The sequence below is a fragment of the Ovis canadensis genome, chromosome 2 (genome assembly GCF_042477335.2).
Source record: "Ovis canadensis isolate MfBH-ARS-UI-01 breed Bighorn chromosome 2, ARS-UI_OviCan_v2, whole genome shotgun sequence".
In the NCBI taxonomy this organism is placed as follows: Eukaryota; Metazoa; Chordata; class Mammalia; order Artiodactyla; family Bovidae; genus Ovis; species Ovis canadensis.
The window spans coordinates 111,655,634-111,799,812 of record NC_091246.1 but is presented as its reverse complement, the minus strand read 5'-3'; the positions used below and the strand labels follow the sequence as shown (position 1 = coordinate 111,799,812).

General features: G+C 48.0%; 1 protein-coding gene and 2 long non-coding RNA genes across 5 annotated transcripts; 1 reads left to right on the top strand and 2 right to left on the bottom strand.

The window, feature by feature from the left end:
* Positions 1–18,076: 18,076 nt before the first annotated feature.
* LOC138434641 (uncharacterized) lies at positions 18,077–19,380 on the bottom strand. Its single transcript, XR_011254827.1, has 2 exons — positions 19,161–19,380; positions 18,077–18,674 (listed from the first exon to the last, which is right to left on the bottom strand). It is a non-coding gene; the product is annotated as an uncharacterized lncRNA (long non-coding RNA).
* Positions 19,381–76,380: 57,000 nt separating this feature from the next.
* Positions 76,381–123,088, bottom strand: MFAP3L (microfibril associated protein 3 like). Of its 3 annotated transcripts, none has more exons than XM_069576775.1 (3): positions 122,794–123,088; positions 97,033–97,455; positions 76,381–82,222 (listed from the first exon to the last, which is right to left on the bottom strand). In XM_069576775.1, exons 2-3 carry the CDS (start codon positions 97,322–97,324, stop codon positions 81,309–81,311), a joined length of 1,206 nt encoding a protein of 401 aa, XP_069432876.1. In that variant the 5' UTR covers positions 97,325–97,455; positions 122,794–123,088; the 3' UTR covers positions 76,381–81,308. The 3 variants fall into 3 exon arrangements, with proteins under 3 accessions (XP_069432876.1, XP_069432878.1, XP_069432875.1); XM_069576777.1 differs by having other exon boundaries at positions 122,896–123,079; XM_069576774.1 differs by having other exon boundaries at positions 122,309–123,077.
* LOC138433706 (uncharacterized) lies at positions 122,628–126,023 on the top strand. Its single transcript, XR_011254435.1, has 3 exons — positions 122,628–123,423; positions 123,702–123,903; positions 125,136–126,023. It is a non-coding gene; the product is annotated as an uncharacterized lncRNA (long non-coding RNA).
* The last annotated feature ends 18,156 nt before the right edge of the window (positions 126,024–144,179 follow it).

Here is a 144,179-nt window from a genome sequence, read left to right as displayed (position 1 = left end):
ATGGTAATTTAAGGTGCCACTTTACCTGGGGTTCTAAGGAAGGCTCTAGAGGTTCCTCAATAGAGAACAGACTTGTGTTGCCAAGGGCGGGGGGTGGGACAGACTCAGAGTTTGATATTAGCAGATACAAACTATCACACAGGATGTGTAAATAACAAGGTTCCACTCTAGAGCAAGGGAGCCACCCTCAGCATCCTGAGACAGGGGCTTCCCTGGTGGCCTAGTAGTAAGATTCCCACTCCCAATGCAAGTGGCCCAGGTTTGAGCCCTGATCAAGAAACTAGATTCCACGTGCGGTAACTAGGAGTCTGCATGCCGCAGCTAAAAGACCCCACAGGCTGCAACTTAGCCCCAGCACAGACGAATAAACAAAATACTTTAAAAATCCTATGATCAACCATAATGGAAAAGAATATTATAAATAGAATGTATATATGCATATAACTGAATCACTTTGCTATACAGCAGAAATAGACACAACACTGTAAATCAACTATCAGTTTAGTTCAGTTCAGTCGCTCAATTGTGTCCGACTCTTTGCGACCCCGTGAATCGCAGCACGCCAGGCCTCCCTGTCCATCACCAACTCCCGGAGTTCACTCAGACTCACGTCCATCGAGTCCGTGATGCCATCCAGCCATCTCATCCTCTGTCGTCCCCTTCTCCTCCTGCCCCCAATCCCTCCCAGCATCAGAGTCTTTTCCAGTGAGTCAACTCTTCGCATGAGGTGGCCAAAGTACTGGACTTTCAGCTTTAGCATCATTCTTTCCAAAGAAATCCCAGGGTTGATCTCCTTCAGAATGGACTGGTTGGATCTCCTTGAAGTCCAAAGGACTCTCAAGAGTCTTCTCCAACACCACAGTTCAAAAGCATCAATTCTTCGGCGCTCAGCCTTCTTCACAGTCCAAATCTCACATCCATACATGACTACTGGAAAAACCATAGCCTTGACTAGACGGACCTTAGTCAGCAAAGTAATGTCTCTGCTTTTGAATATACTATCTAGGTTGGTCATAACTTTTCTTCCCAGGAGTAAGTGTCTTTTAATTTCATGGCTGCAGTCACCATCGGCAGTGATTTTGGAGCCCCAAAAAATGAAGTCTGACACTGTTTCTACTGTTTCCCCATCTATTTCCCATGAAGTGATGGGACCGGATGCCATGATCTTCGTTTTCTGAATGTTGAGCTTTAAGCCAACTTTTTCGCTCTCCTCTTTCACTTTCATCAAGAGGCTTTTGAGTTCCTCTTCACTTTCTGCCATAAGGGTGGTGTCATCTGCATATCTAAGGTTATTGATATTTCTCCTGGCAATCTTGATTCCAGCTTGTCTTTCTTCCAGCCCAGGCTTTCTCATGATGTACTCTGCATAGAAGTTAAATAAGCAGGGTGACAATATATAGCCTTGACGTACTCCTTTTCCTATTTGGAACCAGTCTGTTGTTCCATGTGCAGTTCTAACTGTTGATTCCTGACCTGCATACAGATTTCTCAAGAGGCAGGTTAGGTGGTCTGGTTTTCCCATCTCTTTCAGAATTTTCCACAGTTGATTGTGATCCACACAGTCAAAGGCTTTGGCATAGTCAATAAAGCAGAAATAGATGTTTTTCTGGAACTCTCTTGCTTTTTCCATGATCCAGCCGATGTTGGCAATTTGATCTCTGGTTCCTCTGCCTTTTCTAAAACCAGCTTGATCATTAGGAAGTTCACGGTTCACATACTGTTGAAGCCTGTATTGGAGAATTTTGAGCATTACTTTACTAGCATGTGAGATGAGTGCAATTGTGCGGTAGTTTGAGCATTCTTTGGCATTGCCTTTCTTTGGGATTGGAATGAAAACTGACCTTTTCTCAGTCCTGTGGCCACTGCTGAGCTTTCCAAATTTGCTGGCATATTGAGTGCAGCACTTTGACAGCATCATCTTTCAGGATTTGAAATAGCTCAACTGGAGTTCCATCACTTCCACTAGCTTTGTTCATAGTGATGCTTTCTAAGGCCCACTTGACTTCACTTTCCAGGATGTCTGGCTCTAGATGAGTGATCACACCATCGTGATTATCTGGGTCATGAAGATCTTTTTTGTACAGTTCTTCTGTGTATTCTTGCCATCTCTTCTGAATATCTTTTGCTTCTGTTAGGTCCATACCATTTCTGTCCTTTATCGAGACCATCTTTGCATGAAATGTTCCCTTGGTATCTCTAATTTTCTTGAAGAGATCTCTAGTCTTTCCCATTCTGTTCTCTTCCTCTATTTCTTTGCATTGATCACTGAAGAAGGCTTTCTTATCTCTTCTTGCTATTCTTTGGAACTCTGCATTCAGATGCTTCTATCTTTCCTTTTCTCCTTTGCTTTTCACTTCTCTTCTTTTCACAGCTATTTGTAAGGCCTCCCCAGACAGCCATTTTGCTCTTTTGCATTTCTTTTCCATGGGGATGGTCTTGATCCCTGTCTCCTGTACAATGTCATGAACCTCATTCCATAGTTCATCAGGCAATCTATCTAGCAGATCTAGGCCCTGAAATCTATTTCTCACTTCTACTATATAATCATAAGGGATTTGATTGAGGTCATACCTGAATGGTCTAGCGGTTTTCCCTACTTTCTTCAACTTAAGTCTGAATTTGAAAATAAGGAGTTCATGATATGAGCCACAGTCAGCTCCTGGTCTCATTTTTCTTGACTGTATAGAGCTTCTCCATCTTTGGCTGCAAAGAATATAATCAGTCTGATTTCGGTGTTGACCATCTGGTGATGTCCATGTGTAGAGTCTTCTCTTGTGTTGTTGGAAGAGGGTGTTTGCTATGACCAGTGCATTTTCTCAGCAAAACTCTATTAGTCTTTGCCCTGCTTCATTCCGCATTCCAAGGCCAAATTTGCATGTATTCCAGGTGTTTCTTGACTTCCTACTTTTGCATTCCAGTCCCAAATCAACTATACTTTAATAATAATAATAATAAAAGCAAGGAGCAGCTCCTGCACTCAGGGAGATAGGCTGGATGGTGCCACCACAGGAGGTCTGCCGTCACGTTCTGGGGTAAGGAGACCCCACACGCCCCGGAGATAAGGAGCATCTGGGCACGGCTGTCAGAGGTATAGGGGACCTGGGGCAGACCTCGAGGTGGGGGATTTCGGGGAGACAGAGAGGAACTGTCTGGCCTCTGCAGAGCTCCTCGCTTTTCTGTGAGGACTTAGGGACTCAGGGGGTTGGTCTGGGAGGTGCCCCGATTCCTGTCTCTTCTTTGGGGGGGGTGCACAGGACAGGTGATGATGGGTGTCCCAGCATCAGTGTTGGAACAGGGAGCCACAGCCCCACATGCTGCTCAGAGCCAGGCACCTGTAACAACTTGGGAGGCCGCTCCTCAAACCCTGCTGACAGCTGGCTCTCCCACAAGGCCATCGCAGAGAAGAGACATCTGGTCTCATTACACATGCCCTTTGTAACCTGCCACCTCCCTGTTATGACAGGCAAGTTCTCCCAGGTAGGTGCACAATGTGGATTCACTGTGCTCAGCGTCACTTTCCTGGAGTGGGCAGAGAAGGGTGAGGTCTCTGCCCTCCATGTGCCAGGAGACCACTGGAGGGGAAGAGCAGACGCAGGAGGGCAGAGCAGAGCCATGGGTGGCCTCGGAGCCCAGGCACCGTGCCCAGGTCTCTTGGGTACTGCGTGGGGCATGACACCATTACCATGGATGGAAGGGGTCTCTGGACTGTGCCTGGGAGAGGGGGCCCTGCTTACCTGTGAGAGCGCCCAGCCCTCCCCCCAGAGCCTGGATCCAGAGTACTGGAGATCTGAAATCAGTGCCTTTCCTGACGGCCCAAGCCCTGTGGTCCAGGAACTCACACGAACATCACACTGCAGAAGGCCATCTTCACACAGAAGAATGAGGTACTCACTTCCACCCGACTGCCCTGCACGCAAGGCACAGCCTTCCCTCCTCGCCCCGCACCCCCACACTGGCCCGGGGCACTGGTCAGCGTGGCCTTGCTCCAAGCTGGAGCTCCGAGCCCATCAGCGCCTCCCTGGTATCGTTCAGCAGTGCCTGGGGAACTGCTGCATTTCAGGACCCAGCCCTGCAAAGTTTCCGCGCCTTCCTCCCACGCCCCAGGTAAACTGTAAAGGGTGGAGAGCGGTAAAGATTTATTTCGCGGAAGTCCAGCACCAAGGCGAGGCGGCTCAGTGCTCTGCTGTGTGGGGCTTTGGGAAACGAAGTTTAGATGATCTTTTACAAACTGCAGTTCACCTTCAAAGAGGCCGATTGCGATTTCCTGTCAGCTTTGTTAATTACCTGCCAGGCAGAATTCCTCCTCTCTCTGCTGAGGACTGACGCCCCCAGAGTGACCCCGGCCAGGGTGGTGCAGCAGCATTTACCAGCAAGCAAAGTGCCTCAAGTTGGGGCAGGCAGCCGCCAGCCGGGTCTGAGAGTAAAGTATCTGGGGGGCACCTGGGCCGCGTTAGGGGTTCTTTGTGGTCTGGAGTTTATAGATCCACCCCTCAGTCTCTCTAATGAACAGACTCCATCTACCCGGGTGCGGGATGAGGCACGGAGCCCAGCAGAGGACGGCAGTCTGCGGCAGCAAGGGAAGGCGCAGGGGCGGATTGGGGTCACAGGGGACCCGGGCCGCCCTGGGCTCAGCCCACCGTCCCGACCACGGGTGCCCGTGGCAGTCAGGGTCCCCCCGTGGGTGCGCGTTCCTGGGGCTCAGAGTTTACCTGGCTCACGGAGATGCCACAGGACCAGGGGGAACAGAGCGGGAGAAAGGGGAGCAGACTGAGAGCAGCCTTGTGCTCAGGGGAGGTGGGGACAGCGGGTGAGGAGAGGGGCCGGCGTCCAGAGAAGTGCCTCCTGGGACGGGCGAGCCGGGGAGAAGCCTGCCGGCGCGTCCCGTGCTCCCTCATCTCTCACTCGGAGGAGTTTCCAGGGTCTTCCTCCGGGAGAAGGACAGAACTGTGTCCCGTCACCCCGCCTGCTCCTTCAGGGGCCGCGTGCCATTCTGCATCATGCCACGCCCCTCGCCTCTCTCCATAGAGGGCGTGGAGGGCACTAGGCAGATGTTAGCAACCGGACGGACACGAGAGGCCTCCGATGGGCGCATGTTAACAACTAGATGGACACGAGGCCTCCGATGGCCCCAGATGCCCGCTCCCTGACCTGCCTGCCGCTGGCCTCCGAGCCACACCTGCGCAAGACGCACCTCTGCTCCCCCAGGCAGCCTGGGCGTCCTGCCTCCACAAAGCCGACCCACCCATCTCTGGACGCCTTTGCATCGCTACTGCATGGATGCTGTTTCTCTCTTCATTTTCTACTGAGACAGTCGGCAGCTCGAGTCTGGGACCACATCTCTGGTAAACGTCCTTGGTGGGCACACTGCAGGAAGCATGGAGACGTGGGGTGAGGACTGTCCCTCAGTGAGTGTGCAGTGAGTGTGCACAACAATCCCTGCTGGGAAGGCGGAAGGCCAGGGGGCCGAGGAGGAATGCAGACAGGCGGGGAGACTCAGCTGGGGTTGCCCCTTCTACCCCCCAACCCCCCGCCTGCGATGCTGCCACGCCTTTCACCTGCCCTGGGAGAGGGTGGAGTGCGTGTGTTTCACAGCTGCTGCTAAATACGCCCTCATTTAAACCTGTCTCAGCCTTGTCTTTGCACATCTGAGCCACCCTCCTCTTGGACTTGGTCTGGCAGGAGTGGCTGGGGGACACTTGTGCTGCTAGGGGAGACACCGAGTGGGCATCGGCATGGGGGGGCTGTTCTCCACCTCGTCACCTCCCCATGGCCCAGGTCAGAGGCTCCCCAGTCACCCCCTCCCCTCCGTCCGCCCAGGGATGTAGAGATCCAGAAGGCTTTCTCTGTAATGTTTTATTTCTGAAAAGAGGTAAGAAACAAACAGCAGGGGGTCTTTATGGGGTGAGGGGGGCGGCGAGGGGGAGGTGTTGTCTTCCCCTTACAGGCAATGCTGTGAAAACAACTGACTCCAACAGGTCTCTCTGAAGTGCCAGGCAGGACGCCAGCCTCCGGTGAATCACGCAGGTCACACCAATCACAGGAATCTAAGCAAACTCCTGGAGATGGTGAAGGACAGGGAAGCCTGGCCTGCTGTAGTCCCTGGGGTTGCAGAGAGTCGGACATGACCAAGTGTCTGAACACCACCACCACATGCATCACAGGAGGCTGTGGGGAGGGTACAGCACACAGGAGCCCTGAGCGTGGTGCCTGTCACGTAACACGAGTCCCCAAAATGAGGGCTGGGAGTTCATCTTGGTGTAGGATCTCAAAGAATCAGCTCTTTGCTGTCTAGAGCTCTGAAGGGTCTTCTAGCTTAAATCCTGTTCTGTGACTTGGCTTGAGCATGTAGTACAGGACGGGGTGAAGCTCCTGTTTACAAGCAGGATGGAAAGGTTGGTTTTGAGAAGCTCAAAGGACAGGGAAAAAAACAAAACCCACAAGCTTCAGTTTTTCTTAAAAAATAAGTCCCTCTTCCCCAGGGGAGACATCTGACCCTCCTCCCCATCATTCCACGTTGTGAGGAGAACACATAAGTCTGTGTCTCCAGACTCCTCTCTAATCGACCTGGGGATGCTGCTCTGTGGTCCACTCTGCCCTTCTGAAAACAAGCCCCTCCCAGGTAGATGCCTCGGGAACAGGTGCTTACGTCTGCTTTATTTGCTTCTTGGTTGTGCTGGAGGATGGTGGCAGTTGGGAACCATAAAAGAAAGAAATCTAAGAACAGAAAGAACTAGATCAACCTTACTGCACTTTTTCTAAATAGATGGACAATCCTCGAAACTGAGGTTGTGGAGAACTGGTTTATTTATTTCAACCACCATGTGTCTATTTAAAAAAGAGACTCATAAAGCAAACCTAATGGATGAATAAAGCAAGATTTATGGCCCCCAAATATGTGAGGATATCCCAGATAAGATTAATATTTTGTTTCTGAAAAGCATCTTCTATCATGCAATGTTGCATTGTTTGTGTTTATTTATTTGAGAGTTCATATCTTGGGACATTAGTCACTTCTTTTAGCATAAAAGATAAGAAAATCTTGGAGATATAGTCATGGCAAAAACAAGGGAAAGAGGGACAGGCTTGCTGTAGAAAACACTGCCTTATAAATAACCGAGCTACAAAATTTCTTGAAACTAGAGAAATACTGGAGATGGAGTTTCATGTTTTTATGAAACACCAGTGAGAACATTATTTAATGAAAGTACTCGGATATATAAGAGTATAATGTTTTTCAGGCCTGCATTAAAAAATTTTACTTCTCACTTCTTGGGTTATCTAATTTTACCTTTCCTTTTCTGTGATGCTTTCTGTCTCCTGAAAGGTAGGACTGGCTTGTCTCTCGTTTATGAAGATGACCCTTGGGTTGAAGCTCAAGGACACACTGAGCATCTGCCCACTGGGCGGCTTGCTGGTGTACAGACGGTCAGGCTGGAGGCTGACTGGCCTGTGACTCTGGGCGAGAAGCCCCTGCTCCTCTTCCATAATTTCTTCCACAGGAATGAGATTAGAGCTAACGAACTTATTCATTAAGAAGCACTTGAGTAGCCCCCAGTGAAAAGATGCTAATACAGCAAATCACCGAAAAAGAGAATTCCTTGACCCTGTACTTGTTTTAGTCAAAGAATGATAAAAGAAGGATTCGGCAGCTGGATTCTGTTCTGCACTACAGCGCAGCTCTAGGCTGACTGCTGGGGCCCCCAGAAGATACAGGTGGGTGCCCACGGACCCAGCAATGATGGTTCATTCTGGCGGAGGTTTCTGCTCAGGCCCGCACTCTGCTGGCAGAACCCCAGTCCCAGGTGTTTTCAGACAAAGGAAGGGGCTGTGATCTAACAGTTTTCAATTTTCAGTGGTAACTTGTACTCCAGGGCAGCTGTCACTGTGGAAAGTCAAGGCAATTCATGAGCACGAAACAGAAGAGAAATAAACAGACAGGGTGTGCTCATCTTTTCCTGTGTAGCCTCTGGAAGCCAAGAGTTTCCACCCACGCAGTGAACATCCCATCTTGCCCTGATGCAAGTCAAACGCCACGATAGCAAACTAAAAGCAGATAATTACTGAACGTGCCGACTGTACTTCGCAGGTGTGATGGCTGCTGAAGAAGGTCTTTTTGCCCAATTCCATCAGCCCTTGCCTTGGAACAAAACAGATAAGGTTTTGTTCTCGTTATTTCCTGTCTGGCCCCTGCAAAGGCCGTTTGCTTGGAACTCTGTCTCCACAGCTCTCCCCTCTGTCCTCTGCACTCTGCTGGAGTGATCTTCACAAACACAAGCTGAACCAAGACCCACTGTTCTGAAAATTCTGCACTGGCCCCTCATCACTGGACTAATACCCTTTCTTAAGGAGGCGTCCAGTGAGGATTGGTCTTTATTTTGCTTGAACTTGGAGCATGTAATTGGGAGGCTTGCCAGCAGCTTTTGGTGACGGTGTGTTTTGTTTGCTTGCTCTTTCTTTCTAGGGCGAGAGACTGCAGTTTATCTGTGGGGAATCCCTTTGTTCTGAGCGACCATTACGGCAGTGACCTTCGGTTATGCAGAGGTAACAAAAGAAGTAATAACGACTCAAATGTTATTCTTGCGGATGGAACTGATGAGACACCCCAAGAGAAAATGCTGCCGAGTGAGACGTTAAATGGCCTATTTAATAAGGTAATACGTACGACTGAAATTTATTGAGCAAAATCCTGAGCGCCAGGCACTCTCCTAAGCTTTTAGTATTAATTCATTTGATACCCATAATAACCCTTTTATCATCCCTTGCTACTGATGAAACAGAGACCCAGAAAGGCTGAAGAACATAACTGGGATTTCAGTCCAAGTGGAATAATGGCAGAGCCCACACTGATGAGCATGGTCTGTGCTCTTATCCTGTTACATTAGGTGGGGGCGGGGTCCCTGAAGAGTCCATGACACCCTCCTCTCCTCCCTTCTGGGTATCCCTTCTGGGTACTGTCTCTGAGCGTTTGCATGTGAAAGTAAGGCCTGCAGCTTGATCACGGCTGGAGAAAAATGCTGTTTGAGCCACTCTGGGGGAAGGACTCAGAGAAGTGCAGTGCAGCCCAGATGGGATCCTGGTATCCTCTGCTGCTGCTGCTGCTAAGTCGTTTCAGTCTTGTCCAACTCTGTGCGACCCCATAGACGGCAGCCCACTAGGCTCCTCTGTCCATGGGATTCCCCAGGCAAGAGTATGGGGAGTGGGTTGCCATTGCCTTCTCCCGGTGGTCCTTAAAACCAATCACTCAGGTATTCAGAAGTGTCCTATGGACACCATTTTGGGTCTCATTTGATCCATGTTATTCCAAATAAAAGGTGGGGTTTTATGTGGAAGGGTTGACTGTTTCTATTGTCAATTGTTCTGGGGAAGATAATCCAAAAATAGGCATTTGAATTGTTAGAGAAACATTTTATATTAATATTTTGGGTGCTCACGGAGTTGGGCTTTGACTGCTATGTGGGGCTTCAGAGGTATCCGTGTGATGGAGGGTAAACTAGTCTGAGAACTCAGTAGGGACTTAAGTGTTGGCATCAGCAGTGCTAAGTAAATCTGCTCACCAGACCTGCAGTAATGCCTTCTGAAGGGTCATGGTTTGGTATGAAGACACTCCTCAAGGCCTGAGAGGGGTTGGCGAGGGCCTCACCTACGCATGCTTCTCCTTCCCTGCTGGTCTCCACGTGACACCTGGGATGTCCACCCAGCTCAGCATGGTCTTCCAGGCTCCATGCTATTCCTCTAGCTGGACATGGAGGCTGCTCGGTAAATTTACTGTCAGCGTGGACAGGTCACAGTACCCAGACACTTGGTCAGATGGCAGCTTCATGTCACTGTGGAAGTTTTTTTTTTTTTTTACTGAATTTACATCTAAGTCAGCAGCCTCTGAGTAAAGCAGATTATCCTCCATAACATGGAGACCTTGGTCTAATCAGCTGAAGGCCTGGGGGCAGAGATTAGGTCTTCTGAGGAAGAGGGATCCTACCTTCAGAGGAGAGCCGCAAGGCCAGCTCTGCCCCAGGCCCCTGTCTGCTGACCTGCTCCTCAACTCCCCCAGTCAGTTTCTGAAACAAATCTCTCTCCACGCACACATCCTTTGGTTCTGTGCCTGTGGCGAACTCTGAGTAATGCAGAGGCCCTGACTGTGTGCACACGGGGCGCTGGACGACACTACAGAACCGCTTGTCCCCGCGGACAGCCCCAGGGAGGGGTATGTGGCGGCTCCTGTCCCAGTGGGAGCGTCCCAGTCCTGTCCTCTCACACCACAGCATGGAGCCGGCTCTGGGGGACAGGCCCTGGGGTGCCCTCGCACAGAGGAGACCCAGGTCTCAAGACAGCTGGCACGACCCCCTCGATTCCTGTGGTCACAATGCTGCAGCCCCCAGTGCCAGCCCAGCTACAGACCTGGGGTGAAGACAATGGAGAATGGGGTATGACCCTGGGCAGCTTCTGGGCAGAACCAGGGACACCTACACATGCGGTACATACATCTGCTGTGACCACAGGGGCCTATACACGCAGTGCATACACCAGCTGTGACCACCGGGGACTACACGCGCCATGCATACGTCTTCTGTGACCACAGGGGCCTATACACGCAGTGTGTACACCGGCTGTGACCACAGGGACCTATACATGCAGTGTGTACACCGGCTGTGACCACAGGGGCCTATACACGCAGTGTGTACACCGGCTGTGACCACCGGGGACTACACACGCGGTGCAGAAGTTTGCTGTGACCACAGGGGCCTACACGTGACATGCATACATCTGCTGTGACCACAGGGACCTATACACGCAGTGTGTACACTGGCTGTGACCACAGGGGCCTATACACACAGTGTGTACACCAGCTGTGACCACCGGGGCCTACACACATGGTGCAGAAGTTTGCTGTGACTACAGGGGCCTACACGTGACATGCATACATCTTCTGTGACCACAGGGGCCTACACACGCGGTGCAGAAGTTTGCTGTGACCACAGGGGCCTACACGTGACATGCGTACGTCTTCTGTGATTACAGGGGCCTACCCGTGACATGCATATGTCTTCTGTGGCCACAGGGGCCTACACACGCAGTGCAGAAGTTTGCTGTGACCACAGGGGCCTACCCGTGACATGCATACGTCTTCTGTGACTACAGGGGCCTACCCGTGACATGCATACGTCTTCTGTGACCACAGGGGCCTACACACGCAGTGCAGAAGTTTGCTGTGACCACAGGGGCCTACCCGTGACATGCGTACGTCTTCTGTGACCACAGGGGCCTACACACGCAGTGCAGAAGTTTGCTGTGACCACAGGGGCCTACACGCACCATGCATACGTCTTCTGTGACCACAGGGGCCTACACACGCGGTGCGTACATCGGCTGTGACCACAGGGGCCTTGCCTGCTTCAGCACTCGTCTCCTTGGGGACAGAGCACGCACTCAAGGGCAATGGAGCCTCATTAAACCTGACCCTCAGGGCTTCTCCTCCAATAAGGGCTCAGACCCCCTTCCCCAACAGGGCTGTGACAGCCACAGAGCAAAGAAGAGGCCCCCAAACACCCAGTGAGGCTTGGCCACCACTGCACCAGTCACACCCTTATCAAGGGGGTAAGGACTACCGCATGCTGAGAAAAGACAAGCACAGCCCTCACCTCAAAAATACCAGGCTCGCTTAGTCTACACAGGGATTCAGGATTTGCCCACATAAACACTGCCTGTCAAGACCACAGCAGACAACAGCCTCTCTTAAATTCACAGATACAGAGATTTAAGGAAAATGTAGGTGCAGAGGAACTATTCCCAATTAAAAGCACAGAAATCCCTTGAAAGTCCAAATGATGAAACAGACCTCTCCAGTCCACCAGATGCTGACTTCAGAATGGAGGCAATAAAAATGCTGAAGGAATTAAGAAAGATTATTGGTAGAAATACAGATTACTGTAACAAGGAACTAGAAGCTACTAAGAGGAACCAATCAAAATTGGACAACTTCACTGCCAAGATGAAAACAAGCTACAAGCAGTGAACAGAAGACTAAATAATGCAGGAGAACAAATAAGTGATCAGGAAGACAGAATAATGGAAATCAATCAATCAGACAGTAGACAGTAGATGAAAAAAAAATGGAAGCAACATACAAGATCTATAGGATCATATAAAGTGTGCCAAACTATACATAACGGGGGTTCTTGAAGGAGAAGAAAGAAAAATAAGACCAAAAACATATTTGAAGAAATTATGGCTGAAACCCTCCCAAACCTAAAGCAAGAAACAGATAACCAGGTACAGGAGCACAGAGGGTCCCAAACAAGGTGAACCCACACAGATCCACACTGAGACATGAAAGTGAGAGTCACTCAGTCGTGTCCAACTCTCTGTGACCCCACTGACTATACAGTCCATGGAATTCTCCAGGCCTTTCCCTTCTTCAGGGGATCTTCCCAACCCAGGGATCAAACCAGGGTCTCCTGCATTGCAGGCAGATTCTTTACCAGCTGAGCTACAAGGGAAGCCCAAGAACACTGGAGTGGGTAGCCTATCCCTTCTCCAGTGGATCTTCCCGACCCAGGAATTGAATCAGGGTCTCCTGCATTGCAGGCAGATTCTTTAGCAACTGAGCTATCAGGATACACTGAGTTAAAATGGAAAGAGTTAAAGAGAGGATTTAAAGGCAGCAAGAGAAAAACAGAGAGTCAGTTACAAGGGAACCCCCCATAAGGCCATCAGCTGATTTCTCTACACAAACACTGTAGGCCAGAGAGAGTGGCAATGTATGTTCAGAGTCCTGAAGGGAAAACCCTGCAACCTAGGATACTCTACCCAGCAAGATTATCACTGAGAACAGAAGGAGAGACTAAGAATTTCTCAAACAAGAAAAAACTGAAAGAATACAGCAATACCAAACCCATCCTAAAAGAAATACTGAAAGGTCTTCTCTAAACAGAAAAGAAACAAGATTCTATAAAAGAGGGAAAATCACAATAGGAAAGGTAAATTTATAAAACGACTGAAAATCACTTAAATATGTCAGTATATAGATTTAAAAACAACCAAAAATTGATGAGAGGTTATAACTATAATTAACAGCAAACGGATGAACATGAAGATGTAAAATAGGACATTAAAATCACAAAATGTGGGGGGAGGGGAGTTAAAAATGTAGACCTTTCAGAACATGTTTGAACTTATATGCTTCCAGTCTAGAGTAAGCAAATAAACTTATGGGTCAACAGTCTTGAAAACCAGGGTGCCCACAAATCAAAAACATACAACAGACTCACAAAACCCCAAAATAAAGGAACACAGGCATAATACCAAAGAAAACCATCAAACCACAAAAGGAAAAACAAGTAATCCTAAAATCCACACGGCACACCAAAAGATACAGAATTGCAAAGCAATTCTAAGGAAAAAGAGCAAAGCCTTTTCTGGGAAACCCTCCAGTTTCCCAGACTTCAAACAATACTACAAAGCTGTGGTAATCAAAACAGCATGGCACTGGCACAAAACCAAACATATGGATCGATGGAACAGAATAGACAGCCCCGAAATAAATCCACACACTAGTGATGAATTAACCTTTGACAGAGGAGGCAAGAACGTAAAACGGAGAAGAGACAGTCTCTGCAGCAAGTGGTGCTGAGAAAGCTGCAGAGCCGCATATAAATCAATGAGTTTAGCACAAACCCTCACAGGACACACAAAAATAAACCCAGAATGACTTAAAGACTTACATATAAGAAAAGACACCATAAAACTCCTAGGCAAGAACACAGGCAAAACATTCTGACATAACTGTAACAATATTTTCTTAGTCTCCCACAAAAAAGAAGGCAAAAATAAACAAGTTGGAACCCAATCAAACTTTAAAGTTTTTACACAACAAAATGAAGATGACCTATGAATTGGCAGAAAATATCTGCAAATTATGTGATGGATGAGGGACTAATTTCCAAAATATACAAAAGCTCATACAACTTAATGTAAAAAAAACTTCAACCCAATTTAAAAAAATGAACATAAGACCTAAATAGACATTTCTCCAAACAAGACAAACAGATAGCTAACAGGGACATGAAAAGATGCCCAGTCAGTCAGTCAGTCAGTCAGCTCAGTCGCTCAGTCACGTCTGACTCTTTGCAACTCCGTGGACTGCAGCACACCAGGCCTCCCTGTACATCATCAACTCTCAGAGTTTATTCAAACTCATGTCCAGTGAGTCGGTGATGCCATCCAACCATCTCATCCTCTGTCGTCCCCTTCTCCTCCTGCCCTTAATCTTTCCCAGCATCAGGGTCTTTTCCAGTGAGTCAGCTCTTCGCATGAGGTGGCCAAAGTACTGGAGTTCCAGCTTCAACATCAGTCCTTCCAATGAATCAGGACTGATTTCCTTTAGGAAGGACTGGTTAGATCTCCTTGCAATCCAAGGGACTCTCAAGAGTCTTCTCCAACACCGCAGTTCAAAAGCATCAATTCTTTGGCGCTCAGCTTTCTTTATAGTCCAAATCTCACATCCATACATGACCACTGGAAAAACCATAGCCTTAACTAGATGGACCTTTGTTGGCAAAGTAATGTCTCTGCTTTTGAATATGCTGTCTAGGTTGGTCATAACTTTTCTTCCAAGGAGTAAGCGTCTTTTAATTTCATGGCTGCAGTCACCATCTGCAGTGATTTTGGAGCCCAAGAAAATAAAGTCTGCCACTGTTTCCACTGTTTCCCCATCTATTTCCCATGAAGTGATGGGACCAGATGCCATGATCTTCATTTTCTGAATGTTGAGCTTTAAGCCAACTTTTTCACTCTCCTCTTTCACTTTCAAGAGGCTTTTTAGCTCCTCTTCACTTTCTGCCATAGGGTGGTGTCATCCACATATCTGAGGTTATTGATATTTCTCCCAGCAATCTTGATTCCAGCTTGTGTTTCTTCTAGTCCAGCATTTCTCATGATGTACTCTGCATATAAGTTAAATAAGCAGGGTGACAATATACAGCCTTGACATACTCCTTTTCCTATTTGGAACCAGTCAGAAAAGATGCTCAACATCACTAATCATTAGAGAAAAGCAAATCAAATCCACAAGGAAGTATTACCTCAAACCAGTCAGAATGGCTATCATCAAAAAGTCTACAAATAGTAAATGCTACCGAGGATGTGGCGAAAAAGAGAACTCTCCTAAACTGTTTGTGGGAATGTCAACTTATGCTCTGGAGAAGAGTATGGAGGTTCCTTAAAAAACGAAAAGTAGAATTGCCATATGATCCAGAAATCCCACTAATGGGTGCATACTGGGAAAAGACAAAAGCTCTAGTTTGATAGAGACATGCACTGCATGTTCACAGCAGCACTATGTCACAGTAGGCAAGACACGGAAGCAACCTAGGCGTCCATAAGCGGATGGATGGGTAAAGCAGATGTGGCACGCAGACCCGAAGGAATGGCTGCTGCTCTTGCTCAGCTGCTCACTCACGCCCGACTCCTCACAACCCCATGGGCTGAAGCATCCCAGACGCCTCTGTCCTCCTCTTAGCCATAAAAAAGAATGAAATAATGCTATTAGCAGCAACATGGATAGACCTAGAGATTATCATAGTAAGTGAAGTAAATCAGATAAGGAAAAATACCATATGCTATCACTTAAATGTGGACTCTGAAAAATAATACAAATGAACTTATGTACAAAGCAGAAGCAAACTCACAGACCCAGAAAACAAACTTATGGTTACCAAAGCGGAGAGGGGTGGGGAGGGGTAAATTAGGAGTTTGCAATTAACAGATACACACTGCTATATATAAAAGAGATAAACACTAAGGATTTACTGCATAGCACAGGGAATAATATTCAATAGTTTGTTATTATCTACAGTAGAAAGGAACCTGAAAAATATATAACTCAATCACTTCGCTGCATACCTGAAATTAACACAACACTTTATTTTTTTTTTTTTTAGTTTTTTATTTTTTAAATTTTAATATCTTTAATTCTTACATGCGTTCCCAAACATGAACCCCCCTCCCACCTCCCTCTCCATAACATCACTCTGGGTCATCCCCATGCACCAGCCCCAAGCATGCTGCATCCTGCGTCAGACATAGACTGGCGATTCAATTCTTACATGATAGTATACATGTTAGAATGTCATTCTCCCAAATCATCCCACCCTCTCCCTCTCCCTCTGAGTCCAAAAGTCCGTTATACACATCTGTGTCTCTTTCCCTGTCTTGCATACAGGGTCGTCATTGCCATCTTCCTAAATTCCATATATATGTGTTAGTATACTGTATTGGTAACACAACACTTTAAATCAACTATACTTCAGATTTTTTTTAAAGCATTTACTAAGCATTCCTCCTTTTCCCAAAATAACTTTTGTGCAGCTCCCAGCCTCAGGACCTTTCCATTGCACTTTGCTTCTTACAGTTGGGGCCCACAAATTACTAAAAGCATACAGAATTTATTTATGGCAATGTTGGTTATAAAGAACAAACAACTCAAAAGAAATCCTATTTTCCAGGAGTCTCTCCATGGAAATAGTGCTTGATGATGTGCATCTGATCAAATGATTTCAGGACATTTCAGTTGCCCCGCTGGCAGCTCACTCCCAGGGCTTTGGGGCAGTGATCCTTCTGTTCTTTGGATGCTTTTGCCAAAGGTTCACGGATTACCTCTCACATGTCAGGCACTGTTTAGGTGCTAGGATACCATAGGGAACAAGGCACAAAAATCCCTGCTGTCACAAAGACTGAATTTATAGGGGGGAACAGACAATAAATAAGATTAAATAAGAATATCAGAATATTAATAACAATATTATTAATTGTAAGGCTATCATTAATAAGAATATCAAAATAAGAATGAAGCAAGGAATCTTGTACAGTTGTGCAGGCTGCGCTCTGCACAAGGGTCCCGTGTCTGAGGGAGTGAGGTGACATGGCGCACATCATGGCTTTATATGCTCATTCTCACATCAATTTGGCAGATGGAGCAAGACGTCTTTCTCTAACTTGCACAAAGACACGGTCTGGGCCAGTGGGGACCCTACCGGTGAAGAGCGAGCCTGTTAGAGGCTTCTGCAGACATCCGGGTAAGATCTGCTGGTGGCTAGGATTAGGAGAGTGGCTGTAGAAATGGGGGACAATCTGAGGTTGAATTCTGTATGTATTTTCAAACCAGAGCTGAAAGATTTGCTACAGACCAGATGTGGGGTGTGAGGTGAGACGGCCCCCAAGGCTTTTGTCATAGGCTTCTGGATGCACTGAGCTGTCCTCACCTGGGAGGGGAGACCTCAGAAGGAGCTGGGCTGGAGGCAAGGTTAGGAGCAGTGAGCTGGACACGGGCACTGGTGACGGGGGTGTGAGTGCAACAAAGACACCCGGACTCAAGATACACAGTGCACTTTTCATGGGAGACACTGTGAGCCATCATTGGCCTCGTAAAGGCTGTGACTTCCACCCAATGTCTGTGACGAGTTCCTCCCCATCTGACACTTCTCTGCCTTTTCATGTGAACTGAATTGCATTGGTTTTCACTTGCAATTCTGCCCCTAAAAAGCTTGCAAAGTACTTTGAACAAATTATGATTGAAAACACTGCTCTTAAATAATTATGACTGAGTCCAACTTTTAAAAATTTATCTTCAGAGAGAAGAGTAGAGAGAAGAGATTTCTCCCTGATACCTGCTGAGTTTTCTCAGATGCAATTTGTATTTTTTATTTTAAAATATTTTATTTTTTATTAATTTTTATTGGAGTAGAGTTGCCTTACAATGTTGTGTTCGTTTCTCCTGTACAGCACAGTGAATCATCTCATCTGTATGTACACATATATCTCCTCTTTTTTTAGATTTTCTTCCCATTAGACCACCACAGAGCACTGACTAGAGTTACTTGTGCTACACAGCAGATTCCCATCAGCTACCTATTTTAAACATAATAGAGCGTATAGGCCAACCCCGGCCCCCAATCTGCCCCACTCTGCCCTTCCGCCGTTGCTAACCATAAATCTGTTCTCTGCGTCTGTTGGCTGTTTCTGCTTTGCATACGTTCATTTAAACCATTTTTCTAGATCCACATATAAACAATATTATTCAGTATTTTTCTTTTTTTTGACTTAATTCACTCTCTCAGGGGGAATTTAAATTTGACCATATGTGATCACTCCTTTTGAGTTATTTTTCATGGCAAGAATAAAGGTCACTGCGATCAGTATATGCTGCTTATCAGTTACCACATGGATCTCTCTAATATCAATTTTGGAGTATGTAAAACCAGGAAAACAAGACTAGACAGAGTAAGACATCAGAACTCTAACAACCAAAGGAATCTATCGTTCGCATCTGTCAGCAGAAGACCTGTGAGGAACGGCGGGCAATTGACAGGGATCAGCTGAACGCACACAGGCCTTGTGCTCCCCAAGACTGACAGTCCGCAGGCTTCCCGCCATCTCCTGACGTGTGGCTTCCTCTGCGGGCAGGAGGGAACAGCAGCCCCTGCTCACAGGTTGAGTCTGCGTGTCAAATGCTTTCTGAAGGCCGCGCTCACTGATTCCAGGACTATTTACAGTTGTGCAGTGTCTTCCCCCTTCAGCCCACCGCCTGGCGCCGTCACGGGCAGTCAGGGAAGAGCAGGGCCGTGGGCGACTCGCCGTGGTCCAGGACTGCCAGCTCCACGGGGCTCAGGCCTTCCGCATGGCTGGCAAGATACCAGAGTCAACCACTGTAACAAACGGTGTCCTGTTGGCCTCGGGTTTTATAAGTCCAAGTGTTCCTGTGTTGACACTGTTAGTTCTAACTGGCAGTTAGCTGCCCCTTTAGTTATGTATGTATCTGAGTAGCTTTTTATAAGTTGACTTTCTGGAAAAACAGCTTTATTTAGATAGAAATTCACATAGCATACAATTTAGCTACTTAAAGTGTAAAATTCTATGCTTTTAGCATGTTCACAGGGTTATTTAATCATCACCAAAATTGAATTTTAGAGCCTTGTTGTCTCCCTTAAAAGAAACTCAATGCCCACTGCATTCACTCCCCAGCCTCCTTTCCGCCCATCCGCCACCACTCATCTGCTGTCTGTTTCTATGAATTCACCTCTTTTGGACATTTCATACAATGGCACCAAACAACACACAATCTGTGGTCACTAGCTTTTTTCAGTTCACAACATATTTTCCAGGTTTACCCTTGTGGCGTTTCTCGGTACTTCATCCTATCGCCTGATACTCCACTGCGGGAGCACTGCCCCGGCGACCCACCCGTGTGTGGGCACCTGACTGAGGGACAGCGGCTGCTTCCCCTCTGCGGCACGAGCAATGCTGCTGCCGACGTTCACGGACACGCTTCTAGGTGGACGCATGTTTCATTTCTCTCGAGTTGATGCCCAGGAGTACAGCTGCTGAGTCACAGGGAAATGCTAACTTTCTGAAGAACTGCCAAATTATTTTCCAAAGTACAAGCTGGCTTTAACACAACATGCATCTACTTCCCTTCTCTTTCAGACTAATTTTTTTTACATGAATGTGTACATTTCCAGGCATCATACTCCTGTTACACATATACAAACACTTTGCAGAGTTATCACCTCAGTCCTGTTTTGAATATACTATGGTAAAGTTGGCCATTTCTCTCAGTCAAATCAATTTCTAGAGGACTACTTCATTTTTCCCAGACTGCACAACATTAATGAAGCTTAAAATTTTAAAATCTGAATTTATTTTTATTTATTTGCCTTTTGAATAGGTACTAGAACCCCTGAATAGGTACTAGAACCCCATGGTTCAAAATTCCAGGGTCCAGTAAGACAACTGGAGTGCGTCTCCCCCGCTTTCCATCTCTGGGGGAAGCAAGATTGCTGTCTGCTTCTCCGGTAGTCTTCCAAGGCATTTTAACGCACCTTTAATTTCAAAAAGCTAAACAAGAACAACAAAAGTATGTGGAACGTTAGGATTTTGCTCCAAACTCAGTTATTCTGGGTAATAAGAGTCGGAACAGCATAACCTCAGAGGTGGCTTATTTCAGAGTTGAGTAGCAATAAAGAGCTCGAGTTTAATGATTGCCTTATACAGCTCAAGGAAAATGTTGCCCCAGGAGCCAGCCCTTGATCTGGTTATTATTTCACTTTGTCTGCATTCCAGAGACTACGCCGCTCACTTTCTCGTCTCGCGCTCCACCTCTGCCTCACGTGCTTCGCGCTGTGGAGATCATCCCCGGGGGCCTCCCGGCTGCCTCCTGCCTGACCCCGAGTCACACTGCACACCTGCCCTCTCCCACTGCCTCTCGGTCCTGGAACACGAGCCCTTTCCAGCCCAGCACCTTGGGCCCCACGTCCCTCCCTTCGTCAGGAAGATTCCCTTCTGTCCTCCTACCCTCTAGGTCCTAGCTGAAGTGGCATCTTCCCTGACCATCTGAGCTGCAGCCGGCCTCTTCTTTCTCCCATGCATTCTACAGGTCCCTTCATTCAGGGCACTTACTACAGTATTTGTTCACTGACTGGTTCATCGTCTGGAATCATCCATTCCCGAAAATCTACGTCTGAAACAGGATAGGTAAACTAGAGTCCAACTCTTCTTGTATGGCTCTGGAGCTAAAAGTTGCTTTACATTTTTAAAGGGTTGTTTACATTTTTTAAAAGCAAAAACTAAAAATAAAAAAATAAAAGCAAAAACAAAACAAAAAAAACCCCCATGCAACAGAGTTTGCAAAACTAGAAATATTTAATGTCTAGCCATTTTTAGTAAAGTTTGACTGTAGGGCTGAACAATGTCTCCAAGGTAGACTGTCTACACTCCAAGGGGTGTGTGAGATAGTCCAGGGGGATCTTAATTATTCATTCTTCACAAATATTTATCATGGATGCTTTATTAAGGCATGACTTTTAATACAGTAGCATGCACCATAATTTATAAATCAACATTCATGATAATAGATCATGTGTATTGGGGATAGTGCTCAGAAATTTTAAAATAATGACATTCTGATAAAAACTGCAGGGGCAATGGTGCTAAAACGTATCACTTGTACGGTGGGAACCACATTCTCTCCTTCCTTAATCCCATCATCTGACCGATCCACACTCAGCACAGTATTTTTTGACTAATGATGGCAGCAGCCTTCCCATCTATTGAGCACACATTACGTTCTCCAGGTATTAACTATGCCCTTACTGCACAGCATGTTCTTTAGCCATCGCAACCGCACTATGGCCCCGGTCCTGTGTGCGTAGTTGCTCAGTCATGTGCGACTCAGACTCTGTGTGACCCCATGGACTGTAGCCCGCCAGGCTCCTCTGTCCATGGAATTGTCCAGGCAAGAACACTGGAGTGGGTATCACCATTCCCTTCTCCAGGGGATCTCTCGGACCCAGGGATCAAACCAAGGTCTCACGCATTGCAGGCAGGCTCTTTACCATCTGAGCCACCAGGGAAGCCCCCAGTTCCACAAATGAGGACACTGAGGCCCAGAGAGTTTAAACAACTTCCTGAAGGTCACATGCCAGTGAGAGGTGGAGGTCAAGGTCAGCTGCCTTCTGCTTCTAAAACCTGTGCTTTTATCCACTATTGGCTTGTCCCTAATTTCGCTCCTTTTGACTCTTGCTGTGCATTGCTATCTAATCCCACTTGGAATCCTTTACGTCTGAAATGATAAAGCCACACTGGCTTAGAAGGGTTAATTACTTCCCCCAGACATCAACAAAAACGAAGGGGCATGCATCTTCCTGGCATGGGGAGTCAGTCACCTTCAATGCTCAGTTACCAGCTTTTAATGTCGGAATTAGGACACAGGAGTTTGCATGGGTCTGCAGTTTACTAGATAAATCGTTTAACTTCTATGAACTGATTTCTCACCTAGGTGCTAGTTGCTCAGTCTTTTCTGATTCTTTGTGACCTCAAGGTCTATCCATGGAGTTTTCCAGGCAAAAATACTGGAGTGGGCTGCCATTCCCTTCTCTAGGGATCTTCCCAACCCAGGGATAAAACCCAGTCGCCTGCATTACAGGCAGATTCTTTACTGTCTGAGCCACCAGGAAAGTGGGGTTAATAGTAATATTTGGGGGCTCCCCTGGTGGCTCATTTGTAAAGAATCTGTCTCCCAATGTAGGAGATACAGGAAATGTGGGTTTGATCACTGGGTCAAAAAGATACCCTACAGGAGGAAATGGCAACCCACTCCAGTATTTTTGCTTGGGAAATCCCATGGGAGAGGAGCCTGGTGGGCTACAGCCCAAGGGGTCCCAAGAGTCAGACCCGACTGAGTGACTAAACAATAGTAATACTTATCCCAGAGGCGGTTTTGAGAATTCAATGCATGTAAAATGCTTGCATACCGAGCTCTATAAAACATTAGTCCCTCTTTGCTCATGTAACTGTGTAGGGACATACTTTTCCACTCTTGTAGTTTTGCTACTATTAATTGTAACATGCTTTGCTTCATCGCCCACTTGGGGAGCTATTCAAAACAAGCAGCCCCATCCTGGCTTGGGAAAGAATCTGTGCCCAGGCCTAAACTGGCATTCTGTTTCTAGGCTTCTTTTAAACCCAAGTTTGCTTGATCTTAGTCCAAAATGCACATGGCTACTACCAGCAGTGCAATTTACAGAGAAAACTGCAGTATCAGTCAGATCTCCTTTATCTACCCGCTGGAAAGTGGAACAACAGAGGGCTTTAATTGTCACGCCCAGCAACTTTAGAATTAAACTGAAAGCTACTATTTAGATTTTGCTGGTGCAAGTTTTTCTTGCCAGTCTTAAAGTTCTTCAAGTCCTTTAAAAAAAACCATAGTTCGAGCTATTTTTACATGAAATTAACAAATAAAGCCCAAAGCATATGCTACATTAAACAATAGCTTTCACACATTTTAAACACCGGGCACCCCAGGCCTTAAGCTAAGTCTAAAATAAAAACTTTTAAAATAAACCAATTCTCTATCGGTGTCGGAAAGGGACAGACTGAGAGTTTGGGGTTAGCAGATGCAAACCATGACACACAGAATGGATGGACAGCTAGGCCCTGGGGACTAGCTGTATACATAGCACTGCTGCTAAGTCGCTTCAGTCATGTCCGACTCTGTGCGACCCCACAGACGGGGGCCCACCAGGCTCCCCCGTCCCTGGGATTCTCCAGGCAAGAACACTGGAGTGGGGTGCCATTTCCTTCTCCAATGCATGAAAGTGAAAAGTGAAAGTGAAGTCGCTCAGTTGTGTCCGACCCTTTGCGACCCCACAGACTGCAGCCTACCAGGCTCCTCCGTCCATGGGATTTTCCAGGCAAGAGTACTGGAGTGGGGTGCCATTGCCTTCTCTGATATATAGCACAGGGATCTATATTAAATTCAATGTTTGGTCCTGGGATAAACCAAAGTGGAAAAGAATATAAAAATACACATGTATATATGTATACAACTGAGTCACTTTGCTGTACTCAGAAAAGATTAACACAACATTGCAAATCAACTAGACTTCAATAAAAAACAAACAAAAAAAGGAAACCGAATGACATCGAATCCTTCTCACAGAGTCTTGACATTTTTGCCAGGAATCCTTTATCTTTTTCCTTCCCTAAAGTACGTCTTCCATTTTTTCTCTTGCCAGGCCATCGTGCAGAAGAAAGCAGGCCCCAGTTTTCTCTTATTTCCTGCCTCTGTCCTGCCTCCAGTTAGTGGCTTATTTAGAAAGTCCCAATACATGGAGTGGGCTTCCCAGGTGGCTCAGTGGTAAAGAATCTGCCTGGCAAAGCAGAAGATGTGGGTTCTATCCCTGGGTCAGGAAAATTCCCTGGAGGAGGGCATGGCAACCCACTCCAATTATGGCCTGATGGTTCAGTTAGCAGCTCATCATGCTCTGCCTCGTGACACGTTTTCGCTTTCGACTTGAACCACCATCTGACTGCTGTGTAATTTACACGCACTGGCCTTGCCTCTCACTGCGCTTCGGAATCCTGAGAGGCCAGGCCTCCTGGACCCCACGCCGTGGAGCAGGGCCCTGAGGGTGGCATGGCCTCTTGTCCCAGACCCCAGTCTCAGCCTCGCTCTGCCCCAGATGGTTAGCATGAGCCTGTTTCCTATCTGAAGGAGATGAGAATTCTCCTGGGGGCTATCAGGTCTGCCCCGTGTGTGGGTGTGGGGCCAGGCAGCGCTGCAGGCTCCGGGGCTGCCATCCCGGGACGATGACCAGTCAGCGGGCCAGGTCCGGAGGCACCCACACATGCTGTCCCTGAAACCCACGCTCTCGGTTTTTCAAGAGGAAGGAGGACAAGCCCAGCAGAGCCCCCGGGGAACAGTGTGTGACTTGCTGGCAGGGAGTCTTGAGTGTTTGGCTCAAGCTTTGAAGAGCCACACAGATTTTAACTCTCCTCGAGGACAAGTCAGCTGCTTTGGAAAGTTGTAACACTTCTTCTCTCAGTAAATTTCCTTTAAACAATCAGTTCTAATCTCTCCTTTGTGTCATATGAGATGGGGAGGCAGAGAAGGACAGAGATACTCGGCCCCCAACCCCTGTCCTCTGAATGTGACAGATTCTCTTTTTGAGTCTGTCCTTGGGGGTTGGTGATGCCAGCCAGAGGAAAGAGGGGCCCAGATTTACAGCCCCGGGTATCCTCAGACATTCACAATGTGATCCCACTCAAAATTCTAATTCCAGTCCTTCTGGTTACCAGCTGATTTAGATCACCACAGCAAAAAGAGCAGAATGGAGCTCCCTTATAAAAGCAAAAACAGCAGCTCAGTGTGATTCGGTGATTGTACTCTGGGCATATACCTGGAGAAAACCATACTTTGAAAACGTATACGCACCGCAGTGTCCAATGCAGCACTATTAACAACAACCAAGCCATGGAAGTAATCTAAGTGACCAGTGACAGATGACGACATGAAGAAGATGGATGTTCAGTTCAGTTATTCAGTCATGTTCGACTCCATGCGACCCCATGGACTGTGGCACACCAGGCTTCCCCGGGCCATCACCAACTCTCGGAGCTTGTTCAAACTCTTGTCCATCGAGTCAGTGATGCCATCCAACCACCTCATCTTCTGTCGTCCCCTCCTCCTCCTGCCTTCAGTCTTTCCTAGCACCAGGGTCTTTTTCAATGAGTCAGTTCGTCTCATCAGGTGGCCAAAGTATTGGAGTTCAGCTTCCATATCAGTGCTTCCAATGAACATTCAGGACTGATTTTCTTTAGGATGGAGTGGTTTGATCTCCTTGTAGTCCAAGGGACAGTCTTTTCCAACACCACAGTTCAAAAGCATCCATTCTTCAGTGCTCAGACTTCTTTATAGTTCAACTTTCACATCCATACATGACTAAAGGAAAAATCATAGCTTTGACTATACAGACCTTTGTTGGCAAAGTAATGTCTCTGCTTTTTAATATGCTATCTAGGTTGATCATAGCTTTTCTTCCAAGGAACAGGTGTCTTTTAATTTCATGGCTGCAGTCACCATCTGCAGTGATTTTGAAGCTCGAGAAAATAAAGTCTGTCACAGTTTCCACTGTTTCCCCATCTATTTGCCATGAAGTAATGGGATCAGATGACATGATCTTAGTTTTTTGAACTTAGTTTTTTGCTGAGTTTTAAGCCAGCTTTTTCCGCCCTCTTCTTTCAATTTTATCAGTTCCTCTTCACTTTCTGCCATAAGGGTGGTGTCATCTGCATATCTGAGGTTATTGCTATTTCTCCCAGCAATCTTGATTCCAGCTTGAGTTGCATCCAGCCTGGCATTTCGCATGATATACTCTGCATATCAGTCCTGAATAGTCACTGGAAGGACTGATGCTGAAGCTGAAACTCCAATACTTTGGCCACCTGATGCAAAAAACTGACTTACTTGAAAAGCCCCTGATGCTGGGCAAGACTGAAGGCGGGAGGAGAAGGGGATGACAGAGGATGAGATGGTTGGATGGCATCACTGACTCAATGGATATGAGTTTGAGTAAGCTCTGGGAGTTGGTGATGGACAGGGAAGCCTGGTGTGCCACAGTCCATGGGGTCGCAAAGAGTCAGACACTATTGAGCGACTGGACTGAACTCTGCATAGAAGTTAAATAAGCTGGGTGACAATAAACAGCCTTGATGCACTCCTTTCCCAATTAGGAAACAGTCTGTTGTTCCACACCTGTTTCTAATTGTTGCTTCTTGACCTGCATACAGGTTTCTCAGGAGGCAGGTAAGGTGGTCTGGTATTCCCATCTCTTGAAGAATTTTCCACAGTTTGTTGTGATCCACACAGTCAAAGGCTTTGGCGTAGTCAATAAAGCAGAAGTAGATGGTTTTCTGGAACTTTCTTGCTTTTTATATTCTCTTCAGCTGGAGATGGAGAAGCTCTATATGGTCAGCAAAAACAAGACCAGGAGCTAACTGTGGCTCAGATCATGAACTCCTTATTGCCAAATTCAGACTTACATTGAAGAAAGTGGGGAAAACCACTAGACCATTCAGGTATGGCCTAAATCAAATCCCTTGATTATTACAGTGGAAGCGAGAAATAGATTCAAGGCATTAGATCTGACAGAGTGCCTAAGAACTATGGATGGAGGTTCGTGACACTGTACAGGAGGCAGAGATCAAGACCATCCCCAAGAAAAATAAATGCAAAAAGGCAAAATGGTTGTCTGAAGAGGGCTTACAAATAGCTAAGAAAAGAGAAGCTGAAGGAAAAGGAAAGAAAGACCTATCTGAATGCAGAGTTCCAAACAATAGCAAGGAGAGATAAGAGAGCCTTCCTAAGTGATCACTGCAAAGAAATAGAGGAAAACAATAGAATGGAAAGGACTAGAGATCTCTTCAAGAAAATTAGAGATACCAAGGGAACATTTCATGCAAAGATGGGCTCAATAAAGGACAGAAATGGTATGGACCTAACAGAAGCACAAGATATTAAGCAGAGATGGCAAGAATACACAGAAGAGCTATACAAAAAAAGATGTTAATGACCCAGATAACCACGATGGTGTGATCCTTCACCTAGAGCCAGACATCCTGGAATGCAAAATCAAGTGGGCCTTGGGAAGAATCACTGAGAACAAAGCTAGTAGAGATGATGGAATTCCAGTTGAGCTATTTCAAATCCTAAAAGATCATGATCTTAAATACTAAAAGATCATCACTGTTAAAGTGCTACACTCAGTATGCCAGCAAATCTGGAAAACTCAGCAGTGGCCACAGGACTAGAAAAGGTCAGTTTTCATTCCAATCCCAAAGAAAGGCAATGCCAAAGAATGTTCAAACCACCACACAACTGCATTTATTTCACACACTAGCAAATTAATGCTGAGAATTCTCCAAGCGAGGCTTCAACAGTACATGAACCAAGAACTTCCAGATGTTTGAAGCTGGATTTTGAAAAGGCAGAGGAACAAGAGATTAAACTGCCAACATCTGTTGGATCGCAGGAAAAATGGAATGTTACTAAGTCATAAAAAAAAATGAACTAATGACATTTGCAGCAACATGGATGGACCTAGAGATTATTATACTATGTGAAATACACCAGACAAAGACAAATACACAATACTGCTCTGGGGAGTCTAAGAAATGATACAAGTGAACTTCATAAAACAGGAACAACCGACAGTCCTAGAAACAAACTTACAGTTAGCAAAGGGCATAGCCGGCCTGTAGGGGAGGGGATAAACTAGGGATTTGGGATTAGCATACATACACTGCTGCTGCTGCTAAGTCGCTTCAGTCGTGTCCGACTCTGTGCAACCCCATAGACCGCAGCCCTCCAGGCTCCCCCGTCCCTGGGATTCTCCAGGCAAGAACACTGGAGTGGGGTGCCATTTCCTTCTCCAATGCATGAAAGTGAAAAGTGAAAGGGAAGTCGCCCAGTTGTGTCTGACTCTTCGCGACCCCATGGACTGCAGCCCACCAGGCTCCTCCGCCCATGGGATTTTCCAGGCAAGAGTACTGGAGTGGGGTGCCATTACCTTCTCCACTACTATCTATAAAATAGATAAACAACAAGGTCCTACTGTATAGCACAGAGAACTCTACTCAATATTCTACAATAACCTACATGGAAAAAAGAATCTGAAAAAGAATGGATATATGTGTAACTAAGTCACTTTGCTGTACACTTGAAACTAACGTGACATTACAAAGCAACCATGTGTGCTATGTATACACGAAGCTGCTTCAGTTGTGTCCGTCTCTTTGCGACCCTATGGACAAGCCTGCCAGGCTCCTGGGTCCATTGAATTCTCCAGGCAAGAATACCGGAGTGGATTACCGTGACCTCCTCTAGGGGATCTTTCCAACCCAGGGATCAAACCCTTGTTTCTGCATCTCCTGCATTGGCAGGCATGTTCTTTAGCACCACCGGGAAAGCCGTCTAAATCAACTATACTCCAATATAAAATAAAATATTTTAAAAAATAAAATAATAACAATTTTAAAAGAACATAATTTAGATAGGATGTAAGAAAGAAACAGTAACATAAGCATGGGTAAATGAGAGATTTGAAAGTCCAGGTAGCTTTTTAGTTAAGCACTGAGGATGCGACAGGTACTAGTGGAAGCCCTGAGTATGGTCTTTGTTTGCTGGAGAAAAGGAAAGAAGGAGGTGTCCTTGTCACAGAGCAAGTGACACTGGTAAGGAGGAAGGGCAGGGAGAGTGGTGACTGCTATTAGGTGAATGTCACATCACTGCATTGTATGGAAGAAACAATAATGTTATCAGGCAGGTGCTAAGAGCAAATCACAGGAAAATATTAACTGGTCAATAGAGCACAGGATAGCAGAGCTGAAGCCACCTGTAGAGATGACCTGGCCCTGCCCCGTCTTCAGACAGAGGCAGATCCAAACCATTAACTAAGATCAGGCATCCGGTCCCATCACTGCATATCAAACAGATGGGGAAACAATGGAAACACTGACAGACTTCATTTTCTTGGGCTCCAAAATCACTGCAGATGGTGACTGCAGCCATGAAATTAAAAGTCACTCACTCTTTGGAAGAAAAGCTATGACTAACCTAGACAGCATATTAAAAAGCAGAGACGTTACTTTGCTGACAAAGGTCTGTATAGTCAAAGCTATGCTTTTTCCAGTAGTCATGTATGGATGTGAGAGTTGGATTATAAAGAAAGCTGTGTGCTGAAGAACTGATGCTTTTGAACTGTGGTGCTGGAGAAGACTCTTGAGAGTCCCTTGGACTGCAAGGAGATCCAACCAGTCCATCCTAAAGGAAATCAGTCCTGGGTATTCATTGGAAGGATTGATGCTGAAGCTGAAACTCCAATACTTTGGCCACCTGATGGGAAGAACTGACTCATTTGAAAAGACCCTGGTGCTGGGAAGGACTGAAGGCAGGAGGAGGAGGGGACGACAGAGGGCGAGATGGTTGGATGGCATCACCGACTCGATGGACCTGAGTCTGGGTAATCTCTGGGAGCTGGTGATGGACAGGGAAGCCTGTCATGCTGCAGTCCATGGGGTCGCAAAGAGTCGGACACGACTGAGCGACTGAACTGAAAGCCATCCGCTGCACGTGCTTTCTGCATCTCAAAGAGGTCACTAGAGATAGAGGCCGCCACATTTTTTGGTGGCCCCATGATTACTTTATCAGTTTCAGAATTAAAAAAAACTCACATCCTTATCTTATCTAAGGCTCAGATGATTACTTTAGATTCGTGGGGTTTTTCCCCCGCCAATGACCGCAAATGGATGGCTGCAGTGATGGTGTCATGTAGACCAAGGACCAGTTCTGGGTACCTCCCCCTTCTTACCTCTGCTCTTCATTAGAAACTATTCTCTCAGCAAGTGCTGAGCTCTGTGACAGGGGCTGAGGACACCAAGACAAATAAAACACCATCCCGGGCTCAATGCACGTGTAGCCTGGGGGAGGGCAGCAGACGAGGAGAGGGGTCACCATGGTGCGTAATGTCGTGGGTGTTAACTGTCTGTAACCAGCACATGAGTGTTGCCGCATCCACTGGAGTGTGTTCAGCGCCAGGCATGCTGTCTCAATCATTGTCACGCTCTCTCCTCCCTCACACACACACAACCTTACAACAGCATGTCAGTGCAAACTCCTCCTTTTGCCTGGAACTTTCTCCAGCACATCCTACGCACTCCCTGCCAAGGGCCTAGAGTGAGCCGACCATCAGTCATCAAGTTTCACTTGCGAGAAGTAAAGGAAGCACCCTGGGCTGACGTTCCCGCTCTCTCTCCCACTTAGGTTTTCAAGACCACTGTGTTTCTGTGGGTTTCAAAATCCTCTTCTGCAAGTCAAAAGCTTTCTCTCTGTTTTTCTACAGTAACTATTCTACTTCTCCCAAAGGCAGATGGAGATGGTTGAAGAGGGAAATGTCATATGCAAGAAAATGAGGAGGAAAAAGGAAGAAAGGCATCTTTCAACACGTCACCTCTGCTTTATGACAGAAATGCACACAGAGCGGCCCCACAGTAACGGACTCCAGGATTTCATGCACATCCTCATCCAGATATATTAATGATCTAACTGGAGATGTGTCTTAAGTCCCCATCATGTACATTATTTCTAATGGTGGAATCTGAAACATCAAGGTACTGTGTAAGGTTTTTCTGCTTTTCTATCAGTTTTTATTCTTTGCAGAACCCACTAAGTTACAGATATTCCATGAGAAGTTGTCCCTTTACGGAAATTAACTGTCAGCGCTTATTACTTTTGTGAAGTCCTCACAGGCACTTCCTGCTCTGCTGTGTCTGACTCCCTGCACATCTACACCCCACACACATGTGATCATGGCCTCTGAATTGACTGCTGGGCTCATGGTAGTGATCAGAGTGGTCACAGTAGTCTCTGATGACATGTAAGAGCAAATACAGAGAGGCTTTCTGCCCACTCGGGTGTGTTTAATGCAAATGGCATAGCGACGCAGAAGACAGCTGGTGTGACTGGTCTGGGCTGTCTGTTTCCCCAGTAGAACAAAATGGGGGAAAGACATGCCTCCAGTCACCTTCCTCCCATCTCTGACCATCACATGTTGCTCAGGCTCCTAGTTTGAGGGTTTACCACAGTTTTAACTAAAAGTCTGCGTCTGGATCCTAAAGCTCACACTTGGTATGAATGCAATCGCAGGCTGTATTGGTTAGCAAGGTGCTGTCTGCGGGACCCCGGTGTCATGCGTGTACCCCATGGGCCCAGCCAGGCTTCCACCATGGCTCTGGTTCGGTCCTCAACACCAGCCCTGCCTGAGCCCAGAGTGAAGGCCAGGATGGAGGTGTGTTCTCTTTGGTTCCTTGGAAGGACCCTCACTGCCCTCTCTCAGCCTCACTTTGCTTCCTTCCAGGAACGAGGACAAAACTGGGAACCAGCGTAGTGAAGGATGAAGACCACTTTTAGACCATTGTTAGCTGTATGTCCACCCGCGCACCTCCCCTGGTGTCGGGGAGCCCGGCTAGGCCGTCTCCCTCTGCCTCCCAAAGTCCAGGTCATGTTTGCACACACGCATTTCTCAGCTTCTCAGCCCCTTCCTGAAGATCACGCGTGCTTTGCCTCCGCATACCAGCTTGTCACAGGATGGAGCGCATCTGTTCGCTCAGCAGGCAGCAGGAGAAACAGCAGGTATGCTGGAGGCTCAGAGAGGACCCTGTGCAATGCGCACCACATGCACTAAGGGCACACGAGGAAGCTTGTTATCGTCATCATTCGTCACGATGTGTCCCAGCCATGCTGTCCTGCCTACACTTCATATTTCAAACGGACGGGCAAGACACCTAAGAAGGTCATGGCTTAAAGACACTACTCGCAACCCTAGAGGAAGAAACCAAAAGCAAAAATCCTTCCACTTTCCCTCTGAATGTTCTTGAATTTGCTCTGTCTTTTCTTTGGTGGGAAAGAGTGGTGCTGCACACAAACCTGCCTGCATGGGGGGTGCTTCAAAACCGCCCGAGCTATTCACTCAGATTCCTGAGGTCCAAGGAGCCTGCAGTCCTGCTGCTGTGGGAACGGGGCGGGGGTGTGGGGCAGGGAAGGGGTTGGAGATGCAGATGATTGAGACACTGCAGATGGAGACAGTGGAGCTGATGCGGGGGGAAGGGGAGAGAGAGGCTGCAGAGAGTACAGGGTGACAGGATGGGAAGAAGAAAAGGGATGAAGTCACTGTCTGGAATCAGAACCAACAGCTCTCCCAGTCCAACTCTGGCCTGCTGACCGCCACGCCAAATCCAGGCTCTAGCGTCTCTCGGGAGCATGCAAGTAAAGGACGGTGCCAACAGTGAGGCTGTGAGACAGGAAGCAGGAAGCCAGGTGCTCCTGCTGCTGCTGGAGCCTGAAGCTGTTCCCGAAACACCATCGTGACCTCCCTGCCCAAGCACACGCCATGTTGCAGACAGCACGGCCCGGGTACTCGCGTCTGGGCCAGCAAAGCCCCCACCTCTGCCTCGGACTCTGCCTCCTGCCCCCTGGGCTCCAGACAGGGACAGCTAAATACTGCTCTGCGGGGTTATTTATCTGGAAAAAAATTTTTTTTGCTTTAGAACTGTACCAGCTTCATGGTTCAGCAGCTAGAACACTTAGGTAAAATCTGAACCTCATCATCAGGAGATGTGCTAGAAAAAAACACGAAGTAGCAAAATCCAGTTTCAAGCCAGCATCACTCACTGGAAGGGAAAGCACACGGTCAGCAGAAGGGAAGACAAAACTGAAACTGACCTGCAGGGCTGAACGTTATGCCTCAGACCAGCTTAACCTCTGATTCACTGGAGATTTAATCATCTTTATGTATGTCTGAATAAACATAAAGTTAAGTCACTAGCAGACGGTCTCACCTTGTTAGGTTTTTCTTTCCTTACAAATTAAATCTGTATGAGCAGAGATAAGTTACTGGTTTAGATGTTTCCCGCAGCTCACGAGTTTAACTTCATTAAATTTATTACTAATTAATTTTAATCAATAAAGTTTAACTGAGTTTAATAAAATGTAATTTTATTAAATTCATTAGGTTTAACAAACCTAATTTTTAATTTTAATAAATTCCTTAGTACATTAATTAATTTTAAGCAATAAAATTAACTAGTATGCTAGACCCCATGCAATGTAGCCCACCAGGCTCCTCTGTCCGTGGGATTCTCCAGGCAAGAATACTGGAGTGGATTGCCATGCCCTCCTCCAGGGGATCTTTCTGATCCAGGAATCAATGCCGCATCTCCTGCATTGCAGGCAGATTCTTTACCACTGAGCCACCTGGGAAGCCCAAAATATATGCACATATATTTAATAAACCATAAGTTTGAACAAAGCTCTTATGTGATATAATGTCATACATCACAAAGTGAAATGAGCATGAAGAATAATCCTGGAGACAGCTTCAAAGGACACCTCACTGACGCCAGAGCCAGGAGGCTGCTAAGGAACCACATCCACCACAACCCAGTGTGGGTCTCTGTCCTCTTCGTCCAGCTGATGCTGTGATCTTGGCTGACCCTTCTCCTTTCCCCTATTATTTCACATCAATGTCAAACATTTGGGGGGCCCCTGTGGCTGCAAGAGAAAGCCTCACCCCCACTTTGTATCTGAGGCCCAAAGATGAGCTCAGGCTCCTGGTCCTACGAAGAAGGTTCTCTCAGTTCAGCCTCTTTCTGTGACACCGGCTGCCTTGCACCAGCGTCCCTGAGAAGAGCTGAGACCTGGGAAGCGGTCTCAGTATTTAGGGCAACTTACCGGGGCCGCACAGAGCAGGAGTGTCTCACCAAACCTGCCCTGGGGCCCGTGCAGACCCAGAATCTAGAAGAGGCAGGGTGGGGATCGGCACAGGCATAACTTGGGCAGGCTCCTCAGCCTCCTTACACACACTGCCTTCCTGAGTGAAGTGAGCACACACTGGCACACGGCAGTGTGGGGGGCGGATTCCGTGCAGGGATCCATGCACCGCGCTGCGTGGCGATGCAGTGACTGCTCAGAGCATCAGCTGAGAAGGACACACACCGTGGTTTGATTGCTTCACTGCCCCGCTTCCAGATTCAGAACCGCAAGGTGTGACCTTGGTTCTGGGCTGCTCCAGAACACAGATGAACCTTCCGGCATCTCCCACCAGCATCCCATCCTGAACAACTCTCTCATCCCCTGTCCACAGAGCCATTAGGAAGGCGGAAGTGCTGCCCACCCCTGGAGTCTCGGCTAGCTTGCTCTGTGCACTCCAGGGCAAACAGTGAAGGCAGACAACCTCGCCTGCGTCTCGTGGGGCTGTGGGAACGGGTACTGGCCTCCTGATGTCCACTGGCATCAAGGGACCTGCAGTGTGCAGTCTATGCCAGGTTCAAAGTATAATTCTGACCAAGTTTTCTAAAATAAAACATTCCCCTCGTAGAAATACCTATGCCCACCCCAGTCCTACCATCCTCATGACTATAAAAATTAAGTCATTGTCAAAACAGACGGGAGCAGTCAGCCTGGACACAAACTGTTTGTCCTGGATTCAGGGGCTATGTAATCTTCCCCTCTCCTTCTCCAGACATCTTGTGACCTAGAACCTCCTTCATGGGCTCTGGAAATGTTGGGTGTGGACCCAAGAACACCTAGGGATCAAGGATACCATTTGGATCCATAAATTTTCCCCTAATGGACAGGCCCAGTGTCAGAAAAAAAAACCCCGCGCAGATTCCATACAGAAGACAGGGAAGGTTGAAGACCGACATTGCGGGTGAGACTGAGTGCAGACGGTAAGCATCCTATCTGGTGAGAGGATCCGTAAAAGCACTGTTCAAGGGAGAGACCTGCTCATCCCAACTCCATCCGTGAATTAGCCTCTTATTAGTAGCGCCTCCAATCAGTGCGTCCTCCCCCGTGGGTTATCCAAGCAGGTGGAATGGCTGTAAAATACTTCTCTGGCTAATGAGGGTGATGATAAGAGAGTGCAGTGTCACAGGCCCAGTCGCAACAGAACATCACACATATGGAACAATTACTGCACTCTGCGAAGTGCCATGGGTCTCCACTCCGGGCTCAGCTCTTAGCATTCTTGTTTCTGTTGAAATCTGCATCACAGCGGGAGTGTGGAGGAAGAGTGAAAGTATTAGCCACTCAGTTGTGTCCAACTCTTGGTGCTCCCATGGACTTTAAACTGCCAGGCTCCTTGACCATGGGATCCTTCAGGCAACAGTACTGAAATGGGTTGCTATTTCGTTCTCCAGGAAATCTTCCCGACCCAGGGATCAAACCCAGGTTTCCTGCATTGCAGGCAAATGCCTTACTGCCTGAGCCATATACCGATAAAGCTCTTTAAGCAATTGGAAAAAATCTTCTGACACTAGTGTGATCACAATTTTGACCTTCACAAAAGCTGACTAAATACAACAGTCTAATTTACATTCATAGCCTGAACCCCCAGCTGAGAACTGCCTCTTAAGCAATGTGCATGCCTAGATTTAAGATGACAGGGCTACAGAAGGTTTATGGCATGTCTGCCCATCACGATTACTGCAAAAAGCAACACAGAGACCTTGGCCTCACGTGAAGAATAGCACATTATTGACAACATAGTGAGAAGGGGCTAGACCCAACTTTGAGCTCAGGCCACTCACCAGCCCCATGACCTTGGGCCTCTGAACTCTGGTTGTGCCATTTGCAAAATGGAAAAAAAATTAATAGTTTTTTTTCCTTTGTCACCTAGGTGTTGTGGGGAATAAATGAGAAACCTCTTTATAACCATAAAGTGCTTCTACAGGTCAAGGACACTATTAACATTTACAGCTTAAATCCTCAGAGATTTGTTATAGCGGCTGCTGTGTGTTTGTTTCGGTTCCCCTTAGGGTACCTTTAAAAAATGTGGCCTGCGTTTCTGTTATGATGGCATTTAGACCTTTGCTTCATCAAAGTCAGGGGCGAACTTTCATAAATTCTTTCTCTTGATGGAAACAGCAAGCCCTCGCCTGCAGTGGCAAACCAGGACCAGCAAGCCCTCAGTCATGATGAACGGCCATGAACCAGGGTTGATGGCCAGAGCATCATTACCCTTCTACACAAACTCCATGAGGACAACCCTGTGCAACACCCCAGAGCAAAGCTGACGTGCAAGAGGCTATTTTTAATCAATATAGTGTGAGAAAGAAAAGAGATGGACACGGCACCCAAAAATGCCGCCCACCTAATAAATAGCGGCTGCCTGGCTGGCTTTCTATGTTACAGCCACCCTCCCATTCTGCCCAGCTGAATTTGAATATTAAAACCAAAAACATGAGAAAGCCCTTCACTCTTTTCCTTTCACTGAATCAGGCTTTAGCTTGAAAATCACACGCGATCTCAGAAATTCTCTTTAAATAATTAATTTAGGTGCAGAGAGCAGCATTCCAGTTGAGTGAATTCCTCCACAATTTAAACATTAAGGGGAAAATGCTCTGTCCAGTGAGAAATAACATGCGATAAATAATAGAACACTTGGATCAGTGACTGATAGCAGAAAAAGGAGAAAAGTCAGCACGAGGGTGGAGTCGGTTCAAGACCAGACCGGTGTGATGCTAAGCCGCTGACACCAGCCGTGTGAAGGCCCCAGGACTCAGGATACCAGGCTGGAGCACCCATAACAAGGGCCACCTCCTCGTGTTCTGAGGGGGCTCAAGAGGGGACCCAGATAAGACAGCCCGGGGAAAAACAGCTTCTCGCCCTGGAGGGGTTCACACCAACTCCGTGCCCCTCCAGACTCTAAGCAGAAAAGTCTCCGGTTTCCTGAGCTACCGTGCAGAGTGGCTGCACTGCCCGATGGGAGGACAAGGTCAGGACTCCTCCTGCTGAGGGAGGCGCCAGGCCTCCTTTGGGGAAGACTGCCATATCACTCCGTTTCCCATGAGAGGGAGGTGAGGACACTTATTTCATTCTTTTTCTGGATAACATTAAGTCATCTGGTAGCTTTGACTCAAACATGGCTTTAGGCCTTAGAGTCTACTGTAAGACAAAGGAAGGGAATTTCAATGTGCTTTAAGCAGGCTCTTTTGCTTGGAGCAGGTATTCAAAACGGAGATCAAGGTGTGTAGCTAGGAATACACACGTATAGGACCTGCGAGAACGTCATGCTCAGTTGTTCGGGTGTGTCTGACTCTTTGCGACCCCAGGAGGATGTCAGTCTACACCTAATGTTCTTCAATGACCAGGAAACTACCACATAGACATCCTCTGATTTTTCCAGTTTCCGTCCACAGCCTCAGAGACTCAGTGGTTGATGTTTTTACAAAGGGCTGTTAGGAGCTCTTACAATGACGATTACACTTGTGTTTATTTTCCACAACATAGATTAACTGCTTGTCGTTCAGTTGCTAAGTTGTGTCCGACTCTTTGCAACCCAACGGACTGCAGTGAGCCATGCTCCCTGTCACCATCTCCCAGTTTGCTCAAATTCATGTCCATTGAGTCAGTGATGCCATCTAACCATCTCGTCCTCTGCTGTCCCCTTCTCCTCCTGCCCTGAATCTTTCCCAGCATCAGGGTCTTTCCCAATGAGTCAGCTCTTCGCATCAGGTGGCCAAAGTATTAGAGCTTTACAACAGTCCTTCCAAAGAATATTCAGGGTTGATTTTCCTTAGGATTGACTGGTTTGATCTCCTTAACTGCTAGTTGCTTTAAAAAAATTTTTTTTTTGTAAATTAACTGGAGGCTAATTACTTTACAATATTGTAGTGGTTTTTCCAGTCCTGTGGCCATTGCTGAGTTTTCCAAATTTGCTGGCATATTGAGCGCAATGCTTTGACATCATCTTTCAGGATTTGGAACAGCTCAACTGGAATTCCATCACCTCCACTAGCTTTGTTCGTAGTGATGCTTTCTAAGGCCCACTTGACTTCACATTCCAAGATGTCTGGCTCTAGATGAGTGATCACACCATCATGATTATCCGAGTCGTGAAGATCTTTTTTGTACAGTTCTTCTGTGTATTCTTGCCACCTCTTCTTAATATCTTTTGCTTCTGTTAGGTCCATACCATTTCTGTCCTTTATCGAGACCATCTTTGCGTGAAATGTTCCCTTGGTATCTCTATTTTCTTGAAGAGATCTCTAGTCTTTCCCATTCTGTTCTTTTCCTCTATTTCTTTGCACTGATCGCTGAAGAAGACTTTCTTATCTCTTCTTGCTATTCTTTGGATTCTGCATTCAGATGCTTATATCTTTCCTTTTCTCCTTTGCTTTTCACTTCTCTTCTTTTCACAGCTATTTGTAAGGCCTCCCCAAATAGCCATTTTGCTCTTTTGCATCTCTTTTCCATGGGGATGGTCTTGATCCCTGTCTCCTGTACAATGTCACGAACCTCATTCCATAGTTGGTAATACCTTCTTTCCTACTGGCACTTAGTTGTGATGTATGTTAATGAAAATAGTGTGATTTTTATGTGAGAGTAGCATCAGCTCTTTTCCAGGATGACATTAGGAACTGGGTATTATCTGATGGCAATTAGACAGAGGACGTCTCCTCTTACGAGGTTCTCATAGGAGCTGTTCACATACAGAGAAATAATAAGCAAGAATAGTGATTTGCTTTTGTAAAAAACTTTTAGAGTTAGGTTAAAGCATGATACCATCCACTCTCTCCAACATGAATAGTTTCACTGAATGGAAATGTTTGCTAACAATGAGTACAAAGGATTCAGGTAACTTTAGAAATTTTAATCGCAGGAACAGTTTACTACCTGCACCTCCCAGGGTCATCAACTAGAAGAGTGAGACAATATTAAGTGTCAGAAGCAAATTATACAACCAATGGGAATTTCCCAGCTTCTCTGAATAGTATGTTACATCCAGACGGGGGTGTGAAACAGAAAGAATATAAACAGCATATTAAAAAGCAAAGATAACACTTTGCCAACAAAGGTCTGTACAGTCAAAGCTATGGTTTTACCAGTAGTCAGGTATGGATGTGAGAGTTGGACCATTAAGAAGGCTGAGCACTGAAGAGTTGACACTTTAGAACTGCAATGCTAGAGAAGACTCGAGAGTCCCGTGGACTGCAAGGAGATCCAACCAGTCAATCCTAAAGGAAATCAACCCTGAATAATCACTGGAAGGACTGATGCTGAAGCTCCAATACTTTGGCCACCTGATGCAAAGAGCTGACTCATTAGAAAAGATCCTGATGCTGGGAAAGATTGAGGGCAGGAAGAGAAGTGGATGACAGAGGATGGATGGCATCACTGACTCAATGGACATGAATTTGGACAAACTGCAGGAGATTTGAAGGACAGGGAAGCCTGATGTGCTGCAGTCCATGGGTCGCAAAGATTCAGACACGACTTAGGACTTCAGTTCAGTTTAGTTGCTCAGTCGTGTCCGACTCTTTGCGACCCCATGAATCACAGCACGCCAGGCCTCCCTGTCCATCACCAACTCCCGGAGTTTACCCAAACCCATGTCCATCGCGTCAGTGATGGCATCCAGCCATTTCATGCCCAACGTCCATACCCAGGACCCCTTCTAAGCCTGCATCTGTCCCATCTCAGTTACCAGTACTTGTTGCTGGGCTAACAATCCACGGTTCCCTCTAAATTCTTCCCATCCTCCACCCACAACATCTGACCCAGCAGCAAGGCCTGTTGGTTTGTTGCCAAAATGTCATCAGAAGCCATTCACTTCCTACTGTTTTCACAGGAGAGCACCTATGAGAGTCCAGGCCTGTCCAGGTCTCCCCTGCCTCCTGCCAGCACCTAGCATCTAGGCCCAAATGCCCATCTGTCCATCTCCTCCCAAGCACAACCCCCTGGTGGCCCCTACTGAATCTAGACTAAAAACTCTGCCTCCAGCCCAAGCCAGCCCCCAGGGTCCCTACCACTGGCAGCTGTCCACTTGCCCCACTTATGGCACCTACTCTTGACCACCCCCTGCTACCCTGACTCATCTGCATTTTGCTTAACAGGTTCCTTGTCTTGATTTGGGCGAAACTGTCACCTCCTTAGAGAGGTCTTTCCTAAAGCCTTACACTAAATAAATCGCCTTCCCACCGCAGCCCCCCTGCTCTGTCTGCCCTACCCTCAGCGTTCCTGCATCTAAGATGCTCTCACTGATGAGGGACTCATCACCCCCTCTGTGATGGGTCCCCTTGTCACTTCATGGATACATCTCCAGGGACCCAAGCAGTGTCTGCAAAGCTTGTTCAGCACGTTCTCAATAAGCAACTGCTGAATAAATGACTCTGAAGACTTCCTCCCCAAAGTAAATGTGGCCACAAGTGTTCTGCAAGGAGACCAACCAATGGGGCGTCTCGGCGTCCTGGGAAGATGTGAGAAGGTGGGCGACAGACAGTGAGCATGAGCAGAGCAGTCAGCAAGGGCACAGGTTGGAAGTGACTGTAGAGACACGACCGCTGAGCCGCTGAGCTCCGAGAGTTCACCGCATGGTCTGGAAGTGCGTGCGACATGAATCCACAGAAGGAGGATTAGATGCCAATAATGCATCTAACGGGTTTAAAGAGGGGAAGACTGGCATGACACCCAGTGGTTGGGCTAAGCTTCACCAAAGGAGTCAGAGAATCTGAAAAGACAGACAGGAGTAGCAGGCTTGCAGACAGGGGAAGGGGTATAAATGAGAGAAAAGGTCTGGGGTGGGGACGCACTGGCTGGGCCCAGATTTTGCCCTGAGGAAGCCCAAAAGAGACTGATTAGATTCTGCTCAAACTGTGTGTTTTAGAATGCTCAAATATTTATTGTCTAAAGGAATTCAGAGAGAGACAGATGGGGGTGGAAGGTGATTTGTTCAGGCATATCTTTCCTCTCTAAGGCACTGGTGGTATTTTTCTTGAGAACTTCGGTTCATTTGTTAAACAAATAGTCATTACTCGTCTCCCAGGTACCAGGCACTTTGTGCGTGGACGGGCTTCCACAGGGAATGAAAGGTCACAGTTCTTGTGCCAGAAGTCCAAGGAGGTCAACAGGACACAGGTACATTCAAAATAATGATGGAAGTAAACTTTTTAAATTCCGTGTTTCAGGCGATCTCTTTGATGCTAGTCATGTGGGAAGACAGAGAGAAAGAAGATGTTATTCACAGTTATCAGGGAGGCTGTTTGTACCACAGTGTTGTAGAAGGGATGGTGAGGTGAGATACATAGAACAAGCTAGTGGTCATCAGTGGGGAGGGGAAACGTACGAGTGGGGAATAAGAAGTACAAATTCTTAGGTGTAAAATAAACGAACAAAAGGATATAATGTACGGCACAGGGAATACCGCCAATTTTTAAAATAGTAACTATAAATGGAATATAACATTTTAGAAAGGTGAATCACTATACTGCACACCTGTAACTTACATAATATTGTCCAGCAACTATACTTCAATTAAAAAAAACAATATAAACATACAAGGCCCATGTGATCAGGACACACATAACGAAAAAAATGAAAGGACAGTGAGGCTGAAACGGAGCAGGACCCACCCCCCACAAAGTCCTCCTCCTGCCTCTTGTCTGTAGAAAAACTTTAGCTGAAGAACAAACTTAATCAGAGAGTTGAGAAAATGCAGAAGAGAAGGGAAATAGTCAAACAACATCAAATAATAACAGTTTAGCCATTAGACAAAGTCAAAGACCTTTAGTTCCTCCTCAAGGGCTATAGATAATAATTTGAGCCATGTCCTGTGAGCTTCTTATAGATACTGAAAACCCAACCAGATAGGAGAAGTTAACTACATGATGCCCAGATTGCAGCGGTGACATAAGCTGCCACAGCTGCAAGAACTGTCCTCAAACAAATGGGAACAAGCCAGTCTTGGAACTGAAGATTAACTGCACTTAGAACAGTTAGGGATGCCTGGGGTGCTGCTGTCCACGGGGTTGCAAAGAGTCAGACATGACTTAGCGCCTGAACAACAAAACAATCAAGATGACACTAGTCAGACCACTGATGACCAATTCCAAGATGACAGTCAAGAGCTGATTGCTCTTCTACACAGAGCCCTCCACCCCCACTGTGCACCTTGATCCTCCCCTATAAGAGTCCGTGTCCCCAATCAGCAAGGGGGAGCTGGCCCTTTGGGACATGAGTCCACCTTCTCCCCAGGATTGCTGGCTTCCTCAAGGAAGCAATCTCCTCTCGCCCAACAGTTGTCTCTCCATACTGGATTCTTGAGCCACAAGCAGCTGAACTTGAGTTTGGCAACAAGGTAACTCATTTTGAAACATCCACAGAGTAGCTGTGAGGGGCCCACTTGGAGCCTCTGCTCCTTCTTCTTCTCCCGCCTGCCTTCAGACATCTCTGCCAGTTTAATCACAGCCATGTAAAAACACGCAAGGTATGGACAAGGTCTGGTCAACCTATATCTGGCAGCAGTGTCTAAAATTGGGATGGAACCGTGAGCATGACTGTTAACAGCGCGGAGGCCAGTGCCAGGTGCAAGCTGTTGACTCACTGACTTCAGACATAGAGAGTGGCTACTTAGCAACTTTCAGGATGAGAACAGAGCAATTCACAGAGGAGTGGTCACTGCCTCCTCTCAGACACTGCCAGCCACGGGCAATCACTAACTGGTCAGTGACCTGGTTCTGACAAGAGATTTCTTATAGAGATGGAATGTTCTGGCTTCAAGGTGGTCCTCTCCCTTGCACCTCGGTCCAGAATTCAACAGTTGTTAACTCTATCAAGAGATGTAGATTTCAGCACTCCCTGGTTATTTTGATTCTTGGTTTTTCCCGGAGCATTGCCCTTTTACTATGTTATGGTGACCTATAAACACCTATTTTTATAATATACTGGTACATTCAAAAAAGTAAATTCTTAAATGCAAAGTTAGCTCTAAACACAGCCTGGTACACCATGTGGATTACTGAACAATCAACTATGATCAGGTTTTCCTCCACAATTCTGTTCTGCCTGTATTTATTGACTAGGGCTGCCAGCTTGAACAACAAATTATTTCTCACCGTTCTGGAGGCCAGAAGTCCAAGAGTCAGGTGTCAGCAGGTCTGGTGTCTCCTAAGCCCATGGCTGTCCTCTGTGGCTCTTCTTCAGTGCTCCCACCCCTAGTGTCTCTCTCTCTGTCTCCAAATTTCCCTTTCTTATAAGGATACAGGTTGGATCAGGACCCACCTAACAGCCTCATTTTATTTAATCACCACTTCAAAGGCCCTAGCTTCAAATACAGACACATTCTGAAGCCCTGGAGGTCAGGGCTCCAACATCTGGAGTTTGGGGGAACACAGTTTGGTCAGTCACACTTCCCAGTCCTAATATACAGTTGGCCCTGAGAGGCAGTGGGTGGGACTCAGAGACCCCTTAAAGGGCTGGCTCTTGGGCCTGGGGAGGCACCTCACCCCTGCTCCCAGAGTCCCACAACGAAACACAGGAGAGCTGGTGGGAGTTTTTAAAGTCCTCCATCTCCGTTCAGCTATTTCCTGAGATTCCACAGAAAGAAGCGGCCTGGGCTCCAATCTCGTTCTAGTGTAGACGTAAAGATGGCAAACTGTAAGAATTTGGAGGAGAAGGGCTTTACTTGTAGGGGGTGGATCCCAGCTTTGTGTAGGAGGCGACAGCACAGTTGGGCCTTGGAGAATGGGCAGCAGGTTGGTGTGAAGAGATTACAGCATCAGAGGCGAGAGGAAGGTGTGGCCGTGGGGAGGATGGAGCGTGCGAGGAGGTGACCGAGTGTGAATGACCACACGCGGGGCCCTGGGTGTACGCTATCACACCGAGTTCCCCCGGAGCCCCCGTGCAGTAAGCCAATCCGGATTTACACTCCTTTCCAATGGCAAACAGAACAGAGGCTGGACAGCTGGAGAGCCGTACCTGAGAGAGATGATGCGAACACACCTGACCGCAGCACCCTCCCGCCCCCCCAGCTCAGAAGCGCATGCATTCAGTCCCTACTGCCAGCCTCACAAATTCTCACATACTTAGATAAACAACCCAAGTTTCTTACCTCCGTTCTTCAAGTCAACCGTCTATGCAGGCTCACCTGGTGTTCAGATCCGGGTTGCCCAAGGCCAAAATCCAGGCGCGGCCAGTGGGGCACTGCCGGGAGCTCTGGGGAGATGGGCTTCTAGCCTCGTTCATGGGCAGAATTCGGGTCCAGGCTCTCCTGTGACCGAGGACCCTGCTTCCGGGCTGCTGCGGTCAGCTGAGGGTCACTCCCGGATTCTGGAGCTGCCCGCTGCCCTCGGCTCCTGGCCCTCACCAGATCAAAGCTGGCCCCTCTCAACCCGCGGCCGCCGGCCTAGAGCGTGGTGACTTGCCCTGTTCATCAATGTGCATGCGTGCAGCAAGGGCCCACCTGATCACCCGGGAACCTCTCTCCACGCCGAGGCTCGGCCCTCCAATCACAGGGAGACTCTCCCCACGCTGGGATTCTTCCCTCCAATCACAGGGAGACTCTCCCCACGTTGGGGCACGTTCCTCCAATCACAGGGAGACTCTCCCCACGTTGGGGCACGTTCCTCCAATCACAGGAAAACTCCCCCACACCGAGGCGCATTCTTCCAATCACAGCTGCTAAGTCGTGCTCGCCTGGGAACGCAGAGCCGCACTGCCTGAACTCCAGGACCAGGCTGGGGTCCTCGACCTTTCTTCACAGGTGATGAGACCTATTCGAGCTGTGTGGCTGCTAAATAGCCAAGAGGGAGGACAGGGTGGCAGAGAGGGTTTTGTCCTGGTCAGGAATCTGCTCCGAGGAGATGGCTCTGGCAGCCGTAGGGAGGGTTGGTCTGGTGAGAGATTGGAGCTGGGGGATGAGTTTGGAGGCTTTCAAACACCCAGAGTGGGCGCCGCGAGGAAGTGAAGAAGGGCTGGAAGGCCGTTCGCCCAAACTCCGGTTCTCCTGAAGTCAATTAAGCTGTCAGTTTGGCTTGACGTGAATTTCCTGTTTCCCTTCCTGGCCTCAGAAGATGCTGAGTGATGCCCTCGTGAAAAGAGCCGATAAAGAAGAAAGAAAAATCATAAACACTTGAACTGGCAAGAAGGTCGACTAATGAGTGGCCAGGTTCCCAAGAGGGGGAGTGGGCCCCGAAGCTTGAGGCGTCAGAGACCAGACACGGACCAGGTCTTTGAAGAGCATGGCTTCTTAAAAGATGCTGACCACCTGCACAGGCTAGGACCCCCAAAGGGCATAGAGGGAGCCAGGAGTAAGCCTGCCCCATCTCCCCCACTCCTCCCAAGGGGAACGTTCTCATTTTTCACCGCTGAGTGGAGAGAACCCAGAAACACAGCTGAGAATATATAGACACTTAATATGCAAAAGAGATGGCTTTTGGGGTCACTGGGGAAAGAACAGACTTTAAGTGGTCATAGGACAGCTGGAGATTCATGTTCAAAAATTGATATTGCAGCCCTATCTAAATATGCAACACAAACCAAACTCCAGGTACATGAAGGACTTAAATGTGGAAAGCAAAACCCTAAAATTTGAGGAGACCATGCCGGTTATCTTTGTGATCTTGGAGTAAGGAATAATTTCTTACACAGAACACAAAGCGCAAACAAAAGAGTGACTTATAAGTCTGACCACATTAAGATTAAAAATTTATGTTTATCTAAGGACACCAGAGTTTGGGAGATATTTATAACATATGTTATTGACAAAAGATTAGCATTCAGAATCTGTAAAAAATCCCCGAGAATCAAAATGAGAAAGATAAATAACCAGAAAGAGCAATGGTCAAAACAAATTTCAGAGACAGGAAAACTTAAATAGCCTGTAAAGAAAGGAGAAGATATTTAACTGGAGTTTTCTGGGAAATTAATCTTAAAAGTACAGTAAGAATTGACACCAAAGCTTGTATGTCAATACAACAGCAGGAGAATCCATAGTACCCCAGACTGGAGACAACCCATATCTCCTAAAACCCGTGAGTGGTCACAGAAACTGGAGTGCATCCAGATGGTGAAGAGCTGCTGCTTTCAGCCCTGCAACGGATGACCTGTGACCCAGGCAAGAACCAGGGTGGATCTCAGGGGTATCGTGCTGAATGATAAAAGCGAATTCCAAAAGTTTGCAGGCTGGATGATTCCATCTAGGGTATTCTTGAAACGAAAGGAATTGTAGAAATGAATAATGGTTGCTCAGCTGTCAGGGTGAGGGCTGGGGTGGGAGGTCAGTGGGTGTGGTTGTATCTGGCAACACCGAGGATCCCTGTGGTGGTGAGAACGTTCTGGATCCTTGTTTCCCTGTGGTGGTGGGTATACAAACCTACGCGTGATAAAACTGCACAGAACTAAATGTGCGCACGCGTGCGCGCGCGCACACACACACACACACACACAGACACACGAGAACACGTGACCTGAGTAGGACCAGTGGGTGTGTCTGTGCTGGCGTGCTGGCTGTGACATTGCACTGAAGTCTTCTGGGTGTTCCTGCTGAGCGGGGGGACTGGATAGAGATCTTAAGATACACAGTTCTTTTCTCCTTTTTTCCACCCTCACCCTCTGGGTGGTGATGGGCAGTCAGGGCCGCTCTGCCTCTGCAGATTTAAATGGCCTTTTCCAGACGACAACTTCTCTTTGGGAAATGTTGGACTCTCAGCTGCCCCCCTTCTCCCCTCGCCCTCCCCAGGGCTTGTGGGATCTGTGTGTGATGTGGGGGTGGGGGTGCCCTGTCTGATCTGGGATGGTTGCTATCCAGGCCCTCACCCCCTAGGTTGGGGGCTGCGCAGGGGCTGGAGAGGCCAGAGCCCTCTGGCCAATTCTTACTGATCACAGCCACCTCCATTTACCCCACACACATACAGACATTCAATATTACCATTCTTTTCTTACGTAAGCAGTGGTATGGGAAAACTGCGATTAATTAAGTCTTCATTCTGGGGCAGCTAAACCAATGTCCATGTGAGCTAGATGCTATTATTATCCAGATTTAAGAGAGGAGAAAGTGGAGGTTTAGAGGGGTTGAACTACTTTAATGGTTCACATCAGTGTCACACGGTTGGTTGGGAACTGGCAGATGCAGGATTAAAGCCCTGTCTGGCCCATTTCCAGACTTTGAGCCTCTAATCATTGTGCCTCTGCCAGGAATTGGACATTATCTGGGTGGGGGCAATATTTAAAGCAATGAGATAGGATAAAAAACACTGAGACCAGAGTTTATAGAGAATGTCGGAGCACATCATTTGTGGAGCCCCTACATTTAACGGAGGAGGGAAAAGTACTGAGCCCCACAGGAGGCCAGACCTGAAAGGAGACAGAGCCACCGACAGAAGGAGTTTCAGAATCGCCACGTGCCTTGGAGCTGTCCAGAAAGGAAAAGACTTCGAGAAGGCCCCTGAAGTCTCAACTGAGATCATTGTTGATCCTTAAAGGAATAGCTTCACCAGAGAAAAAGATTGGTATTGCCAGTGTTTTAGTTATCTGTTGCTAATTAACAAACAACCTTAAGAGTGTTTCTTTAAAAAATAAACATGTATATATCATTTTTGTGCCCAGATCCCTGATCCTTTCCTCCTCAGGGTTGCTCCCGGGGCCTACTCTGCTCCCCTTCTCTCAGGACCATTTCATCCACTGCTGTGGATTTAATTCCTCTCTAAGGGCTGCCGACTTCCCGAACTTAGATTTCTGGTCCAGATTTTCTCATCAGTTCCAGCCCATGCCCAGCTGCCGACATGTCCCACAGGCACTGAAGCTGGACATTTCACACACAGAGGGCATCCTTTTTCCCCGTCTCTGCGGTTTCCTGTGTTGGGGAAAGGCACCGACACAGCTTCTTTGCTTGACGAGGGTTCCCTCTCGTTCTCCACCCTCCCCTCCCCTCTGCAACACTTCACCACTTTCCTCCTTTCCCTGTGGCCACCTCCCACCCCAGCTATGGTCATGTTTTGTCAGGTCACCCCTTCAGGCTCCTCCACTGCCTCACTCCTTCCAGCGGTGGTCCCCTACCTTCTATTCTCTTCCCTATCGCCAAAGGGAACCTGCAAAATGCAAATCTTATTATGTCAATACCCCCCATCTTGACTGACGCACACCAGTTAAAATCCTCTGACTTCCTGTGGCCCATAGAATAAATAATAAACGATAAGATAGACCAGGGACTTCTTTGTGCTGAGCACGAGGACGCACATGATACATGTTAAACCACAAATCCCTCAGCAGGAAGACTGCAGATCTTCCTTACCTGGTCCCAGTGTAGCCTTCCAGCCTCTTCTTTGTCTGCACCTCCCTCTTCACCTGGCTCATGCCAACTCACCCTTTATGAATCAGGGCCCAGGTTGAAACCACCTCCAGGAGCCCCGCGATGTCCTGGATTCAGTCTCTGTTATGAGACATGTTCCCAGCACATTCTGCAGGGTTCACCTTCTGGTTCGTCTCCGCCACTCAGCTGTCCTCCTTGTTTCATGCCTTCAATGTCTTTCACAGGGCCTGGCTCATTGTCATTGCTCCATAAATATTTGTTGGATGGATGGATGGATGGATCTTGGAGTTAAAACAGTCCCAAGCATTGGGAGTCATCAGGCAGATGCTTTAACATTGAGCTACCTGGGAAGCCCTAGAAATCCAATACCTTGCCACATAGAATTCTGTTTCCTTGCAGTGGAATGAGACTCAACCTCACCCCTTCTGGGAGCAGATGGAGGTTGTCATGCTTCTCAGCTGATGCTCAGTCTCCTGCCTTCCTTTATCTACTTGTCTTCCACGCTTTCTCCAGCCCTGATGTATGCAGAGCTCTCCAGCTCTGATTAAAACAGGGCTATTTTCAGAGTCCTATTTCAGTCTCAAAAATTAGTCCAAGTTCCTACACAGCCCTGGCACTACTGCAATTTAATAAATGACATTGATTACCACCTATGTAGGGGGCTTCCCAGGTGGCACTAGTGGTAAAGAACCCACCTGCCAATGCAGGAGACAGAGGAGACACGGGTTCAATCCCTCGGTCGGGAAGATCCCCTGGCAGAGGGCATGGCAACCCACTCCAATATTCTTGCCTGGAGAACCCCAAGGACAGAGAAGCCTGGTGTGCTGAAGTCCATAGGGTCACACAGAATCAGACATGACTGAAGTGACTTGGCACACACATACCACCTATGTTATGTGTCTCAGTACGACCCTGGATTTCATACAGCAATGCTGAATTCATCTCTATGTCTGATCAAATCTTAAGGCCACCTCTGGAGGAGAAAACAGTTAATGGAGACGGTCTGAGATTTAGGAACATTTATGGACTGAAGGAAGGGCTTCCCTGGTGGCTCAGTGGTAAAGAAGCCACCTGCCAATGCAAGAGATGTAGGTTTGATCCCTGGGTCGGGAAGATCCCCTGGAGAAGGAAATGGCAACCCATTCCAGTATTCTTGCCAGGAGAATCCCATGGACAGAGGAGCCTAGAGGGCTACAGTCCATGAGGGTCACAAAAGAGCTGGACACAACTTAACAACTAAACAACAACAGCAGCAATGGGCTGAAGGAAATAGGCCAACTAGAGAGAATATTGGAAGATACAAGAGAGGAAAACAGGGATCATAGATGGGGCATTGGAAAGTTTTTCTGAAGTCAGTGGAGAAAAACAGCAAACCGATAGTGAGCACTTTGGAGGTCGAGTGAGTTCACCAGACAGCCCTGATGGCGGTGAAGGGGGGAGGTTGTGGAATGTGAGGGGTGGGAGTGGGTGGGATAGCCTGGCTGGGGTGGGGGGGAGTGTGGCCACAGAGGAGAGAACAGCTTCAGAGGCATCACAAGACCTGCCACCAGGATGGCGCAAAGTACGTGGACCGGCAAGGACAGTACCCAGACGCCTTCCTGGCACACAGTTCACTGGTGCTCAGGAAATGTCTGAGCCCTCTTTTGTCTTCCTTTATGTAATTTACCAGGTCCTTGAACATGGACACTCTTCAGGCCACGGTATCTACTCCCTGAGGCCACTGCTTTCCATCTGTGGTCTTGCAGGTGCCATTCACGGCAGAAATCCCTGCCATGCATTCTTCACAGCCCACAGGCTGGCCTCCCTCCGTCAGCCCCCGTCTCAGAGTCTGCTGTCAATTTCAAGCACCCTCTAATCCCAGCCCCTTGCAGGCTTGTTGGCACATGTTGCTTCTCACCACTCCAGTCGTAGAAATAGACACTGGAGAAGTGGCAGAATTGGTTTGCATGCAGATGCCGCGTCAAAGATTTACCTCAGACCCAACAAAATAACTGCAGCCAGCACGAGTCTCCTGCTTGGCACGGAGCAGGCTGGCAGGGAGCCCCCCTGGGGAAGTACACAGGGGAGCAAGTGAACAGCGGCTCCGGAAGCGTCACCGGGAGCTCTGAGCCAACTCAGCTGCTAACCTGACAAAAACTCGGTGTGGCTATACATGTGCATGTCACAGAGCGCGTGGAACACGTGTCTATAAATAGTCCGCTGAGGCTGGCAGTGACAACACAAGCTCGGTACTTTGCTGGCGTACTTAACTGCACAGAAAGAACAGTGTGTGAGCCCTGCTTGAGGGGCTGTGCTTTCAGCCTACAGGCAAGGAGGCTGCTGAGAACCTGATGGTCACACGCCTGGCCCAGCCCTCTGTCGTGTTCCATGCGACGGCTGCAGGGAGGGCTTTGAGCTCAGGGAAGGGCCTCCCAGGGGGGCGCAGTGGTAAAGAATCCGTCTGTCAATACAGGAGACGGGAGTTTGATCCCTGGGTCAGGAAGAGCCCCTGGAGGAGGAAATGGCAACCCACTCCAGGATTCTTGCCTGGAAAATCCCATGGAAAAAGGAGCCTGGCGGGCTGCAGTCCAAGAGGTTGCAAAAGAAGCAGACCCAGCTGAGTGACAGGACAAGAGTGACCCTCTGAGTAGTGGTTTATTCAGCTCGCATATTGAGAATCTCCCATGTTCCAGGCACCGTGGCGGCTGCCAGGCACACAGAGATGAGGAGAACAGAGTTCAAACCTCGCAGAGCCTGCAGTCCAGTGAGCATGTCAAACATGAGGATCCTGGAAGGTAGCTGAGTGCTGGAGCCCTGGAACATCCTCAGTCACTGGGGCTCGTGGAAAGTTGCTCCAGGTCCTTCTGCTGGATGATAATTAACTAGCTCAGGACGTAAGCACATGAAGGGATTGTTGTATTTGTATCCTCACAGATTTGGGGGGGCACAGAGGAGGCGGCTGTGTGTGTGCCACCTGGAAACAGGGCAACCAGCTCTGCCCACCAGGTGTGTCAAGTGGCATCTGCATGTAGCCAGGCTTCCTCATGGCTCCAAGGGAATGTATTCCAGCCAACAGCATGGACGCCATGTCATCTTTTTAGGGCCCAGCTTCCCAGGTGGTGCAGTGGTAAAGAATCCACCTGCCGAAGCAGGAGATGTGAGAGGCTCGGGTTCAGTCCCTGGGTTGGGAAGATCCCCTGGAGGAGAGAGCAGCTTACTCCAGTATTCTTGCCTGGAGAATTCTATGGGCAGAGGAGCTGGTTGGCTACAGTCCACAGAGTCACTAAGAGTAGGACACGACTGAACACAGACACACACACACACGGCATGGCTCCTGAGACACCAGTGTTACTCCTGCCACAGACTCTTTGGGGTGAAGCAGTTACCCAGAAGCAAGGGGAGGAATGTGGACCTGAACTCTCAGTGCAGGGAAAGGAGAAGAATTATGCAGCTGTTTATAAAAACTGCTCCGGAGAGAGTGCCTTCCCAGCTGGAAATCAGGGAGGAGTTCACAGAAGAGGTGACGTTTGGGCTGCACCTTGAGAGGAGTGGAGGTTCGCCAGGAGAAGTGGAGAGGTGTGAAGAACAGCAGCCCAGGCTCACATGCCTGCAGACACGTAGAAATACGAGAAAGATGAAGCCAAGGGACAACCATGAAAGGGACAAGCATTGGCGGAAACTCAGTCTCACTGCTCTCTCGTTCTCCGAGTACCTCAATGTGTCTGAACTGCTAACTCAACGCTGCTCACTGGTCCCTAAACATGTACAGTGCCTGGGAAAGTGCTGTGGAGAAGGTGGGTTTAAAGTCAGACTCGAAAGTGAAGGCACAGTTTTTCATTAGCAAACACCTTGGAGTAGGAAGTAGCAGCCCACTCTAGTATTCTTGCCTGGGAAATCCCATGGACAGAGGAACCTGGTGAGCTACAGTCCACGGGGTCACAAAGAGTCAGACACGGCTTGGCAACTAAACCACCAGCATATGTACGCCCTGTGGGCACCATGCCAAGGACAGGGCCATCTTTACTCACTTAATCTTCCCCACTGCCCTACAAGACAGCCCTTGCTACTATATTGCTTACAGAATGGGCATTGAGGTCAAGAAAGGTGAGGTTACGTGTCCAACTGGACAGAGGCAGACCTGGGATTCACAGCAGGTAGCCTGACCACAGGGTCTGGACCCCTGACCCCATATGGTGCCACCCCTCAGACAGCTGGGGCCGCATACGGGCTGAAATTGAAGGTCAGCCTGGGAGCTTGGACTTGATCTGTGTGCGACCAGGAGCTGCTTAGGGCCACCTGAAAGGACAATGAATGTGACCTACGCTGTGTGCACGCAGCTCACAGGGCTGGTTCTCGGCTGATGCAGGTAAGACAAGTCTCTGGATTCTGCGTCCAATGTTCCTCATCTTTGCTAAAGCTTGCAGGCCCAAGAGAGTACCTTCTGGTCCAGCACCTCTTCTGATCTCTCCAGTAATGCTGTGAGAATCTCGACTCCAGAAGAAACCGGCAACGGGGTTCTCTTGAGCGAGGACTTAGCCCACAGCTTCACAGGGGTGCATTCCAGCCAACAGCATACGAGTGGGAGCCTGGGCTGTTTTGATTCTAATCTAGAACAAGACCAAGCATTTATCTGCGGTTTGACTTGCACAGATGGAATGCAATATATTAAAGCAGTTTCATTTCCCCATCAACTCAGCACTGGTTTTACCGCCGTGAGCTGTGGTCGACCTAATGCTTTGCTGAGCTGTGTGTGGTGCCATTCAGGCGCATGTGATGATACAGGACAGACAGCCTCATGTGGGAAGGAGGCCTGAATGAAAGCACTGTGGTGTTAGCATCCCTTCTGTGCTTATTATAGAACCTAAGATGCACAATGGGTAAGAGCGTGGTAGGGGGGCATGGCGCGACCGCAGAAAAACAGTGGAAGCAGCTGGCAGCTCCATTTTGGGTTTTGTGGAAGTTTTAAATGGACATTGTGCTAATCTCATCATCAATACAATTTTTAAACCGGTTACTTTGTGGTGACTTGACACTTTCACCGAGATATATTAGAATGTGGCAAGAATTCTAATATATCAATATTATAAATCAAATTTCAACATCAAAATATCTACTAAAAACAACAAAAAACATAACATCAAGCCCCTGGCTCAAAAATGTCCTCCAGGCAGACTCACGGAAAAAGACTGGGGCAAGTGAAATAGATGGTTTTGAAACTGAAGGTGGTTTAAAGGAGCAAAGCAACGGTTCTAAAAATTGTATAGTCTGAAGACATGACCTGGGAGGGAAGTCAGGCTCGTTTTGACAGAAGGTGTGTGACTGTGGGGCTCGATCTAGCTGGGACCAGAGCTGTGTGCCTTCAGTCTCACAAATCACCCCAGTGAGCTTCAGTGGACACACAAAATATGTATTTTTGTTGCACAGCAAAGGAAACCATACACAAAATGAAAAGACCACCTATACAATGGGAGAAAATATTTGCAAATGATGTGACTGACAAGGGATTAATTTCCAAAATAGAAATTATGCAGTCCAATTTAAAAAAAAAAAGAAACCTAATCAGAAATAAAAGGGCAGATAATCTTAAGCAGACTTGTCTCCAGAGAAGATACACAGATGGCCAACAGGCACATGAAGAGATGTTCAATACCACTAATTATTAGAGAAATTCAAATCAAAAGCACAGTAAGATATTACCTCACTTTGGTCAGAATGCTGCTAATGCTGCTGCTAAGTCTCTTCAGTCGTGTCTGACTTTGTGTGACCCCATAGATGGCAGCCCACCAGGCTCCCGCATCCCTGGGATTCTCCAGGCAAGAACACTGGAGTGGGTTGCCATTTCCTTCTCCAATGCATGAAAGTGAAAAGTGAAAATGAAGTCGCTCAGTCATATCCAACTCCTAGCGACCCCATGGACTGCAGCCTACCAGGCTCCTCCGTCCAAGGGATTTTCCAGGTAAGAGTATTGGAGTGGGATGCCATTGCCTTCTCTGTTGGTCAGAATAGGCATCGTCAAAAAGTCTATAAATGATAAATCCTGGAGAGGGTATGGTAAAAAGGGAATCCTCCTACACTGGTGGTGAGAGTATAGACTGGTGCAGCCACTATGAAGAACAGTATGAAGGTTCTTTAAGAAACTAAAAATAGAGCTACTGTGTGACCCTGCTGGGCATATATCTGGAGAAGACTGCAGTGAGAAAAAATAACGCACCTGTGTTCACAGCAGCACTATTTACAATAGCCAAGACATGAAAACAACCCAAATGTCCCTCAGCAGATGACTGGATAAAGAAGATGTGGTGCATATACCCACTGGAATATCGCTCAGCCATAAAAGGATGAAATGATGCCACGTGCAGCAACATGGATGGACCTAGAGACGATTATATCAAGTGAAGTAAGTCAGACAAACAAAATATTGTATGACATCACTCATATGTGGAATCTTAAGAATGTGATACAAATGCATTTATTTACAAAAGAGAAACAGACTTGCAGATGTATAAAACAAACTTATGGTTACCAAAGGGAAACATGGGGAGCGATAAATTGAGAATTTGGGTTTAACAGATACCTACTATAATATATAATACTATATATAAAATAAACAAATAACAAGGACCTACTGTATAGCACAGGGAACTATGTTCAATACTTGTAATAACCTTTAATGGTAAAGAATCTGGAAAAGAATTTATATATACAGCATCCCAGGTGGCACCAGTGGTAAAAAATCTGCCTGCCAGTGCAGAAGACATAAGAGACACAGGTTCCATCCCTGGGTTGGGAAGATCCCCTGGAGGAGGGCATGGCAACCCACTCCAGTATTCTTGCCTGAAAAATTCTATGGACAGAGGAGCCTGGAGGTCTACAGTCCATGGGGTCACAAAGAGTCAGACATGACTGCATACACACACACACGCGCGCGCGCGCGTGTGTGTGTGTGTGTGTACACATAACTGAATGACTTCTTGTGGTACATTTGAAACAATGTAAATTAATTATACTTCAATTTTTAAAAATCTACATAATTATTCATCGTTAAAAAGGAAGAAAATTCTGATACATGCTAAAACAAGGATCAAGCTTAAAGACACATAGTAGGTGAAATAGACCAATAACAAAAGGAAGAAACAAAACCAAAAAAACCCCAAATATGCATTTTTTTGGTGAGCTTTCTAAAAACATGTAAATTAAGTAAGCCATTCTGAAAATTGTGCTTCCTGCATGAATGGATGGATGGATGGATCTCACTAAGTATCTTTCTCTCTAGTGAAGCAATCTGCTTGGTGCCCTCCCTGACTTTCTGGACTAACCTCCAGCAGCAGCAGAAAACAGAGCAGTCAAAGCAACCAGCACTGGCTCGTCAACCAACCAACAGCCAGGAAAGGGCCTCCTTTTCCTCTTTCTTGAGCCCATTATGCGTGTTTTTTGGTGCAGAGTAAAAGTGAGCCAAGAACACCCATTTGTATGCCGCAAGCCTCCTGCACAGACTGTTATTTTAAAAGGACATTCACACACACTGTAGCTGTCTCTTGGGGAAGCTGTGAAAATACTTGTGGATTTCTAAGCTGTCATTTCAAACACACAGTGGTGGGGAAATTAATCTACAAATATTACAGCATTCTTGGCTTTGTGCATTAAGGTGACGTGAAAAGATCTCATATTCTCTTCTAACTTGAATCCACTGAGTACTTATTTGGGTCTATGCTGCTGCTGCTGCTAAGTCGCTTCAGTCGTGTCCAACCCCAGGCAACCCCATAGACGGCAGCCCACCAGGCTCCCCCATCCCTGGGATTCTCCAGGCAAGAACACTGGAGTGGGTTGCCATTTCCTTCTCCAATGCGTGAAAGTGAAAAGTGAAAGTGAAGTTGCTCAGTCGTGTCCGACTCTTTGTGACCCCATGGCCTGCAGGCTACCAGGCTCCTTCGTCCATGGGATTTTCCAGGCAAGAGTACTGGAGTGGGGTGCCATCTTCTCCATATTTGGGTCTATAGAGACACTTAAATTTCTCTTCAGAAAATCTTTCCTGCTGACAAAGCTAGGCTGTCATTGGTGATGGAATATCAAAACTTTCACTTATGGACCTAAAACACACCTAAGAGGGAGTACTGAGTGTTCTTTCTGTGTGTGTGTGTTCAGTCGCTCAGTCGTGTCATGGGGTCTTTGAGACCCCATGGACTGTAGCCCACCAGGCTCCTCTGTCAATGGGATTCTCTAGGCAAGAATACTGGAGTGCGTTGCCATTTCCTACTCCAGGAGATTTTCGTATTTGTTAGTTATCTTGATGAAAAGAGTTGAAGAGGATGTATCTCATACCCAGGGGATTTAAATCATTCCCCAGTTACTTCCTCTCCAAGGTTTTCATACTTATTATTGCTTGGCTGAAACTGAAAGTTGATCAGTCATGTCCGACCCTTTGCAGCCCCATGGACTATACCGTCCATGGAATTCTCCAGGCCAGAATACTGGAGTGGGCAGCCTTTACCTTCTCCAGGGAATCTTCCCAACCCAGGGGTTGAATCCAAGTCTCCTACACTGCAGGCAGATTCTTTACTAGCTGAGCCACAAGGGAAGCCCAACAATACTGGAGTGGGTAGGGTAGCCTATCCCTTCTCCAGGGGACTTCCCAACCCAGGAATCGAACCAGGGTCTCCTGCATTGCATTCTTTACCAACTGAACTATGAGGAAGCCCATTACTTGGCTATGTATGTGGTTATTCCATGCTGAAACAACCATACATGGGATATTTGGGAAGAGATAATTATCCAGTTGGCTGAGCTTGGGGAAGGAGTTTGTTTTACCTTCCAACCTGAATTGCTTACAAGAAAGAGAGGCTATTTTTGGATTCCTTCTGATTCTATGAATGTTACCTCTATTGAAGCTCTTTGATTCTCCTACCTTGTTGCTTAGAAACATTTCATTAAATAGTGTCAATGCTTCAATCTGATACGATTTAAAATGTTACTTTTCTCTTTCACTGTAGAATAAGCTTTTTGCTTTGTCATTTTCCCCAGTAATACCCTAGTTATTTATAGTTGCTAATATTTTATTGACACAAGAATGGTAGGTCAGAGTGAGCTAATGGTTCTGGCCTTTCTATTTTAAGGGCACTGGTTGGGGGTTGGTCTGGAAAAGGCTGAGGTGGACAGACAGGTGTGCTGGGCTATCCTTAACAGCCTTCCTCTCTGACTCTTGGAACCCAAGAAAAAGAAGAGATTCACAACGCCCATTTCAGACTTCTTCTGAGCACCCCTCCTGGGTCCAAGTGCCTATCACCGACCCCCTGGAATCACACCACTGGTGACATTTCTCTGATGTTGTTTAAGCAGTTACCAGATTCCAACTTCCCTGGAGATTTGTTGAATAGCCGGGTGAGAATGAAGTCTGAAGGAAGGGTGGGCTGAGCCAGCACTCAGTGAAAGCGGGGAAGAGAGTGGGGGCGCAGATGGGGAAGAAGGGAAACTGACAAAATCAAGGTCACGGACCCCTCCCCACCCCTGCCCAGGTCAAGTATAATTTGGTCCTAATTCCTCAAAGAGCTACTTCACAAAAGAGTTAATCAGGCCTGTAACTCATGTTAAAACTTGAACTGCTAGTCTAGAAAACCACCAAATTCTATCTTTAAAAGTAAAACCTGGGAGTTGCCTGGGGGTCCAGTGGTTAGGAATCTGTACCACTGCAGGAGGGTGTGGGTTCGATCCCTGGTCAAGGAACTAAGATCCCATATGCCTCATAGTGTGGTCAAACACTAAATGAAAAAAAAAAAGTGATACTTGATTCATACAATCTGAATTATGAAAAAACTATATTTCAAATGAATATATCTGTATTATGTTCACTAATAGAGAGGATTTTAGATGGCTAAGACTCGAAGGTTATTGAAAACCAAGTGAAATAAAACTTCTCAAATGATCATTCCAGTTAAATACACATACACACATATCTTACTTGTACTGTGGTCCCTGTTCTTCAAGCTCCCTGTTAGATAAAGGGTGTTGCCAACTTATTCCAATGACTTGATTGACCATCCTGATCATAATACCTTGTGTTATAGGTAATTCTCATTGTTTCAGAATCCTTCCTCCTTCAGGGTGACTAGCTTGTCTTGCAGCCCTAGACCTAAAAGAATAGTAGATGCATCCAATTTGTTACTGTTCAGTTGCTTAGTTGTGTCTGACTCTTTGTGACTGTGTGGACTGCAGCATGCCAGGCTTCCCTGTTCTTTACCATCTCCCGGAGTTTAATCAAATTCATGTCCATTGAGTCACTGATGCTATCTAACCAACTCATCCTCTGCCTCCCTCTTCTCCTCCTGCCTTCAGTCTTTCCCAGCGTCAGGGTCTTTTCTAATGAATTGGCTCTTTGCATCAGGTGGCCAAAGTATTAAAGCTTCAGCTTCAACTTCAGCATCAGTCCTTTCAGTGAATATTCAGGGTTGATTTCCTGTAGGATTGACTGGCTTGATCTCTTTGCTGTCCAAGGGAGTCTCAAGAGTCTTCTCCAGCACTATAAATAGAAAGCATCAGTTCTTCGGTGCTCAGCCTCCTTTATGGTCCAACTCTCATATATGTACATGACCGCTACATCCAATACCAGTGCTTCATAAGTAAAAAGCTTGCTACCATAACATACACAGTAGGTCAGACTTCCTTAGAGTTTCAAGTTTTATGGGTGAACTGACTCAGGGTAAGGAAGGCTCTTTGTTCATTTATGAGAGGCTCTCTGACCGAGAGCTGCTAATAGGGGCACAAGCTAGGAAGAAGATACTCAGACGGACTGTAATTTGATTATCTTCTAAAGACAAATAGATCTTAGCCATGATTCAGGCAGAAAAAGCTAATAATAACTTCATGCGGAGTTATTATTTTTGCCCATAAGCATCTGGGTGGTTGAAGCAGTTTGATTGTATGATTTGGCACAAGTCCAATCTGTAGAAATACTTTGGTTGAAAATAGTTACGTGGGAAACCACTGGAAATGGATTTCAACTTCTGAGAGATTTCAACCGGGTGAATCAGTTCATTTTTTCCCCTGATATTTGGTGTTTGTTTTTCATGGACTACAGCCCTCCAGGTTCCTCCGTCCATGGGATTCTCCAGGCAAGAATACCGGAGTGGGTTGCCATTTCCTTCTCCAGGGGATCGTCCCAACCCAGGAACCGAACCTGGGTCTCCTGCATTGCAGGCAGATTCTTTAGCTACAAGGGAAGCCACCCTTTATTTTTCATTGGCAAACACAAAAAGAAACCAACCAACAAACAAAAATGCATGTTTTCTAGAATTTTGGATTAATGGCCAAAATCTTGGCTGATAATATTATGTACCTTGAATACTCTGTGGAGCTTGCGATGAACTTGCTCACTGATCCTTAAGACTGCTGGGAAGTACACGGTAAGGCAAGATTCTATTTCCAGGCAAAACTTGGGCTGTCTTATCAGGTACTCACAAATAATACATCTGTATAAAGGCAGGATTCAAACACCTGGGCCCACCTATAAAATGTTCTCTTCTGTATATGACGTGTTTCCCCGATGGCTCAGATGGTAAATAATCTGCCTGCAAGAGCCCCAGGTTGGAGCCCTGGGTCGGGAAGCTCCCCTGGAGGAGGGCATGGCAACCCACCCCAGCATTCTTGCCTGAAGAATTCCGTGGACAGAGGAGCCTGGGGGGCTACAGTCCATGGGGTCGCAAAGAGTTGGACACCACTGAGCAACTAACACGCACACGCAAAGGTAGGATTCAAACAGCTGAGCCCACCTATAAAATGTCCTCTTTTGTACGTGAGAACTTCAACTTCTAAATTTCATGACTAGCCAAAATGTACAGCATGTATCCTTGATTTCCTTTCTTCTTTTTTGTCTGTGGTTTCAGTTAATGGCCAGAGTCAGGCCCCTAGACCTACTAGTCTGAAAAGAACTGTCCTTTGATGGCTCTGGGGCTTCCCTGGTAGCACAGATGGTAAAAAATTTGCCTGCAGTGAAGGAGACCCTGGTTCGATCCCTGCGTCGGGAAGTTTCCCTGGAGAAGGGAATGGCAACCCACCCCAGTATTCTCGCATGGAGAATTCCATGGACAGACCATGGGGTCACAAAGACTCAGACACGTAAGTGACTAACACTTTCACTTCCACTTTGACGGCTCTAGGGAGGCAGCTTGCTCACTCAGTACGCTGATATACTGAAGATTCGTGGAGGTTTCAGATCTGGCCAGCATGGCTGGGAACATCTTTCCTTTTTGCAGCAAAATGCCAGGTCTGAGAAAAGAAAAGGAAATGAATGTCATTTTTATAGACACAAGGTTCTGTGCTTACAAAGTCCATGGACTGATTTTAGCGATGATAACAGTGAAGTTTTAGATTTAGAGATGTCAAGTCATTTCTATGTCTATCTGGTCAACTAGGTAATGATAAAAGACCCAGGAATATAAAATGCTGGGAAAACGGGATAGTTACATGCAAAAGAATGAAACTGGACCACTGTCTTAGACTACAGCTCAACTCAGACTGAAGGAAAGAATTGAATGTAAGACCTGAAACCATAAAACTCTTTGATATAAACAACAGCAATACATTTTTGGATCTGCATCTTAAAGCAAAGGAAATAAAAGCAAAAACAAAGAAACGGGACCTAATTAAGGTTTCTGCACAGCAAAGGAAACCTCTCACAAAACGAAAACACAACCTACTGCATGGGAGAAAATATCTGTAAATGATTTGACTGATAAGAGGTTAGTATCCAACATACATAAACAGCTCCAACTCAACATTAAAAACAACAACAACAACAACAGCAAGACAAAAAGCAACCTGATTTAAAAATGGGCAGAGGACCCAAACAGACATTTGTCCAAAGAAGACACAGAGATGGTCATCAGGCACATGAAAAGATGTTCAACATCACCAATCATCAGGGAAACGCAAATCAAAACTACAATGAGATACCATTGTACCTGGCAGAATGGCCATCATCAAAAAGTCTGTAAGTGATAAATGCTGGAGAGGGTGTGGAGAACAGGGAGCCCTCCCACACTGTTGGTGGGAATGTAAGTTGGTGCAGCCACCATGGAGAACAGTACGGAGGCTCCTCAAAACACTAAAAATAGAGCTACCGTATGCTACAGCAATCCCACCCCTGGACACAATATCAGAAAAAAAAAAACACACAAGAAAACAAAAATACTACTTTCCTGTTCACTGCTGGTTTCCAACACCCAGGGCAGCATCTGGCAGACACACAAGTGGGCGAGTAACAGCATTTGTTAAATGAACAACAGTGGTCATCCCCATCATTGCTGCTCTATCATATTTCATTTTTGGCATAGAGAGAGAGCGATAGATAGATCGAGTGGCAGATATTCTTCATATTGATTTATAAGAGAGTGGCAGGACACCCAGCCAGCAAGGGTGCCCTGGATCACCTGGAAGTGGTAGTCTGTCTGTGACCTAACAAGTGTAGACAGGGTGGGCTGTTACCCTGACGGTAAAGACAGGTATCCAGGCAGTAGGGTTTGGACAGCTGGGCATGCATTTTTCCAGGCTTTCCTATTGACCAGTGGTGGCCGATGCACACATCTGTCAGACTGACATGAAGGTGCGGAGAGCTCAGCTGGGCGCTCCTTCCGCATCTTACCCATACCTCACACACACATCAGTCATCCCCAGTCTTGTAAGAAAAGTCCCAGAGGCAGGACAAACAGAAAGGCGAGCTGGATTCACCAGCAAATACCCTCAGGAACCTGAGAGACATGGGTTTACACAAACCTGAGAAAGTCTGACATGTTGTACTGCTTTTGTCAGGCGAGTGTAAATGGAGCATCAGAGGCTGAAGAGCTGCTGTCTGACAGCATGATGACCACTAGGTATTCAGGACAGAACCAGCGATTCTCCTTTCCTGAGAGCACCTGTCCGTGGTTCCCACTGGCTGTCTCCTCTCTGCTCCCAGAGGGTGTTTGGAGCTGGAAGCCCTCTCCCTGGGCTGGGTGAGCATGCTCCTTGCCAAACTGCTCATCCAGCCCAGAAGCCCGGGTCCCACACCCACCTAAGAAGAGCTCTAGCTCCCTGCAGGTGTACCAGTTCCTCCCAAACCGTGTCTGAGGCTGGAGAACTAGATTCCAATCAGTCCTCGTTTCTATGGCTACAAGAGCTCCCTGGGCGGCAGAAAATAAGGGCAGATTGCTCTCACTTTCTAAATGCACTGATATAAAATGTTTTTTAAAAAATCTACCCTCCAGTTGTTCATTCTCTCCCTCTCTCCCTCCTACAACTGTTGCTGTTGTTCGGTCACTAAGTTGTGTCCAGCTGTTTGTGACCCTGTGGACTGCAGCACGCCAGGCTCCCCTATCCTTCACTATCTCCCGGAGTTTGCTTAAACGCATGTCCATTGAATTGGTGATGCCATCCAGCCATCTCATCCTCTGTCATCCCCTACGTACCTACCGCTGGGATTAGAGCAAAGGCCACGTGGTCTCCCAGCCTCCATCTGCTTCCACTGCCTCCTCTCTAGTATCACCTGGATTTTGCTCGGCCCTCTTTGCCCCACTTCATAGTTGGTGTGGTTAGAACTCACAGGAGACTGGCCCTGTCCACAGGCTGTGCATCAGAGCTGATACAAGCCAGGGACTGATTTAGGGACAGGCCTGTCATTAAATCCAGGACAAAGATGTGAGATCAATCTGCTGGGTATACTGATGAAAAAGAGTTCCCTTCCTTAAAACAAGAAAAACAAACAAGAATAATAAGAAATTGCCCTTTCATCTTTTCTGTTTCCAAATGACCAGTGTGAACAGCAATGTCCACACTCGCTTTTCCACCTGGGGATCATCAGGGAACGCAGTGAAGGACCAGAAGAAACAGGATTGCTGAAGCCTGGAGGAAACCTCGCTATTTATTGACCCTGACGGTTTAATCACTCTGAGAAACTCTCCACTGACAGAGCGCTTGTCATGTGAGAGTGAAAAAGAATCCTAATGTTGCTTGTTACTTTGAGCTGGGTTTTCTACCTTCTAGAGGCCCAAAAGCACCCTAACTAAGCTGCTGGATTCCAGCTGTTTGCTCAACATGTCTTAAAAATCCCCTGGTTTAGGACTTTTGAACAACAGTAGAATTTTCTACTTAGTTGGACTGTAAAGAAGGCCGACCGCTGAACAGTTGAGGCTTTTGAACTGTGGTGCTAGAGAAGACTCTCAAGAGTTCCCTGGACTGCAAGGAGAGCAAACTGGTCAATCCTAAAGAAGATCCACCCTGAATATTCATTGGAAGGACTGATGCTGAAGCTGAAAATCCAATACTTTGGCCACTTGATGCGAAGAACTGATTCATCTGAAAAGACCCTGATGCTGGGAAAGATTGAGGGCAGGAAGAGAAGGGGACGACAGAGGATGAGATGGTTGGATGGCATCACTAACTCAATGCACATGAGTTTGAGCAAGCTCAGGAGATGGTGATGGACAGGGAAGCCTGGCGTGTTGCAGTCCATGGGGTCGAAAGAGTTGGACATGACTTTGAGACTGTATGACAATCGTCACCACAAAGGATTTTATAGTAATTAGCAGAATACATCATGAGAAATGCTGAGCTGGAAGAAGCACAAACTGGAATCAAGATTGCGGGGAGAAATATCAATAACCTCAGATATGCAGATGATACCACCCTTATGGCAGAAAATGAAGAGGAACTAAAAAGCCTCTTGATGAAAATGAAAGAGGAGAGTGAAAAAGTTGGCTTAAAGCTCAACATTCAGAAAACGAAGATCATGGCATCCAGTCCCTTCACTTCATGGCAAATAGATGGGGAAACAGTGGAAACAGTGACAGACTTTATTTTTTTGGGCTCCAAAATCACTGCAGATGGTGACTACAGCCATGAAATTAAAAGATGCTTGTTCCTTGGAAGGAAAGTGATGACCAACCTAGATAGCATATTCAAAAGCAGAGACGTTACTTTGCCAACTAAGGTCCATCTAGTCAAGGCTATGGTTTTTCCAGTAGTCATGTATGGACGTGAGAGTTGGACTGTGAAGAAAGCTGAGGGCCGAAGAATTGATGCTTTTGAACTGTGGTGTTGGAGAAGACTCTTGAGAGTCCCTTGGACTGCAAGGAGATCCAACTAGTCCATTCTGAAGGAGATCAGCCCTTGGATTTCTTTGGAAAGAATGATGCTAAAGCTGAAACTCCAATACTTTGGCCACCTCATGCAAAGAGTTGACTCACTGGAAAAGACTTTGATGCTGGGAGGGATTGGGGGCAGAAGGAGAAGGGGATGACAGAGGATGAGATGGCTGGATGGCATCACGGACTCAATGGACGTGAGTCTGAGTGAACTCCGGGAGTTGGTGATGGACAGGGAGGCCTGGTGTGCTGCGATTCATGGGGTCGCAAAGAGTCGGACACGACTGAGCGACTGAACTGAACTGAACCGAATGGAATGTCAATATATGAAATAGATGAGCCTCTCTTTTCAACTGAAGATAAATTATTGATTCTATTTTTCAGTGTTATTTGTGTTCTATTTTCAGTTCACAAGGCTCCACTGCACACTCTCAAGTCCGGTCCTGTGAGCAAGGCTCCCTAACTCAGAGGCACCAAGAGGAAGCAGTTCTGACTCGGTGTTTAGACACATCTGTCAGTCTCAAGTTGCTGAAAACAACTTGTGAAAACCACAGCAGTCATGGTGCTAATTGCTGGCGTGTCCTGTATCCCTCACTTTCTCCTCTGCATTTCAGGCATCAGGTTTTAGTTTTTAAACCCCCAATTTATTTCTGCCGCCCTCCTACCCTCTTACTCCAGAACTGTGCCCAAGCCCCTGATGACACTTTCAGAAACACCTCATATCCCTTCTGATCGCCCTGCCATTCCTACCACTCCCCTGGTTCAGACCCTCACCTGGAGCCTTCTGAAGTCCCCATGGGGAGCTTCACTCCCTCCTGAGCATCTTTCCAAAGCAGGAGTCCGTCCTGCCCTCCAGGAGACCCCAGCTCCCCCGCCGCTCCCCTCGTGCCTCCCCTTCTATTCTCCAGCCAGCAGGAGGCCCCAGGACCCCTTTATGGCCTCCAACCCTCACCTCACATCGAGTCCATCTCCATCTGCTCAAATCCCAACTACTCTTCACAGACTACCCGAAACTGTATTTTTCTTCATAAAGTTCTCCCGATTTCTCCCAGTCAAAAGTATGGCACTCCTCCCCTGACTTACTAGGATTTCATTTCTCTACCAATGAAGGCATTTATGACTTTTTGAAACACCGTCTATTGTAGATATTTACTCTGTATCTTATTCACTTTCTAAAAAGATGAAGTGTTGAGGACAGAAACCAGGTCTTGTTCATTTTCATGTTCTTGGAGGCTAGTATTTCTTTGACTGTTACTAACACCCAATAAAGAAAGCTAAATTAGTAAGGATGGGTTGGCTTCCTGCTGAATTCTGTTTCGTGGGTCCAAAACCTTGTATTATCTGATTAAAATGAAATAGATTTTTGGGAAAAAAAGGAACATTATTAGGTTCAGCTGGTCACCAATCAACTAAATGAGGGAGAATGATTTTTAAATATTTATTTATTCATTTATTTATTTGCCTGTACCAGAACTCAGCTGCAGCAAGTGAGACCTAGTTCCCTGGCCAGGGATCAAGTCCAGGCCCCCTGCATTAGAAGTGCAGAGTCTTAGCCGCTGGGCCACCAGCGAAGTCCCAGGAAGCATTCTTTAAGGGGAGATGAATTCAGAATCATGTTAAAGGCAAACAAGGAGAGATACCTTTGTTTTCTATTTCAGAGACATTCTTAATCTGAAAGAGTGCTTGAATAACATCCATACTTCAGGATGATTCTCCAAATTTAGAAGTACTTTTGGCCTTTCATTTGAAGATCATCACTGGAACTTTACCAAAAAATGACTGTTTTGCTTTAGTGAAAAATACCACTTTTCAAGAGGTTGTAGATACCCATATCAAAACAAAGGATCCTTTTAAACAGATGCCTATTTCTTTGCTGACTGGACTTCTCTACTGATGAAGGTGATACTCTGCTATTTATCTGTAGGCACCATGAGAGGATGAGATGCATGTTATCTAGTTACCAGTTAACACCAGGAGGTCTGATTGGACCGCAGGAACCTCTACTCAGCTGATCTGCAGGAAAAATGCACCCCAGGCTCATGCTGGGGAGACTCTGAGACACCTCTAGGATAATCCCCCACGTCTTCTTGCCCTTAATTTTTCCCCTGCTATTTAGCTTTAATCTGGGGCCTCTCCGATGGCTCAGCAGTAAAAGAATCCACCTGCAATGCAGAAGATGTGGGTTTGATCCCTGGGTCAGGAAGATCCCCTGGGGGAGGGCCTGGAAAATCACTCCAGAATTCTTGTCTGGAGAATCCCCATGAACAGAGGAGTTTGGTGGGCTACATTCCATAGGGTCACAAGAGTCAGCTTAAATTTAATACACAGTATAAAACAGAAGTAGATCCAGAGTTATCAGATCAGGAAAACTGTAGCGTAAATAAACCCTATTCATTTCCATGAATTTACTGCTTATTGGGTAAGCAGATAATGTAACCAGATAATAGAGCAGGATTTATTTTGACTCAGTTTAGGGACCATTTACGAAGTAAGCAGTTGATAACTGGCAAAACAGAATTGCTAGTATTCAGTAAGAGCAATTAAAGTTTTATTTGCACAGTATTTACATAAAAGTAAAAACCAGCTGGGCCTACCTTGGATCCACATCAGGATGGAACAGGCCCTTCATCCCATGGGGATAAAGGCAGCTCAGAGACACACAGTCAAAAAGCAGAGGAAAGTTCAGTTACAGAGGATCAAAAGGATTTCTGCCCCATAATTGAGTAACACCTAGGGGTTAGCCGCCATGACCGGAAACGTCGGCAAAGGGACTTACCAAGGGGTAGGGCAGGGATGACTGGCGGACAGAGCTCGGGATCCGAGCCTGTCTTGGATGCCGGCGGCAGCGATTACAGAACCAGGCGAGTGTGGCCAAGGGGAGTGCGGCCAAGTGGCTGCCCTGGAGCCTGGCGGAAACGTGTGGAATCTGGCCAGGAATTCCCCGTTCACCACTGCCTCCGGGTTGTTACTCAACCGTCAGATGGAAAGCTGGCGTTAGGACCAAGACCGAGACCTGGCCGATCCAGTCGTGGGTGCGTTTCTGCCCAGGTGGGTGACGCGGGGTGAGGGCGTTGACAGGGATTCTCACAATTCAAATGTCAGCCTCCCCACAGCAAGTGCGCGCATGTGCCCCGTGGTGACGCGGCTCTGCCGTTACAGGACCATCCTCTTGATTTTCCACAGTTGCTTCTTTTTAAGAAAGATGGCTGCGTTCATTTGGTTTAGACGGTGCTGCGTCTTCGCTGTTCGCTGGGCTTTTCTCCAGTTGTGGCTGGCGGGCGCTGCTCTTCATTGCGGTGCTCCGGCTTCTCAATGCAGTGGCTTTCCTTGTTGCGGAGCACGGGCTCCAGGGCCCGGGGGCTCCACAGCACAGGCTCAGTTCTTGCAGCGCAGGCGGGGTCTTCCGGGACCAGGGATCGAACCCGCGTCTCCTGCATGGGCCGGCGGATTCTCAACCACTGAGCCCCCAGTGGGGCTGCTGTTTCTGAGAGGGATCAGCAGGGATTATGGCCCTGGGATGACGTGCCTGCTGTGCCCTGCCCAGGGCCTCCTCAGCCCTGAAATTATTTCCTCACAGGATAAGGCCTGTCGTCCTGCTCCTCCAACGAGGCCAGCGGGCACGGCTGCCCTGTTTGTGCCCTGGAAGCAGATCAGGGAAGGGGACACACCCCTGGCTGTTTAGGAGCATTTAAAGCCCTCGGTTGTGTGTGGTTCCTTTTCTTCCCCGGGCGGGTCTGTCCTGGCAAAGGCTGAAGGAGAGTGCAGGATGGGCTTCTGGAATGGGATCCTCCATGTGAATTTTGTTTGAGATTAAAAGAAACCCAGGAGGCAGTCAGGGCAGCCTGGGGGGTTAAGTTGTAACCTCTCCCCAGGGTGAGGGACTGTCCCCGCCAATCTCTGAGCTGCCGAAAGGCTGCATTTTTATTTTACTTAACCCTCCAGGATCTGAAAAGTGCCTGCAGAAAACACGGCATGAAAACACAGAGGTGATTTCAGTGTCACTGTTCCTTTGTCTTGAATTCACTGCAGGTTTCTATTTGTGGAAAGCGGTCTCACCAAGACAGCCCCAGAGTGGACAAAAGACCTTTAAACATCCCTTTAAAAAATATATATTAGGTTAAAGTTGACAGAAAGGAAAGAGTTATAGTCTATTCCTTGAAAAAGAAATCTACCCTATCCTGAGGATGGGGGAAGACTCTACAAGCATGGTTTAGCTTCAAAGAGATTCTTCAAAATGTACATTTTACCCTTCACTGGGCCCTGTGAATGAAGACATTTAATCCAGTACCAATAGATCCTAATTAGCTGCAAGACGTATTTGTTTTCATTTAATGTTGACTAGAGGCTTGGCATCTTTCTGCTTCTGCTGAGAGCACTGTGGGGGGTCAGACGTGGTTGTTATCTGCACAGAGCTCTGTCTGGTAGCTGGAGAATCTCTTATAGTCTCTGGGAAAATGACTCAACCATTTTGTTCTTTAGAACATAGGACCATCTTTTGGGCTACATTGCCTGTAGGACAGGGAGGAAGAGGGGTGTGTCCTGTTATAAAGGGGAAACCAAAGAAAAGACTTAAGGGTTTACCCAGGTTTATCTGGTGGCTCAGACGGTAAAGAATCTGCCCGCAACACAGGAGACTCGGGTTTGATCCCTGGGTGGGAAAGATCCCCTGGAGAAGGGAACCCACTCCAGTATTCCTGCCTGGGAAATTCCGAGACAGAGGGGACTGGCGGGCTATGGTCTATGGGGTTGCCAAGGGTCGGACAGGACTCAGCGACTAACACTTTCACTTTCTTTCCAGCTTTATCTAAATAGTCTGACATGAAAATTGACAGGAAATGTTCCATCTCACTGTTGATAAATGAGCATAAATAATTTCATAAGGCTGTGATGTAACAGCCTGTGCATAGGAAACACAGCTAAACTTAGGTAGTCCTGAACACATCTGAACATCATGGTTAGACTGAGGTGTGCAGACTTGGTGTTTTGCCCAGAGTTTGGAGCGGAAAACACAACAGCAAGGTTACTGCAGCGGCAGTTATGAAAAAGACACTTTTGATCTCGATGGAGACAAGGTATTCCAATGAATGCATCACAGTCAAAATAAACAAATATTTGAAAGAGGCTTCAGTGTTGCTGCTTAAAGGGAAGTCTGCCCTCCCCAGTACCACAGGGCATCATTTCTTATAAATGGTTTAATAACCTCTGTAACAGGAGCCCACTGTGTTTAGCTTAGCACAAAACACTTTGGGCATTGAGGTTCGTGTCACTGAGGAGATGAGCAGGACCTAAACTAGAGGGAAGATTTCTTGGCTAGAAATTAGGTGGGTAGCCATTCTCTTCTCCAGGGGATCTTCCCAACCCAGGGATCAAACACTGGCCTCCTGTATTGCAGCCAGTTTCTTTACCATCTGAGCCACCAGGGAAGCCAAGAAGTGTAATTTCCTTAATTTTAATAGTGGATTCACACAAGCTAATGCACTTACCAGCTGGCATATTTTAAAAATTCACTTTTATCCAGGCTGGCTAACAGTACAGAGAGCAGTTTCTCAGTTTCCCTCTTCTTCCCTCAGGCAGCTCCTTTGATGCTTTCAAGAGGTTGGCATCCAGATCAGGCTGCTCAGGGCCTCCGGCCATGGCTGGCCTCCCAGAAGTCCCCTTGGGACCTTCATCCCTCCTCCCCACTCCCCTCCATGCTCATCACTCCTGGGCACTCAGATTTCAGTGCTTGGTAGGTAGAATCACTGGAGTAAACCAATCCAGACCACCTATCCATTATGCCTGATGTGACTACAAGTCCCGGTATTTGCACAGTAGAACAATGTTATCTGGAAGGAAGGAATCTTTCCTGGTGCCATTTCAGTGGCTTTGAATGAGGACTCTTCAAGGCTCATCAGATGATCCTGTTCTGGAAGCTGTCTCCTACACTTTCCTGGGTTGGGCAGAGGACCTTTAACTGTGGCCAGCTATCCTGGTCTCAACACCTGAGATGGTAAGCGGCATTCATGCTTTCCTAACATGGCATCAGCAGTGACAGGCTCCGGCTCCTGTCTTACCCTGGGGAGGCTAATGAGATCAGCCGTGTCAGAGGGTGTCCGAGTCTTTCCCACTGACCATTACCACTCTGTGCCTTAGCTGTGGCACTTCCGGAGGGGATGTCGCCCTTGTGGAGGGAGGACATCGGCCCTGAGACTCTCCGAGGCACAGAGCCCCCACGCCTCTGTTCACTGCTCTGCATCTTCCGCCTGCACTTGGGTGTAGGCTGTGATCTGGGAGTCCGAGGACCCTGCCAACAAGACACCTGCCTAGAGCCCCTCCTTTTCAAGGGCTTTCCAGGGACTCACGTGTCTGGCGGTCTTTCCTTGGTTTCAGAAACCACACCTGTCTGCCTGCCTTGTACCAGAACTTCTAAAGCAATAGGAACTCAGACACCAAGAAACAAATCTGCACACTTATTTCTATTGGAAAATATGATGCTAAAGCTGAAGCTTCAATATCGTGGCCCCCTTATGGGAAGAGTTGACTCACTGGAAAAGACCCGGATGCTGGGAAAAGATTGAGGGCATGAGGTGACAGAGGATGAGATGGTTGGATGGCATCACTGACTCAATAGATATGAGTTTGAGCAAACTCAGGGAGATAGTGAAAGACAGCGAAGCTTGGTGTGCTGTAGTCCATGGGGTCGCAGAGAGTTGGACATGACTGAGAGACTGAACAACTACTATTGGAAAAACACACTGATTATAGTTGGTTCCAGAGAAACTTCAGTTATCTAATTAAGTTTACTGCATATTTTAAAAAAAATTGTGTTCTGGGTGGGAAGGAGGAAGGTGTGGTTATAAAACGGTAACTGAGGGATCCTTGACCTCCTGGAATGTTCCGTGTCTCGGAGGTGGTGGTGGGGGGTGTGCATACGTACACATGTGGTGAAATGTCACAGAACTACATGCACACACACACGGTGTGTAAAACCGGAGCCACCTGGCTGACACTGGAGACACTGGTCCAGTGTTGGGGCCCCGACTGTGATGGTGTACGATGCTGCTGTTAAGAGGTGACCCCTGGGGCAGCTGGTCAAGTGTGTATGCCATCTCTCTGTGCTGTTTCTTACAACCCCACGGGCACCCAGAATTCTCAGCATAGAAAGTCTGATTATCACACACTGGCGGCTTAAACAAAAAACATTCATTGCTCACGGTTCTGGAGGCTGCAGAGTTTGTAACCAAGGCTCTGAAGAGGCACTGTTTGCTGAGGCCGGCTTCCTGGTTCAGAGACGGCTGTCTTCCCGCTGTGTCCTTGGAGCCCTCTGGGCCTCTTTTCTAAGGACACAAACCCCATTCCTGAGGGCTCCACCCTCACAACCTCACTACTCTCCAGAGGCCTCATGGCCAAATACATTACCCTGGGGTTTGGGATTTCCCCGGTTTCTGAGGGGATCCAAACATCCCGTCTCTGAGCATGGCATCATCATCTTCTGCTCGTGTTGTAGCACAAAACCTTCCATTTCAGCTCCCGACAAGAGCATAAGATGATTACGCAGCTGTCCTGCTTCTAGAGTCATTCTTAAAGTCTTACTGATTCAAATTGATTGGGAGTAAAATCTGTGATTAATATGGTAGTCGGGTTATTGAGTTAGTGAGCCTGTGTCAGACACAGCAGTTCCAAAATTCAAAGGATGCACAGAAAGTAAAATATGTTTAACTCAATCCCCTCTAATCCATTATGGGATGGGAGAAGGTAACATAAAATAGCATGATGTAAGAATTATCCATCTATAAGAATTTTTAAAGACATGTTAAAAAATTTTTTTTTCCTAAGACCTGCCCAGCAGAATTTCATAAATATCACTAACGTATCTTAATAATTACTCTAATAACAAAAAGCTAGGATAGTTATACTCTGCACATAAAAAAATGTAATGATCCCAGATTCTTCACATCAGCTGTCATTTTTCTTTTCTCCTACAAATTTAATTTCTAAGGTTGTAACACTTTCACAATTACTTCTAGTAATAGAAGTAATCTAATCTACAAATATGGTTGTTGTTATTGTTTAGTTGCTGAGCTGTGTCTGACTGTTTGGCGACCCCATGGACTGTAGCCTGCCAGGCTCCTCTGTCTGTGGGATTCTCCAGGCAAGAATACTGGAGTGGGTTGCCATTCCCTTCTCCAGGAGATCTTCCCGACCCAGGGACTGAACCTGAATCTCCTGCATTGGCAGGCAGATTCTTTACCACTGAGCCACCAGGGAAGCCCACAGATGTGGTTCAGTTCAGTTCAGTTGTGTCCAACTCTGCGACCCCATGGACTGTAACACGCCAGGCTTCCCTGTTCATCACTAACTCCTGGAGTCTACCCAAACTCATGTATATTGAGTTGGTGATGCCATCCAACCATCTCATCCTCTGTCATTCCCTTCTCCTTCCACCTTCAATCTTTCCCAGCATCAGGGTCTTTTCCAGTGAGTCAGTTCTTTGCATCAGGTGGCCAAAGTATTGGAGTTTCAGCTTCAGCATCAGTCCTTCCAATGAATATTCTGGACTGATTTCCTTTAGGATGGACTGGTTGGATCTCCTTGCAGTCCAAGGGACTCTCAAGAGTTCTCCAGCACCACAGTTCAAAAGCATCAATTCTTTGGCACTCAGATTTCTTTATAGTCCAACTCTCACATCCATTCATGACTACTGGAAAAACCATAGCTTTAAACCATATTTTGTTGGCAAAGTAAATGTCTCTGCTTTTTAATATGCTGTCTAGGTTGGTCATAACTTTTCTTGCAAGGAGCAAGCGTCTTTTAATTTCATGGCTGCAATCACTATCTGTAGTGATTTGGGAGCCCCCCAAAATAAGTCAGTCACTGTTTCCAGTGTTTCCCCATCTATTTGCCATGAAGTGATGGGACTGGATGCCATGATCTTAGTTTTCTGAATGTTGACTTTTAAGCCCACTTTTTCACTGTCATCTTTCACTTTCATCAAGAGTCTCTGCAGTTCTTCTTTACTTTCTGCCATAAGGGTTGTGTCATCTGGTGCCAGGTTCTAATTGTAAAGCTTCAGGTTTAAAATAATTTCAAATAGAGCCAACATTAAAATGTACCTCTTCTATGTTCAAGGGTCTAATACCTGGTGGATGAATTTTCTCACAGTCTCTATCCGTAATCAAGCCTTTTACCTCATGCATAGCAGCCTCGTCCTCTGGCCCAGAGCGTAAGGAACGCTAGCAGCAAAGACAGGAAACGTCATCCAACAGTGAGGGCCACGTGACCAGCTGGAACTGAAGACTTCTCTTTGTTCAAACGAACTTGTCATTTTTTCCCCACTTCATGTAAAAACCTTGATGTTTAGAATTAAGAGTACTTTTAAAGCTTTGGGACAACTTTATTCACCTCATCAAATGGCTGGGAGGAATAAGTGTGCCACAGCAGGTGTAATAATCTATCAGACTTAACAGTCAGAGACACGGATCCCCTCGGGGTCTCCAATGCACCTGAGCTTCATAGGAGTCATGAGAACTTTCAAGAAATAGATGCTGTACAGCATGTAAACTGAACAACAATAAAAATCCCTTAATCTAGCTAGAGGTCAATGTATAGGTGATTTTTTGCATGATTCATGGGGATCTCTATTCCATAATGAGCTTTAAAATTAAATTCATTGTAAGAAAACTCTATAAGAAAAACATCACGAGAAATTTGCTTGTTGAAAAATCAACCTTTGTGCTTATTTTTTAGCTTATTTAATATGAGTTAATATCTTAGGAAAATTCTTACTCTTGGCATCTTCATGTTACCTAATAGTTAAATGCAGTTGGTACTGGCTTTACTTCACCTGTTATTTAAAAATACCTCAATAAGCCACAAACACATACATATGTTTCATTCAATTTTTGTTTCTTTAGTTGCTAAGTCACATCCAACTCTATTGTGACCGCATGGACTGTAGCCCACCAGCTCCTCTGTCCGTGGGATTTCCCAGGCAAGAATACTGGAGCTGGTTGCCATTTCCTCCTCCGGGGGATCTTCCCCACCCAGGGACTGAGCCTGCATTGCAGGCAGATTCTTTACCACTGAGCCACCTGGGAAGCCCACATTTCTTTCAGTACATCAGTTCTAATGGTCTTTCCAAAATATACTCATCTACTGAGCTTTCATTTCAATCATCTGCTGATTCTTTCATTTTTCTAGCTGTTGGACTGTCTTTTTATTTAGTGAACTGCAGCCTCAGGGTATCTCAGGGGCCAGGGGAGCACCAGAATCGTCTGACTTCTGCCTCCAACACCCCGCTGGTAGAAACCACCTAAACTCAAGAGTGTGAGCCGCGTGATCTGTAATTAACATAGTGGTGCCAGTGAAGTGAAAGTGCTAGCGGCCCAGTCGTGTCCAACTCCTTGCAGCCCCATGGACTGTGGCCCACCAGGCTCCTCTGTCCGTGGGATTTCCCAGGCAAGAGTACTGGAGTGGGTAGCCATTCCCTTCTCCAGGGATCTGCCCGACCCAGGGATCGAACCCGCGTCTCCTGCACTGCCAGCAGATTCTTTACTGTCTGGGCCAGTTGGGAAGCCTTAGTGGTGTCAGGAGCACCCACATTTTTTGGTAATCCTTGCTTCGACACAAATACATTTATAACATCTTTTCAGGTTGGTGGTAAAAGGATGAGTTTATTGCGGCAGGACAAACTCATGCTTTCTGTTCCAAATGGCTGGACAAGGACCAGTGTAGGACCACTTTTCAGATTTTTGACTTGGCACTTAAAACCTACCAACACCAGAGCATGTCCTCCATGTGGTCACAGGCTCCGCTTCACCAGAAGTGTTCAAGTAGAGCACAACCATGTGTGTTAGCGACTCTGCCTTAAAAGACAGGGAAATCAGAAAACCTGACACTTAATTTCCAACTCTGTGACTACACACTTGAAAATCCCTCAGAGGAAGCCTTACCTAGGCTCTTTTGATTAAGGCCCATGAAAGAATGGATTATTCCAAAACCTGTTAAAAATATAAGCACAAAAATCAGCAGCTGTTTGTCCTGAGTCTGAAAATATCTACCAGTCAACATTACACAGTTAGGAGAAAACTTTCCTATTTTCTCTTCCCTGATGGCACATTTGTTAAAGTTTCCATTAATGCCACTGCAGCACTCTTAAAGCTTTTTTAGTTTGAAGAACTTACAGATACTAGTTATGTGCATAGTTTATTGGGCAACCTACTCAATAATTTTGTTTGCCTCTTCAGACTGCAGCAAAATTTAGTTTCTTTCCCATCTGGTGCTGTTCAGTCTTGTCTCATATACACAGCCTTATCTGAACCTTGAATATTCACTAGAAGGACTGATGCTGAAGCTTGAATACTTTGGCCACCTGATGCGAACAGTTGACTCATTAGAAAAGACCTTGATGCTGGGAAAGACTGAAGGCAAGAAAAGAAGCTGGTGACAGAAGATGAAATGGTTGGATGGCATCACTGAGCCAATGGACATCAATTTGAGCAAAATCTGGGAGATAGTGAAGGACATGCTGCAGTGCTGCAGTCCATGGGGTCACAGAGTCGGACACCACTTAGCGGCTGAACAACCAACTCAGCTAATGTGAGAGGAACCCAGCTCTGAGAACTCTCAGCGGGCACATTCAGAGCAATCTGGCCTGGACTGGGTGCTGCCTCAGGTTTCTCCGCGAGGTCTGCAACTAACACCTTCTCTTGGGTGAGTTTCCTGGTCTTTGTGGACCTTCTGCAATAAGCTTGATGTTACATGTTAAAATTCCTTCTTGATATAAATACATGGCCATCAAGTTCGTTAGGACAGAGTTAAGATTTTTGACTTTGGATCAAGTTTGTAGATTCACATAAAAATTACTTCCTTTACCCCCTTTCCCCTAAGATATGCCACAGATACAAAAGGTAGGGACGCGCACTGCCCACATACTTCCTACAAAAGTAAAGAGTAAACCAGGCTACATGCACACGGCCTCGACCAGGGACGTGACACGCTCTGCACACCTGTGCAAATCCTTTATTAAAGCAACAACCAAAGTACAGGATGGCTCACTTTTTTTTTTTTTTTGCTGCTCTATCAACTTAAATATTAATCATTTGCTTATACATTTAAATTATTTTTAAAAAGGTGAACATTTATAGCTCACAAATCAACAGAGTGACATTTCCACCCAGATACATTTTTCCATCTTATTTCCCAGTTTTAACAATGGACATTCAGAACCAGAGGGATAGCACATCAAACGTAAGTGGCAGCACCTTCTGTGAGCAGCGCCAGGGTGTCTGAGAGATACACTGAAGGTTTACATTCTTCATGAAATAAAGACAATTTATGCAGAAACATTCTTAGACCCATTGGCTTTATTTTTACATTCTCTATGAGCTTTAAGTTCGGTGGTGGCATTCTGAGCATTAGACCTCTTACAAATGACATCTCTAAAAAAGTCTTAATTATATTTTCTTGTATAACAGACACTCAGTCTTTCAGAAAGCGAAATAAGCAATTCTATTTTATTTGATTTTTCACCCCACCACTGATTTAATCCAGATCTTGCTAATCACTGTAGAAACCCTATAAGTCATTAGGAAGATGAACTTTGTTATCTATTAGAGGATTTTACAATGAATGTTGCTGCTGCTGCTGCTGCTGCTGCTGCTGCTAAGTCGCTTCAGTTGTGTCCGACTCTGTGCGACTCAATAGACGGCAGCCCACCAGGCTCCCCCGTCCCTGGGATTCTCCAGGCCAAAAACACTGGAGTGGGTTGCCATTTCCTTCTCCAATGCATGAAAGTGAAAAGTGAAACTGAAGTCAATAAATAGGTGAATGTAAAAATGACTAATACCTTGAAGATGGTGGTGGTTTTGTTGCTCAGTTGTATCCAACTCTTTGCCCCTGTAGCCTGCCAGGCTCCTCTGTCCATGGGATTCTCCAGGTAAGAATACTGGAGTGGGTTGCCACTCCCTTCTCCAGGGGATCTTCCCTACCCAGGGATCAAACTTGCCTTTCCTGCATTGCAGGTGGATTCTTTACTGCTGAGCCACTAGAGACACCCAACCTTGGAATCAACAGAGATCAAAATATGTAGGTGACTATACAATGAGCTTTGGTGGCTATTTAAAGAGTACCAATGAATTAGTCAAAAAGCCAGAACAGAAACAGGGATTATGATGTAAAGAGAATGCAAAAAGGGTGTGTGAAGATGGATACTGGGTAGTCACTGAACTGTGCTGAGTATAAAACAGAGTATCTGAAAGATAAGCGAAATGCTCTGTTTTCTCACCCAAAGAAACACTGAGATGAAACCCCTGTTCACAGAACCACTGGGGCTATGAGGAGTTTTAGCACTGGTGAAAAAGGGAAAGCGGTAGCCACACAGTTGTGTCCGACTCTTTGTGACCCCATGGACTGAAGCCTGCCAGGCTCCTCTGTCCGTGGGATTCTCCAGGCAAGAATATTGGAGTGGGTGGCCATTTCCTTCTCCAGGGGATCTTCCCCATCCAGGGAATGAACCCAGGTCTCCCGTGTTGCAGGCAGATTTTTTACTGTATGGGAAGCCCTGGTATAAGACTGAAATTTACCCTGCACATACAGGTGGGCTGGTTTGCCTTTCTGAAACAGCTCCTCAGCCAGCAGGGATTGGGGTCTCTAGGGCTGAGCTGGTTTATGTTGGTGGCACTACATTTAGAGGCTATCTATTCAAAACAGGTAAACATTCTTTCTGCCTTACGTTTTCTTCATAGGCTAAAGAGCTGAACAGATTCGAGGTTACCAATAAGTAACAATCCACGTATTATATTTGAAATGTTATCAGTCCAGTGAATAAGCTACACAGCCATCATTCAAGCCCAGTCTCCACCAAACTGCTTTATCACATGTGCCCTTCAAAGGAAGTCTGAACAACACAGATGTCTACAGTTAAAAATGAAACACACAATAAAGAAGCGAAGGATTCCAGACTCCACTGTGTGGGAGGTCAGGACTTTTGGCCTTGGCTTTGGGGAAAAAAACACAAACTCCCATCAGCAATCATTCTGGGTGTAATGACAGTACAATAATGCTCAGGACGAGCGAGGACATTCAGGTGTTTCTAGAGCGATTTCTATACGTTACAGATGTCACATTTGGTTCCTAGAGATTTAGTCAAGTATTAGTATCTCTTTTTGTCAAGTATGATATACAAAAAGATGAGAATAGTAGATGTGCCCTAAAGATATGAAAATATATATAAAACAAAACCATTATAAATTACATAGATTTGCAATATAAAATTGTTTTTCCCCCATTTAGAATAAATATCATCCAAGTTTACAGGTCATTGCAGTGAATTAAATATGCACACATATCTGAATCATTTTCGGAACTTCAAGAAAAAAAAATTGTTATAGATATGACCAGATGACTCGGAAACCAGAAACTGCTTGCTTTTGAGAAGAATGACCTAAGACCCAAGGGACATGGCTTGGGATTCAGTGTTAAGCTGCAAAACTGCCCCAAAGAGCCATACGTAGCCATACTTCTATCAATTTCTATGAAGCTGAACATTTATCTTTGAAAAACCAGGCGAAAGTCATGAAACTGTCTCTGTCCCCTATTCTAGTGGGAGAGCGTTTCTATTTCGTAAAGAAGCTATAGCATAAACAGGGAGAGACAGAGACATCTTTGTAGTAACCCAGCTTCATCTCTGGTTGGCTACTAATATTATTCTATCAAGAGCTTTCTGATGCCTTAAAGGGGAACATGTTAAAAATCTACATAGTCTCCCCAGTCTAAAGAAGCTAAAACCAACATGAAAACATTCTTTGGTCACTCAGTTCTGCTCCTGCTTTTAAAAAAGTTTGCCTGTGTTTAACTATCTGTATCCAACATCCACGTGGGAGATGCCTTCTCCTGTCATTTCCACGTGGAAACCTGTATGTGGGTTTCGCTGGAGGGAGAAGGGGACGGAATGGGAAAAAGTTCATTTGGGGACCCCCTTATTGTGGCTTTGGGTGCACAGATCCATGGTAAGGATCCGCTGGCCTCCACAAGTGGAAAAAAGTTTACATTCTAAGACGTGGTGATGAAACTTCTCCGCAGGCCAAATACAGAAAACCTTTCTCCAGGGAGCCCATGCGGGGGTCAAGGTTTCTCTGGACTGTTCACTTCTCATGTTTTATGTGACCACCCAAAACACTCCAAACTGATGGGAATGGGTCATCTGAGGCCAAGAGGAATCTGACCCAACTATGTGTCCAGTCAGACCACCTTTCACATCAGTTATCTCTACACAGAGAAACCACTGACTCCAAGCCCTCCGTTCTCAGCTCCAGACCCAGATGAATTTTCTGAAGAAGTTGGCAGCAAAAGCATCTAATAACATCATGGGCCCATTTCTGCTCCCAAGACTCCTTGTTTCGTGTAAGGGGGGGCATCATGGGAGATGACAAACTTTCTACAAAACTCTAAATGTCAGAACCAGGTAGGATCTGGGGCCCCAAGTACCACCTCCGTGTTTGGCAGATGAGAAAGATTCAACCCAGGGACGTGGTGAAGGCTCACTCACGCAGACAGTCAGGACTTCAGGACTAAGCCTTGGGTCTCTTCACCAAACGTGCAGCCCAAGGGACCTTTGTGGACCCATGACGTGGCTGTGACACTCATGACGACCTCAAGGTTATGGCACTCCTGCTCGTAAATGGCAAGGAAATTATACCTCTTCTTTTCATGGTTACATCTAAACTGCGGACGTTGCTCTAATGCTTTTGGGGGTGGAAGATCCACAACTGTCTTAAAAAGCTCTGAGTTTTGTAAGCTGGTTCCTTGAATTTGCAACAGTGCCGATTTTCAGCGTAAAAAGTGTTAGAGGAACCAGCGAGGACAGTGAAACCCTGCAAGCGATTGTGGAGAAGGGCAGGGTGATGATGCTGGCTGGCTTATGTGGGCAAGGAAAGCACTGAGACGGGGCCAGGGAGTGCGTGGGATGCCCCGCTGGCACAAAGCCCACAGTGGTTACCAGCACAGGTCAATGAGGGGCGGGCCTGAGGCAACGAGCTTCGGCTTCTAAGAACATCACTCTGGCCTCACATACAGCCGCCTTCTAGTGGGGGCTGAAAATGAATTCAAGAATGCTGGCATGATGATGCCGTTATCCTAACCCGTCTCTGCCCCCTTCAAGGATGGACAAGTCAGCCATGCAATTAACAGGAGTGGGCCTGGTGGGGCGACCCCCACGACCCTCATGCTTGCTGCCCTAACACAAGCACTGGGGCCCCCTGACAGCCATGGTCCATGGCAGCCACGGCGGGAGCCCCCCGCTCCCCACCTAAACAGATTCCTCAGGCACCTCTGTCTCCGCAGGTGACATGCCTTCCAGACGAAGCAGCAGCTGGCTTGGAGGGGGACACTGTTTAGACATAAGAACAGGGCTTTCCACGGGCAGTCTGGGCAGATTCAAGTTCATGGTCTCCCTCCAACCTCAGCTGAGCTCACCCAAAGGCTCTCAGAATGGGACGGGTAAACCTATTTTTATTTGGCTATTAAAGTGCTATTCCTGGGCAAGGTTTTTTTTTTTTTTTCTTCTCTCAGTTTCACAAGAGCAGCTTCACTGGAAATGAAGTCACAAAAAAAGCAACCGATGGAGACAGGCCTGGGAAACGACAAACATCAGGAGGCTGGTAGCTAGCTGCTTTGGAATGTTAAGATGACTCGTGGGAATCGGCCCTGACCCCAAAGCCTGCGAGGTAAAAGTCTGGGGTGTGCGGGGGAGGGGGGAGAACAAGGACAGAGTGGTCAAGGGAGCGGACCCGCAGGAACAGTCAGCATTCCAGTCGCAACGCCTGGGTTATAAAGCGACAGTGATGGGGCAAAACTGAGAAGAAAGTGCAACAGAGCCGCGGAGGGGTGGACTACAGCTGCGCCCTTGGCAGATCCCTTTTTCAACAGAAGAGCAGCGCCCTGTGCCCCGGACAGGGCTGTGAACTCAGAGTCTCTGACAGTCAGTGTTCTCTGCCAAAGGGGCAGCAGCGGTTAAGGTCATCTGGCGGAGAAGAGCCTCTGAGGTTCGTGTCACGTGGACAGACACCTGCCCAAGGTCACCACCCCCGCTCCCCAGATGGTGCTCGCATCCCCCTTGGCTGGGGGTCGACCGGGGCGTGCGTGCGGGGGCCAGACTCCTACCTACGACCGGCGTCTCCGGTAAGGCTTAGCGGCTTAGCGGCCTGCATCTGTCCCGAGGGGTGGCCCTGAATCTCGGGGTGTGCATAGCTTCGGGGTGGGGGTGGGGGTTACATTGTTAGACATGGCTTTCATAGACGACATGGGTGCTCCCGTCCCGCGGCCTGGCTGGCTCCGCGGCCTCCAGCAGACCAGGCGGCAGGACGCGGTCCGGCACCTCAACGGGCGTTGGTTCCTCGGAGGTCAGCGCCGCCGACGTGACCTCGGTGGAGGGCGCCGCGGACTCCGGGGAGCGCTCAGCCGATGGCTCGGTGTCCTCCTCCTCGTCTCCGGCCTCCAGGGACCCGGCGGCCTGGTCGTCCGAGGGCTCCCGGTGGGCTGGGGGGTGCACAGACACCTCAATGGCGATCTGCTGGGGCTGCTCATGCAGCGACGAGGCGTCAGAGTCAGCGTCGGGGATGGTGTAGACCTCGTCCCCGTCGACGGCTGCGGCCTCCTGGCCCTCGGGCGTGTGGCGCACGAAGTTCTGGTGGCCATGCTCATCCAGGCCCACCACCTCCATGAGCTCCTCCACGATGGTCCTGCAGTTCATGATGAGCGGGGGCAGCGGCACACTGCGTGCCAGCTCCTCGATGTAGCGGGCGAACTCCATGGTCTTGAACTGCGTGACCTTGGCCAGCTCCAGCGTCTTGGCTGACGTGATGATCGGGATGCGCTTAGCGATCTCGAAGGCCTTCTGCAGCTTCTCAGCGCCCTCCGTGCGGAAGAACTCGTTGATGGCCTTCTCGGTCTTCTTCAGGTGGCTGCTCATCATGCAGAGGCGGGTGACATTGAGCACCAGCACCACGGCGAAGGCCACCAGGCACACTACCATGTAGTACACGCCCATGTCGCCCGACGTGAAGACCACCCGCAGCGTCACTGTGTTGTTCACGGTGCCGTGCACGTTGGAGGCCACGCACGTGTATCTCCCTCGGTCGGAGAAGGACACCTTGGTGATGTTCAGGAGGCCGTCATGCATCTGCCACTTTCCTGCAGGAGAAGGAGGACAGGGTCAGCCGGGCCCTCTGCTCCGCACAGTGACCGCTCCACGTGGCACTGTGTGCGCCTCACACCACTCCCGAGGCTGGCGGTGAACAGAGAACACCTCCCTCCACCACTGATGGTGTGCACGGTGAGCTCTGAGCACACCTCCCATCACCAGATCTGCTGCGGCTGACGATGGGGACAGTGAATGGTGACCTCGACACATGGGGAGAGGAAGAGCCCACTTAATCCACAGACTCAGGAAAGAGTCATGAGCACCAGCCCATTTTATAGGATGGAGAAACTGAGGGAGGGGCCCTCTAACCCCCTCTCAAGGGCACCAGTTAGGAATCAGTTGGGCTAGATGCGAGAGTTCAAGCCCAACACGTTGGACTCTGAACACCAAATCATACTGTGCAATTCCACACTCTAGAGAAAAATTAGAAACACAGACAGTCTGGAAAAGCACTGTGCTATTATCGCTAGGGAATTCCTTAATGTGGCATCTGATTTTCTCACCTGCCTGTGAGCAAGGCACCGCAGGCACTGCAGAATATACGTTCACTGGAAAGTTCTTGTTTATAAAGTATAAAGAATATAAAGTACTTTGGGATCAACCTGAGAACTAGAGTGAAAGCGTTAGTCACTCAGTCCTGTCCGCCTCTTTGTGACCCCATGGACTGTAGCCTCCCAGGCTCCTCTGTCCATGAAATTCTCCAGGCAAGAATACTGCTTGCCATGCCTTCCTTCAGGGGATCTTCCCAACCCAGGGATTGAACCCAGGTCTCCTGAACTGCAGGCAGACTCTTTACCATCTGAGCTACCAGGGAAGTAAATCAGTTAAATTATAATTGTTTACCTGGGTTTCTCATATTTGAGATTGAAGTTATCCTCAGTTGATGGAAACATGACTTATTCATTCAGGCTCTACAATGAGCTACATTGTGGAGATCCAGAAGCTGGGTGTGAATAAATATCAATTTGGTTTGGCTTTGCAAATAAACAATAGACCCATCAGGTTGAATGGAGAAGGAAATGGCAACCCACTCCAGTATTCCTGCCTGGAACATCCCATGGACAGAAGAGCCCGGTGGGTTACAGTCCATGGGGTTGCAGAGTCAGGCACGACTGAGCAACTGAACAACAAATCAGGTTGAAAGCAGGCCTCACCCCATGGAGAATGCTGTAACAGAGACGAACTCTTCCCTGTCTGGCCTGGAAAGGATCCAACACTGCCCTGGGAATCAGGTTCTTAATCTGAATTAATCTTTGCTAGGAGAAGGCAATGGCACCCCACTCCAGTACTCTTGCCTGGAGAACCCCATGGACGGAGGAGTCAGGTAGGCTGCAGTCCATGGGGTCACGAAGAGTCGGACACAACTGAGCGACTTCACTTTCACTTTTCACTTTCATGCATTGGAGAAGGAAATGGCAACCCACTCTGGTGTTCTTGCCTGGAGAATCCCAGGGACGGGGGAGCCTGGTGGGCTGCCGTCTATGGGGTTGCCCGGGGTTGGACACGACTGAAGCGACTTAGCCGCAGCAGCAGCAGGGGTTCATCCTTAATCTGCCTGTGTACCCGCCGGTCAAAAGACCTGACCCCAGAGCCCTGGGACACATGACCCTATGTCTGCCTTTCAGGTTTCGGGTCTGAGCCTTCTGCAGCCCATGCCATCTCCCCAAGAGGGGCCCTGAGAGACACAAGGCTGGGCCTGGCCCTGGGGGAGTTCTGAGAGCTGGCGGATATTTCCGTAAAAGCACTCATGTCCCCAAGTGAGCCAGAGACGCTCTCCTGAGAGATGGGGCAACTTAACTATAGTTTCCTTCCAAGTGTCTTATCACATTGCATTTTTGTTTGTTTCATCCCCCTCTGGCATAAACTTAAGCCTAATGAGAAGTCTGATATTTCCCCAAAGCAACTAGAAACTGTTAAAAAAAAAAAAAAAACAATCTGTGAGCATTAAAGTGATGAGGGTCCCCAGGGAGTGTGAGACAGGAGACAGCCTGCATCACTCCAGGTCCTCTGCCTCAGGGACTGTCCTCAGGGAAGCTGGCTGGAGTCGTGGGGGCCTGCAGCACCCCCACCCCTCGTCGGCCTGGGGAACCTGGCGGGAAGCCTGCCATAGAAGGCGCTGTCACATTTTCTGGAGCAACATCTGTGGAGAGGGGCTCTTGGTGTCCCTGAGCACCCAGCTTCTAACAACTTAGCCAGTGTCCTCTCTCTGAGAGTAGAAGATGCGGGAAATCTGGTGGATTTCAGTCTCCTGTGAGCGTGCATGGACAGACCAACCTGTACCCCCTCTGTGAAGCCTCCCCTTGTCCACGTGGGCAGGGGCCAGCCTCCTACCCTGTCTGTTCACTCCTTGAATATCAGGCTTCAGATGTGATACAGCAGATTTATCCAAATATAAAATCATCTGAGCAAGGGAAATGATCAACTTGATCTTTCTGACCCAGGGATCAAACCCACATCTCCTGTGTCCCCCTGCACTGGCAGGTAGATTCTTTACCAACTGCACCGCCTGGGATCACACCAGACCACAGCAGGCACAGCAAAAGAGAACATGTCTCGTTGACTGAAGGTTTATGACAGACCGGGAAGGTGCTGAGCTCAAGAGAACTACAGAATCTATCTGTGGGAACTTCTCACACTGACCGCTCTCACTTCGGTAGGAAGTACAGCAGCAGGACGGGAGAAGGTGAGGTTATTTGCATGGGGAACACTTGGGATCAGTCTGTTCACCTCCTACCCTTTCATCCCCACTCCATCCGTGGAGGAATTATCTACGAGTTCAAGGTCAGAGAAGGAGGAACCTGGGTGTAGAAGAGGAGGAGCAGAAGAGAGTGTTGAAGTCAGGAGGCAGGCGCCTGACGGGAACATAAATGGCTTTCTCGAAATATCTCAGCTATGCTTTTAGAGATGGCTGTATTCTGTCATAGAAAAGTGAAGCACAGAAATGCATACTAGTTACAAGACACCAACACTTTATTGACTATTCAAAGCGTTTCCGAACTTGGATTTTATAGTTATCTTCAGGGATGTGTTCAACTGTCTAGTTCAGTTCAGCTCAGTCGCTTAGTCATGTCCGACTCTTTGCGACCCCACGGACAGCAACACACCAGGCTTCCCTGTCCATCACCAACTCCTGGAGCTTACTCAAATTCATGTCCATTGAGTCGGTGATGCCACCCAGCCATCTCATCCTCTGTCGTCCCCTTTTCCTCCCACCTTCAATCTTTCTCAGCATCAGGGTCTTTTCTAATGAGTCAGTTCTTCTTATCAGGGGGCCAAAGTATTTTGGAGTTTCAGCTTCAGCATCAGTCCTTCCAATGAACACTCAGGACTTTAGGATAGACTTGTTGGATCTCCTTGCAGTCCAAAGGGACTCTCAAGAGTCTTCCCCAACACCACAGTTCAAAAGCACCAAGTCTTCGGTGCTCAGCTTTCTTTATAGTCCAACTCTCACATCCATACATGACCGCTGGAAAAACCACAGCTTTGCCTGGAAACTGTCCACAGACATGTATTTATCTAGCTTGGGCCCAACAGATTCAATGCAGATACAGACTCAAACATGTCAGAAGTTCCTAGTCACAGGTCAAAACAGGCCCTGTCTGCAGTAAACACAATTAGGTGACACTTGTGGTTCGTTTGGGGGAAACCAGTGGGATAGTCAGTGCATAAATTGTTAGTTTCGTGTATATTCTGCTTCTTAGCCCAGAACAATGGGTCCTTAGAATAACACCTATTGTAGACTTTATCCAATAATGAACTTCGTTTATTCTTGAAGGCTGAAGCCTCACTGTGTGATAAAGTTGACGTCTTTAGAAGGACAGCTGTCTTTTTTATCTTGTTCATGCATTCCATCAACAAGCCTTAGTTTACACATCGTCTGTCACCAGGCTCCCTGACAGAGAATGCAGATGCAAGGATGAATCAGACACGACCCCTGGCTGCAGAGACCAGTCATATGGCGAGAGGGACGCAGACTCCCTGCCAAACCGGGGTGCGTGGCACGTGCCCTGAGTGGATGCTGCTGGACGGGAGGGTGCGGTCCTGGGTGGGGCTGGGGCTGTGGGGAGAGGAACAGGAGGAGAAAGCCCTCCAAGGCCAGAGGGGATGATGGGACATGTGAGAAAAGGAGGGGAGCCCATTGCTGCAGGGGCAGAGAACTGCGGGCAGAGGCCCGGCCGCCCCACCTCTTCCCTGGCTCTGAGCCCTGGTTCAATCAGCGGAGAAGACCTCGCGGTCCAGATGCAGATGGCGGCGCGTGGGGGGGTTTTAAATTAAGGGAGATGTCATTTCAGATCAGGAGGCAAACAACAGTGGGACAACTGATGGCTTGTTCAAAAAAAAAATAAAGTTAAACTCCTAGTTTAGTGACACATGAAAATAAATCCCAAGTACTCTGAAGATCCAAATGTAAAACATAACAAGAAGAAGACATGAAAATATTTCCATGGCCTTGGGACAGGTAAGCCTTTTTCAGCATTTCAAGAATCCCAGAAACTGCCAACAGACAACCCTGATGGATCAGACTTCTCCCCAGTTAAAAGTTCCACACTATGATATATGTTATACTAAAGTTATAAGCAAATGATAGAGCAGGAGAAACTTCTAGAATATCTGACAATTGCTTAGTAACTAGAGACCATGAAGAACTCCGAGTGTGTGTGCTCAGTTGCCTCAGTCGTGTCTGACTCTTTGTGACCCCATGGATTGCAGACCGTCAGGCTCCTTCAGGCTCCTCTGTCCATGGGATTCTCCAAGCAAGAACACTGGAGTGGGTAGTCAGTCCCTCCTCCAGGGGATCTTCCCAACCCGGGGATCCAACAAATCTCCTGTGCCTCCTGCACTGGAGGTGAGTTCGTTACCACTGAACCACCTGGGAAGCCTGAAGAATGCCTAAAAATCAAGGCAATAACCCAGAAGGAAAAAAAAAAAAAAGAGGTGGGGGAAAGGACTTGGATGAATAAGTCACCAAAAAATGGAATGCAGGTAGCGCCTAAGTACACAAAATCACTTGTGGTTAAATCATAGCAAAATTTAAAGAAGTTCGAGTAACTTTTAAAACAGGTAACTTTTCCACCTTGCGGGGGGGCGGGTCACGGGAGGATGAGAAAGACACACTGCCCACAGATGGGGCTGCCGTGGGGACGCGCTGCAAGGCTGGTTTCTGGAATCTACCAAAGTTCAAGATGAATGTATCTGTTACCCACTTCTAGGATTCTTGAAATGCTTCAAATCAGGCAGGCCTAGATCTGATCAGGAAAATATTACTGAATGTAAGAAAATCAAGGGCGTGGAAACATCTTTTTAGCGTCTGTCTCCTTGGGGACACAGTTCTGGAAACTTCCTCCCAGCTGACACCCTCTGGGCAAAGCCGACATCTGGGTCCCAGGCCGGGAAAGTGGCTGACCTTGTATTGCTAGTCACCTTGGGGCCTGGGCACACAGAGGGCGAGTCACTCAGGGTGGCACAAGCTCACATCCACAGAACTGGGTCAGGGGACCAGTCCAGCAACTAGAGAAGCAGGTCAAAGCAACGTGTGGCGACAGCTAAACCCAAGAAATGCCACAGTACACGGGATACCATGATTCGGCAAGACAGGTCAGGGACAATACCCATGCCAGCACCTCCCAGTCAAGTGACCGCTGGACAGAACCAGAGTACCAGCCTCTCCCGGAAGTGAAGCAGCTTGAGAAAGGTGACAGTACAGCCACGGAGATGCTGCAAGCACAGTTCTCCTCCAAACCCATGCCTGCCAGAACCCCCATCTGTCCAGCCATCCTGAGGACCACTCAGCATCAAAAATTATCATGCCCAGGAAAGCGTTCAGTTCAGTAGCTCAGTTGTGTCCGACTCTTTGCAACCCCACGGACTGCAGCACACCAGGCCTCCCGGTGCATCACAAACTCCTGGAGCTTACTCAAACTCATGTCCATTGAGTTGGTGACGCTATCCAACCGTCTCATCCTCTGTCATCCCCTTTTCCTCCTGCCTTCAATCTTTCCCAGCATCAGGGTCTTTTCTAATGAGTTAGTTCTTCACATGAAGTGGCCAAAGTATTGGAGTTTCAGCTTCAGCATCAGTCCTTCAAATAACACCCAGGACTGATCTCCTTTGGGATGGACTGGTTGGATCTCCTTGCAGTCCAAGGGACTCTAAAGAGTCTTCTCCAACACCACAGTTCACAAGCATCAATTCTTCGGTGCTCAGCTGTCTTTATAGTCCCAACTCTCACATCCATACATGACTACTGGAAAAACCATAGCCTTGACTAGATGGTTGTTGGCAAAGTAATGTCTCTGCTTTTTAATATGCTGTCTGGGTTGGTCATAACTTTTCTTCCAAGGAGCAAGCGTCTGTTAATTTCATGGCTGCAGTCACCATCTGCAGTGATTTTGGAGCCCAAGAAAATAAAGTCTGACACTGCTTCCCCATCTATTTGCCATGAAGTGATGGGACCAGATGCCATGATCTTAGTTTTCTGAATGTTGAGTTTTAAGCCAATTTTTTCATTCTCCTCTTTCACTTTCATCAAGAGCTCTTTAGTTATTCTTCGCTTTCTGCCATCAGGGTGGTGTCATCTGCATATCTGAGGTTATTGATATTTCTCCTGGCAATCTTGATTCCAGTTTGTGCTTCCTCCAGCCCAGCATTTCTCATGATGTACTCTGTGTATAAGTTAAATAAGCAGGGTGACAATATACAGCCTTGACGTATACTGACATGAAAAGCATACACACTAGTATGTATAAAACAGAGAGCCAATGGAAATTTGCTGTTTTGACTCTGGTCACTCAAAGCAGGGCTCTGTAACATCCTACAGGGGTGGGAAAGGGGGAGGAGGGAGGGAGGTTCAAGAGGGAGGGGACAGATGTACACCTATGGTTAATTCATGTTGATGCACAGCAGAAATCAAGCAATATTGTAAAGCAACTATCTTTCAGTTAAAAATAAATTAAAAAAATTAACATCATGACCAAATACAAAGCTCTTAGAAGTTCCCTTAAATTATTTCTTAGAAGGAAAGGATTTCTCTTTTTCCTTGGAGAGGTCTTTCTGTGAAAGGGTAAACCACTAATGTATGGTTCATCTACTCATGGATAGGAGTAGATGTGGTTTAGTCCTTAGCTCAGTTCAGTTCAGTCCAGTCACTCGGTCATGTCTGACTCTTTGCGACCCCATGAACTGCAGCATGCCAGGCCTCCCTGTCCATTACCAACTCTCGGAGTTTACTCAAACTCATATCCATCAAGTCAGTGATGCCATCCAGCCATCTCATCCTCTGTCGTCCCCTTCTCCTCTTGCCCCCAATCCCTCCCAGCATCACAGTCTTTTCCAATGAGTTGACTCTTCGCATGAGGTGGCCAAAGTATTGGAGTTTCAGCTTCAGCATCAGTCCTTCCAATGAATACCCAGGGCTGATCTCCTTCAGAATGGACTGGTTGGATCTCCTTGCAGTCCAAGGGACTCTCAAGAGTCTTCTCCAACACCACAGTTCAAAAGCATCAATTCTTCAGTGCTCAGCTTTCTTCATAGTCCACTCTCACATCCATACATGACCACAGGAAAAACCATAGCCTTGACTAGACGGACCTTAGTCGGCAAAGTAACGTCTCTGCTTTTGAATATGCTATCTAGGTTGGTCATAACTTTTCTTCCAAGGAGTAAGCGTCTTTTAATTTCATGGCTGCAGTCACCATCTGCAGTGATTTTGGAGCCCCCCTAAAATAAAGTCTGACACTGCTTCCACTGTTTCCCCATCTATTTCCCATGAAGTGATGGGACTAGATGCCATGATCTTCATTTTCTGAATGTTGAGCTTTAAGCCAACTTTTTCACTCTCCTCTGTCACTTTCATCAAGAGGCTTTTTAGTTCCTCTTCACTTTCTGCCATAAGGGTGGTGTCATCTGCATATCTGAGGTTATTGATATTTTTCCTGGCAATCTTGATTCCAGCTTGTGTTTCTTCCAGCCCAGTGTTTCTCATGATGTACTCTGCATATCAGGTCCATCTCTTTAGTGACTCCATGGACTATAGCCCGCCAGGCTCCTCTGTCCATGGGATTCTCCAGGCAAGAATACTGGAGTGGGTTGCCATTTCCTGCTCCAGGGGATCTTCCTGACCTGGGGACTGAACCTACATCACCCGCGTCTCCTGCATTGCAGGCAGATTCTTTACCACTGAGCCACCGGGGAAACCCTGATAGGTGGTACAAGAAGATTAAGTTTCTGCTCACAACCTCATTTAGACATGGGGGATCTGTCCAAACAAGGTTATTTTCATGAAATCAACTGAGACATTCCAGGAGGTGAGGGTCCTGATAACATTTACACAGAGAGAAAGGAAGTGCAAACACTCAGTCAAATGACGCCACACTGAGTCCACACTTATCTGTAAGTGTGGGGCCTGTTCTCTAGTTTGTGAAATAGAGGAGACTCAGGGAAGGCATCCAGCCTTTCTACAAAACAGAACTGAATGTGAACGGAGCCCCACATGATTGTCACGGGGCTTCTGCAACAGGTGTGAGCCACCCTTCCCACCTCTCCAGAGCCCAGCCACTGCAGAGACCGAGGGCATAGACACCGCAGCAGCCAGGCCCCCGTGCCCCAGGGTCCCATCCTCCTGAGCGGCCTCTTCAGCCAGTCCTGGGGCTGCTAACAAGCTGCTTCCTACATCACGTGGGGCTGAGGAGCCTGGGATCATCCCGGCTTAGTTCAGCTCTCTGCTCAGGAAGGGGGGGAACAGGGGAAGGCTCAGGGTATACACAGCCTGCTGTTGTGCTCTGCTTTAAAGAATCAAGAATACCTGAAAGGAAGCCATCTTTTCATTTCCTGTCAAAGGAAACATCTGACTCGCCAGCTAATTCAACCTGATAATCTTCATTTTTAAAAAAGTGCCCACACACCACTGCATGCAGGCTGGCAAGAGTCTCTTCTGAGAGTGCCCAGCACTGGGTGGAGAGAAACAACTTCCCGTTTTGGTATCTCGGCTATCCTTATCTGAGAGTGATAGGGAAGGGTCTTCCCACTGCTCCGAGGGAGCACCACTCTGAAGAAACACTACAAACGGTGGCCCGTTAGCAGGCTGGCCTCTGACATGATTCCTTCTGGAAAACGAACCAAAGTACTGCTCTTACGGGAAACTATATTACGGGTTCTCACAGATGACTTAACTGACTGTGGAATGATTCTTTAGCTGGCTAAGAGGCTTCTTTAGGTGGGACCAGGGTTTCTCCAGTTGATGATGGACAGAGAAGCCTGGTGTACACGGGGCTGCAAAGAGCTGGACATGACTGAGCAACTGAACTGAACTGAACTGAACTAAGGGTTTCTCCACTTGGGCTGGCATGTTGCATCAGATAATTCTTTGGAGGGCTTCGCTGGTGACTCAGGGGTAAAGAACCCGCCTGTCAATGGAGGAGACACGGGATCAAACCCCTGGGTCAGGAAGATCCCCTGGAGAAGGAAATTGCAACCCACTCCAGTATTCTTGTCTGGGAAATCCCATGGACAGAGGAGCCTAGCGGGCTACATAGTTCCTGGGGTCTCAAAGTGTCAGCATGACTACCTGACTGAGCAACACCACTTCTCTGTAGGGGGCTGTCCTGTGTGTTGTGGGATGTTGAGAATATTCCTGGTTTCCACCCACTAGATACCAGTAGCGTCATCTCGCCCTCCCTCCTCTCTTGCCCTGTCCACGACTACCAACAATGCCTTCAGACTTGGCTGGTACCCTCTGGGTGAGACAATCACTGGCTCTGGCCAAAAGAAATACTGTGTGCAGAACATCCCCTAAAGCATCCACACGCACTGCTTTCTCCACGGCCGGACCACATGGGGGTCAGTGGGCCTCTGCACACAGAGGGAACGTGCCGGGAGGGGGGAGATGGCTGATGGAAGAGAAGGTGCCTCCCTTGCCATTACGGTGTCATCTCAAGATTTTAAATGACACTTCAGGGATAGACATGCTTTTTATTTTTAGGTTGAGAACTTGAGAGAGTGAATAAGAAATTGCTCAGAAAATTATTTCCTTTCTTTACAAAACACACTGTCCTATGAAGCAGAGATAGAAACACTCGGGATCTTGACTGTACAGAACAAGGGTGAAGTGACCGGTAACAGTGACACAGCTGCCATTTACCGATGTTGTGGTGTGTTCTAGGTACCACTGTTGTTGTTCAGCTGTTAAGTCATGTCCGACTCTTTGCGACCCCATGGCGGTAGCCCGCCAGGCTCCCTGGTCCGTGGAATTTTCCAGGCAAGAATACTGGTGGGTTGCCATTTCCTTCTCCAGGAGATCTTCCTGACCCAGGGATCGAATCTGCATCTCCAGCATTGCAGGCAGATTCTTTACCACTGAGCCACCTGGGAAGCCTCTCCAGGTACCATACTGAGCATCTAATACATCATAGAAGGCTCACAACCCTGCCTAGAGGTAAAAGAGGATTATCTCTGCTTTACAGATGGGAAAACTGACTCCAAAAAGTGGAGGAACTTGCTCAAAGAGCCGTCATTGTTTGGTTCTGCTGAATTTCCAGTGGTATATTCACAATTACACAAATTTTGTCTAATTTTGAGGAATCAACTTTTAAAATCTCAAATATTTAACTTACTAAAAGAAGAATTTAGTGTAGCACTTTTATGGGTTCACACACTATTCCACGCTTCATCAGAGAGGCAAACAATGATGTACACTTGCTGCTGGGCACTGGCTCCCTCCTGGATACGCTGGGGTGGGGGAGATTCACTCAGGCCTGAAGACGTGACCAGCACAGTTTCCTATGGTCCCTTGGCAGGAGGAGGTAAAAGCATCTCATCTCAGTTCAGTTCAGCTCAGTTCAGTTGCTCAGTCGTGTCCGACTCTTTGCGACCCCATGAATCGCAGCACGCCAGGCCTCCCTGTCCATCACCAACTCACTCAGACTCAGACTCATGTCCATCGAGTCGGTGATGCCATCCAGCCATCTCATCCTCTGTCATCCCCTTCTCCTCCTGCCCCCAGTCCCTCCCAGCATCAGAGTCTTTTCCAAAGAGTCAACTCTTCGCATGAGGTGGCCAAAGTACTGGAGCTTCAGCTTTAGCATCATTCCTTCCAAAGCATCTCATAGGCTACTAAATACATCTGCAGGCGCAGAGGATAAAAACACCAGAGCTATGTAAACTAAACCAAAATTCATAACGATGAATTCTTCAAAGGTGGGGCAGCCATGAAAGAGCTGTGAGCTTCATATAACTCAGCTCAGATAACTCTGGGCGTGTTTATTTTCAGAGATAATTCTTAATTATTTTTGGTGACAGAATGCTACAAAAGAATGGAGAACAAATCCATGGGGAAACCTAAAACCTCACTTGAAGTAAGAATTTCCAACATAATTGCGCCAGGCATGATTGCCAGGCTTATACCTTTACCGGAGCCGACTTTCTTGAAATGCTTGTTATTTATCATCTGATAAAGGTGCCAATGTGCATTTTCATGGTTTAAAGTCAGAGTAAGAAACTACAGCAAAAATACACTGGATAATTCATACCTGAAATAACAGGGGCATTTTTATAACACTTTCTGGCACTTATATATGGCTACTCACCTGTAGCAAAAGAAAAACTGAGAAAAAAGGACATTTTGTGGCCATTTGTGCTTGCTCACATTATTGGAGCTCTGGGTTATTTTTGTAAAATGGTGGATCACCTCAAACATGTCCTTTGCATGCCTGCTAAGTTGCTTCAGTCATATCTGACTCTTTGTGACCCCATGGACTGTAGCCTACCAGGCTCCTCTGTCAATGGGATTTTCTAGGCAAGAATACTGGAGTGGGTTGCCATTTCCTCCTTCAGGGAATTGTCCTGATTGAACCTGGGTCTCTTACGTCTCCTGTGTTGGCAGGTGACTAGCTCCACCTGGGAAGCCCCAATGTGTCCTTCGGTGAACTCCCCCCCAAAAAAAAGGAGTCCTCCAGAAACAGATCATAGAGTGGCCTCTCCGGATCTGTGGGATTGAAGTGACAACACGAGGGACACAAAGCAAGCCAGCTGCTGCTCCCACCAGCAAGGGGCAACAACCCGTTCCTTCTAGGACCCGCAGGGCTGGCACCAGGAACAGCTATGTCACCTTCTCAGCACCAGCAAGAAATGGAAGTATTAAATACTCCTGGAATCCCAAAGCACGCATGGTGGGCAACTCATCAAATGGTTCTGAACACACCTGGGTGTATGCATGCTTCACATGTGCATCACGGTGGGGCCCTAGCACTGCCTCTTGGTGACGGTGATGGGGCTGGTGCACCGACCATCCAGCCTCTCATCTGTTCTGTCTGGTCAGGGGCTTTCACCACCCCTTGCCTGCCGAGACCTGGAGGAGAAGCAGGTGCTGGTAGGCACAGGAGAGAGGAGAGAGGCACAGAGGGAGAATGAAGCCCAACCTGGCCACACCCTGCTGAGTACTGTCTTCTCCATCCCCCTGCTTCTCAATCCAGACCCGTGAGGATCAAGGCCACGAAACCTCACGCCCACTGTAAGGACCAGAAACAAATTGGGCAACACGTACAGGGCCTTAGTCAAAAGGCGTGGTTGTTAATGGGAGTTATGCTCATCTTGTTTGATTTCAGCAGTGGTGTGTGTGTGGCTCAGTGGTAAAGAACCTGCCTGCAGGAGATGCAAGAAATGGGGTTCAGTCCCTGCGTTGGGACGATTCCCTGGAGAAGGGAATGGCAACCCACTGCAGTAATCTTGCCTGGAGAATCCCATGGACAGAGCAGCCTGGTAGGCTGCAGGGTCCTTGGGGTCACAAAGAGTCGGACACGACTGGGTACTGAGCACAGCGCCAGGCAGCAGTGCAGTGCAGGCACATAACTAACGTTGTAGGCTGTTAGTGCTGTTCCCACGCTGTGGCAACCACCTCTGCTGGGTTATTAATGAAATACCACTCCATGTAAACTCCTCGCTGATCGGCCCAGAAACTGAAGTCTACATCCTGGTCAGAAGGTGGACGTCTTCCTGTCATAAATGAAGACTTCAAGACCCTGGCTCCTCGACTGGCACACCGATGATGCTCAAATTTGATGCCGAGGACAGACGTTCCACTTCCTCTGTCTTGCTCGGCAGTTCCGAATATTACCCCGTGTTACTTGTGTCCTGAAATGACTGTTATTATGTGAGGTAATCACTAGAGCTGAGCTGGCACGTTAAGTACCAACATCACAAGTTCTTCTAAAAAATCTAGTGTTTTTCCTCATGAGGCTTTAGAATAGCCAAGGGATTTGTCAGCACGAACGCAGCTACAAATAGGACCGGAGGGCTCTGGAAGACGAGCCCTGAACCTAGCCTCTGTCTCCAGGCCACCGGTGTCTGCTCCTTCCACCCCCGGTGCCCACAGATGGAAGGGAAGTGACCCCAGGTGACTCCAGGGCATTCAACCACCCAAAGCACAGAGACATGAGGCACAGGTCCGCTTGCCGAGACCGACTGGACACCATCGAGATCTCCTTGGAGTGGTCAGTACGACTCCAAGACAGACCTTGAAACATCACTGCTGAAGTCCAGGCCCACTCTGTGCCCACACTCTCCTCTCACCAGGACACAGGGCTCAGAGTCCCCGCCATGGCCTTCTATACTGGGGACCACCTCTGCTCCAGGCTTAAGGGGGCAGCAGACTCAGTCTGGAGTCCCTGGTCACTTCAGTGTCCTTGGAATCCCTAGCCCTGAAGAAAAACCCTTGGGGTCCAGGACTTGAATATGTGCACGTTGCCATGGTTACCGTCCCCTCACAGGTGTGACGTCACTTCCTCCTGACCTGCGGTGAGAGGAAGGGGCTGGGCTGTTCCGTCTGCCCACCGTCAGTATGGATCAGCTCTGTGACCACAGTAGTATCAGCTTGGAAGGTTCTGGTCACAGCTAACGACCACGGGCCCAGGGAAAAGCCACGTAAGAGAGGGGCTTGGCCTGTGCAGTCTCCAGGGCTCCTTCTAGTGGGCAAGATCTGTGGCCCCATCATTGCTGCTCCCTCTTGCAGCCTCCCCCCCAGCTCCTGGCCAACAGTCTAGAAACTTCAGCCAGGCTGCCAGGAAACAGATGATCTCTGGCTGCTAGCGAGAAGCTGCACAGAGCCTGCGTTCAAAAAGCGTGACCTTGAGGGTCTTCCCTGGGGGTCCAGTGGTTAAGAATCCACCTGCCGATGCAGAGGATATGGGTTCAGTCGCCGGTCCAGGGAGATCCCACATGCATCGCAGCAACCAAGCCTGTGCACCTCAGCTACTGAGCCTGAGCTCTAGAGCCCACGTGCCTCAACTACTGAAGCCCGTGGGCCCTGAGCCTGTGCTCCAGAGCAAGAGAAGTCACCACAGCGAGGAGTGCACACTGCAACTAGAGCAGCCCCTGCTTGTGCAACCAGAGAAATGCCGCACAGCAAGACACCCAGCACAACTCAAATAAATAAGTAAAATGCTTTAAAAAAGCATGGCCTTTAAACTCGCTTAACGATAGACAACTGCTACATCCCATGAAACAAAGGAAGACTCCCTTATGAATGAGACACGTAAGGAAAACCCACTTTACATCCACCCCGACAGCAATTAGTATGCGTTATACTGTGAGATTTTAAGAGGCTTTTTAAAAGACACTAATGCTTGCCTTTCGTTTTCTGAGGCAAGAGTGAAAAAAATGAATTCATTACTGCTGTGAATCCTTAAGGGTATCTATTTCTCTCTGTTGCCTGAAAAGAACAAGGCTCAAGAAGATCCTGAAACAATGTGAGCAAGAACCAGAGACGTCCGGGGCACCCACCCGACCTCTCTGGAGTAGCGGGATGGCCTACCTCCCCCTCGATCCTCCTCGTTCTCCTTCAGCAGTTTGCCCGCCGAATTGTACCACTTGAGCTGGGGTTCGGGAAGGCCGTAGACACTGCAGTTGATCAAGGCACTGTTCCCTTCCTTGACGATGATATGGTCGGTTCTGGCAACCACCACGGGCGCGGAGCCCACCGCCACGTCGGTGCCGTTTAAAGTGCTGCTGGTCACACTGCTGGCGGTTGCCAGCGTGGACACTAGGATTAACAAGGGCACAGGAGGCAGGAAGCACACAGGCAGATGTCTCTTCACTCCGTCCATCTTCTTCGCTTGTTCTTTAAGGCGGCAGAGCCAGCCGGCCGGGGGGATCCTCTAGTGGGTGGCACTCTGTTCACAGCAGGCCAGGGGCCAAACCTGGCCTGGCTCCATGGAGCTGGCTCCTGATTAAAACCCTGTTTAGAAAAAAAAAATGCATAAATACTAGCATTCATACTTTAAAATGATTATTTATAATATGTTAGAAGCCCAGTTAGAACACACATCTGGCTAATTTTTAAATAGCACACCCAATATGAAGTTGTTTCAAATGTTCATGGAAATCAGGATATACGAGTTTGTTACTTCTGCTACTGAAACATAAGACTCCTAGCAAGAACAGCGTAATTTTATATCACACGACCTTACAGGGCTCAAAGGGCCCCTCAGTCAGCACCGCGAGGCCTCCTCCCACCTGCCCCCTCGTGGGCCCTGGGGTCCACTGGGTGCTCGGAATCTCTCTCTGCCGCTGGACAGGCCCTCTGCCTGCTGCAGCGCACCCCGGGGTCTGCCACAGTGGAAGGTCTCCCCCAGCATCCGCTGGCGTGCCCCTCCCCCGACTGGGACGCCCTCCCCCTTTCAGGCAACCGCTCCAGGCCCTCTGCCCCTGCGACCCTCCCCTCCGGCCCATGTCACTCACTGAGCTCCTTGGTCTCCATCTTCACGTGCCTCCTGGGATGTAGGGTGTGACATGGTGGGTGGCTGCACTTGTTCACCCAAGATCTAACCCCCGCCTACTGCCCTCCCCTGCATCTCACCCACTAAGCACATGGCCACACCCCGGGGCCTTTCTCCTCTCCACATTCTGAATTCTGAAGTTCCAGGTCATTCTGAGGTTCTCAGTAGCCGTCCTGCCCTGCACCCCACCTGCTCAGTGCCCCTCTGGGGCTCCTGGTCTCCCGACTCCCCTCAGGCTGCCCCCACTGCCCCGGCCAGCACCCGGGCACACAGGACCCGCTGCCCCCCACAAGACCGCGTCCTCCTGCCAGCATCCAGCGGGATGCAACCCGCCCGGGACGTCCTGGCCCCCACCGCAGAGGCCCGCACAGAACTGGGGATGAACTGCACCCACGGCATGCTCGCAGAAACACGGCGCGTCGCCGGCCCAGCCAGGATCCCAGCTTGCGGGTCCACCACCCTCTTCCCTCCACAGTCTCTCCAGCTACAGAACCAACACTGTGGCCCAGTGGTGGTACGGCCTGCCCCCCACAGGGTGCAGGGCTGAGTCCCCTCGTCCGCCCCCCACCCACTGGGGAGGCCTCCTGCCTCTCAGCCGCAAGCCGTCAGCTGCCATCAGCTCCTCTAATGGGGACCCTCGGTGTCCCCCTGCTCTCTGTTGAAGCGGATCCTGCTCACATCGCCAGTCTCTTCCTTAACAGACCCGTGGCAGCTGTCCCTGTGACAGCGGCTCTCCCCATCCTCTCCTCCTGTGGGGTCTCTGTGCCCCAGCCTGCACGGACGGTGCTCCCCATTCTCCCCCAGTCCCTCTCCTTCCCCTGCAGCCGGTCCTGCCACCTCCCACCCGAGCACCCTCTGGGCCAGATTCCTGGTTCTGACCCCCACCCTGCGACCAGCACTACCCACAGCCCATGCACTTCCTCACCAGGATGCCCTACAGGGACTAGTGTCAGTGCCCTCAGACCAGCTGGTCAATCTGCCAAACAGGCTGCGGCACCGTCTATGCAGGAAGGCGCAGGGACAGTTCTCAACCCCACCACCATCCTCTTCCCCTCTGAACGACCCTAACACCACACCGTGAACTCCACCTGCTGAATACTGCTTGGGCGGGCCCCCCGTGTCTGTGTCCTCTGAGGGCCCTCCCTGGGGGCCTCCGTGTCCCTCCCCTAGGAGCCGGGAGGGAGCCTTCTGGGCTGACCGCCGGCCTTCAGTCTTGGTCCAGGTTCCAGGCCGACCCCTCGAGCCGCTCTAAACACGAGCCACACGGCACCCCTGCTTTCTGTAGTAAGAATCTGCATCTTTGCACTGCTGTGCTATACAATCTGGATTCCTTATCCCTTCTATTCAAAAAGAATTACTGAACATCTACTACGAAAGTGAAGGTGTTGGTGGGTCAGTCGGCTCCGGCTCTTTGTGACTCATGGACGGCAGGCCCCCAGGCCCCTCTGTCTGTGCGGTTTCCCAGGCAAGAATACTGGAGTGGGCTGCCGTTTCCTTCTCCGCAGGATTGAACTCACATCTCCTGCACTGCAGGCAGATTCTTCACCTTCTGAGCCGCCAGGAAATACCTACTATGGGCAGACATTATTCTAGGTCCCCGAGACAGACGAACAGACAATACAGATCTTTCCTATGGAGATGACATCCTCATGGGGAAAAGCAGAGTAAATCCCGTGTGTGTAAGAACTTCGGATAACCACACGTGCTTTGAAAAACACACCATGATGCACCTGAGTGCCAGATGAAGCAATCCTGGAGAACTTCCCTGAGGGGGTGGCCTTGGAGCTCTTTGGGAATCACCCAGGCCCCAGAAAAGGGCATTCCAGGAAGAGCCAACAACTCAAGCGAACGGGGCACTGCCAGGTGTGTCAAGGAACTGGACGGGTCCAGACCTCCTAGGGCTCTAGGGGACAGAGTAAGGAACCTGGATTTCATCAGACGTTCACCGAAAAAAGTTAAGCAGGGGAGACAGAGGATGCGATTTCTCTTTAAAAATCAACTTTGCCCGTGCTCAGCCACGTCTGACTCTTTGTGACCCCTGGACCGTAGCCTGCCAGGCTCCTCTGTCCATGGGATTCTCCAGGCAAGAATACTGGAGAGGGTTGCTATTTTCTCCTCCAGGGGTCTTTGCAACTCAGGAATCAAACTCACATCTCCTGCGTATACTGCGCTGACAGGCAGACTCTTTACTGCTCAGCCTCCGGGGAAGCCAGAAATCAACTCTACTGCGCTGCAATTGACAAATTTAACAAAATGGGGTATGCATTTTAATAGGTTTGGGCAGATTTACACAGCCATGTAACCACCACAATACACGAGATGCGGAATGCTTCCATTATGACCAGAAGCACTCTCACGCCCCTTCCAGTTTTAGCTTTTCCACAGACCCACTTTGGTTACTTTGTACGCGGTGTGAGGAAGGACCAAGGTTCATTTCTTCCCCATAGGGGCATCCGGCCGTGTTTGCACCATCTATAGAAAATACCCTCCTTTTTCAGTGGCTGGCCTTGCCCCCTTGTCAAACACAATGAGTCTGTTTCTACACTCTTTCTGCTCCACTAGGGCTGATGTCTTTCCTGAGGCCAATACCTTCCAGACCGTACTGTCAACCTCATCTGTGTCTCTGCGGAGTCTGACATGTTCCCCGACACTTTAGATGCCCAGTGAATTGCTGAATGGATGAATCTGTCTTCAAAAGCAGAAATTATCATTCTAACTGTGTGGATAAAAACACTGAAGAGGTACCGGGGATGATAAGGCAGCTTCAGGTCACAGATTTCTTCAGTAGGAAAGACACACACACTCCCCACAGGGCTGGGTGCCTTCCTGTCCTGGACAGCCCACACGTGACTCTCCAGCAGCAACTAGGGGGCCCAGGATCATGACACGTTACCCCCTGAGACTACGGTTTTCTCTACGTGGCTCATCTTGTGGTTTTCTTTCAGCAGGAGTTATCAAGCTGACCTGCTCCTTACACAACAGTTAAGACATGGGCCAGGTTTGACAGCAACTAGGCGAGGATCCCAGGTCTAACCCCCCTGACAACCAGGCTGTCTGTTACTACTGGTAACAGACTTATTAGTTAAGACTTAGAAGGATTTATGATCACATGTATGTCAAACATGCACTGCTTGGCTCGATAAATAAAAATTACTAATACAATGTACAAAGAATCCTTCACTGAAATTAATGCTTCTTGAGTTTACTCCAAGTTATATCACATCTTGTTTTCAGTTCTGTTGAACACATTGTGACTACCATCCCACCACTGGAAATCATGATCATGATTTCCAGCTATGGTTCCTTTGAAGGGGCTCAGATCTGAGAAGTGCGAGCACCGTGGACAGCACCTGGGGTCACTCTAACTCCCTAGAGGGAGGCGAGGGCAGATGCTGACAAGGACCTCAGGGCGAATGAGAAAGAAGTCATAGCAGGAGACAGGTTCTCATGAATGTGCTGTAAATACACCACGACTTTTTTTTTTTTGCAATTAGAGAGAATGCAGTAAATGCAGTCTTTAAATATAGTCAAAGCTATGGTTTTTTCAATAGTCATGTACAGGTGTGAGAGCTGGGCCATAAAGAACGCTGAGCACTAAAGAACTGATGCTTTCAAATTGCAGTGCAGGAGAAGACTCTTCAGGGTCCCTTGAACTGCAAGAAAATTAAACCAGTCAATCCAAAAAGAAATTAACCCTGAATATTCATTGGAAGGACTGATGCTGAAGCTGAAGCTCCGATACTTTGGTCACTTGACATGAAGAGCTGACTCACTGGAAAAGACCCTGATGCTGGGAAAGACCAAGGGCAAAGGAGAAGGGGGCAGCAGAGGATGAGATGGTTGGATAGCACTGCCAACTCAATGGACACCAATTTGAGCAAGCTCTGGCAGACAGGGAAGGACAGGGGAGCCTGGCATGCTGCAGTGCATGGGGTTGCAAAGAGTTGGACAAGACTTAGCAAATGACCAACCACGGGTCTGAGAAGCAGGAGCACCATGGACAGAGCCTGGGGTCGCTCTGACTTCCTGGAGTGGGGGGAGGCCTGTGCAGACGGTGACCAAGGACCTCAGAGAGAAACAGAAAGAAGACATAATAGGAGAGAGGTTTTCATGCATATGTGTAGTAAGCACACTGACATTTTTTTTTCTCCCCTGCAATTAGGGAGAATACAGTAAATGGGAGACCGCACTAGGCTCTAAGATACATAAATCAGAGGTACTTTCAAACAAAGGCTGGCCACCTGGTTTCTACTTTCCAACACACTGTGCCGGCGAGGACAAAGAGGAGACTACTGTCCAATCATCTTCCAATCATGTCCATCAGTGTTCCATGCTAGAAACACATAACTGTTCTGGACTGGCATCTGGTTCCCTCAGAGACCTTACCAGGTAAGGGGCTGAGGCATCCCCCCACTCCCACGCAGGCCAAGTAGGGAGCCGACTCATCCCTCCCCTCCTTCCCCATCTGAAAAGTCACTGAGGCACTTAGAGAACAGAATGTACCATTGATGGGCTGTTTGTAACCAGGAGTTTTTACTCTAAAACTGTCTGTGAACGTTTATTTTTGAAAAGAAAGCATTTAATGCATGTGAATGAGTTAACAGTTTTTAATTAAGAATTCACCCTATTTCATGCCATGTCCTTTCAAGTTCAGATTTTTACAAAAGTATCTATTCTGTGCCAGGTGCACTGCCACAGACTTGCAGGGTCAACACGCCATAGAATGCAGTTATGGGCCGCGTCTACGCACAGCGGCCTGTGGTGAGAGCCAGCAGTTAGTTCAGCGTGCTCTGCCGGTGCCGGGGCATGGGGGTGGGCTGGCGACACTGGGAATTGGTATTTGCTGTTGGCCTCCCCAGTACCCCGCCCCACTCCAGCTCTGCCCCCACCCTGGGAGTCCCGTGGTGGTGCAGACGCGGGTCCTAATTGTCCCAGGGCAGGTACAGCTTGTTCCAGACTCGCTGACACCCCTCCCACACAAGACCTTGGCTTCCCAGGGACGCGGGGCAGCTCAGCAGAGTCTCCTCCCTCCCCAGCACCCAAGGTCCTGCCTCCTTCCTTCCACACCTGCTCTGCAGCCACACTGGGGTGGAAGCCCCAGGCAGCTGCTCAAGAGGCAGGAGTTGCCAAAAGAACAGAAAGACATCACGTCCCTTTGCACGCTGGGAAAACGTTCCACAAACGGACTTTGTTCAGCTTGTCAGACTTTGCACATGGCATCGTGAGGAGTTCAGTTAATATCACTATCACATTTGGAAAGACATTGCAGCCTCTGAAGGATAAACCATGAGGGCTGAAATCCACCAGCTTAAAACACAGTCCTTCAGAATACAACAAGGAAGGCCACAGATCCCCAAACCAGGCTTACCCATGGCCACAATGGACAAATTGTTGAGGTTCATGGGTGTGCTCGGAAAACTTTCACAGAATACTTGACTTTAAAAATAAATGCAACAAAAGAGAAAAGAGTTAGCAAGCATCAAAGGTCCTTTCTTCAGCTTGGCCCTTCCCCTACTTCCAAACAACCGCATTTTATCTAAATGCATTTTAATAAAATGCTTTGTGGAGTCGTATTTGCTGTCTCTTCACCTATAATAAAACATGACTATTGAGCATGAAGCTCTGGAGTTGGAAGGGAAAGGGCCTCTTGTGTCAGGGTGTTCTGAACTACATGAATGTACATGATTGTTTTTTTCTTGGCAGGGTCCATGCTGGCATTTCCCCATCAACTGTGATGAATAATTTTATACTTCATACAATGGCGTTTTGTTACAGCATCTACAAAGAGTTCTCACTGGCTCTCACTTGTGCATAAGTGATGTAAGCAGCACAGAGGCCACCCTTTAGATAAGACACATTCTTGATCGGTCCCTACTCCTCAGGTATGGTGGGAAATCTCAGCTTCCTGTGGAATGGAGAGGTCCTGACACAACTCAGTACGTCGTAGATGCTAACATTGAAAACTGACAGCCTTGGGACTTCCCTGGCAGTCCAGCGGTGAAGACTCTGCCTTCCAGGCAAGCGGGGCAGGTTGAGTCCCTGGTTGGGGAGCTTAGAATCCCACATGCCTTACAGCCACCCGCCACCTCCCCCCGAAAAACCTGTAAAACAGAAGCAAGATTGTAACAAATTCAATAAAGACTTTTAAAAAAAGAGTAGACTGAATTTTAAAAAACCTACAAAATAAAAAAACACAAAACAACTGACAGCCAGCTGCCACCACCCTAGTTTGGCTATCTTCCTGGAACTTCCTTTCCTGTGTCTTATAATCAGTGAAAAACACCCACACTAACCTTTTTAACCTGGGCTTCCCTGGTGGCTCAGCAGTAAAGAACCCACCTGCCAGTGCCGGAGATGCAGGTTCGATCCCTGGGTTGGGACGATCTCCTGGAGAAGGAAATGGCAACCACTTCCAGTATCCTTGCCTGGGAAGTCCCACGGACAGAGGAGCCTGGTGGGCCATGGGGTCCCAACAGTAGGACACAACTGAGCAACTAAACAAAAACAAGCCTTCTTTTACAAACATGGTTTAAAAATGACTTTCCTTTGCAATTTTAAAGAAAAATGACAAAATTCTACCAGTCCATTCTTTCTCCAATCACTCGAGTATTCAGGTAGTGAGGGTGACGTCTGGACACGGGCTGTGCTGTGTGCTGTGCTTAGCTGCTCAGTCATGTCTGACTCTTTGTGACCCCATGGACTGCAGCCGGGCAGGCTCCTCTGTCCATGGGATTTCCCAGGCAAGAATACTGAAGTGCGTTGTCATTTCCTTCTCCAGGGGATCTTCCCAACTCAGCAATCAAACCTGGGTCTTCTGCACTGCAGGCAGGTCAGGCAGATTCTTGACTGACTGAGCTACAAGGGAGATGCCCGAACACAAGCTAAGGGCGTCTAAAGCCAAGACGAAGAGTTTCGTGGAGCAGGCATGTTCCTGCATGGGTAACTGCAGCCCAGCCCCAGCATTTAAGTCCTCAATCAGCAGAGTTCTGTCTCGATGTCCAAAGTCATGTTAGAGAAAGAGGGTCATGTGGTCCTTCTTTCTTCCTGACATGCACTCTGGAATCTGCTTGTGCAGAGATCCTGACGCCTCTCCTCACACAAAGCTAACTCCCCACCCAGACAGAGATGTGAAGGTTACCTGAAAGGAGGAAGAGCATCTTTGGAAGCACCCAGCATCCGTCCACACAGCTGCGCAGTAACTGAGGAGATTCCCTATGCCAGGCGCACTGCTGGGGTGTGGAGCACACGGGGAGGACAGGTCCTTACCCTAGTCCTCCAGACTCGAGAAGGAGGACACAGAGGGTAAAGCTCCAGTCACAGGACAGTGGGACAACCGCCCCATCAGACAGCGGTCAAAGAGCCACGTGGTCCCAGACAGGAGGCTGCAGTGGTTCAGGGTCCAGGAAGAACCTGCTACAGGAAGTGACCCTGGGATCCAATGACAAAGGAGTTCGCCAAGGGGGCCAGGGGCCAAAGAGACCACAGTGATCGGACAGGACCTGGCACGTGGGGAAATGTATATGACGGTGATGGGTGGCTGAGTCACTAAGTCGTGTCTGACTCTTGTGACCCCATGCACTGTAGCCCCATGCACTCAGGCTCCTCTGTCCAATGGATGCTCCAGGCAAGAGTACTGGAGTGTGGTGTCATTTCCGCCTCCAGGGGACAGGGGATCTTCCACACCCAGTGAACGAACCTGTGTCTCTTGCATTGGCAGGTGAGATTTTTTTTTTTTTTAAACCACTGAGCGACCAGGGAAGCCCCAACATTATACAAATTTGTACATCAAGGATGAGTTGCACACAGGTAACAGGGGAGTGACCCCCAGATGAGGTTGGCAAGGTCACTGAACAATTCAGAAGGAGCTAGAGCAAAAGGTCTCATTCTACACAATGAACGACACTGACGTTCAGGCCTCTACAGCACTGTACGCTTGGTTATTTTTGTGAAACACAAAAGGCACCAAACTTTTCAAAAATGGATGTTTTAAATCACTGTTTCTCAAACCTAACAACGAATGAGAGGCGCCAAGATGTCATCTCTGTAATAATTTTTTTAATGGATCCAGCATAGAAAGAAACCCTTCTTGGATCTTCATTTTTTTCCACATGCTGTGCCTTTCCTGATTAAAAGTAAGAAGCATCTTACTCCTCTGCCACCTTCTTCCCCTTTTCCATGGAGAGTGGCATGGAAGCACACGTAAAGCAGAGCCCATGGAAACTTGCTGCGTGACTCAGGGAACTCGAGCTGGACCTGCAGGGTGGCAGGTGGGTACCAGACGGAGGGGACACAAGCATACCTATGGCTGATTCCTGTTGATGTTTGACAGACAACAACAAAATTCTGTAAACCAATTATCCTTCAATTAAAAAACAAATACATTTAAAATAAATACATATTTTAAAAAGAGGAATACAGTAGGAATCATATAAAATAAAACTTATAAATATAATGTTTAGAAAAGGAGAAAGAGAAAAGGAACAGTATTAAAAGGTTTTCTGCTCGTGTTAATCGCTCAGTCGTGTCCAACTCTTTGCGACCCCGTGGACTGTCGCCCACCAGGCTCCTCTGTCCATGGGATTCTCCAGGCAAGAATACTGGAGTGGGCTGCCATTCCCTTCTCCAGGGATCTTCACCTAAGACTATTGTCAGGCAAGATAAAAACAGGTCTACTGCATGTATCTGTTCACAGAACAAGAATGTTAGGTCTGGAAAACCCTGGGCGTCTCTTCTCAAAGGTGTTTTTGTTTTGTTTTGTTTTTGGTGGGGTTTTCTGCTTGTTTTGGCTTTTTAAAACAAGGTAATCATGATAGTGTGATCACTCACCTAGAGCCAGACATCTTGGAATCTGAAGTCAAGTAGGCCTTAGGGAGCATCACTGTGAACAAAGCTAGTAGAGGTGATGGAATTCCAGTTGAGCTGTTTCAAATCCTGAAAGATGCTGCTGTGAAAGTACTGCACTCAATATGCCAGCAAATTTGGAAAACTCAGCAGTGGCCACAGGACTGGAAAAGGTCAGTTTTCATTCCAATCCCAAAGAAAGGCAATGCCAAAGAATGCTCAAACTACTGCACAACTGCACTCATCTCACACGCTAGTAAAGTAATGCTCAACATTCTCCAAGCCAGGCTTCAGCAATACGTGAACCATGAACTTCCAGATGTTCAAGCTGGTTTTAGAAAAGGCAGAGGAACCAGGGATCAAACTGCCAACATCCGTGAGATCATGGAAAAAGCACGAGAGTTCCAGAAAAACATCTATTTCTGCTTTCTTGACTATGCCAAAGCCTTTGACTGTGTGAATCACAATAAACTGTGGAAAATTCTGAAAGAGATGGGAATACCAGACCACCTGACCTGCCTCTTGAGAAACCTGTATGCAGGTCAGGAAGCAACAGTTTGAACTGGACCTGGAACAACAGACTGGTTCCAAATAGGAAAAGGAGTACGTCAAGGCTGGATATTGTCACCCTGCTTATTTAACTTACATGCAGAGTACATCATGAGAAACGCTGGGCTGGAAGAAGCACAAGCTGGAATCAAGATTAATGGGAGAAATATCAATAACCTGAGATATGCAGATGACACCACCCTTATGGCAGAAAGTGAAGAGGAACTAAAAAGCCTCGTGATGAAAGTGAAAGAGGAGAGTGAAAAAGTTGGCTTAAAGCTCAACATTCAGAAAACTAAGACATGGCATCTGATCCCATCACTTCATGGGAAATAGATGGGGAAACAGTGGAAACAGTGTCAGAATTTATTTTTGGGGCTCTCAAATCAGTGCAGATGGTGATTGCAGCCATGAAATTAAAAGATGCTTACTCCTTGGAAGGAAAGTTATGACCAACCTAGATATCATATTCAAAAGCAGAGATATTACTTTGCCAACAAAGGTCCGTCTAGTCAAGGCTATGGTTTTTCCAGTGGTCATGTATGGATGTGAGAGTTGGACTGTGAAGAAAGCTGAGCACCGAAGAATTAATGCTTTTGAACTGTGGTGTTGGAGAAGACTCTTGAGAGTCCCTTGGACTGCAAGGAGATCCAACCAGTCCATTCTAAAGGAGATCAGTCCTGGGTGTTCATTGGAAGCACTGATGCTGAAGCTGAAACTCCAATACTTTGGCCACCTCATGCGAAGAGCTGACTCATTGGAAAAGACTCTGATGCTGGGAGGGATTGGGGGCAGGAAGAGAAGGGGACGACAGAGGATGAGATGGCTGGATGGCATCACTGACTTGATGGACATGAGTTTGCCAGGAGTTGGTGATGGACAGGGAGGCCTGGCGTGCTGCGATTCATGGGGTCGCAAAGAGTCGGACACGACTGAGCAACTGAACTGAACTGAAGACAGAGAGAACAAAGAAGGTAACAGAGTGCCTGGGGACACACAGTTCAGTGGCTTCAAACCAGGGTAAAAAGTCATGCCCATTTCAGATCTGATATCATATTAAAACCTCTTGGCTCCACAAAGGCAGTTTTTCATTGTTCTGGCAGCTGAGACAGACACTGAGGGCTGTTCTAATCACAAGAGTACCTTTCAGAAGAGTTTATTGACGTTTTGGCCTGTATTTTACATCTTTGAATTCTCATTTTAAATGAACAGGCTAAAACAGTTTGGGGCCCAATTAATGAAAGTCCTTACTTGATCAAAGAGATACTTCCTCAGAAATCTGACAGTTCAGGGAATAAACCAACCCTGGAGACTGAATACAAATGGGATGCAACCACTGGTGAGGGGGTACCTTTGTGCTGCCAAACCTAATCTCGAAGCATGGCAGGAGGCAGACAGAAGGTGAGGATGCTGTGTTGGCATTTTTCTCTCAGCTCTGACCCTGTGATGATCAGATTATGTATCAGACTTAAAGCTGGTACAGAAGCACCTTGAGCTGTTTCTCACTTTCTGTTCCTGTCTCTATCACTAGGTGTTTTTCCAGATTCTCCTTCCATTTAGTAAGAAAAAAAAAAGCAACTGAAACTAAATTACGTCCTTTCAAAACATTCTCCCTATTCTTTGGAGAGTGTATATAGGGAGATTCGATCAAACGTCAGTTTGATCCCTGGGTGGGAAGTTCTCCTAGAGAAGGAAATGGTTACCCACTCCAGTATTCTTGCCTGGAGAATCCCATGGACAGAAAAGCCTGGGGGGCAACAGTCCATGGGGTAGCACAGAGTCAGACATGACTCAGCATGCATGCATGCTGCTATAGGGAGAGTCAAATTTTTATTCTAGAGCAATTAATTTTCTCTTACTGGCTAATCTACAGCATAGCTTCAGCTGACCTTCCATTCTTCCTTGTTAATTTCACTGTGAGTCCATTTCCAAGACGCTCATGATGTATTTGGTAAACAAGCTCCTCTGTGCAAAGTGAGACCGGGCAGGAGCTGGGGTGCACCTGGGAGCCCCGACGTCTCCACAGACCAGCACTGCCTTCCCGCCTGGAACAGCAGGCAGAGGCGCCCACGTTCTGGAGTGATGCGTGATGGATGTGCTGATCTTGAGCCCTGCCCACGAGGCTGGTGCTCTGTCTCGATGGGAGGGGTAGCCTCTCCCCCCACAGGCTGCATAAACCAGAGACCAACGTTCTTAACCTGCTTCCTAAATATGATGTTCAGGCTGGAAGCGATTGTGCACTTAGATTTTCTCAGATTCTGGCACACATGGTAAGCACTTAAGGCCGTGGCAGAGAAAGCCCCTTTCTCACCCCAATCTACCTGTACATGGACGACCTCCCTCTGGTCAATGGTGACGCCCCGTGTGGACTGGCTGGGGGGGGGGGGTTTCTCCACTGACTGGGGTGCATGGCTGGTTACTTCTTCTCCAAACTCACCATTCTGTGACCACAACAAGCAGGGGTGTGGCTGTGCTATGGCGGGAGGGAGCTGGGAGGTGTCAGCCTGCAGACGAAGGTCCTCCTGCAGGAAATTAAGCGGGACGGAAGACCAGATTGCCAGCTGCTTCTGAGCTCTTTCTTTACATAGACTGCCTTACTGGCTTCCCAAATGGCTCGGTGGTAAAGAATCTGCCTGCAATGCAGGAGATGCGGGTTCGATCCCTGGGTTGGGAAGATCCCTGGAATAGAAAATGGCAACCCACTCCAGCAGTCTTGCTTGGGAAATCCCATGGACAGAGGAGCCTGGTGGGCTACCGTCCATGGGGTAGGGTTGCAAAGGGTCACACACAAGTAAGTATACACACACACACACCTTACTGGTCATCCACGCAGACCCTGCTTTCCTCCAAATTCTATCAATTTCTTAGGAATTCTAGGTAACTGTGTCCATTCTTTACCACAAATCTCAGTTTAAAACATAAACTGCGGTTTCCCTAGGGCTCAGCCGTTGACATATCCTTGCAGGAGAGGCAGGGCACTGCCCACGAGCCCCTGGGCAAAGAGGCCAGGGCGTGGGCAGGGCCAAGGACTCAGGCCTGCGAGCTGAGTGAGGTTTATGGGACTCTGGTACGTACCTATGATTGCAGAAATGGCATTTATATTTCACAGAGTCGAAACCATCCCTCACTCCTGGTCTCCCTGGTGTCTGATTAGTGCCATTGAGAGTTATTGCAGAGGCACTGGAGCACCTGGGGAGTCTTCCTTCATCAGAATAAAATCTCATCTATTTGAGAAAATATGCTCATAACTGCAGAGAGCAGTTAGAAAGCTTTTGTTCTCCTTACCAGCCCCGCTGTCACAAAGTGGTCACATGAGTGCTCTTAACAGGCTCTCTCTAAGAACCAGATCTTAACAAAGACAGGAGAGATCCTGTAATTCCAACTCTACTAGATTCAATTCTTGTTCACAGCACGAAAACAACATCCCTTATACTCATCCGGCATTTATGATTTACAAGACACACCCGGGGATACTACCTCTCAGAGCCTTGCCACAACCCTATGACATGGGAAGGACCGTGTAGATCTGTCTACACTGACAACGAAAGAGACCAAGCCCAAGCTGCCCGCCCATACCAGGGAGGCCCCACAGGACCCTGTGACCCTGGCTGGGGATCCTGTCACCTGGCCACAGTGACTGGGGGTTGGATGTCACGGCCAGGGCAAACTGGCTAATGCCACTAACGGCCAAACTGCCGTAACTGCCATTTTCAGATGGCGATTTTTAAAAATTTTCATATTTTTTAAGTTATTGTTTTAAAATTTTGGATATAGAGCAATAATTTCCAAAATGTGACTGAACCAGAATAACCTTCTAGCTGAGTTCAATGCATATATCTTAAGGTCAATCTTCCGTAAAGTTTAAGTGTGTTTCAATGTGACACTGTGGAAAATTATCTTCACAAAAACACCAGAAGAAAGTTGAAAACATGGATTTAGTGTTTTCCATCACAACAAACTGGAAAATTCTTCCAGAGACGGGAACACCAGACCACGTTACCAGCCTCCTGAGAAACCTGTATGCAGGTCAAGAAGCAACAGTTGGAATCAGACATGGAACAACAGACTGGTTCCAGATTGGGAAAGGAGTTTGTCGAGGCTGTATGTTGTCACCCTGCTTATTTAACTTATATGCAGAGAACATCATGAGAAATGCCAGGCTGGATGAGGCACAAGCTGGAATTAAGATTTCCCAGAGAAATATCAATAGCCTCAGACATGCAGATGACACCACCCTTATGGCAGAAAGTGAAGAGGAACTACAGAGCCTCTTGATGAAGGTGAAAGAGGAGAGTGAAAAAGCTGGCTTAAAACTCAACATTCAAAAAACTAAGATCACAGCATCCAGTTCCATCACTTCATGGCAAATAGATAAGGAAAAAAAATGGAAGCAGTGACAGACTTTATTTTTCTGGGCTCCAAAATCACTGCAGATGGTGACTGCAGCCATGAAATTAAAAAATGCTTTTCTTCCTTGGAAGAAAAGCTATGACCAATCTATAGAGCATATTAAAAAGCAGAGACATTACTTTGCTAACAAAGGTTTTTCCAGTAGTCTTGTATGGATATGAGAATTGGACCATAAAGAACGCTGAGTGCCGAGGAGCTGAGGCTTTCGAACCCTGGTGTTGGAGAAGACTCCTGAGAGTCCCTTGGAGTGCAAGGAGATCCAACCAGTCCGTCCTAAAGGAGATCAGCCCTGGGTGTTCGTTGGAAGGACTGATGCTGAAGCTGAAACTCCAATATTTTGGCCACCTAATGCGAAGAGCTGACTCATTTGAAAAGACCCTGATGCTGGGAAGGATTGAAGGCAGGAGGAGAAGGGACGACAGAGGATGAGATGGTTGGGCGGCACCACCGACTCAATGGACATGAGTGTGAGCAGGCTCTGGGAGCTGGTGAAGGACACAGAAGCCTGGCGTTGCAGAGTCAGACACGACTGAGCAACTGAACAGCAACAGTGCACTCTCTGAAGGAAGCTTTGCCTCTCTCCAGGCTCTAACGGGAGAAGGCCCTGCTAGGCTGAGCACACTCTCCAGGTGTTCCCGATGATTTCTCAGGTGGGCAGTTAGATTCCTCTCAGTGATAAAAACAATTAAGACTCAGTCATCTCAATTAATTGGAACTCAAAGTATTTAGGAGGCCCACTATTATCAGTTTAGTTCATATTGCTCTGGGGCTTAGGAAATTTCTTAAGACCAGATCTTTACACTCAAGGCGGTTATATTCTTGGTGATACCTGTATACAGAGCAATACATAATTAAGCACTAAACTGAGTAAATACAGCAGAAATTTAGAGGAAGGCCAGCTGAAAAGGTCCCAGAATGTTCACTGGGGTTAGCCGGGACTTGAAGGGCAAGAAAAGGAGACAGGAAGAGTTTTCCAGCAGGAGCAATGGCTTGGTTTAGCCAGGAGGGCATGGCCCACCCATTAAAAACAAAAATCTTCCTCACAGTACATTTTAGCAGGACTCAGGCAGCAAGAACCAAGTCATTGGAAGAGACTCTGATACTGGGAAAGATTGACGGTAGGAGAAGCAGACACAGAGGATGAGATGGTTGGATGGCATCACAACTCAACTGACATGAGTTTGAGCAAATTCCCCAAGAAAGTGAAGGACAGGGATCCTGGCAAGCTGCAGTCCATGGGGTCACAGAGTCGGACACCACTTAGCCACTGAACCAGCACCAACAACATGCAATGCATTTGCTGTGTGTGCTCATCTTGAGAATGCCAGCGAATCCGGGCACTCCTTCAGTCCAGGGCTTCTTAGGCGCAATGATAAAAGAGGATTTCAGGACAGAGATCTATTACTCCAGTGGAGGAAGAGGAGATAGCCAGAACCCAGAGAAAGGAAGAGATGGATCCGCTACAGAGGCAGAAGGACCAAGCCTACCAGAAGTCCTGGGGTCAGACGTACAGGGGGGAAAGCCCAGTCCCCAGTAGAGCAAAGGATTAGTAATATTCAAGCATTTTCTGGAAATTAATTTCAAGTTCCTCAAAATCATTTTAAAATGGATTTCGAAAGCCAGGTTATCTTGGGATGTCTAATGAGAGCTAGACTCACTCAGAGACCAACATCTAGGGCTGTCCAAACCCTGAAGGACAAAAACCTTCCTTCCACCCAGTCCAGGAACAGAAATCTATAGGATGAAACTAACAACAGCATCTGAGAAGCGAGAAAGCTCCACAGCTGCTGGAAGTTTAAGCCATTTCACGGCCATCCTGGGGTGTGCAGACCCAGAGTGAAGACCTGGGTGAAGCTTGGAGCCAAACCCTATGGCCGTCTTCACTCCAATGCCTTCTCCTGCCGAGGGCCACAGAAAGTGGGCTCTTTACCTTTAAGAAAGCACAGGGCCTATATACCTAACTACCCCTTTAGAGTGGACACAGGAGTCAGTGGGCCAACTTGGATGGCCCCCACTGCTACAAATATCACAGAGCTCTTGGCACATTCAAGAAAGTAGGGGGAAAGTGCTAATCAAAGGGGAGAAACACTTAAATCAGACACAGCCCTGGACACAGCAGCCACGTGGGCAGAAGGGAGAAGAGGCATGAGCACCTGACAGCTGTGTGACGACCCCTTCCAGAGGGACTGAGGGCTGAGAGACTGTCCACCACACACGTTTAACCAGAGAGATGGAAGCGGCAGGCGGGAGGGGGAGGTGGGGGCCGGAAAGCCCAGGTTAGTGTTAGCTGCTCAGTCATGTCTCTCTGTGACCCTGTGGACTGTAGCCCACCAGGCTCCTCTGTAAAGGGACAGGCATGGAAATAATCATGTCCCGTCTTGTACAGGAGACTTACTGCTTTAAGGAACCCCAGTCTGCCACCTCCAGCTCTGTCAGTGGGTACCGACCCCAATTCATTGATTTTTTTTTTTTTTTTTTAAGGAGCAAACGATTCCCTTACACTCTTCCTCAAACCATCAACCACCTCAAATCCTCAGTGGAAGGAAAGGGTTGGGCCGCTATTTAAATATCTGCCCAGCAAGCTTCCTCTTTCCCACTGATGACAAAGAAGCAACTTCAGCCCAGGGTCTAACAGAGCACAGTGCGCACTCGTTTCAGTCGTGTCCAACGCTCTGCGACCCAGTGGGCGGCAGCCTGCCAGACTCTGTCCATGGGATTCTCCAGGCAAGCATACTGGAGTGGGTTGGCATTTCCTTTTCCCAGTTTCTAAAAGAGTCACCTTCTAAATCCAGAATTAGGAATTCTACCCACACTGATTTCCTTTCAGTCTCCCTGGCAAGCACCAGACTTCTGACCAGAAGCTGGATAATCGGTTCAGTTCAGTACAGTCACTCAGTCCTGTCTGAATCTTTGCAATCCTATGGACCACAGCATGTCAGGCCTCCCTGTCCATCACCAACTCCTGGAGCTTGCTCAAACTCATGTCCATTGAGTCCATAATGCTATCCAACCATCTCATCCTCTGTCGTCCCCTTCTCCTCCCACCTTCAATCTTTCCCAGCATCAGGGTCTTTTCCAATGAGTCACTTCTTCACATCAGGTGGCCAAAGCACTGGAGTTTCAGCTTCAGCATCAGTCCTGCCAATGAATATTCAGGACTGATTTCCTTTAAGATGGACTGGTTGGATCTGCTTGCTGTCCATGGGACTCTCAAGAGTCTTTTCTAACACTACAGTTCAAAAGTATCATTTTTTTCAGCTCTCAGCTTTCTTTATAGTCCAACTCTCACATCCATACACAACTACTGGAAAAACCATAGCTTTGACTAGATGGACCTTTGTTGGCAAAGTAATGTCTCTGCTTTTTAATATGCTGTCTAGGTTGGTCATAACTTTTCTTTCAAGGAGTAAGCGTCTTTTAATTTCACGGCTGCAATCACCATCTGTGGTGATTTTGGAGCTCCCCAAAATAAAGTCTGTCACTGTTTCCAGTGTTTCCCCATCTACTTGCCATGAAGTGATGGGACTGGATGCCATGATTTAAGTTTTCTCAGTGTTGAGGTTTAAGCCAACTTTTTGACTGTCATCTTTCACTTTCATCAAGAGGCTCTTTAGTTCCTCTTCACTTTCTGCCGTAAGGGTGGTGTCATCTGCATATCTGAGGTTATTGATATTTCTCCCAGCAATCTTGATTCTAGCTTGTGCTTCATCCAGTCTAGCGTTTCTCATGATGTACTGTTTATATAAGTTAAATAAGCAGGGTGACAATATCCAGCCTTGACATACTCCTTTCCCAATTTGGAACCAGTTTGTTGTTCCCTGTCCAGTTCTAACTGTTGTTTCTTGACCTGCATACAGATTTCTCAGGAGGCAGGTCAGGTGGTCTGGTATTCCCATCTCTTTCAGAATTTTCCATAGTTTGTTGTGATCCACACACTCAAAGGCTTTGGTGTAGTCAATAAAGCAGAAGTAGATTTTTCTCTGGAATTTCCTTGCTTTTTCGATGATCCAGCGGATGTTGGCAATCTGATCTCTGGTTCCTCTGCCTTTTCTAAATCCAGCTTGAACATCTGGAAGTTCACTGTTCACATACTGTTGAAGCCTGGCTTGGAGAATTTTGAACATTACTTTGCTAGCGTGTGAGATGAATGCAATTGTGCAGGAGTTCAAACATTCTTTGGCAGTGGAATGAAAACTGACCAACCAAGCTGGATAATCACCAGAGAATTAATCCCTTCTTTCTTTCTCCCTTGCCTGGCTTAGGAAGTCTGTGCCCTGCAGCAGTGCAGTTCTGACTACAGCCCTGGGGCTTCCCTGGTGGCTCAGATGGTAAACAATCTGCTTATAATGCAGGAGACCAGGGTTCCATCCCTGGAGAAGGGAATGGCAACCCACTCCAGTATTCTTGCCTGGAGATTCCCAGGGACAGAGGAGCCTGGTGGGCTCCAGTCCCTGGTGTTGTGAAGAGTGGGGCATGACGGAGCAACACTGACTAACCCGGGCTTTCCTGCTCCGCCCCTGTCAGCTTCAGTTCCCTCTGGTTAGGCCGGTCTCGAGGCCCAGGGTCCCTCTAGAAGCGGCCGCCACACACCTGACAGAGGCACCTCCTCTCCCCTCCTCGCCCCTGCGGCTGTCGCAGGCAGGGCTCTGCCTGGTTTAGTGCTAACTCCTGACTAGCACTGCCCGCGGGTCCCGCCCTGCCGGCCCGCCTGCAGCCCCCACGCCGAGGGGCTGCTGAAGCGGGCTGACTCTGAGAGATCCGACTCAGACGTTCTCCAGCTCCTCACCCTGCCACCAGCATAAAACTGAAGTCCATGGCAGGACACACTCCGTTCGGACTCCTGCCCGCCAGCCTCTAGAGCCTCATTCCAGAGCTCTCGCAGCACCCCTGTCCTCTAGACATGCTGCCTTCCACAGTCTCACACACCTGGAGCCCCCTACTCAGCCCTCAAGTCGTGGTTCAAAGCCAACCAGGACCTCCCAGATAGCCCCAGACACTCCTCCACTCACTAAGCTTCACCCAGAACCTCACAGTTTCACTGTAATCGTCTTTGTGCACAGCTGTCCTTCCCCTTGATTATAAGCTCTCAGGTTATCAATATTTGCTGAAATGAATCAGTGAATGGATGAGACAGGCTTATCTGAAGGCAGAGATTTGCGGACACTGGTGTGTGGGTGATTGGTATGGTCATGGAGAAAGGGATCACCCAGAAGGAACACAATGGACCTCATGATGAGAGGAGTAAGGTTAGAAACCAGGAAAGGAAAGATAAACCCTTAGAGTGCGGCAAACCTGTATCCCAGAGCCTAAGGGAGAGGAGCTTCAAGACGGAACGGCTTATACTGAGCTTGTCCTGTACAGTGTAAAATAATAGTTATTGCATTTTCATACTCAATTAAGGAAGTCTAGGTATAAACCTTCCAAAGTTATGTAGACGGAAGCTAAACTGTAGATTCACAGCTGTGTTTTCATTGAGGTAAGTTTTGATCACGTCTCAGTGCTGTTCCTAGGATTGGATTTTTCAGCACAGGGCTTCCTTTACCATGTTGTTGGAAAAACCTGTTCTCCCTTACTAATCTTTCTACATGTAGTTCCGTTTCAGCTTGGAGCTACTCTTGTCACACCTAAGGTAGAAGATTTCTTCAGATTTGGTTTTCCAGACACACAGAGATGTAAACTTACCCCAACTACAGGTTTTTACAGGACTGATATTAAGCCCTTGTATGTCAAAGAGACTGGAAAGAATGCTTGGATTTCTTAACATTTAAACCCGTAAGTTAGGGTGCCTGGTATGGTAACTGTCACTTGCCCCCCAGCAAATACGGAGCCTACAGCAAACGCTGCTGATGGGGGTGGCAGTTTCCCAGTTGAGTCCCTGTGAGCCCATGACACGACAGACAGCTCCTGCCCACCGGTCAGAGTTGGCCCAGTGACCTGGCATCGCCTCAAGGTAGCACGTGCAACCTGACTTGCCCACAGACTCGCCCCGTGTTCACGTCTGCTGCGCTCCGTGCATATTCAGCAGAGCAGCTGTCTGTTAGGAGGACAGTGACAGGAAACTCAGTCTGGCGCTCTGTGACAGACTAGAGGGGTGGAGCGGGGAGGGGAGGGAGGCTCAGGAGGGAGTGGATGTATTAATATGTATCATTATGGCTGATTTGCATTGTTGTAAGCAGAGACACAACACTGTAAAAATTAAATAACAAAATAAGCTACAAGGATATACTGTAAAATACGGGAACACAATCAAATTTCACAATAACTACAGATGAAGTACAACCTTAAAAAAAGGTGTGAATCACTGTACTGTATACCTGTAATTTATATAATAGTGTACAACTATACTTTAATAAAAAAAGAGGACAACGAACAGAAGCAAAATAGTCAAAATGTGACCACTCCACTGCTTTACTATCTCCGCTCTTCCTGTACTGATGAACTGAGAATGCAAGTTTTCTTAAGCTCTTTTTAAAAATTAGTTCTTTGGCTGCACTGGGTCTTAGCTGCAGCCCATGGCATCTTCCATCTTCTGTGCTGCACTCGGGATCTTCAGTCGGAGCATGTCGACTCTCAGCTGTGACGTGTGGGATCTAGTTCCCTGGACAAGAGAGTGAAGCTAAGGCCCTCCCACGTCGGGAGCAAGGAGTCTCAGCCACTGGCCCACCATGGAAGTCCTGTCTTAAGCTGTTAATTTCACACATGCAGAAGAAGGTCATTTCAGATTAAAGAGGAGAACTGAGTTATACGACACGCTGGTTCCAGATTCCCCATTGCCACGGACCACCTCAGGGTACACACCCTTTGTCAAACTGCCTGGTGAATCCTGGGGTTTAGGGAGATAAAACAGCCGCAGTTTGTCTATCACAGGCTCTTGTGTAAAAGTCCTTAGGTGATGTTCCATTATTTATCAAGAATATGATGAAATCCAAACTCCTCTGCCCCAGCTCCCGATCCCATCACACCAGACCTTTCCTTGTGTACGGTCGGATGACCTTTCTCAGGCTCCCTCCTAAGGCTGCTGCTGCTAAGTCGCTTCAGTCGTGTCTGACTCTCCGTGACCCCATAGACAGCAGCCCACCAGGCTCCCCCATCCCTGGGATTCTCTAGGCAAGAATACTGGAGTGGGCTGCCATTTCCTTCTCCAATGTATGAAAGTGAAAAGTGAAAGTGAAGTCACTCGTGTCTGACTCTTTGCAACCCTGTGGACTGCAGCCCACCAGGCTCCTCTGTCCACGGGATTCTCCAGGCAAGAATACTGGAGTGGGTTGCCACTTCCTTCTTCAGGGGATCTTCCCGACCCAGGATTGAACCGGGTCTCCTGCATCGCAGGCAGACGCTTTACCCTCTGAGCCACCAGGTCCATGGGCGTCACAGAAAAGTTGAACGTGACTGAGCACGCACACACACACACACACTCTGCTTCTCTCTTCCACTTGTAAGCCCGCTTGTGATGACGTGAGGCCCACTGGATAACTCAGAACAATCTCTCCATCTCCAGACCCTCCATCTAATCACATCTGCAAAGTCCAGAAGTGGACATCTTGGGCAGGGAGCGAGGGCATTATTAGCTTAACTACCATCATGGTGGTCCGTCTGGAGAGCCCACTTCCTGTCAGAAGACACCTATCCAATTCCTCAGGCATTCCTATTATTATCACTATTATCATGAGGCCCCCTTCCCTCCCACCCCAAGGGCCTTCTTGCAGGTTTTCCGTTCCTGGTACAGATGCCTCTTGGGCGGCACTTACCTTGTTATTTGTGCTCAAGCCTGTCTCTCTGACTAGATTGTGAATCACCATGTCTTACTCATTTCTGCAGCCTTAGGGGCTTGACTATAAAGATGGTGGGGAGGAAAAATGAATGTGATGTTTTAATGAGTAAAGACCTCAGGCAGAGGCAAGACCAATAAACACACAGGGCTTCTGTGCTGAGTATAACTTAGAAACTAGTTCTGACAGCTTTTCTCTGGTCCTTATCACATCATCAACCAAGCCCTTTAATCCTGTAACCATTCCAGGGAGGTTTTTCAGCGAACTTAAAATCAACCATTTGCATCTAAGGCTGTTTCTAACTTTATAATTTTATTCATTTATTTTTTGGCTCTGGTGGGTCTTCATGCTGCACAAGCTTTTCTGTAGTTGCAGCGAACAGGCTTCTCATTGCAGAGGTTTCTCGTGTTGCAAAGCACAGGCTCTAGGGCACGTGGGTTTCAGCAGTTGTGGAGCACAGGCTCAGTTGCCGCACGGCACATGTGATTCTCCCAGATCAGGGATCGAACCGTGTCTCCTGCATTGGCAAGCAGACTGTTTACCAGTGAGCTACCAGGGAAACCCTTTTCTAACTTTTCTGTGATTTGCCATAGATCACAAAGTGCTGTCAAATGTCCTCCTGGGCTTGGCTAGAAAAGGGCGAGCCACACACCAAATGCTTGGTTAGATGCTGCATTGGGGAATTATTATCTGCACTATTTCTGCCCCAGGAGAAGGAAATGGCAACCCACTCCAGTATTCTTGCCTGAGAAGTCCCATGGACAGAGGAGGAGCCTGGTGAACTACAGTCCACAGGGTCACAAAGAGTCGGACACGAGTTAGTGACTGGGCGCATGCACTACTTCTGAATTCTAAGAAATGATTCTTGACCACAGCTGACTACTGTGCTGTGGGTTAAAAGCAACTTCGCCACAGTAACTATTTGGTATTAGGAAGCAGTCTGAGAACACGAGTCCCACCATACCAGATAAGCTTTACATGTATGTAGTATACACAGGAGATTTTGAACTGGATGCACTTCTACAGAAAGGGGAAACCCATTTTCTCAATATTTGACTTGGTTCTTTCTCAGACTTCTAAAATTTTCTATAAATACATTAAGAAAAATGTTTAGGAGCAATGAACACCACCAACCAAACTTTTTGACTAAAATGAAGAATTGCAGGTCTAATTTTCAGAAAGAGTCAGCATGTTGCTGTTCTTGTTGTCTGGACACGTGCAACCTGTTTTCCCATTCTTCCCATTCCATTCCAGGAAGCAAGCAATTCGATGTCAACTTGCTATGGAGTCAAATGCTCTTGTTATTAAACCTCAGTCACCTACAGGCAGGGCACACAGCCCACATGGGGAAGTGGTTTAGAGCATTTGGAATGAGAGCTGGCACCATCTCACCCACGAACAAACATTAAAAGCTATTCACAACCCAATGAAAAGCAAACATACCTCAAAAGTCTATTAGAGTCTATAAAGAGCACAAAGCAGATGTTTTATAACACACTTAATAAATAAAACAACAGTATCCACTAAGTGGTGCTTTTGGACACCAGCTTGAGAATTAGAACTAACTATTCCCCGCTGGAATAAGGATTGTTTCCCTTGCTCCCGAAATCCAGTAATCATAAGGGTGGTAATGGTGCTAAATGTTTCAAGAACCAGCAAAAACTGTGGTGGGATCTACAAACTGCATTTGTCATGAAAGTTATAAGCCCAATAGAACTGCATTGTTCTAACTTACTCCTTTCTGAAAACATTTTTTTTTTCCATCTTCCATTTCATCCTGAACAATTTTACTATGTTCAGCATAGTAGCAACTGAGAAAAAATGTTTCATTTAGAAGCAAAAGTGAGAAAACTTCATCAAAAAAACACTGCGCTTCTGCCACACGGTATTTCCAAATTCTTATACATATAAAATACCGTACAATAAAGATGGTTACAGTAACCCAACTTCTGAAAAACAATGACAATTCAACCATAACAGATTCTTTTCTACACCGTGAGCAGATAATGCACCTACAAACATTTTTTTTTTCCTTTTTGCTAGTTTTCTTTATAACTCTTGCAGGCTCAAGTTTTTTGTTTTTTGTTTTTTTTTTTTTGGACGGGAAGGCGGGTTAATGGTCGAGCTTAAAATAAATCGGCTTTGCAATTACTGTTTGTTAAGCCGATGAAGCACGTTTTCTCATTCCACGCCATGAAGCAATTCGATGTCAACTTGCTATGGAGTCAAATGCGACAAACTCCGGGAGCTCCAGCGGAGGCGGCGGCTTCCTGAGCACATAGCTCCCCGCTTTCCTGCGGCACCAGGATGCGCCGCCAGCACTCGGGGCCTGCGGGGCCCAGGACAGTGCACACCCCTCATCCCGGTCACTAAGGTCCGGTGACCCGGGCGGCCCGGAATCGGCGAAGGCCCCGCGGTGGCTTGACGTCCCCTTTCCTCCGAGACCTGCCGGCTCCTCGGCTGCGCGCGGTGCACACCGTGCTCCTCGCCGTGGGAGGGCTAAGACACGAGCCTGGGATGCGGTGTCCCCAAACCGCTGCTCTGGGATCCCGTAACATCTTGCGACCCTGGAGCCCACTGCGGGGACACGGGCGCCTCCCAGAGCGCAGCCCCAGCCGCGGGCTCCTCCAGCCCCAGCGCCCCAAAGTTGCGCGGCCGCGACCGGGGCGACTCGGCCACCACGCGGTGCAGGGCTCCCCACCGCCCGCGCCCCACCCGCCGGCGCCCAGCTAACCCGGCTAACCTGACGCCGCCTCGCCACTCCGGCGGCTGCCGTGCGCTCCTCGCCATGGCCAGCCCGGGAGCCGCGCCGTGCCGACGCCCGCAGCCTCTCGGCGGCTGTCCCTGCCCCCGCGCCGGCTGATGTGCGGGCTGCGGAGCCTCCCGGAGCCCAGCCTCCCCGAGCAGAGCAGAGCGGAGACGAGCGGCCGGGCGGAGCATGCCCAGTGCGCGCGCCGCGGCGCCGCCGGGTCTTCGCTGCAGCGCGGCGGGGCGGGGCGAGCGGCGGGGCTGGGGGCGGTGGGCCGGCCCGCGGGGCTGGGACCAGGGCCGGGAGGTGGGGCGCGGCCCCTCGGTCCTAGCGGCCCCGCGGCGGGACCCCGCGCCCGGCTGTCCCCAGCCAGCGCCCGCTCCGTGCGGCCTTGGCAGTGCCGGGGGAGTCCCGGGCTCCCGCCTTCAAGGCTGGGGACCCGCTCTGGACTCGCGACGCTGCACCGCTCCCGCACCTACCCTTGCAGGGACCCAGTGCGGCCGCGAGGAGCCGCAGGAGCGGGACGTCAGCCGGCGGCTTCTGAGCCGGCCCTCGGGATTCTAGAGCTCCTTCTAGACTACCTGTAGTTTCCAAGTTTTCTCTAGAGACCGCTGCGGGGCTTTTTCAGTAAGAAAAGACATTTTCCCAGGCGCCTGCAGAAGTTGAGCGGCCCGGCCTCGCTCTGCAAGCGAGCCTCTTTGCAGACCCGCGGACCCCGCGGTGCGGGGACCCGCACCCGGCTCTTTCTAGGGCCGCCCCCACCGCGGCGGCCACGCCCAGACACGCCCACACCAGCTCCCGGGTCCCGCCCCCAGGGCTGCGGCGAAAACCCGGCGCGGCGGACTTCTCGCGGCGCCGCGGGGAACGTCGTTCGCCGGGCTGGAGCCGCACGAGGGCAGGCTGACCCTGCTCGGCTCTCCCCACGCCGCTCTCTCCCCGTCCTCTGTGAACCTCGCGGGCGAGCGTGCCGACCCCCGCCGCCGGCCCGGCCGCAGAAGCGGGTCAGGACCCGACTGAGCATGCTCGCCCGCTTGCCGCCGCGTCTGGACGCAGCCGGGCCTCTGGGTCGGGCCGCGCAGGGGCGGCGCAGGTGCGCGGTCCGGGCGCAGGTGCGCGGGAAGCGGCCGCGTCGGGCGTGGAGGGGGTCTGGCTCACGAGCGAGTAGACCTAGAAACCCTATTTTAACATTACTTTCAAGAGCTCAGGAACTTTCAGCTGTTTTCTTCTTTCAGGAAGCCTGAACCCTTCATTCCCGTCTCCAGGGTAGGAAGCATCTTTGACAACCGCACGAGGACACGACATTGTCACCTGGTTTTTCAAACCTTAAGGCCTTGTCCTCACTCTCAGGTCATTTTGCAATATGATAGTCCTCTTTGTCTTCAAACAGGGCTTCCTCTGAGACCCCACACTCTCCAGAGCCCTGCAGGACTGCGCTCGGCCACCTTGGACGAACTTGAAGTGGGCGTGGGAACTTCTTGGGTCACGGTCACCGAGGAGAGGACGGGAATGGAGAGCTTCCAGCAAGGAGAGTCTGCAGGCTGGAGAGGCGTCAACTAAAGACCCCAGAGAGATGCCTTCAGATCAGTGGGGTGAGGCCTGTTTCCCGTCTGGGGTGGGATGCGGGGAGCGCTGGCCCACCAGATTCTACGCTATGGTGGGATCCCCTACATGGGGTGGCATCACTTTCCCCTCGTCTGGTCCCAGGGCAGCGCCAGCGTGCTGGGGGACACCACCTGTCGTGGAAGGTCACACAGGCAAAGAACTTCCTGGAAAGCTTACTCTGGTACTTCTCAGAGCCCTGCCTTGTGCTGGGGTCCCCGCCTCTCTCTCCCGTCAATGTCCCTGCCTCCTGAGCCCCGCTCTTGAGCTTGCCCAGGCTCCTTGGCTGTCCTCAGCGCGAAGAGTTTAGCCTGGGAGAGGATGGGTGAGAATTTGCACCGGCCTGTCCCCAGCAAAACTGAACTGTGGTTGCCCCTCAGCCGCATGTCCTAGCTCAGTGACCAGTACGCTTCTTCTCGGCTGTACACCCTTACAGACGTCGTCCCGGAGTCCCTCATCCACTTTCCCCTGTTGTCTAGCTAGTTGCTGGCCCACTCACCTGCCGGTAGACCTCGCTGGGGCAGACCCACCACCTGCCCCACCCTCTTCAGTCACATGATCTTGGCCATCAACCAGAGTAATGACCTTCTAGAGGGATACTCCGTTAGTGATCTCTTCAATCCATCCTGTCTCCACACACTCTTCTTTCTAAGCAAACTGTATTTCAATATGTCTGCTAAAAATTCTTACATGGATTCCCAGTGCCTTCAGGATAAAGTCTGAGTTTAAGCATGAACTGGCCCCCAGCTCCCTCTCTGAATTAGCGTGTCCCCCATCCCAGTGACTTACCATGCAGAGTCACACCTCTGTGTTCCTGTAGCTTTCCTGTGCCTCCTTTCGTCTTGCTCACCCCTTTACAGACTTACTTCTTCAACACCCATTGCAGGTTGGATGTTCTCTGACTTTCTCAGCGCTTCCTTGTGGGCACCTTGCCTGTTCCATATGCTCTGTCTCCATCTGACACACCTGACCTTGATTTATTTTCCTTCCTCTCCACTGAACCCAGGCAGCATGGCTGTGCAAGCTCCTGTGGACACTCTCTGTCCTCATTAAGACTATGCTTAATAAGTGAATGATAAATTTATGCACCTCTATAATATTTCAACTTCATTAACTTAAAAAATTCTTTTCCAGATTCCACATTGTGTTCAGTTGCATTGAGCAGCTTCAGCTGCATGCAACAAATTCTGGTACAAATATTTTCTAATTTTCCTTGTTACAGCTTCTTGGTCTTGTATGTGCTCAGTTGACTGTGGCACCAGAGACTGTGGCCCACCAGGCTCCTCTGTCCATGGGATTTCCTAGGGAAGAATACTGGAGCTGGCTGCTATTTCCTCCTCCAGGCGATCATCCCAACCCAGGGATGGGACCTGCATCTTCTGCAGTGGCAGGCAGATTCTTTGCCGCTGTGACACCTGTGAAGCCCATAAATACAGCTCCTTAAATACACTCATCATTTAAAAGTGGACATTTAATTTCCAAATACATGGGGATTTTAAAGTATGTTTAATATTAATTTCTCCTTTAAATGCTTTCTTCTCTGTAATCACCCTCTGTGTTTTTTTCAGTCTTCTAATTTTATTGAGGCTTTTGATGATTAAGTCAAAGATCTCTCCTTGTCACATTGCACTTGAAAGCATGTGAGTTATTTTCAAGTATCTTTTGACATTGATTTCTAGCATAACTCCACAGTGATAGAACAGATTCTGTATGATTTCAATACCTTTAGCCCGTGAAATTTTTGCACCTGGTTTTACGTCCCTGGATGTGTTCCAGTGTCTCCTAGTTTACAGTCTATGGGAACTTGAATAGAATTTGTATTACGCTGTTGTGTGAAAATTGCATAAATCTTTATTATATTGAATTGGTTCATGGTACTTTTCAGGTCTACTGTATCCTTCTACTTTTCTATATTTTCATTCTTAATTTTTGAGATTTTTATATTGAAACTCCAACTAAAAATCTTAATTTATCTACTTAAAAATAATTGTAATATATGGTGGAACTATATGTGACTTTGTTCTGTGTTTTCTAAGCCTCCTGGAAATGTGTTGTCATATGTTCATAATTTTAAAAAAATGACAGTAAAAAAATAATGCTGCCAAAAAAATATCCTTTCTGAGAATTGTAAGGAAAAATACTAGAACAAAGTTACATCATATGCAATTTGCTGAATGGCTGTGCTCCTCCGAGTGATGTCAGTGAGACCTCAGATCTGACCTTTGGCCCAGTGGATTTTTTTCAGCTTCAGAGGTCAGGGCGTGTCTGCTGAGCCAGTCCCAGGTCCTTGTTTATCAGTCTGTGGCTGCAGAGTTCCGCGTGGTATTGCTCATTAATCCGCAAACTCCTTTGTCCTCTCTCCTCGTTTCCTTCTACAGCGTAGTCATAGCCTTCTAATTACAGGTTACTCTTAGGATAGATTGTGTTTGTTTTTTTCCTGTTGAGAGTGTGGCACCAGGGAGGGCAGATTAACCATTTAGAAGGAACGTACTTTTTTGAGTCTCTCCTGGATCTCGTCGCTTACCTGGCAGGACTAGCGCTTGGAGCTGACTGTGGCGGGACTGGCCCCCTGCTTCAGATTAGCTGGGGCTGGTTGGCATGCCCAGACCTCCTGGGCAGAGTGGACCAGAGCCGGCAAGTCCAACAGGCCGTCCAGGTGACACCTGGGTTCATTTGAGAAACACAGTTGTATGTCATATGGGTAAAAGAAAAACACTGACTCCCAGAACTTCAGGTTGCCCCTGTCATGGTTTTCTCAGATGGAGAGCTGCATGTGGGCGGGAAGCTGTCTCAGAAGTGTTACCCGTGTGTATGCTTGTTGATCAACCAGGGCTTGTGTTGGGGAGTCTGGGGGTCCTCACCAGCACAAGATAAGGCAGCTGCTTGCTCCTCTGTGTGCTTTACTTGGTGGCTGTTAGGCCACGTGTGAGTCCCCAGCACTCATGTCCTCAGGGAAGCCCCCCTTGAAGGGGGTTGGGGGCTGTGGGTGCTCTGACCTGACCCCTTCCTGGAAGAGTCTGGGAGGTGCAGCGTGACTCTCATTAGGCAGTGTCCTTGTTCCTGGGAGCCTGAACAGGCATGGGGCGGGTGGGGGAAGCCTGAGTCAGTGTTAGGAAGCATTCCCTTCCTTGTTCTGGATGGAGACGGAGCACTGATGCTGGTTCTCTGAGGGGTGTGTGCACGTATGTGGTTGGACCAGCCAGCCGGACACCGGCAGGGCAAGGGGCTGCCTGTGACTCTTGCAGGACTGGTGACCCCGCTGGGCCTCACACCCTCTCCAGCTGCCCTCTGAGGCCATGGCAAAGCCCTGGTCACCTTCCAGCTGAGCCTGCTGCCCCGGGATTTCATTCCGGACTGTGACTCGGATTAGGGACGTGGTTTATGGGCAGGAGAGGGATGAATCCAGGAGTCGCCTCTGTGTACAGGGTCTTCCCCAGAGGAAAGGTGTTGGTGCAGGAAGGTCGGGGAGGGCATCTCAGGAAGGTGGGTGGTGGTGGGGGCTTTCTAAAACTGGACTTCAGAGCCGTGTTTCCCGTGGATTCTGAGAAAGTGATCTCTTGTGTGTAGCCTTTGTTCTGGTCTTTGAGTTTACAGTCACCTCTGGAAGGAGGAAGGGAAGACATCCCCTTCCCCACCGTGGGTCAAAGTTGGGTGACCCGTGTAATGAAACTGACAACCATGTCGCTGATCGGCAAGTGAGAAACAGAGACGCAGAGAGGTGCCCCGGGAGCTGCAGTCGGGAGACCCCTGTCGAGTGCCGCTCTGCCCTGGACTTTGCCTAGAGGGGCACCTGCAGCCTGCAGACCTGGGTGGCAGGGACCGTGGACCCCGCACCTGAGAACTCCAAGGGGAAGCGAGAGAGTCGGGGTGTGGTTTTTGTGCTGGTAATTTCCATGCTTCGCTCATTTTTTAGCAATTATGTGCTAGAACTAAGAAGGAAGGGGCTTCCCAGGTGGTGCTAGTGGTAAAGAACTCCCCTGCTGATGCGGGAGACATAAGAGACTCCAATTAGATCCCTGGGTTGGGAAGAACCCCTGGAGGAGGGCATGGCAACCCACTCCTGTATTCCTGCCTGGAGAATCCCATGGACAGGGGAAGCTGGTGGGCTCCAGTCCATGGGAGCCCAGAGAGTCAGACATGACTGAAGCGACTAAGCACACACAGGAAGGAAGGAAAGGAATTCTGTCCTCTGTTTATCTTGTGGGTGCTTATGATAACAAGTGGCTCCAGCTGGGACGAAGGCTGAGGGGAGCCCCAAGGTGCAGCTGAACCTGGTGGGCAGCGGCCCAGGTGGACGGCAGGGGAGAGGAGCCTGGTGAGGAGGAACAAAGGGAGTGGGGAGAATAGGTGTTGGCCCTGCAAAAGGCGAAAAGAGCTGGTCTAGGAGAACTGAAGGACTGGGAGGCCCAGAGGCCCTGCTTTCCATGGGTACTGGCTTCCTCTTGGGCCTTTCCCTCTGCCAGGTTCCAGTCAAGGGAGCTGGCAGTCCAGGTCTTGCCCTGGGGCGGCGAGGGTGGGTGGTGGGGGTTGGGGGGGTCAGGTTCTGCAGTCAGCAGCATGGGGGCATTGGACAGCTACACAGGGATTATCACCACAGTGATAGGATGCGGCTGAACTTACTTCTGATGCTGGTACCACTGTAACTTGAGCCTTGTCAAGGAAATTAAGTTTCCCAATAGATTGAAACTCCTTCCCCATCACAGGAGACACACCCAAGTGTGCCAGGCTTCACTCTGATCCCTGCCCCGTCTCCCTAACAAGTGCAGCGTCTACCATTGCTACAGGAACAGTTGTGGGGTGTGTTCTCCATGGTGGGCAAGTGTGCTTGTGAATCATTCTTCACTGCTTGCAGCCATGCAGGGGTTGACCCCGCCGAATCATCCGACCCAGTACAGAAGAGTCTCCTCCTGGCGGGACCACACCCGAGTTTCAGGCAGACACAAACTCTGCACCTTCTCTTCAGCAGGCATTTCAATCTCATCGCATATAGATTCTGGTATGTAAGCCAGGCCAATAAATTTTGCTGAATAACATATTGGAATTGGTGTTAGAACTACATGTTGGAGGATCTTGGAGGCAGGCGTGTAAAAATACAAAATCTGTCATTCAGTTGGTTAGTGAGAAACGCCATCCAGGCTTTGGGCTCCGTCTATGTCATGTTGATTTGGTTTTTCTCTCTGGTGAAGTGTTTTAGATCTGTTACCAGCGTGTTTCTCCCTTATTTGGGGCAGCTGGCAAAAAGGCAGAGCTGCAAATAAATCCTGGATGAGTGTGGGACGGAATTCATGTAAATTTTTGCAAAAGACTACTAAGTGGCTGGTTTTTCAGCATCATGGTTCAAGGGCCCTCTATTGTGATAGATCAGCATTTCCGCTATTAATTTCAATGAACCTTTCCTTTTGCTTTAATAGGAATCCTAAAATGTCTTGGAATCAGCCCTTCCTTGGGGAATGTTGTGACTGTGCGTATGAACTGACGAATGCGCCAGTTTGCTTATGTTGAATGGAAATGATGGGCTGTAGGATCAGGGAGAAAGGCAGTCAAAAGTTGCTGACACACCCAGTGACAGTGGCTGGTGATGTCCGGAGCCATCTGAGTGGAGCTAGGAGAGTGCTCTGCAAGGCTGGGTCCACGTGGCTGACTTCAGTGATTTACAAGTCCATGTGTCTGTGCTTGGCCTGTAGTCCTAATGACTGCAAATGGGCTGAGCTAACCAGCCGGTCTTCAGGAACCTCTGGCTGGTACATGAATATAGCATTTAATTATGTTAAAAGTCCACTGTCGCTTATTCCCCGTAAGAGACAGAGGAGATGATGGCCTGTCATCTGCTGGCCTCTTATCGATGTGTAACTCACCTGCCACTGGGCCCGCAGTCCTCTGGCGCCAGAGAAGTGGGAGAGCCAGGCAGCTCTGAAGGTGTCCCGAGCCTCGGACTAGCCCGGCTGCAGCCTGGAGTCGTTTCCGTGGGCAGGGTCAACATCTGCCTCCCAGCCTGCGGGGCTTTGGCTCTGAAGGTCCGGCCTGGTTTTCTGACTCTCGTTTTCGCGTGTATTGACTCTCACCCCTCTCATTCTCCTTGAGGGTGTCATCTCTTTCCTTTTGTCCTGTTGTGGGATGACTCCTGAGAAGACTTGCCGGAAAAGGAGGAGCCACATCAGTGCTGAGACCCCCTGGATGGGGGGAGGCCAGGCTGCAGCCCCCAACGGCCGTCTCCCTGGCCTCTCATCCAGGACAGCTCCCAAGACTGCATGCAGGGCGTGCTGAATTGATTTATCTCTAATGAGATTCTGGCTCAGGTTTCCCTTGAATAGTAGTTGTTACCTAACTTGGAGGATTCAGAATGTGACCTGACAGGCCAGTCAAGAGCATTGAATTATACAATTCAAGCCCTGCCAGCTTTCAGACCCCCTGGAAATATACCTTTGTCGGGGTGTGCGATCTGCTGTGTTGGATTGTCAGGAAACGGTTAGGATCGCGGGACTGCAGCCCCAGCTTCACCGAAAGCCCTCCCGTTGCTGGGTCTGCCTGGGCCTCACCTCCTCTGGGAGTAGCCTGTGTCTACGTGGGCCTCTGCTGCAGGGCCTGGGGGCCGGGAGGCTGAAGGCCGAAAGCTCAGGGTGATGGGCACCTCCTGGGGGGCACCTCAGGGTTGGGGGTGATGGAGGAAGGTGGTGGTCCTTTGCCTTCAGCACCCCACCCTTCCACCCCCTGCAGCGGCACCCGCTGGAGGCCGGCGTTGGTGCTGGATGACCTTCCCGCTACCCTCCTGTCACCTCTGCCCGCCCTCCCCCAGCACAGCTGGTCCCCTGCCGCTTTCTGGGACTGGACTTTGGAACCCTGACCCAGCCCTGTGGAAGATTCTGGCATCCTCTAAGTCCCCCTGGGGTTTCCTCTAGCCCCTCAGAGCCAGCAGCCTGTCTGAGCTGCAGCTGGACCTAGAGTCACGGTAAGGACCATGGCTCCTTGAGGGTTTAGAGGTGGAGAGACAGGAAACAGGAGTTAAGGAGGGGATGTGTGTCTGAACTTCATGTTCTTGTCAGTGGAGTACGATGTTTTTATGGACTCTGTATGTCTAATATCTATAAGCGCATGTTTATACTTTTAGAGGGAGAGTATTTTTTGTTTGCTGCACCAGGAGTCAAGCTACATCCTCCTAAACACCTGGGCTTCCCTGGTGGCTCAGCGGTAAATAATCCACCTGCAGTGCAGGAAACATGAAAGATGCAGGTTTGACCCCTCAGCTGGGAAGATCCCCTGGAGAAGGAATTGGCAAACCACTCCAGTGTTCTTGCCTGGAGAATCCCATGGGCAGAGGAGCCTGGCAGGCTACAGTCCATGAGGTTGCAAACAGTCAGGGCAGTGATATATGAGCATCACGACAATTTGCTCTTAATGTCAGCACAAGAGATTAGTCACAGAACTTGTGACTTTTAGAAAGGATTAGATGCAATATTTTGGGCCAGTGAAAGTAATATTGCACATAAGTGGGGAAATAGAGTCTAATGTATGCATTTTAATTTATTACAAAATAAATATGCCAAATTTGTCTAACAGTTTAGAGACATTGCATAATTTATAGTGACAGTTCATTTACGAAAGAATTAGGATATCTTTTTTTTTTTAAGTCATAAAACAAAGTGGAGAGTGACTCTTATCCCATGAGTGATTTATGGCAGAAGATTAATAAAAACATTAAGCATAATGAATGTACTTGCAATGACAGGATTATAGCAGGAATAAATATCACAATAAATAGCAACAAATTTTACATTTTTAATCAGTCTAAGGAATTTTACTACACAGCTAATTAATTTTGTTTTTATCTGGCACAACATTAAAATTGTTTTATCAAGCAAACTGCATTGAACACACATTGCCTGTCCTCCCAAACGAGTTGAAACTCCTTGGGGACAGAAGCCTGTCTCTGGTTTATGCAGCCTCTGCATCCAGAGTCTTACTCTGTGTGTGATTGGTACTGGCTCAGTGTCTGCTGGGTCAAACCTGAATGTAAGGTTTTTTTATTTTGGACTATAGTTGATTTACAATTATGTATTGGTGTCTGCTGCTGATATGTATATATATGTATATGTGTGTGTGTGTGTGTGTATATATATTAGCAAAGTGAATCATCTATATATATATGTACACTTACACACACACATGTGCTCGTGTGTACTCAGTTGTGTCTGACTCTGTGCGATCTCATGGATTATAGCCCTCCAGACTCTTCTGTCCGGATTCTCCAGGCAATAAATTGGGTTAAAGATTTATTGAGCATGGTCCCACCCAGCAGAACAAGACCCAGTTTCCCCCTCAGTCAGTCTCTCCCATAAGGAAGTTTCCATAAGCCTCTTATCCTTCTCCATCAGAGGGCAGACAACTGAAAACCACAATCACAGAAAACTAACCAATCTAATCACATGGACCACAGCCTTGTCTAACTCAATGAAGCTATGAGCCATGCCATGTAGGGCCACCCAAGACAGATGGGTCATGGAGAGGTCTGACAAAATGTGGTCCACCGGAGAAGGGAATGGCAAACCTCTTCAGTATTCTTGCCTTGAGAACCCCATGAACAGTATGAGAAGGCAAAAAAGATAGGGCATTAAAAGATGAACTCCCTAGGTCGGTAGGTCGCCAGTATGCTACTGGAGATCAGTGGACAAATAATTCCAGAAAGAATGAAGAGACAGAGTGAAAGCAAAAACAGTACCCAGTTGTGGATGTGACTGGTGATAGAAGCAAGTTCCGATGCTGTAAAGAGCAATACTGCATAGGAACCTGGAATGTCAGGTCCATGAATCAAGGCAAATTAGAAGTGGTCAAACAGGAGATGGCAAGGGTGAATGTCAACATTTTAGGAATCAGTGAACTAAAATGGACTGGAATGGGTGAATTTAACTCAGATGACCATTATATCTACTACTGCGGGCAGGAATCCCTCAGAAGAAATGCAGTAGCCATCATGGTCAACAAGAGAGTCTGAAATGCAGTACTTGGATGCAATCTCAAAAATGACAGAATGATCTCTGTTCATTTCCAAGGCAAAGCATTCAATATCACGGTAATCCAAGTCTATGCTCCAGCCAGTAACGCTGAAGAAGCTGAAGTTGAACACCCCAAAAAGATGTCCTTTTCATTATAGGGGACTGGAATGCAAAAGTAGGAAGTCAAGAAACACCTGGAGTAACAGGCAAATTTGGCCTTGGAATACAGAATGAAGCACGGGAAAGGCTAACAGAATTTTGCCAAGAGAATGCACTGGTCATAGCAAACACCCTCTTCCAACAACACTAGAGAAGACTCTACACAAGGACCTCACCAGATGGTCAACACTGAAATCAGATTGATTATATTCTTTGCAGCCAAAGATGGAGAAGCTCTATACAGTCAACAAAAACAAGACCGGGAGCTGACTGTGGCTCAGATCATGAACTCCTTATTACCAAATTCAGACTTAAATTGAAGAAAGTAGGGAAAACCATTAAATCATTCAGGTATGACCTAAATCAAATCCCTTATGATTATACAGTGGAAGTGAGAAATAGATTTAAGGGACTAGAGCTGATAGAGTGCCTGATGAACTATGGACTGAGGTTCATGACACTGTACAGGAGACAGTGATTGAGACCATCCCCATGAGAAAGAAATGCAAAAGAGCAAATTGGTTGTTTGAGGAGGCCTTACAAATAGCTGTGGAAAGAAGAGAAATGAAAAGCAAAGGAGAAAAGGAAAGATACCCATTTGAATGGAGAGTTCCAAAGAATAGCAAGGAGAGATAAGAAAGCCTTCCTCAGCGATCAATGCAAAGAAATAGAGGAAAACAACAGAATGGGAAAGACTGAAGATCTCTTCAAGAAAATTAGAGACACCAAGGGAATATTTCATGCAAAGATGGGCACAATAAAGGACAGAAATGGTATGGACCTAACAGAAGCAGAAGATATTAAGAAGAGGTGGCAAGAATACACAGAAGAACTGTACAAAAAAGATCTTCATGACCCAGATAATCATGATGGTGTGATCACTCACCTAGAGCCAAACTTCCTGGAGTGCAAAGTGAAGTGGGCCTTAGGAAGCATCACTACGAACAAAGCTAGCGGAGGTGATGGAATTCCAGCTGAGCCATTTCAAGCGCTAAAAGATGATCCTGTGAAAGTTCTGCACTCAGTATGCCAGCAAATTTGGAAAACTCAGCAGTGGCCACAGGACTGGAAAATGGCAGTTTTCATTCCAATCCCAAAGAAAGGCAATGCCAAATAATGCTCAAACCACACAATTACACTCATCTCACACGCTAGCAAGGAAATGGCAACCCACTCCAGTATTTTTGCCTGGAGAATCCCATGGATGGAGGAGCCTGGTGGGCTACAGTCCACAGGGTTGCAAAGAGTAGGACACGACTGAGTGACTTCACTTTCTTTCTTTCATATGCTGGCAAAGTAATGCTCAAAATTACAGTACATGAACCATGAACTTCCAGATGTTCAAGCTGAATTTAGAAAAGGCAAAGGAACCAGAGAACAAATTGCCAACATCTGTTGGATCATTGAAAAAGCAAGAGAGTTCCAGAAAAACATCTATTTCTATGACTATGCCAAAGCCTTTGACTATGTGAATCACCACAAACTGTGGAAAATTCTGAAAGAGATGGAAATACCAGACCACCTGACTTGCCTCCTGAGAGATCTGTATGCAGGTCAGGAAGCAACAGTTAGAACTGGACATGGAACAACAGACTGGTTCCAAATAGGAAAAGGAGTATATCGAGGCTGTATATTGTCACCCTGCTTATTTAACTTCTATGCAGAGTACATAATGAGAAATGCTGGACTGGAAGAAACACAAGCTGGAATCAAGATTGCCAGGAGAAATATCAATAACCTCAGATATGCAGATGACACCACCCTTATGGCAGAAAGTGAAGAGGAACTAAAAAGCCTCTTGATGAAAGTGAAAGAGGAGAGTGAAAAAGTTGGCTTAAAACTCAACATTCAGAAAATGAAGATCATGGCATCCAGTCCCATCACTTCATGGCAAGTAGATGGGGAAACAGTGGAAACAGTGGCAGACTTTATTTTTCTGGGCTCCAAAATCACTGTATATGGTGACTGCAGCCATGAAATTAAAAGATGATTACTCCTTGGGAGAGAAGTTATGACCAACCTAGACAGCATATTAAAAAGCAGGGACATTACTTTGCCAACAAAGGTCCGTCTAGTCAAGGCTATGGTTTTTCCAGTAGTGATGTATGGATGTGAGAGTTGGACTATAAAGAAAGAAAGCCGAGCACCAAAGAATTGATGCTTTTGAACTGTGGTGTTGGAGAAGACTCTTGAGAGCCCCTTGGACAGCAAGGAGATCCAATCAGTCCATCCTAAAGGAAATCAGTGCTGAGTATTCATTGGAAGGACTGATGTTGAAGCTGAAACTCCAATACTTTGGCCACCTGATGTGAAGAAGTGACTCATTGGAAAAGACCCTGATGCTGGGAAAGATTGAAGGCAGGAGGAGAAGGGGATGACAGGATGAGGTCGTTGGATGGTATCACCAACTCAATGGACATGAGTTTGAGTAAGCTCTGGGAGTCGGTGATGGGCAGGGAGGCCTGGTGGGCTGCTGTCCATGGGGCCACAGAGAGCTGGACACTACTGAGTGACTGAACATTTGCATGAGTAAAAAGTACTGGTTTGTCAAGTTGCTTCTGAGTCTTGGGTGGAATGGACTTGAAGAGAGTCTTTGGTAAACATATAGTTCATTAACATAGCTTAAGACAAACATTTCCATAAGGAAAATGCATTGGTCAGGTCCAGGTTTGAGAATAATTACGTTCAGGTGGAGCCAGGTATTGTCATGGCAACACGGAACTTTAAAAGAAACCTCTTTTTAAATTTGTGTAGAAAAAGGAAAAATCTAGGACTTGTTGTTTGTTTCCTCCTGCAGCTAAAGAGAGAAAAAAATGTCTGACACTTGCAGCCAGCTTCCTCCGTTTGGAGACCCCTGGCCTTCCTGCCTGTTACCCGCTCATGTCTGGGCAGTAAGATCCACAGCACTGTATTGAAGAAATCTCTCAAATTCCTAGGTGGCTGGTGGCTCGGGAGACAGCCCAGGGCCCCTGCTCACCCACAGGATATAATCTGTTCTGCCTTAGTATTAAACCTTTAGGAACTTCACTGGTGGTCCAGTGGTTAGGAGACCAGGCTTCAAATGCAGGAGGCACAGGGTCAGTCCTTGATTAGGGAAGTGGGATCCGCACATGCCATGCGAAGTGGCCAAAAGAAAAAAAAAAAAACCCAACCAAAACGTTTATGCTTCAATGCATTTTACTATCAGGATTAGACTTAAGTCACATTTTCTGCATCTCATGCAAGAAAGGGTCAGATGCAGGAGTTGGAGACCACACTCCCTTTTGTCCTCTAAGGAGGGTTTCTGTGATGTGAAGGAGACTGGAGATCACAGCAGATCTTTCATTGAGGTGTGTTATTTGAGGGGCAGCCATTCAGCAGCCTGACCATGCACAGAGGTTTTGATCTAGCTTGAACTTTTCAAGGGAGGCCTGCTTGATTGGCTACTGCTCTCAGATCACAGGACACGTGACAGTAAAACCAGAGTATTATTTATGATTAGAATTTAGTCTCACTCTGTTTTGGGTTTAAGACCATCACAGGAGGTTGCTTAAGGCAGAGATGACCTGTAAGATCTGACGAATGGTCTGAAGTTCATCAATATTGTCTTTGGACCAAAGGTACAGTATTTCTGTTCTAGCTGTGTGACTGTGTTTCTCCATCTGCCCTTTGTTTCTTGACCTTTCCTTTAATAGGGACCTTGCTAATCTCACTGCCGTCAGAGTCCTGTTTGTAATCTGTTAAGGAGTCTGGGGGATCACAGCCAGTGTGAGATTCATCCTGAAACAACCTGATGGTCTAAACGCCAGGGATTTCAGTTCAGTTTATGCTCCAGGACCAGGGACCATGATGGCTTATCTTACAGCGAGATGCCTGCTGACAGTGCCGTGAGGGTACCACATGCAGGAAGCTTCCCTGGGGCCACCGCCCTGAGGGCGCCCCCATACCTAGTAAGAACTGCACACGGAGGCTGTGCATTCCAGGAGCTCTGTGACTTGGTTGTCTTCTCATTAAAGTACATTTAATCTTGAATAAGTACATTTAATCTTGAATAAGTACATTTAGTTTTTGTCAGTTAAATTTCATTTTTATTAGTAATTACATTCAACTTAATAACAATTGCATCTAATAGTGGCCTTCCCAGATGGCTAAAGAATCTGCCTGCTAAGCAGGAGACACGTGTTCAATCTCTGGGTTGGAAAGATCCCCTGGAGAAGGAAATGACAACCCACTCCAGTATTCTTGCCTGGAGGATCCCATGGACAGAGGAGCTTGGCAGGCTACGGTCCATGGGGCTGCAAAAGAGTAGGACCTGACTTAGGGACTAAACAGCAACAGCAGTGTTTAATATTTCCCATAACGAACACTTCCCAGCAGCCTGGTGTCCCCTGGGGGCCAAGCAGCTTGGGTCCATGCACTCAGTTCCCTAGACATCAGATGCTCCATGTCCTGCCTGTCCAGCCGGCGGCCCCTGGCCGGCCTGCAGATGGGGTCTCTCTCCAGCACATGCAGTCCTGCCATCCGAGCTGCCTGCGTTGACCAGGGCAGCTGGCCCTTCCCTGACGTGCTGTGACGTTGTGTCCAGGGGTGTGCCCTGTATGGCCCTATGTACTGTGTCCCTGTGTCCTAGCACCCGGGTGGGGGCAGACCCCAGGCTCATTGGAGTGAGTCTGTTGCAGGAAGGAGGACCCCTTCCAGGGCCTGAAACCGGGCTCTTGTCTAACACTCTGAAATGAATTGTCTGAGGAGACACATGTGCTGACAAAGCAAGAGATTTTATTGGGAAAGGGCACCCAGGCAGAGAACAGTAGGGTAAGGAAACCCAGGAGAACAGCTCTGCCATATGGTTTGCAGTCTCGGGTTTTATGGTGATAGAATTAGTTTCCGGGTTGTTCTTACCCAGTCATTCTGACTCAGAGTCCTTCCTGGTGGTGCACACCTTGCTCAGCCAAGATTGATGCCAGAGAGAAGGATTCTGGGAGGTGGTTGGACATGTGGTGTCTCCTTTTGACCTTTCCCGAACTCTTCCGGTTGGTGGTGGCTTATTAGTTCCGAGTTCCTTACCAGGAGCTCCTGTTGTAAAACAACTCATGCAGATGGTTACTATGGTGCCTGGCCAGGGTGGGCGGCTTCAGTCAGAGTGCTTCCCCTAATGAGTCCTGCTGGGCTTGTGCCAACTGTGTGCCATGGGCTGGTCCGCACAGGCTGGCAGGCTGGGTCCATCCTTCCCTGTGCCATGGATGGAGTCCTGTTCCCCCCGAGTTTCCCACGTGGGAGCCTAACTCCCATCGGGCTGGTCTTAGGAAGGGTGGATGGGTGCTGGGGGTGAGCTCTCCTGGACTGGTACTCCTATGAGCAGAGTCAGAGAGGGCCCTCCTCACATGGGGACGCAGCAGAGGCGGCTGTGCAGGCTGGGAACACTGCCCCCAGCCCTGCCAGAAGCTGACCCGCGGACTCCCAGCCCCCAGACTGTGACAGTAATGTCTGTTGTTTAAGCTCCCAGCCCGGGGAACTGTGACAGCAGCTTAGGCTGATAAGATGGTTTCCAGGGGACGTTTGTCTCGAACATGGTCTTTCCGTCAGCTCACAGCAGGGCCACTGGGAGGCCAGCTATGGGGGTGGCAGCGTTCGGGTCGCCCTTAGCACAGACGCTGCTGTGGGGTTGTTTGCACTTGGTGTTTATGGGCCTGTGACTCCAGTGCAGGGGCCTTAGATCCAACTTCTGAACTGGTTCTGGATCTTGCTCATTTTGAGACACTGTCAGTCACTCAGTCATGCCCAGCTCTTTGTCTTCCCATTGACTCCAGCCTGCCAGGCTGCTCTGTCCATGGGATTCTGCAGGCAAGAATACTGGAGTGGGTAGCCTTTCCCTTCTCCAGGGGATCTGCCTGACCCAGGGATCGAACCCAGGTCTCCTGCATTGGCAGTTAGGTTCTTTACCATCTGAACTACCAGGGAAGGCTTTACGGTAATTCAAAAGCTCTCTTACAGAAGAGGTGTATAATTTATTTGTTCACACTGAAACTCTTGGATTCTGAGTTTTTCTTTTAAAATTTTCTTGCAAAATCATTTGTTAAAATTATTAAATTTTTAAAAACCTTAAAATTTGTTAATAAAAATTAAAAAAGAAAAATTTCCAGGTTATTCCCATCTGTGAGCTCATCCAACCTCTCGACTGTTTCACTGGTCTCCACAGGCAGCCAGGCTAGGTTTTAAGACAGCGAACGAGGCTCACCCAGAGTCTGAATTGATCTAGCCTCTTCACAAACAGTTACCCCCTCCCCCGCCCACCATCTGCAGTTCTAATGGCTGACTCCTTCTGCTTACTTCTGCTGGGTCTCACTGTGTGTATTTATACATAACCAAATATATTGAGATAAAGGTAGTGAAATTTAGGTGATGAGTGTTAGTAGTTTGCTAGGGTTGTGGTAACAAAGTTTCACAAACTGAGTGCCTTAAAGGGAAACTTGTCTCTTAGTTCTGGAGGCTAGAAACCCAAGATCAAGGTGTAAGTCAGCAGGACCATTGTCCCTCCGGGAAGGGGTCCTTCAGGACTTCAGTGTATGAATTTGGGGGACACAGTTCCACACATAACTGTGATTGGCATGAAGAGTGTCTGCTTACGGAGGCTTAGAACCAGTAGGGTCCTGGGAGGTTATTGGATGCAACCTTAATATTTTGCACATGAGCTCAGTGGGCAGTAAAGACCTTATTATATTCAAAGTTAAATCAGGTGGTTTGTCATCGTTTAATCATTCAGTCCTGCCTGGCTCTTTGCAACCCCATGGACTGTAGCCCGCCAGGCTCTGTCCATGAGATTGCCCAGGCAAGAATTCTGGAGTGGGTTGCCATGTCCTCCTCCAAGGGATCTTCCCAAGCCAGGGATAGAACCTGTGTCTCTTACATCTTCTGCATTGGCAGGTGGGTTCTTTACCTTCTGAGCCACCAGGGAACTCCTCAATCAAGTAAACCGTCCTTCAAATGCTCCAAAATAATGAAAGCTCCCTGCTGTTTGCCCGTGTCTCCTCTCCAGCCCCAGTGGGCATTCTCTTTCTCCGACTGCCCATCCTCCTGGTTCCAGCCCACCTCCACTGCCCCCAGGAAACATTTGCCAGCTTATTCTCCCCACCCAACCCTGCGCCACCAGCCTGTAGTAACTAGGTCCATTCTGTCTCCTGATTTTTATTCACTGAAGTTTTCAATGTACACACCACCTTATGTTTTAATAATATTGTGCATTTTTAGGCTGTGTGCATTTGTCCATGGAAGTTTCTGGTTCTGTTATTAAAAGGAACTCTGATACTTAGGCACATGAAATTTTCCTGAAATATAGATTTTTTTTTTTTTTTAGCTGTATCGAGTAGCATGTGGGATCTTAGTTCCCGGACCAGGGATCAAACCCAAGCCCCCTGCATTGGAAGCACAGGGTCCCAACCACTGGACAGCCAGGGAAGTCCCCTGAAATACAAGTGTTAGTCACTTGGATTTTGAAGAGTGGATGTGTGCGGCTGGGCTGTGGAGTGGACGGTAATGAGTGTCTGGCTGGCCGTTCCTCACCCATACGTGAAACGTGCTGCTCATTTGCACTTTGACAATGGCAGGTCTTTTTTTGGGACTGTATGTGCAATCACATGTTTAGGAACTTTAGGGAGTCCGCAGGGGCACAGACTCTGTTGATCTTATCTCTATAACAAGGCTGTGTGCTCCTCAAAAGCATAAGCGTTCTCTTTCCTGCTTGGTGATGACTTCCTGCAGGGGCAGGGCTGTGCTTGGGGACCTGTCACCGTAGTTAGGGAAGCCAGAGGTCGTCTTAATGTAAATAAGGTCAATGGAGGAAAAGGTGTTGTCTCACTGGACTAGACCCAGCCAATATTTTGAGAGTAAATGTATTTACCATGATTATCCTATGGGGTTTGCCATTTGAATTTTGAATACAATGTGAAATATACTTTTAAATATTGTAAAAATTACAGCCACATTAATCTTCCCAAAAAGTTAAAGGTAAATTTTGTTATTTCTCTACAATGAGTGAAAATGCACATCTTTTAAAAAATTGAATGAGACACAGGAGCATGCCGCGTACAATTATGGACAGGCCTTACGCAGGGAGACAATAGATTACATATCTTAATGGGAAAACCGATGTTTCAATATATTACTTCCCCCACTATGACTTAGAATGGCCTAGATGTTAATGCTTTATATGAAATGTGCAGAATTGTCTTGATTCTCTTAATAGCTACATGTATTATCTTGTATTCTTACAGTTAATTGAATGAACAAATTTAAAAACATTATTCATGGAACTCCAGGCCACAGTATGATTGAATAATGTTGCATTCATAATTCCTGCTAAATATGAGATATATTTGGATTTTTGACTCAATCAAAAATTTACTGTAATCTGGCTTCAAGCTTTTGAAGAAACCATGAGGCAAGCCTGCCACCTGCTGGCAATGACTTGTTACTTCAGTCTTCATTTCAAATAATCTGGGCATTTTTCATCACAAAAGAATATAATGCAACTTGAAGCAATCCTACATGTGGACTTTTGAAACTTCCCAAGCTGTCATGAATTACGGAAGCTTGAACATCCCAACAATTTTCATTCCCACAAGCCTTTTATGTTTATTCTTCCTTCTTGATGACCACTGATGATAAATCTAGGGCTATATTTCTGAGCCTTTGATACAGAGTCCAGGTACAGTTCAGGCTTCTTTCTCTTGTGCAGTTATGTGCCAAGAACCTAACTGTAAGTTCTCCCAATCCTTCAGGATTGCACTCCTCTGCCTCTTCTTTTCTGACCGCACCGCACAGGCGCTGGTGGACTCACCACGTCCCCGTCATGGAGGACCCCAATGGGGCCTCACACCCCGAGCCACCTGGCAAACCCCCGTCCCGTTAACAGGAGACCCTTTTGGCTCTGTTTTGAAAAATCTGGACACCAGCCTTTCCTAACCGCCTGGCTGTCCTCTCCTGGGTCTCAGTCACTGTCCTCCCAAGTCTGAGTTAGTGCTGTAGCCCTTCAACAGGCCTCCCTGCCTCTCCTGTTTCCCTCAACTCAGCAGCCAGAGCTGCCATCTCAAGCTGGAAGCCTCCTCTTTTTCATGGTCGAAATCCCACCACGGTTCCCCCGCTTGCAGGGTAAAAGCCAGAGTCCTCAGCGGGGCAACAAGACGGTCTGGCCACCCCACCCTCCTCTCCCAGTGGGTCCCTCTTGTTTGCTCTGTTGCAGTCACCCTGGTCCTTTAGCTGCCCCCTGAATGAAAAGGCTCAAATCTGAGTTCTTACTGCTCCACTGGATACCCGTTTGGGCCCAGGCTAGCGTCCTGAATTCACCCTGCACCACGCTCCTTGCCTGCACCTCAGCCCTCTCTACCAGGCCGCACCCACATGGCCCTTTGTCCCATCTAAGATGCTATATGATAGACTTGTGTGTTGTGCTTATCACTTATGGTCAGCCTCCCATGTGAGAAAGTAAGCTGCATAACAAGGATCTTCATTCACTGATGGGTCACAAGCACTTAGAACTGTGCCCACAAATATAGGCATTCAGAAAGACTAGTTAAATATGTGGATATATCCCTTTGTTAAGCAAAAAAAAAAAAAGAAAAAAGAAAAAAGAAAAAAAAAGGCAATCAAAAACAACAACAAAATATCAGGGTTATATTGTAAAACAAACAGCTTTATCAAAACTCTTTTGCATAGTATTTCTTGAATATTTTCCCGTGTCAATAAACATGCACCTCATTTTTTTTAACTACATTGAATGCCATTGTATGGTAATTCACTTGTGTTAGTCCCTCAGTCATGTCTGACTTTTTGTGACCCCATGGACAGTAGCCTGCCAGGCTCCTCCATCCATGGGGTTCTCCAGGCAAGAACACTGGTGTGGGTTGCCATTCCCTTCTCCAGGGGATCTTCCATACCCAGTGATTGAACCCAGGTCTCCTTCATTGCAGGTAGATTCTTTACCATCTGAGCCACCATTAGTTTACTGTTTAATTAATTAATTTGTTTTAATGGTAACCTTTTAAAACTAGCTTTGTTGAGATGTAATTCACGCAGCACAAACTTTCCCATTTAAAGTGTACGATCCAAGGGACTTCCCTGGAGGTCCAGTGGTTCAGTTCAGTTCAGTCGCTCAGTCGTGTCTGACTCTTTGCGACCCCATGAATCGCAGCAGGCCAGGCATCCTTGTCCATCACCAATTCCCAGAGTTCACTCAGATTCACATTCATCAAGTCAGTGATGCCATCCAGCCATCTCATCCTCTGTCGTCCCCTTCTCCTCCTGCCCCCAATCCCTCCCAGCATCAAAGTCTTTTCCAATGAGTCAACTCTTCGCATGAGGTGGCCAAAGTATTGGTGTTTCAGCTTTAGCATCATTCCTTCCAAAGAAATCCCAGGGCTGATCTCCTTCACAATGGACTGGTTGGATCTCCTTGCAGTCCAAGGGACTCTCAAGAGTCTTCTCCAACACCACAGTTCAAAAGCATCAATTCTTCTGCGCTCAGCCTTCTTCACAGTCCAACTCTCACTTCTATACATGACTGCTGGAAAAACCATAGCCTTGACTAGACGGACCTTAGTCGGCAAAGTAATGTCTCTGCTTTTGAATATGCTATCTAGGTTGGTCATAACTTTTCTTCTAAGGAGTATAAAAGCGTCTTTTAATTAGTGTCCCAAGTAAAGTGCAGAATCCAATGCCAGCAGGCATTTACTGAAGACCTGCCCCTGGGCCGGGTGCTGAGGATGAGCCCTGGGGAGGCAGCCCCTGGGCCGGGTGCTGAGGATGAGCCCTGGGGATGCAGCCCCGAGGAGGGTGGCTTGGCTCCTGTCCTCAGGGCCTGAGAGGAGAACATGATTAACAATAGCAGGGAGAATCACTGCCCATGGGAAGAGCTGCAGAGAAAAGCGGTGCTGCTTGATGGAGGCCCTGTTCTGGCCAGTGCAGGGTGATGGCCACCTGGGCCTCCCCTCCACGAGCATGGGGCCGCAGGACCGGAGTGCTCAGCGTGAGCAGGTGACCTGGGCCTCCCCTCCACGAGCATGGGGCCGCAGGACCGGAGAGCAGGCGACCTGGGCCTCCCCTCCACGAGCATGGGGCCGCAGGACCGGAGTGCTCAGCATGAGCAGGCG

Coding starts and splice junctions, on each gene's coding strand:
- MFAP3L (XM_069576775.1), bottom strand. CDS start 97,324: ATGGACGGAGTGAAGAGACATCTGCCTGTGTGCTTCCTGCCTCCTGTG. Junction 82,223..97,032: donor CGAGGAGGATCGAGGGGGAG/GTAGGCCATCCC, acceptor CTTCTCCTGCAG/GAAAGTGGCAGATGCATGAC.